Below are 138,324 nucleotides of genomic sequence, written 5' to 3' on the forward strand. Positions count from 1 at the left end.
ACTCAGCACAGAGCCTGACATGGGGCTCGATACCACAACCCTGAGATCCCAAGCCAAAATCAAGAGTCAGACACTCAACCGGCTGAGCCACCCAGGTGCCCTACTTATTTATCTTTTATTGAAGACTTTATTTTATTTTATTTTTTCAAGTAGGTGTTCCCGGCGTGGGGAATGAACTCTCGACTCTGAGATGCAGAGCCTCATACCCTACTGATGAGCCAGCTAGGTGCCCCCCAAGGTAATTTCATTTTTCAGAACTTACTGATATTCCTTGTCCTAAGCCTTGGTTGAAATCACACTCATCCATCCCAAAAGCATTTCTCAATTTTGACTCTTAGGAAGAAGTGTTGGGGAAATATGAATTCCCCTTATTCCAGAAAAACCCTTATACAAGTGGAACACCTCCTCCCGCCTGGCCTGATGTGGCTACTCAGGGAGGGGAAGCCTGCACAGAGCGATGGACGTTTCTGTTATTTCCTCCCTCAGGACTGGGGTTGCCAGACGTTTGGATAACTAAGAGGGGCCAGTCAAGTGACTTCTTGAAATAGGAAGTCTGCTTCAAGTGACCGAGACTAAAGACTAGCATTTATTCCTCTCATTGCTTTTTTTTTTTTTTTTTTTTTGGTTTTCAAATGATCCTTTATTGAAATATTTTCCTTTGTAGTTCTTAACTAGCTGGGCATTCCACTGCATCACTATTGATGTCACATATGATGTCACGAAGGTGGTGGCCATCAACATTGCAGCCCACAGATTGGGCAGTCCCCAAGATCTCTTTAATGGGTCCAGAGAGTTCTCAGGCTAAAGATCAGTGCTGCATCGGTGGGGCAATGTTGACAATCTCATCAAAAGTGTTATTTCCACGGTGCTTAATGTTTTTCTGCTTCCGTCTCTTGGCCGTTCCTTGAGGGAAACACTTCAATCTGAGCCTGTCTTCTCTGAATGGTCAGTTTCACTGAAATCCTCAGATCCTTCCCATCACCGGTTGCCTTGGCGATATCATCACCAACCTTCTTTGGAGACAGACCCGGGGGGCTGATCTCTGGGGCTGCAGCGAGGCGGCACTGACTTCCCTACCCGTGCACCTCCAGTATATGACTTTGATCTTGGAGTCGAACTTAGGTGGCCTGGTGGAGGTGGCTGGTGTTGGATGAACGGCGACCAAAGACAGTTGCACTTTCACCTCCTCCCAGCCGAAAGCCAAAAGTTCATCGCGTATTTAATCTTGGGCTCGACTAACAACTTAGTGCACACGCACACTCATAGACGTGTAAGTACACTCATACATGTGCGTACACACATGTACACACAATCGCGGTCACCAGAGTCACAGATAGGCCCAGACACTCACATTCACACACGTGTACAGAAACACACGCACACCGGTCTCGGGAAGGGTGTGCTGGAGTGTCGGGGCAAACTTTACACCCAGTCCAGCCCCAGACCCTGAGGAGGGCCTCCCGGACATGGGGGAAGCAGGGAACATTCCCCCACGGTAGGAGTCTCAGAGCCAGTCAGCACTAATTACAAGGCCTGGAACAGGCTCATCCATCATCTGGGAGCGACAGGCTGGCCGTGCAGCCGCCTCCTGGGCCCCTCCCCCACTGCACTCCATTTCTCCTTGAGTGACCGCAGAATGGCTCCGGCTAGCAAAAAACGCTGTAGCCGAGAATGCAGTGCTGTCCAAAATCGTAACTATGGGCATGCCCTGGCTCAGCTGCTAGCTTTTGACTCCTCTCTGCACCGGGGAGAGCTCACGGAACGCTCCTCCACCCCCCTTGCATCTATTACCCCTTGGCAAACGGCTTGTACCGTGCGCTCCACACCGGGCTTCAGTATTTCACTGCAACTTTGCAATAATCCTGCACCTTGGGATTGTTTTGCCAGGTTTGCAGACGAAGAAGAGGAGCCTGTAAGACGTAATTTGCTCAGGGGCGCCTGGGGGGCTCAATCGGTTAAGCATGCGACTCGATTTCGGCTCAGGTCATGATCTCACAGTTTGTGGGTTCCAGCCCTGCGTCTGGCTCTGCACTGACAGCGGAGAGCCTGCTGGGGATTCTCTCTCTCCCTCTCTCTCTCTGCCAATCTCCTGCTCACGTTCTCTCTCTAAATAAATAAATAAACTTAAGGAAGGAAGGAAGGAAGAAGAAAGAAAGAAACAAAGAAAGAAAGAAGCAAAGAAAGAAAAGACAGACCCCTGCTCAGGGTCACCCAGTGGGGAGGGCTAGAGAAGGTATTCAAACCAGAGTCGGCTACTTGCACATCCCAGAATCCCTGTGCTTCTCCCACTGCCCACCCCCCGCCACCTCCATGCAGGTGACTCCCCACGTTGCCAGCTCATTACTGAGCATTTTCTCTTGGGAGCCACACTGGCACTTCTTCCTCGTCTTCTCTCCTAAATCAACTAAAGAGTCAAAGTCTGAAGGAGTCCCACAGAGGGAGACCAAATACCAGCCTCAAGGGCCAAGGGTTGGGGGCTGAGCAGAAAATGCATGGCGCTGAGCCAGCCAGGCTGCAATGACTCCACCGTGGGGCCCACCGGTGTGGTCCCAGTGTGCCGGACGTGGCTGGCTTCGGGACACAGCATCAGAGCCAGACTGTCAGCCCTGGATCCCCAATCCCTGGTCATCTAGCTCCGCTTCATGGGGACTTAGTGTCCTGGAGGTATTTCTGGGGCCAGGGCAGTGTGGGCCTCACTGGAAGACTCTGCTCCCATGCTGAAATAATTCTGAAAACCTCCTTAAAGGCCGGGACCGTGGTTTTTTGTCATTACCTTCAGTTTCAAGTATGGGGCCTGGCATCTATAGAGCCGACCCTCGGTATATACCAGCTAAAACACGAGAATAACAACAAAATACTTTCTAAATCCTATCTACTTATTTAAATGCTGCCATTCTGAGTCCAGTGCAAATCCCCATCCCCCAGCCAGCAGTGTTCTCTGGTCTTCCCAGCCAATAGCACCACTCCCTCCTCCAAGCACCAGGCTGAGCATATATTGCCTTACATAACTTGTAACATGTTCATGAGTATTTGCCTTTTCACTCCAACTACTAGGAAGCTCCTTTGGGAACCTGATTCGCACTGTGCTTCTGTGGCACCACCTATGCCTATAAACGTGCAGCAAAAGCTTTTGATTCAAAGTGTACAATGTCCAGAGGTGCCTGGCTGGCTCGGTTGGTAGAGCAAGAGATTTTCGATCTCGGGGGTCCTGAGTTCAAACCCTGTATCGGGTGGGCGTAGAGCTTAATTAAAAAATGGTTAAAAAAAAAAAACCCACAGAGCGTGCAATGTCCGTATTTGGGTAAAGATTTTACTTTATAATGATGACATTGATGTTATTCTTACTTAATGTGTCTCCTCAGGAAACCACTAGAGGAAGGAATACCAAAGCACAGCTTCTTGTGGTTATTATCGGCCAGGGGCTTGCCTTACAAGTGTTCTCTCTACCAAGGAATTACACATTTGTGTGGGTGGTCTTTCTTCCTCACCGCTGCCCCCCGTCTTCGATTCCTGGGGTCAGAATTTAGGACTCCACGGATGGACAGCTTCAGTCGGAACTGGGGGATGGTTCTGCACCCTTCGTGGAAGGCAACATCTGGAGTCTGGAACTGTAGCTGTAGGATTAAACAGTGTGACAACCCCGCAGATAGATTGTCTTTCTTTTTCTATTCAAATGGGCCACCTAAAGAGAATCTATACTCTGTTATGATCCTGAGGGAGAGGGGGTGTTTTCCCTTTTCCCCCTAATTGATATGTAGTATCTAAAGAATTCCCATGTCCAAGCACCTGAAGTGTTTAACCTAACAATTAGTTATATGCAGAAAAAGCAATCAAACCATGAAGTTCCCAGGCAAGGGTATTAAAAGAAAGGAGACAATAGGGGCGCCTGGGTGGCTCCGTCGCTTAAGCATCTGACTTCTGACTTCGGCTGAGGTCATGATCTCGCCGTTCTTGAGTTCCAGCTCCACACCGGGCTCTGTGCTGACAGCACGGAGCCTGGAGCCTGCTTCACATTCTGTGTCTCCCTCTCTCTCTCCCCCTTCCCACCACCCCCCCATTCTCAAAAATAAATAAACATTTGGGGCTCCTGGGTGGCTCAGTCGGTTAAGCGGCCGACTTCAGCTCAGGTCATGATCTCACGGTCCGTGAGTTCAAGCCCCGCGTCGGGCTCTGTGCTGACAGCTCAGAGCCTGGAGCCCGTTTCAGATTCTGTGTCTCCCTCTCTCTCTGACCCTCCCCTGCTCATGCTCTGTCTCTCTCTGTCTCAAAAATAAATAAACGTTAAAAAAAATTTTTTTTAATAAATAAACATTAAAAACATTTTTTTAAAAAAGGAGAGAACTACTTTCCGATACTAACTGGTTTCTGATACTAACCAAACCAGTTTCTGATAGGAACTGCCATGCTTATAGCTTTACAGCAGCTGAGAGATGGAAGCAACCTCAATGTCCGTTAGACGAAGAATGTATGGGTAAAGAACATGTGGTGTATACATACAACAGAACATTATTCAGCCTCAAAAAGGCAGGAAATCCTGCCGTATGCCACAGCATGACTGTGAACTTCAGGCCAGCAGGCCAGCTGAAAGAAACAGGTCACGAAAAGACAAATACTGCATGAGTCTCCGTCTGAGTTATGTAAAGTAGTCATGCTCTTAGGAAGTAGAAAGGTGGCTACCAGGGAGTGGTAGGAGGACGGGGAAGGGAGTTGTTGCTCAGTGGGTGTAGAGTTTCAGTTTTGCAAGACAGAAAGATTTTAGAGATCTGTTGCTCGAGAGTGGGCATATATATATATATATATATACAGTAAAACCTTGGATTGCCAGTAACTCATTCTACAAGTGTTCTGCAAGACGAGCAAACATTTCCAATAAATTTTAACTTGATAAACAAGCGTTGTCTTGCAACCCGAGTAGTACGGGTCGCCAATGTCACATGATCCCAACGTGCGCCAATGGTTCTTGAAATTCGCTTTGATACACGAGTGCTTTGAATTATAAGCATGTTTCCAGAACGAATTATGCTTGCAAACCAAGGTTTTACTCTATTGTTTTCTTCTTTTTTTTTTTTTTTTTAAAGTAGGCTCCATGCCCAAGGTAGGGCTTGAACTCACGACCCCGACATCAGGAGTCCCATGCTCTATCCACTGAGCCGGGCAGACACCCCAAGAGTGTGCATATATTAACACTCCTGTATACTAAACATGGGTTAAAAGCGTAAATTTTATGTTATATGTGTTTTACCACAAGAATAATAATAAGAAAAAGCACCATTCTTGGGTGACAACCTTGTCCCAGGGATTTCCCAGTAGTAAAATACTCATCATAACCTATTCGATGGGTATTGTTGTCCTTGCTTCATACATGAAAGAAAGGAAGAGATCCAGCGATGTATTTGATCCCATGGCCACCTGACTTCAGCAGCCATGTTTTTTACCCACAGAGCACACTCTTGCACCCCAGGTGGCATTGGCCTGGTGACCCTCACTCTATAGGTAAGACCAGTGAGTTGGGAGCTTGAGTTCAGACAGGCTTCTCTGGTTTTGCAAGGCCAGACTTCCCATGTCAAACCACCTCCCCAACCATATCAACAGTGTCTCCCCATATATGTTCCCCACTTCTTCCTTTGTAACAGCACCCCTGATTTTCAGCTGGCAACTTGGCCAACTGAAATGAAGACCTCCCCTGAAGGTAGTTGTGGACATGTGACTAAGTTCTGGCCAATGGGATGTAAGCAAAGGTGTCAAGGATAACTTTTGGGAGAGGTCCTTAAAATAGGGACACACCCTTCTTCAGTCCCTCTTCCCCCCTTCTGCTGGCTGGGATAAAACACGATGGCCAGAGCTTGAGGCAGAATCAAATCTGAACCTGTAATCCAAACCACAGCATGTTGATGTCACATGAAACCCTTGCACACAGTGAGTACACCTGGTTTATCAGTGTTCCATATGTTGCATGTAGGAGAAATCTGAAGTCATCCCATTGGTGCTGCCATGCTTAGCGTGACCCAGATCCTTCAGTGGTTATGGTTGGATGAAATTACAAGGCATTTACAGATTGGAAGCTAAAGATCCACTGACTTCTCTCAATGCCCCCTTCATTCATTCAGTAAGTATTAACTGAGTGCCTACTACATGCTAGGCACTGTTTGGACACTGGAAATACAATGTCAAACAAGACAAACAGAGTCTCTGTCCCCTCAGAACACGCACTCTTATGGACTGATACTGTCTTCCTCCCATTTTCTACCACGTGGTATGAAATATCCCAGTGTATGTGAGAGGTGTGGGGGTAAGGACAAAATGTGGGAGGGATCTTGAAATGTGACCAAGGAGGGGCAATTTTCTTTTGTCCCAGATTTCTCCACAAGGCTTATTTTGCAGGGACCTAGGGGACATTCCTGCCCTGGCCTGTGTTGGGGGTTGGAATTGGGTCAGGTCTACAATATGAATCAATAAACTCATCTAAGAGTCCACCAACTGGGCCAGTTCTTTAAGTTTCTGTGGGACCCCAAAGGGCCCCAGCTACCAAAAAAGGATTCCTGGCAACAGTAATGGTAAATGTGCTAAGTTCACCTGTGGGGACCTATATTTTCCCAAGCCAAAATCATGTCACAAGGTCTAAGAAATACCCATTTTCATGGGGTCCACTAAAACTGAAAAGTTTTGAACTCAGAACTCTACTAGAATATAGATTGGGAACTATGACATTGTATCATATCATCTAGGCCCATCACCCTAAAACCCCTTTGCTGTTAGAAATTACTAGAAACCCAGCAGTCTGTTGTAGCACTATTCATGATAGCCAAGGTGAAAGAACAAACTAAATGTTCGACAGATCAATAGATAAAGAAAATGTGGGGCACCTGTGTGGCTCAGTCGGTTAAGCATCAGATTCTTGGTTTCGGCTCAGGTCATGATTTTGCGGTTCATGAGATCGAGCCCCGCACCGGACTCTGTACTGACAGTGCAGATCCTGCTTGGGATTCTGTCGCTCCCTCTATCTGCCCACCCCCTCTGCTCGTGCTCCCTCTCTCTCCCTCTCTCTCTCTCCAAATAAATAAATAAACTTTTAAAAAAAGTATATATAGGGGCGCCTGGGTGGCGCAGTCGGTTAAGCGTCCGACTTCAGCCAGGTCACGATCTCGCGGTCCGTGAGTTCGAGCCCCGCGTCAGGCTCTGGGCTGATGGCTCAGAGCCTGGAGCCTGCTTCCGATTCTGTGTCTCCCTCTCTCTCTGCCCCTCCCCCATTCATGCTCTGTCTCTCTCTGTCCCCAAAATAAATAAACATTAAAAAAAAAATTAAAAAAAAAAAGTATATATATACGCATATATATATATATACATATATATATATACAGACGGACACACACACACACACACACACACACACACTGGAATACTATTCAACCTTAAAAAAAGGAGGGAATTCTTCAAGATGCAACAACATGGATGGACCTTGAGGACATTATGCTGAGTGAAATAAACCAGACACAGAAAGACAAGTACTGCATGATTCCACTTCTATGAGGTATCCAAAATAGTCAAGCCCTTAGAATCCAAGAGTGGAATGGTGGTTGCCAGGAGCCGAAGGTGGGGGGAGGGTGTGAGGAATTACTAATCAAATGGCGTAAGATGTCAGTTAAACAAGCTGAGTAAGTTCGAGAGATCTGCTGAAGACATTGCATCTATTGTCAACAATACTGTATTGTCCACTTATAAATTTGTTAAGAGGATAGATCTCATGTTAAGTGCTCTCAACACAATGAAATAAAATTTTTTAAAAGTCTAACAGTGAGCCAACACTTTATCTAGACTAAGCTAGGTGTTCTGATTAGTGCTCCAGAGAAACTTTCATTCCATCTGGGGAGATGTAACAAGGAAAAATGAGAGGGCACACAGTCTTTGCTGTCAGGGAGGATTTTGGTCTGATGGGGAGCCAGACATAAAATAACAATAATCACACAAGGCAGAGGTGCAGCTAAAAAGGCAGGTGGAGATGAATTTGGAAGGTCCTGAATACTGTGCTAAAACGTTTGGGCTAGAGGGGTCCCCTGGGTAGCTCAGTTGGCTGCGTGTCCGACCTTGGCTCAGGTCTTGATCTCACAGTTCATGAGTTCAAGCCCCAGGTCGGGTTCTGTGCTGATAGCTGAGTATCTGGAGCCTGCTTCAGATTCTGTGTGTCTCTCTCTCTGTTCCTCCCCCTTTATACTCTCTCTCAAAAATAAAAAGAGGAGAAAAACAGAAAGTATACCTTGCTTAAAAAAAAATCTGGACTACATCCTTTTTACGAAGGTCTAACTTGGAGGAAGATGGGAGGGTATGTTGTCAGGGAGGCAGTATGCAAATGGAATCCAGAGGGTTCATTTCGCCTTGTGATGTACACCCAAACACAAAATACAGATTTTTCTAGAATGAGTTACCCACAGTTTCCATCACCTTCTCAGAAACAGAGTCCATGACCTATTAAAGGTCAGGAAGCAATTAGGGAGCCATCACAATTTGGGGCAGGTGAACGATAGGAGGTTTGTGTTGTGGACTTGCACTCTGATGGAGTGGAGGTTAAGAGGAAAGTTTTCAGGGGCACCTGGGTGGCTCAGTAGGTTGAGAATCTGACTCGACTTCAGCTCAGGTCGTGATCTCTAGCTTCGTGAGTTCGAGCCCCGCGTGGGGCTCCGCACTGGCAATGCACAGCCTGCATGAGATTCTCTGTCTCCCTCTCTCTCTGCCTCTCCCCTGCTTGTTATCTGTCTCTCTCAAAATAAATAAATAAACATTAAACAAAAAAAAAAAAGAGGAAAGTTTTCAGAGGCTGATATTCAGCTGGCAGGGGAATGGTGAAAAGAGGAACATCTGAGCCCAGGATTTAGGTCAATTGGATGAAAGTAGCATAGGGAAAGAGAGGTACGGATTAGCTTTATGACTGGAACCCTAAGGAAGAAGATATAAAGGACATTGTGACTGATTTTCAAATCGCACAATTTCTTTTTTTTTAATTTTGTATTTGTTGGGGCGCCTGAGTGGCTCAGTCAGTTAAGCGCTGACTTCGGCTCAGGTCATGATTTCAAGGTTTTTGAGTTTGAGCCCCGCATGGGGCTCAGGGCCGACAGCTCAGAGCCTGGATCCTGCTTTGGATTCTGTGTCTCCCTCTCTCTCTGCTCCTTCCCCACTCATGTTCTGTCTCTCTCTGTCTCTCAAAAATGAATAAACACTAAAAAAATTTTTTTTAATTTTGTATTTGTTTATTTTTATTTTTTCAATATATTTTTAATTAACTTATTTATTTTGAGAGAGAGAGAGAGCAGGGGAGGGGCAGAAAGAGAGAATCCCAAACAGGCTCCGAGCTGTCAGCACAAAGCGTGATGTGGGGCTCGAACTCACAACTGTGAGATCATGACCTGAGCCGAAATGCTGAGTCGGATGCTCAACCGACAGACCCACCCAGACGCTCCTCTTTTTTTTTTTTTTTTTTTTTAATTTTGGGAGTATAGTTGACATCCCATCGGCACAATTTCTTTTAATCTGCCTTAGAGACAGAAGGAATATTCTCACCAATCCAGCCCAGGGTGCCTTCCAAACCACAAACTACCAGGCAGTTTGCCAGAATTTCCCCGTAGCCTATGGTGCATTTTGCTAGGAGAGTCAGACGTCCTATTCTCATTCTCTACACCATGTGCTTCACATCCAGAAATTCTGTAAGATTCTAGTGGCTTGGTGAAAAACCTAGAGTGACTTGTTTGCCTATACGAAAATGGTGTGTCGGGGGTCACCTCAGAGCCTCCCCCATCTCTGCAAATACAGCAGAAGGTCTCTCTTACAGTTCTATAGAATTAAGCCATGTTGCATGGGTCATTCCAATCTCCACAGCAGATAAGGAAGGCTGGAGGTGACTCCAAGGTTTTCAGCCTGAGCGACTGTGTTATAGTTTTAATGGTGAAGAAGAACCTAGGGAGAGAAGTGGGTCTGTGGGAAAGATGAAGGTATGGTAATCAACGTGGGTTTGGGCAAACTGAATCCAAGGCATCCCTGAGACTTTTGATCAGCTGGGAACCTTTGGCTTGTGGGTCACAGTGTCCTAAACCCTATGTGAATAGAAGAAGGCCATCATCAATTTCAAGCTTGCCTTTCGCCAGCATAACAACCCCAGCAATGCCACTGTCCCCAAGGTTCCCGCCAACCTCTCGGGTCTTAATGCTGATGGACTCTGAGTGGATACCCATCCTTGAATCAATTACAGTGATTTAATTGGCTAAATCCTCTGTGGTTGACAGTCTGCAAGTTGGCCCTTTAGTGACGGTACTTCCTAGTATTTGTAATCCCCTTCTTTTGGGTAGCTTACTTCTAACTAATAGTATATGGCAACGTTGGAGTTGTCACTTTTTTTTTTTTTAATTTTTTTTTTCAACGTTTATTTATTTTTGGGACAGAGAGAGACAGAGCATGAACGGGGGAGGGGCAGAGAGAGAGGGAGACACAGAATCGGAAACAGGCTCCAGGCTCTGAGCCATCAGCCCAGAGCCTGACGCGGGGCTCGAACTCGCGGACCGCGAGATCGTGACCTGGCTGAAGTCGGACGCTTAACCGACTGCGCCACCCAGGCGCCCCTTTAAGTTTATTTTATTTATTTGGGGTGCCCGGGTGGCTCAGTTAGTTAAGCTTCCGACTTCAGCTGAGGTCACGATCTCACGGTTCGTGAGTTCGAGCCCCGTGTCGGGCTCTGTGCTGACAGCTCAGAGCCTGGAGCCTGCTTCGGATTCTGTGTCTCCCTCTCTCTCTGCCCTTCCCCCTCCCACGCTCTGTCTCTCTCTCTCTCTCTCTCTCTCTCTCAAAAATAAACATTAAAAGAATGTTAAAATTCATTTTATTTATTTATTTTAAGTAATCTCTACACCCAGCCTGGAGTTCGAACTCACCACCCTAAGATCAAGAGTTGCACGTTCTTCTGACTGAGCCAGCCAGGCGCCCTGAGGAGTTGTCATTTCTGTGATTAGGTGACAAAAGATTGCGCTTTGCCACTTGCCAAAGACTCTCTCGCTTGCTGGCTTTGATGACGCAAGCAAGCCGCCATGCTGGACACAGCCACATTGCAAGAAACCGAGGACCAGCCAACAGCCACCAAAGAAATGAGGGCCTCAAGGAACGAAATCCTGCCAACCACCAAGAAAGTGAGCTTGCAGGCAATTCCTTTTGCCCACTGAGCCTTCAGATGAACCCCTGCCCTGAGTGACAGACACTCTTAGGGCAGCTACCTGAGACATCATGATCAGAGGACCCAACTAAGCCCTGCCCAGATTCCCGCCCCACAGAAACCGCAAGAAAATAAATGTGTGTTGTCCTCAGCTATTAAGCTGTGGGCTAAATGGTTACACGGCAACAGACAACTGATACAACTGGGTTGTGTGATTGCCCCTGGAGGGGTAGGTGAGGTCAGCCTCGGGTGAATCATGGGGACTCAAAGTGGAGAACAGGTGTCTCCACGAAGGAAAGCGTAGGTGTAGTTACCAGAAGGGGGATGAAATCTGGGCAGGCAAAAGCATCAGATGTCTACCTCATACAAATATTTGGGAATGTAAGGAGGCAGCTGGAAACACATCTGGAGACATAGCTTGGGCAGTGATTCGGGGATCGGCGACTGTCGGAACTGTGAGGATGGATACAACTGCTCCCAAAAGAGAAGGGTCGAGGGCGGATCTATTGGAAACAGTAGCAAATAAGGGGCAGCTGGAAGAAGAGCAAAGGCGATTAGGCGAGGAGAGAAGTAGAGGAAGACAGCGTTTGATGCTGGACAAACGCAGTTTGTTTGGCCAGTAAGACATGTATCTGAGGAGCCACAGAGGTTGACTTCTGTTAGAAATCTCGGTCTCATCAGGGTCGTGAATTCAAGCCCCGAGTTGGGCTCCACGCTGGGCATGAAGCCTACTTTAAAAAAAAAAAAATCTGGGCCTTTAGTTCAGAGGTTGTATATTGGGAAGCCATCAATACAAAAGTGACAGGTGAAATCAGGCACGTGTATGATTTTGTCCCGGTGACAGAGTATGGAGGGAGAGGAGGACCAGACAAATCCTTGCAGACCGCGTGTATGTAGGTAGCAGGGGGACGGAAGAGGACACATGAGAAAGGACCAGAGATAAAGTAGCTGAACAAATAGGAGGCGATCCAAGAGAGACCAGTCTTCCCAGAAGCCATGGGAATTTCTGACATAGTCAATAGAGGCAAATGCTTAAGAGACGTTGTGTATGAGGAGGACTGAGGAAAAAAATGGAATCGGTAATGAGGAGGTCATTGGTGGTCCTAGTGGGAACATTTCAGTTGAAGATAGGGGCAAGGCCCGGCTGTGTGGGCTTAGGAATGGGTGGGACATGAAGCAGAGAGGTAGAAAGCCGACTGGCACAGTGAGAGGTTTCCCCATAGGTTCTGGAAGTCTTGAGCGTACGTGTAGGCTGAGGAGGAAAGTGTGGGCTAGTCCCCTCCACTTCCAACTCGGTCATCTTTCCTGAGTTCCTTTACATCTTGCTGAGCCAACAGGGTCCCAAACTACCTACCAACTAGGTGTCAGCCAACTCCTGTTATAAGGAGCCAGTTGTGCTAGGCTTTGCCAGCCGTGTGGTCTCTGTCACAAGTACTCAACTCTGCCGCTGTCGTGTGAGAGCAACTGGAGACCATCCTTAAGGGAATCGGCACCGCTGTGTCCCAAAGAGCTTTATTCACAAACAGGCAGAGGACAGGATTTGGCCTGTGGGCTGTAGTTTGCTGACCTTGCTCTAGGCTCATGGAAAGGGATTGGGGGGCCTAATACATGGGCAGATGATAAAGCAAGAATAGTACTAAGACCTCAGAGAAATGGGTTTGCTTCAGAAAGAAGGTTCTTTTTTTTTTTTTAGACTTTTAAAAAAATGTTTATTTTAGAGAGGTGGGGGAGAGCACGAGCAGGGGAGGGGCCGAGAGAGAGAGGGAGACAGAGGATCTGAAGTGGGCTCTATGCTGACAGCAGAGAGGTGGGGCTCAAACTCACACTGTGGGATCACGACCTGAGCTGGAGTCGGACGCTTCACCGACTGAGCCACCCAGGCGCCCCAGAAAGAAGGTTCTTACATTTATTTGGGTGCCTTTGCAGTCTGACTCCCTCTTTGTGTGTCTGCCTTGTACTCCTCAACTGTGAGCACCTCGGGGCCAGGGATGTTTCCCAGCCTTCCACACAGGAAGCGCTGAGACACAGAAACGGTGGAGAGAAGCAGGGCGGTAAAAAGGCAGAGGCACTTTATCCTGGAAGGAGAGGAAATTGCAGAGGCTCACATGTAAAGGCCTGTATCATCTCAGTGACATGGGAGCCACCGATCAGCAAATAAGTTAGACCCCCTGATTGTTGAAGGGAGGCAACTCTTCCCAAACATTCCAGATTCAGTACTTCTGAGAGGGGGAGGATTGGGGCAGATGGTCTCCCCGCCTCACAATTACGGAATTCCACGGGGTGCACCCAAATAGAGAGCTGGGTAGGACTCTGGGGATTTGGGGAGGGAGGCCGAGGGGGCACCTCCAAAATGGTCCTGGATTTGCTAGGAGGACAATGGGAAAGCGGGACTACGACAAAGCCCAGGCGCATTCTGGAACTCCCAGGGGAGAAGGGAAGGACGCGGAGGTGGGGTGGGGTTTACACTCTTACAACAGGTTGGACCTCGTCTGGCTGTTCCTGGCCTCCTTCCAACTCTTTCCTGAGGACGAATGGGCCAAGCAGGGATTTAGAAGGTGACAAGCGAAACAGGAAGCTTTCTCCATGCAGTTCATTCCTGGGCGTGGGGAATCCAGAGACTGGAGACTGAGCTGAGAGGGACCCAGGAGAGTCCCCTGTTGGGGACCTGGTGTCCACTGTGTCCCAGGAAGGACACTTGTGGACAGGGGGCCTGCGGGCTAAAGTGAAAGCGGCAGAGAGCTGGGGGTGGAGGCACTGAGGTAGAGGGAGGAGTAGGTGGGACGCGTCTCTTGGTGGGAAAAGGAGACGAGCAACTTCAAGAAAAACAAGAGGAAAGATGGACATGTTCAAGACCTCCATGATCTGTCCCAGCCCAGCTTTTCATCCTTGTTGTTATTCCCCTTCGTACATCCTAGGTTCTCACTGAATTTCCCACCCATCCCGAACACATCCCACCATTCAGTGCGTGTTGTTTCCTCTCCTTCACGTCTCCTTGTCCTCCTTTCTCCCATCTCCTCATCTCTAAATCTTTTTTAGCCTTGGAGTCTTAGATGCCACTTCCTCCAGGATGCCTTCTTAGATTCCATTCTCTATCGGAAGTGGTCCTTCTTCCGCTGAACTCCTTATCTGTCTGTTACCCAGAGAAGGCATTTAGCAATTTCCACCTGAAAGTAAGGGAGTATTGAAGACAGAAGCCATTCCCCAGGAGGTGCTGTGTCTTCCTCTCCCCCCGCCCCGGTGGCACATCAGCCAGGCAGAGGCCCTCTGGAAGTGGGAAGTGGATAAATACTGCACCAGCTCAGGCTGGCACAGAAGTCTCCACTCTGCCAGCTTCCTGTAGAGCTCTGTCCCTGCTGGTGTTAGGGCCTTGCATGCACCCATCCCAGCCTGTAGCTGCCAGAATCCTGACACCCTGCACCCCTCCTCCTCCAGAAGACTCGGTCCCTCGCCAATTCTGCTTCCCGGTCAGCCCAGAGTCACTCTTCTGCCCCATAGCTTTCTCTCCTCGTGGTCGAAGATGCCACAACGGAGTCTCTCAAGCACACGAATTCAGGGAACAGGTGGCATACCCAGGAGCCTGTCTGGCCCTCCCATGGAGATGGCTATCCCTTGACATCAGCCATACATTTATCCTGGGTCAGAGAAGTAGTTATCGAATGGACTTCATGAGTCATATGTGGTGGTGGGGGGTGGGGGGGTGCAGAGGCCCAAAGACATGTGCTAAATGTATGGGTGTGTGTTAACTTATAAGCAAAGTAACCTGCTGCTCCCCCTTGGGCAAGTGACATCCACCACCCTCACCCTCATCAACATCGTGGTTTCCATCCTTGAAAAACCAAGAAGGTTGGGCAAACCCGCAAATTCCCTGCTAGCCCAAATCCGCCACGGGATTGCGGGTTTGTGTACCTCAGATCCCTTCTCAGAACAGAGATGAGCATAAGAAAACGATTCCTGATAGAGGTGGCGGGGATTTGAGCCTCACTTCCCGGGTATTGATGCCCTTGGTGATTTGTGATTTGGATCTAGAGCATTTTGTACCTGAAGATGAAGTGAAAGGACTTCCCCACTCCCGCCTCCCCCAACAAGAATCATAGGATGTTATTCACCAGCAGGACCACAAGGATTCTAGACCTGCACTGTGCAAAATGATAGCCAACTGGCGACATGTGACTATTTAACAGTAATTACAGGGGCGCCCGGCTCACTTTGTCGATAGAGCATGCTGTTCTTGGTTTCAGGGTTGCAAGTTCGAGCTCCACATTGGGTGTGGAGATGACTCAAAAAATTTTTAAAAATCTTTTTAAAAATTACAATTTGGGGCACCTGGGTGCCTCAGTCAGTTAAGCGTCTGACTCTTCATTTTGGCTCATTTTGGCTTCATTATCTCACAGTGAGCTCAAGCCCTTCTTCAGGCTCCCCGGATTCTCTCTTTCTCCCTCTCTGTCTGCCCCTCTGCTCGCTCACGCAAGCGTGTTCTCTCTCTCAAAAAACAAAAACAAAAACAAAACAAAACAAAACCTTAAAAAAAGGAAAAAAATTACAATTAAATCAAGTTAAAAAGCCAGTTTCTCAGTCACACTGGCCAGATTTCAAGTGCTCAGTAGCCACATGTGGCTAGTGGACACCACATCAGATGACACAGATACAGACCATTTCCATGTTCCCGCTGAAACTTCTATAGGACAGTGTTCTGCTAGACCGATCTATTGCAAATGGGGAAACTGAGGCCCAGCCAAGCAGGCATGACCTCGCCAAGCATGTTATGGGCGGATCTGGGCCTAGAACAAAGGTTCCCCATGCATGTTAGGCCGGGCCTGACTCATCCCTTACTCCCTGCTGCCTCCTTCCCCCATGCCTCTCTGGGCTCCCCCAACTCAGAGCCCCCAGTGGGCCCAGCACGTGGGCCAGGCCGAGCTGGTCCCAGGCGATGTTTGTGACTGAGCAGAGCTCCAGATGCTGCACATTCCTGGTAGGGTCAGACCTGCCCCGCGGCACTCAGGGAATTAGCTTCTCTGAAGAGCCTCAGATCTTCTTTCCGGAGCTGCCCTCTTCCTGCCCAGCCCAGGGGGCTGCCTGGTTCGGGAGCGCTCCCGAGCTCCCCGATCTCCGGGGTGAGGCCGAAAAGCTGCGCGGATTCCCCGTTGGAGAGGTACTTCTGCTCCAGGAGGGGCTGCAGGGGGGCAGGAAATTGCACCCCGGCGTCTAACAAGGTCTCCAAGTCCAGCACAAGGGGCATCTGGGAACAAGGTTTCTGCCGGCCCAACCTTGGGGCCCCATTTGGCGGGAACGGGACCTGCCTTCACCTGCCGCCCTGCGCCGGGGGGCGCGGGGGGCGGTGTGAGGGAAAGGGCAGGAAGAGGGGCGTCCCGGGGTGGGGGCAGGGGGCGAGAGGCCAGGGGAGGGGGCGCCCGGGAGCGCCCTGACCTCGCCGGCTGCCGGGAGGCGGAGGGGATGGGGGTTGGGGGAGAAGAGGGGAGCCCGGCAGCCAATGGGAGGGAGGATCTCGTTTCAAAAGGGTTAACCCACAGCCAATGGGAGCCTGGGGGAGCGGATCCTGCTCACTCCATTCAAGAATCCCAAGTATTCAAGATGGACGGCAGGGAGTGTGGAAGGAGAAAGGGGGCGAGGGGGGAAGAGCGAGCCGGGCAGAGACGCGGGCGCCGCGGCCGGCCGGCCTCGGGACTCGGTCCGGGCGGCGGGCGGCGCGGCGGGCGCGGGGGGGCCGGGGGGCCGGGGGGCCGGGGGCCCCGGCCGGGAGAGGGGCCGGCGGGGCGCGGGAGGGCGTGCGAGAGGGGGAGCGAGGCCAGGGAGGGAAGCCGAGAGGGAGGGCAGGGCAGAGAAAGAGCCCGGGAAGAAGGAGGTGGCAGGCAGAGGAACGTAACGAAGAGAAATGTGTAGGTATCGGGAGCTCCCAGAAGGGTAACGCCACCGATTCTCGGTTTTATTCTCTCTCGGGCGGGGAGGGGGTGGTCTGGGCTCTTTCTCTCGTCTTCCCGCTCCCCTCTTCGTGCTCCCCCACTCGTGGGCATCTCTTCGGTCTCTCCTTTCGAAACAACTGCAACTGGGAAGCACTGGGCACGTCTCGCCGGGGTGGCTTCCCTGTCATTTTCCAGCGGGGGGTGTGGTGGGGAAGGGGCGGGGGGCTCGGCTGGGCAGGGCTGGGGCTGGGCCATCTGTCCGTGCCCGGGCGTGTGTGGGAGGGTGTGTGTTGGGGGGGGGCGGTGCGGGGCACAGGGGGCCTGGCTGGGGGGGGGGGCGGGGCGGGGGGAGACGCCGTGGCTGAAGGGGCTGGAGCCGGGCAGGGAGTTCTGCATCCCGAGAAGTTGTGGGGTGAGCCAAGGGGCTGGGGGTGGGTGGGAGGCCCGCTCCTGAGCTGCGAGTGTGCGGTGTTCAGGGGTGCGGGGATGTGGGGGAGCTGTGTGCTCACACTCCAGCGCTTGCTGTTTGGGTAAGTGTGGAGTAAGGGCTGAGCTGTGTGGCAAGTATGGCTGGGAGTTTGTGTGCGCGCGTGTGTGGTCCAGCCTGGAGGTGTGTGTGTGTGGGGGGCGGGGGGTGGTACAGCACAGTTGGGTGTTGAGGCAGAGAGCCCCGCACCCCCTTCTTCCCCCCACCTCCCCACCCCCTGCCCTGCCCTTCTCATCCCATTCACAGAACACGGCTTTCAGGACCCTCTTGGTCTCCTCCGCCTGTCGCCATGGCTGCGGGGAGGGGGTGGGAGGAGACAGTTGGGGCCTGCCCCTGCTGCTCCGGCTAACCCTCCACCTGCCCTTTCTCTCCCTTCCACAGGCTGGGCCCCATCCCCTGCTGCTCTGGGGGGCAGGGGCCGGAAGATGGTGGCCAATGAGGAGGGGGAGTGGAGAGAACTTGAGCCGGGGCCTCCCCTCCCCCATTTCCTCCTCGGTCTCTACACCCGCCTCTGGAAGGAGCTGGGGGATGGCTCCTGGGCCCAAGGTGGGGGAGGGGCCCTGCTGGCTGGTGAATCGCAAGGCCCGCTCTGGAAGGAGTTGGGTGTGAGAGCTGAGGGGATCTTGGCCCTAGCCTCCCGTCCCTGCCCTCCCCAAGGAGAGATCTGGGCGCTCGTCGGTGAATATAATCTTTCACTGCCCCCCACCCCCACCCCCCGAGACTGGCTGGGCAGTCCCACCTTCACTCCTTTGCTCCCTGTTGGCATGATCCACTTCCCAGCCCGGACTGGTTTGCCCCACACAGAGGCCTGATGACTGACCCTAGCGGGCTCTTGGTTTCCGTCATTGCAACTGTGCAAACTGCAGGACAGGGCCCCTTGTCTGCGGATCCTGGAGGGGTGGGAGGAAGCTGGAAGGGGAAGCCCGGAGGAAGGGCTCCTAACCGGAACCCTGCCTCCGTGCCTCTTGCCCGCGGTGGAGTGGGGACGAGGGTATCGCCCAGAGGCAGCTCCATCCCGCGAAGGCCTTCACTGATCAGTGTGCCTGAGGAATCACCCTCCAGCCTCTGCCCCTTTGGGCCACACACCGCTTACCGGGTCAGAACTGGAGTTCGGCTTCTGGGACCACTGCTTTAGCCAGGAGTGGGTCCTGCGGGGCTCTCCAGGTGCCCCTTGGAGGCAGTCTTCTGGCTTTGGCTTTTGATCAGTCTCAGGATTGTTTATCCAGTGTTTAAGCCCCCTTCCCTGGGCCAGGATGGGCAAGTTGTGAGTGAGCTTGGACTCTAAGGGGAGTCTGGGAACAACTCCGATTCTGCTCTCATTGCCATTGAAAGCCCATCCTTGACGCTCAGTACAAGAGAGGGGATCATCCTCACGATGTTGTTCAATGTGAACTCCGTAAGGTGGATTTGAAGACCGCAGAGGGGAGACGCAGGGGTGGGGCTTCCTCCTCTAGACCTGGAAGCTTCACTGTGCTGCCTGGGAGCTGTGACTATACTCCTCCTCCCTCTGGTCCTGGAGGTGCATCTGAGGTGGTCCCCTGGAGGCCTAGAACTCCCCTTTATCTGAACGAAGAGGAGAGAGCTTTTGAGCAGGGAGGACTAGAGTGTGGTGCGGTCCTGGTCAGCAAGCTCCCCCGGAAGAGAAGCTGGCAGAGATCAAATCCAGGGAAACAGAGTTTCATGTGAGTGTACCCCCAAACACTTGGGGTTGCTGCCGGTCACTTCCAATTGAGTGCCAAGCTCAAGGTGTCCCTTTAGCCGCTTCCATGGACCCCACCTCCCCTCCTGCGCCCCAAAACACTAAGATAAAAGGCAGTCTCTTCTGGGAAGGGTATGAGGAAGGAGGCCAGAGGAGGAAGGGAAAGAATAAAGGGTTAGTATTGAGAAGGGAGGGAAGCTGTCTTGAAGATGCGAAGGGGCAGAGGGAGGCCAAGAGAGCTGAGTGGGCCGGGGCCTGGGAGAAGGGGCGAGGAGGCAGGGCCGGCATGCCTCTGCTGCGGGCCGGAGCTCTTTTCACATTGTGCTACTGTCTGCACCTACCACTAGCAGTGCAATGTTAAAAGGGCATTGGCCGTGTAGTGCTACCCAGCGCCGGCTGTCTCCTGTATCAAGACTCCCTCTCCCATCTGGGCACCAATCAGCTATCCTCCTGGTGAGAATTTGGGAAGCCTGTTAGCGGCACTAACCGCTCCCACGTCTGGAAGCACTTCCACGCGCTAGGCACGTCATACTAATAACTTCCTGGCAAGTAACATCCCCATTTTACAGATGAAAAAACTGAGGGCCAGGCAGGTTTAAGCAGTGTGGGCCATGGTTATACAGCTCTTACATTGCAGCGCCTAGCTATAACCCTGTCCTAAGTCTGACAGCTCACCCGTCTTTTTTGTAGACCTATCTGGAGAGATTGGAGTAGGTTCTGTACGCGGGGAGGTTGCCTGAGCTGAGGGTTGGAAGGTTTTGATGCCACCTGCTGGTTGTAGGGGGGTATCTTCCAAAGCCTCAAACCTTTCAGAAGGAAGAGTTCCCAGATTCAGCCTGGGGTCGGAGGGTGCGTGGAGAAGGTTGGGAGAGTCACCGATAGGACCGAAGTGGACCTCCATGAGAAAAACTGGATGCACAGGAAAGGAGATAGGGCTGACCTGGAAGGACTGCTCGCCAGGGACAAGAACCTGTGTGCACCTTGCATTCTGCACCTGCAGCTCCTCCCCTGGCTCTTGGGGAATAAAAAGGATCCCTCATCTCCACCTGTAGTTCCTCGCACAACCCTGCTGGGAAATAGAGTGTTTGGTCATGATGCTTATCCAGGGTACACCTGTCTGGGCATCCAAGGTTTGGGCAGCACTGCCCATGGCCTGACCTTAGAGATTAAATAGGATCCCTGGAGCCAAGCCACAGAACGATTCCTTCTGGGGAGATGACAAAGAACTTGAGAACAATGGCTACACCATTTACTTCTCTGTTTCCCACAGTGCCTAGGAAATAAGAAGTTGTGAAAGTAAGCAAAGGGGGGGCAGTTTGGGGGAGCTTTAAGAAGGTAGCTCATTTGTGCCTGATTTTCAGGGTTAGTGCTTGGGGCTTGAGAAGAGAACCCTTCCTGAACTTTGGCACCAGAAGTAGGACTGAGGGTTTCTGGGTTTCTGGATCTCTAGGCATCACCAGGCACGCAGAAAGTGAATGGCGGGACAGATGCCTCCGAGGCCTCGGAGGTGCTGGCCGTCATTCCTTCGGGGCTTGTATCTGCCTTCTTCACGCACTTCTGTATCTGCCAGTTCTCCCTTTCTGCCCAAACAGCCTCTCCATTCTGACACTGACCGTATGGTATTTGGTAGTACAGTTAGCTTCTGTCCCTTAACTTTCTTCAGCATCTTAACGTTTCTGTTTGAGCCTCTTCTCTGGGCACAAAACAGCTGTTTGATGATGTCACTCCACTCTTAAGAATTTTTCAGTGTTTTCCCAATGCCCTTGGGATGAAATCTAGCTCCCCAAATGGTCTGTTTTTCTGGGGAAACTTCTATTCCCTCCTCCACTTAACTAAGCTCAAGCCTTGGCACACAGTTCTCTGTGTCTGAAATATGCCCCTCCCCATTTCCCCTGTGTCCACTCGATGTCTCTTCCACGTGCCTTCAGTCATCACTTCTGTGAAGTCTTCCCTTGACTCCTCAGATCTAGGCTGAGCCTCTGCTAGGAGCCCCTGAGCCTACTCCCCATCCCTGCTCAGAGCCCTTGTTCTGGAATCATCTGGTTACTGTTTGTCCTCCCACTAGATCGAGAGCACCGCCCGCCCCCCCCCCCCCCAGTCAGGCCACAGCTGCCCTGCTGTCCACTGCATCTCCAGTGCATGACACAATGCCTGGCAGGTAACAGGTGCTTTGCAAAGATCTGCAATATCAATGAACGAATCTGGATAACAAGCTAGCTTACAAAAGGTGATTTTTATGATGTGTACAGTCCTCCCTGCGGTTGTCAGTGACCCAACAACAATGGGAATTTCACATCACTGCCCCGAAAATGCACGTGGGTCACATGGTTGCACTGATGGCTGCCATCTTGAGCTGTTCAGTTCCACTTTGGATCAAGCTGCCTTGCTTGATCGATTTTCCTTTCAGCCTCGAGTGTGGCCATGAGCTGACCCAAACATTCCAAGTCCAGGCTGAAAGGCAATAGGACCCAAGAACACCCTTGTTCAGGGGTGAGCCTCTTCCAGGTGCCCAATCCTGGATCCAGGCAATACCTGATTCATTGTCAAGGGCTCTGGAAGAGGCGCTGTTTTGGTTGCCCCCTTTGGAAACACTGCTCACAAAAGCCCTCGCTTCACTAAGCAAACCTCACCTGAAGACCCATCCCCCTGGTGAGGGCTCAAGTGGGGTCTCGACACAGACAAAGCAATTGCTGCCCTCTAGTGGCCTAAAGGGACAGGTACTGGGGGGAGTGTGACAGAATAGTAGAAGTTAAGGTCTGTGCATGGGAAGCAAAGTCAAGAGGAGAGAGTGCCTCACGGTTGCTTTTCCCCTTTTTATTAAAAATAGACCCAAACACTTTATGTATCATACAAAAGTTTCGTTCGCTGGTGGCAGCCACGAGGAAGCCTGGCCCCGTGGCACTGATGTCCCACCTCCCCTCCAAGGGACTGGGTCCCAGGGAGCAGTGGCTGGGGCTCAGAATGCCCGTACGGACTGCTCGCTCTGGAAACAGCCAGTGGGGGGTGGGGGCTGTTCCAGCGGCAGCTTCTCCCACCCCACCCCCTGGCGAAAGTCACGTACTCGAAAGTGCCTCTTTAGTGCCAAGATAAACTAACAAGTGGAGTAAAATGGAAACCCCTGTGATTCTTTCATTTCCCAGGGCCTGGGATCTGGGATTTCTTTCCTTCCACCCCCGAATGCTTTCTCCTACAAACAGGGGTGGGAAACTTCACCCTCAGACTCCGTTGTGTCGCAGTGTCTGAAGCCAAAATTTCACTCCCAACTCGAGCCCCTTCTCACCTGCTATTCTGTGGGCTGGGATCTACCAGCCCCATGCCTCAAAACTTGTCCTCCGTTCACTCAAAAAGAGTTTGGGGCAGAAACGGGTCCTCCCTTGGTCCTCTGCTTGATCTCCGCCCTGCCCTCACCTCCATTTTCAGGATCTTAGGGCTAGAAGAACCCGCAACCATCCCCTTTCCCCAGTTCTGGCTCTCCCTGACTGCTGCCCACTCCTGAGCCTTGAACACCCCTGGGGTACCCCAGACCCCTGTTCCAAAGGGGCCTGGGGGTGATGAGGTGGAGGCGGGGGAGGGGTGCCGGGAGCTGGGTTCCCCCCAGGGGTGGGGCAGTACTCATGCTGGTATGGACTGCTTGGCAGGGCCCGGGGACGGGTGCGGGGAGGGTGGGCATGCGGAGGAAGGGCACAGCCTGCCTGAGCCCCTCAGTCCCAGCCGTTGTCCTTCACCATGTGTGACATTTCAATGATGTACTTCCCCTCCTTGTACTTCTGGCTCGTCTCAAAAGCCTGCTCCTGGTGGAGGGGAAGCAGTGAAAGCAGGACAAAGCAGACCCCCTCCAGGACCTCCTACTACTGCTGTACTACCCCTGCCCCCCAAGACCCCCCCCCAACCCAGCAACTAACTCCCTCTTGCCTCTGGGCGTCATGCAAAAACCTGGCCATGTGGGCATGGGGGGGGGTTGGTTGTCTGCTTGAGAGGGTGGCCCTCTCTCCTGGGACTTACGTATTTCCAGCCCAGCGTGGTTTTGCAGCTCTCGCAGAAAATATCAGCTACCGAGTGGAGCCCCGTGAGCAGGAGGCGCTGTTCGGCTGGTCCACAGCCCACGTTGACCCTGTCTCAGGAAAGAGGAAGGACCCGGCACCAGTGGAGTTGTTCCATCAGTTCAGCCCCCAAAGAGCCCAAAGGAACTGCCATCTGGAGAGCGATGAGCCCTGCCCAACTGGAAGGCCTGCCGGCAGCAATCCACCCGTTCATGACTAGTGCCCGGGCCTTCCCTCTCCAGTTCTGCCCACATGCTCCACGGGAGAACTGCACACTGGGTCTCTGGCCCCCTTTGCCAAAGCAGGAGGCGCCAGGCCACCTGCGGATGGCTCACCTCCCTTTCCCACACCGGAAAGTCATTCAGACACGCGCACACACACATACACGCAAAGAGAGAGGTAGACTCACACGGAGTTAAACAGGTAGGCTCGGCCATGGCTCCCTTGGAAAGACTGTGGAGACATAGGACAGACGGTGACTGCCGGGGTGCCCTAGGCCCCACCGCCTGGGTCCCCCAGGGGCAAGGAAGAGGGCGGGTGGGCATTGTTGCCTCTCCGCCAGGTGAGTTTGGACAATCCTGGTGGGAGCCGGCAGGGCCGAGCGGCGGGCCCCCCCTGCTTGGCGTACCTTGGAAATAAGCTCATCGTGTTTGGCCAGGTGCGCACGGCAGTGGACGCAGCTGTAGGTGCGGTGGCAACGAGGCAGGTAGCTGCGGAACGTCTTGGCGGGGAGGCAGGCAGGGCCCGGGCCCGGGTCGCAGCTGGGCATGACGGGCTGGAGGACGATGCCCTGGCGGGCTGGAGGGGCTGGCGCCGTGCAGCCCCCACACAGTCGGTCGCAGGTGAAGCAGCGAAGCAGGTTGGCTAGAGCCGTGTTTCGGGGCAGGAGAAATGTGGGGGGGCTGCCCGGCCAGGGCCCCCCCAGACGTGAACCAGATAGAAATGGAAGTCACCTGGGAAGAGGGGAGAGTGCATCAGGAGAGCCCCTCCCGAGGGAACGAGGGAACCGGGAAGATGGGCTCAGCCCTCCCCTGCCCCTACTTCCCCCATCACGATCGTCCCCCCGCAGCGCCCAGTCGCACTCTCTCCCCGGTCCCTGGTCCCTGGATTCCCGCCTGCTCTGGCAGCTGTTCCAGGCCTCCGGTGCCACAGCCGGGGAGGTGGTGTCTTTCCCTCCTGGGGCGGGAGCAGCCTCCACCATTTTCCACTGAGAGCAGCCTGCTGGTGCAAATGCTGCCATGGGAGCAACGTCATCTGCGAGTTGCTCTCGCCTGGGTTTTGGCTCTTTGGTGAGGGTCTGCGTCCCACGTGCGCCGGAAGGCTCAGGTTCAGAGCCTCTTGCAAGTTGGGGAAGCCTGGCGGTTTTTCTTTTCTGTGGCCTCCATTTGCAACGCAATTGGTCCTTCGTAGGTGTCGCGTGGGAGAGAGGCCAGCAGGCGGGCAAGTACACACGCCCTGCTCGGCCCTTTCCTGGGCCTGGGGTCCTGCACTCCGGGAACTAGAACTTCATGGCTGTCTCCGTTGGTACTGACAACCTCAGATGTGGCTGTTCGCCCGGTCCCGCACTTTGGTCCTCTCGTTCCAGCTTTTCTCAGCTTCTGAGCCCCTTGGTCTGTCTGTACTGCTCTAACTGTTGCCTTAGCCTCAGTTAAAGACGTGGACATTCAGCCCGTGGAGAGACAGACCTGACAGCCGGAAGCCATGGGAAGTGGGGATCACTTCGGGGAGGGTGGCACTCCTGGGCTAGGTGATGTGCAGTGGGAGCAGAAGTGGGAGATTCTTATTTTCAAAACCTATGCTCTGGGGTATAAGGCAGAGAACGTTTCCACCTTTTCCCAGGGCCAGGGACGAACAGCAGTGACTCTTGTGGGTGACAGCAGATAAAATAATTGCTGGTTTCTGGTTAGGAATGGTGAGAAAGATATTGGTATCTGTCCAGACTCCAGTCCCAAAGCAACTGAGGGTACAAGAGGCAGAGGATAAGAAGGGAGGTGTCCTCTGTTGCCTCTGATAAGGCGTCTCCTTCATGGGGCCTTCAGGCCTGTTGTGGGTGATTTAGCTCAAGTCCAGTTTAGAGGTGCCAGCTCGGTGCTCTGGCAAGGCAAGGCCACTAAGCAGAGCAGGGACAGTGTGGCTGCGAGTAGTCAGGGCAAAGAGGCTCTCATCATGTCCTCTGTGGTGGCCACTGGTGCCCCAGCCACTTTAGTGTTTCCTGGGGCCGCCAGGCAGCAGTCTCTCCACAGAACCCCCAACAGAGCCCATCTTCAGTTTGAGGTCCTTTCCCTGTGGCTGGGCCCCAGAAAGACACCTTGAGCTGAGTTCAGGGTGACATTGGGCTCTGGCCGCAGGAGTCTGGGCCCTCCTCACCAGCGTCCACTTCCCAGGTCTGCCTTCAAACTTTGCCTGAGTTCCCCTCTGCTGCTCTCCACCTAAGTGCACCTGTGAAGGGGCTGGCTGGGTCCCTGCTCTCTAGCTCCTTCCCCAGCCTATGTCACGCCTCCCTCCCTCTCTCTCCCCTGCTTCCCCATCAGGCCAAAGAGAGGCTGCACAGAAGGCCAAAGAATCACTCGCGGGGGGGAAAGGGGGCTGGGAAGGGGAGATGGGTTCATTTCTTTCCCGGCTCAGATCACAGGGAGAAGCAAGTTGGGCAAATGATGGAAAAACAAAGGCAAGCTGAGTGTTAGGGAGAGGATATTCCCCCAAGTGAGCCTGGGCTGGACCGTGGGAGGTAGGGGAGAGGGAGGGCTGGTGGAGGGGGGGGGGCGGGCGGTGTGCTGAGCAACCAGTGCTGACAGCAGAGGCGCCCAGGCAGAGGCTCGGGGAACCAGGTGCGAATCCTGTGCCTGGGGGAGTAAGGGGGGGGGGCGGACGCAACACCTGCTCACAATGGATTTTCTCATCTCCTCCGAGGTTTCATCCCCCACCCCCCCGGGCTGGCGTTCTCGGTATGGTATGGTCCAAATAATCAGCAGCGCAGCCAGCTCCCTGGTCGGGCTTCGGGGGTCTGCATCAGCAGCAAAACAATAAACAGTGAGGCCTGATGCAGCAGCCGAAGTTGCCGGGAAATCTAAGTGCGGAACCGTCAGAGCTCGGAGAGGGAGAGAGGAGCAGAGGCAGCGGGGAGGGGGAAGGGAGGACAAAGGGTGGATGAATAATGCTTTTGCGATGGGGAGAAAGCAACACGCAGCAGGAGGAGGAAATTTGCAAAGGGGAAAAAAATTCATTTGGAGAAGGGCTGCCCCCTCACCTTGAGGTCTGCTCCAGAGATCTCCGTCTATCTCTCTCTCTCTCAATCTCTCAATCTCTCTGCTCACTCTTCTCTCTTCTCTTTCCGCTCCTTCAATTGGGAAGGGGATGGGGGCAGGGGAGAGTAGTTAGGGGCTCGAGACTGGGGCTGCCAAGCTGGCCAGCTGCTGGGGGGCCAGAGGTTGTCTCTCGTCTGTACCTCGGTCTGTGGGTGAATGTAGCTGTGTGTTGTGGAACTGCATCATAACACTGTGAGTCATCCGTCCCCCCACCCCCTCACCTCCCACGTCAGAGCAGGGCTGGGAGACACAGGAGGCGGGTCGGGAGGAAGGGAGGGGGCAGGCGGCGAGGGATGGGGCTAGGGGAGGGAGCAGAGGGCCGGGGTGGCCAGGGGGGCGCAGGAGGAAATGCTGGTTGCCGAGGAGGAAGGCGGTGTGGCCAAGGAGACAGAAGGAACCTGGAGGAAGGACAGGGCTGGCCAGGATGGAGTATGGGTGGCAGGGCTGGAGGAAAGGAGGTGGCCAGGCGGTGACAGTGAGAGACGGATGCAGAGAGGCGTGTGCACACACATCCAAGATGATATATTTCCCATCTCAGCTCCGATGCCCGCCCTGACGCAGGGAAAAGAGACATATTGTCACATAGGGCAAACTGTGCCCCCAAGCTTGTACCGGACACTTCCAAGCCTCAGCTTAATGTCCCCGAAAGGGTCACAGATGAAATTGGACATCTCACAAGCAGGAACCTCTGCTCAGCTACCTCCAAGCTACTTGTGCTTTCTGGACAGAAACACCCACATTACATAAGGTTCTCTAACGGGCTGTAAACTTTCTGAGAAGCGTCCTCTGGGAAACTCCTTTCTGCATCCCAGGACTGCAGTGCCTAGCGCAGAGCCCCGCATCCAGAAGACGATCAGAAAACAGCGGCTGAGTTGCATCTTCAGACGTGGTCCGAGTGTCTGGCTTGGGTCTCAGAGAGATCTGAGTTTGAATCCAGCTCTGCCAATATGCTCACGAGGAACCACTGGGCGAGTTGCTGATCCTGTTTGTCCTTCAGTTTTCCTCTTCTGCTAAATGAAGCTTGTGACATTTACCCCATGGAGAGGTGAAATAAGGTGAAGTAACCTGTAAACACCTAAAAAGTGCCTGGCAGGCTATAAATATAAATATAAATGTAAATATAAATATAAATAACAGCAGCTACTATTATTTCAAAAATAGTGTGCTCAACTTAATATCCTTAAACCCAGAGAGGATTTACTCTTAAATTCTGAGATCTCAAGAGACGCATACCAACTTGATATCTTAGGAAGAACTTATATCTCTCAGTGCTATTTTTTCTATCAGCTTCCAAGTATTTTTCATTTGACTCAGATTCTATTTTTCATGTAGTGCTGTCCTGTGCATATCTTTAAAGTATGTGGGCACAGAACACATTCTCTAAGATGAAAAGCCCCAACTTCTAACAGAGGCTACCATCTAGAAAATGAAGTGTGACAAAAAAAGAAAGAAAGAAAGAAAGAAAGAAAGAAAGAAAGAAAGAAAGAAGGAAAGAAAGAGAAAGAAAATGAAGTGTGACAAAGATAGGGACTTAGAAAGGACAGCTTGTGGGTGGTTTGTCTTTTCACATGCAAGGAAGGAAAGAGTAGGGAGATGTGGGTAATGGGAGGCCTTGCTAGCTGGGTATGAAAAAATACAAGGAATTCTGAATATTTAATCAGGGAAGATTCTGGGGTTTGAGGTAAATTGTGAAAACACAGTGCAGGTGCCGTGAGTGATATCACCAGAGGTTTGGAAGTGAGAGAGAGAACTGGGTAAAGGAAGAAGTGTTTCTGTCCGGGCAGCAGATGAGAAAGGAAAGGTAAGTGGAGGGAGGCATTTGAGGAACCATTCTTGCAGGGAAACGACGGAAGTGGGGAAAGGGTAGGTGAGTAGCTCTAGGGCAAGGATTGAGAGCTTGGAAGCAAAAAGGGATACCAATGAATTTAACTCAGGAAGAAAATGATCAAAGATTCAGCTGGAGAGGAGAATAAAAAAGACACGAGGACCGTATTGTTGGGGGTGCAGATGACAAGGGCTCTTGGTGGAAGTTAAAAAGCAAGGAGAGCTTAGGCAAGCATGGATGCTCTATATGTTGTGCCGTCACTTTGTTTAAGAAGTGAAACAGTCCAAAGGAGGAGAGGGGTTTCTTTGCGTGAAATTCAGCTTGAGATGGCTATACAGTATCCAAATAAAGATGTCCTTCAGATATTTGGGAGAAATTGCCTCAAGGGAGAGAGTGTGGAGGCAAAGAAACAGATCTGGTAGGTAGACTGCAGGGAAACAGGAGAGGCTGTGCTCATTCTGGGAAAAAAATTGGCAAATAGAATCCTGGAACTGAATTTTTGAAGGATGGTGAAAGATCATGGGATATTTAACAGGTCACCAGAGAATGCATGCCGTGGTGAATGAATGAATGAAAGCAAACCATTAAAGAAAAAGCTGTGAGCAGTGAGGATGGCACTCCCACGCAAATGATTGCTAGGGTAGGGCCACTGTGAAAAAGGCAACCCAGAAAATCATCCCAGGTTTCTGGACCCGGATTAACCGTGGTAACCGGACTGAAGAAAGTACTCATCTGTAAAGCGGGGATGACAATTTCAGTATATTCACAGGATTCTTGTGAGGATTAAATGAATTTACGCCTGTCAAGCCCCTTGAATAGTACCTAGCATCTAACACTATGTGTTGGCTATTATAATAGCAAACTCCCAAATCCTGGGTTTGAGTTCTAGCTTGAGCAAGTCCCTTCACCTACCTTAGTCTCCTCTCTCGTCTGAAAGTGGAGATAATAAAACGGATTTTACAGGGTGGCTGTGAAAGATAGTGAAAAGGGCTTTGAAAAATATTTAAACTACTGTACAAATGGATGGCATTATTCGTGCTCCCCCTCCTCAACCTATAATAAAAACTTAAAAAGCTATAATCAAATGCTGTGTTACAGTGTGCTTAGTACTTTACATGTATCATCCCATTCAATCTTTAAAAACAACTTTAAGAGGTTGAGTAGTTATTATCCCTATTTTAGACAAGAAACTGGGTCTCAGAGTTTGAGCCTGATCTGCCCAAAGTCACGCAGTGAGAAAGTGGCATAGCAGAGCACAAGATTCCAGAGCCCAAGCTCGTGAGAATTACAGACCGTGGCCCAACCTGTTGCCTGCGGGGTAAATGGTTGGCCTGGTATAACTGACGGGGATTCAGGGAGGGAAAGGAGTCCCCAACAGAACTCCCCACTCGATAGGAGAGACGTTGTTGGGTAATGACTGACCTAGAGAGTAACTGGAAGAAATTCTTGGGTTGTTATTCTTTTATTAAAACAAACAAACAAAAAATCTTAATGCCCTCTAGGTGCCACGCACTGTGTCAGGTAGGGGATGACAGCCCAGGCTGGCCTCGGACAAGCTGTTCTCCTTCGCTTTCCTTACTCTCAGATTTCCTCGTGTTCCACGTGGGGTTTTGCGCATTTTCTCACATCCTGGCTTGTGGTCCCGGCAAGCAGACGGTCGTGGGACCCAGATGGTGAGCCTACCCCCGCTTCCCGCCGCCCTTCTCCTTTCCCGGCTGCAGGTGAGCGGGCACACTGGGGCGACAATCCGCAGCAGCCGCGCCTCGGCAACCATTGGCTCCTCGGCGGGCCCCCGCCCCGCGCGGGGCGTAACCGCCACGCCTCCTACCCCCCGGCGCGCCGGCTTCGCAAACAATACGGGCCACCGCCCCTCCCACCTTCGGCGTCACGATCAAAACAATCCTTTAACTACAACTCCCAGAAGGCCGAGCGGCTGCGCGAGCTCAACAGTTCGAGGCCGTTCCCTCACAACTACATATCCCAAGGGACATCGCGCGACCGCGGCTCCTCCATTGCGCAAGTGCGGAACCGCTTTTGTTTCCGGCGTGGAACTGGGCGAGCGAGGCGTGTAGTTGGGTTTAGGTCCGGCCGGGAGCTCGTCGTTTTACCGGTTTGGGTTCGTGGCTTGTGCAGGTGAGATGATAAGCTCAGGAATGCAACCGTCGCCCCTTAGAGCCTGGACAGACTTCGGCGTCTGGGAGTGCCGGGACAGATGCTGGACTTAGAGCTGCGGCTCGGGATCGGAAATCATTCTTCATTACTTCTCGGCGTTTTCTAGTTTACGGAGTAATTTTTTCCCTCCAACAGTCCCCAGCACAACACTTTGTGAGAGGAAGTGTAAGTGACTCCAGGTGACAGCTGAGGAGAAGGTTAGGTGATTTGTCTAAAGACACTACCTAGTAGTTGCTGAGCGGGACCTTAATGCTGTTTCCAAGTGCAAACTCCATATTCTCTGCTTTGCATCCAGATTGCAGACGCCCTTTCTTGTTGAATAAGAGGGCATCAGTTGCCCTCTTAAGTCGAGTATCCCGAGTGACGAAAGGAGCAATGGAGGTGATATAATCAAGTCTTCGGTCAATCTGTAGATACAGTTTTCTTATGTCTGAGTCATTTATTTACTCGGTGTACTTATGAGGTGCCTACCGGTTGTCCAGTCCTATTCTAGATACTAGAGATACAGCAGCAAACCAGACTGCCCAACCCTTACGTTCCAGTGGGGGTAGACAGACAATAAATGTATAGTGAGACAGGTGGTGATCACAGATAAGGAGAGAGATAAAGCAGGTAAGGAGAAGTATCCATTGGAGGATTTTGGACAGTGTCCTAACTTCTGTTTAGATCTGATAATTAATTTGTGTTCTAGGCTCAGCAGCTACACAGAAAAGATGGGAGAGGAGGCCAGTGATGACAAGAAGCCAACAACTAAATTTGAACTAGAGCGAGAAACAGAACTTCGCTTTGAGGTGGAGGCATCTCAGTCAGTTCAGTTGGAGCTGCTGGCTGGGATGGCAGAAATCTTCGGCACAGAGCTGACCCGAAACAAGAAATTCACTTTTGATGCCGGTGCCAAGGTGGCTGTTTTCACTTGGCATGGCTGTTCTTTACAGCTGAGTGGCCGCACCGAGGTGGCTTATGTCTCCAAGGACACTCCTATGTTACTTTATCTCAACACTCACACAGCCTTGGAGCAGATGAGGAGGCAGGCGGAGAAGGAAGAAGAGCGAGGCCCCCGGGTGATGGTAGTGGGCCCCACTGATGTGGGCAAGTCCACAGTGTGCCGTCTACTGCTCAACTACGCAGTGCGTTTGGGCCGCCGTCCTACTTACGTGGAGCTGGATGTGGGTCAGGGCTCTGTTTCCATCCCTGGTACCATGGGGGCCCTCTACATTGAGCGGCCGGCAGATGTTGAAGAGGGATTCTCTATCCAGGCCCCTCTGGTGTATCATTTTGGCTCCACCACTCCTGGCACCAACATCAAGCTTTATAATAAGGTCAGAGCCGGCGCCAAGGGGGGATGGAGGGAAGGGCTGCTATCAGGATAGGAAGCTGTGCAAAAGTGTGCTAATTAAAACCGTCTGTGGCCATTTCTTTGCTCCCTCTCAGCTGGTATTACTTCCAGATGATTTTGGGAAAGACTGTTTCAGATATAAGTCAACCTCAGATTGTTAAACAAGTCTGTGGACCCGTTGTTAAGTAATTAACTCAATCTCTACTTAGGACATGAAACAATAAACAGAAGAAACAACATAAAAACGAAATCCATGTTAATGAGGTTAAAACCACAGCCATTAAGAATGTCATCTTCTCTTGTACCTAATAACCACTTATTCTACATAGCTATGAGTTTGCTAGTTTTGTGTCTCTTTTCCTCACCTTCGTGCTTTCTTCTGCAGATTACTTCTCGTTTAGCGGATGTGTTCAATCAAAGATGTGAAGTGAACCGAAGGGCCTCTGTGAGTGGCTGTGTCATTAATACCTGTGGCTGGGTCAAGGGCTCTGGTTACCAGGCCCTGGTGCACGCTGCCTCAGCCTTTGAGGTAGATGTGGTTGTGGTTCTGGATCAAGAACGACTGTACAATGAACTAAAACGGGACCTGCCTCACTTTGTACGCACTGTGCTGCTCCCTAAATCCGGGGGTGTGGTTGAACGCTCCAAAGACTTCCGGCGGGAATGTAGAGATGAGCGTATCCGTGAGTATTTCTATGGATTCCGGGGCTGTTTCTATCCCCATGCCTTCAATGTCAAATTTTCAGATGTGAAAATCTACAAAGTTGGGGCACCCACCATTCCAGACTCCTGTTTGCCTTTGGGCATGTCTCAGGAGGACAATCAGCTCAAGCTAGTACCTGTCACGCCTGGCCGCGATATGGTGCACCACCTCCTGAGTGTTAGCACTGCTGAGGGCACAGAGGAGAACCTTTCTGAGACAAGTGTCGCTGGCTTCATCGTGGTGACCAGCGTGGACCTGGAGCATCAGGTGTTTACTGTTCTGTCTCCAGCCCCCCGCCCACTGCCTAAGAACTTCCTTCTCATCATGGATATCAGGTTCATGGATCTTAAGTAGAGACTAGCAGGAAGCCTTGCTGCCTGGGACGTAGAGGTCTTCTGGTCATCACCAAAGGCAGACGGGCTGAGGTCTGAGAATCTGTTGAGGCCATGCGGGCCAGTAAATAGTGAACTAGTAGAAAGCAAATTTCTACCTCTTGAAACAGCTGGTGGTAACCTAACTCTTCCAATCTTGAGCCAAGTGGAAAACTGGGAGAATATAATTGGTTTCTTGGATCACCTAAGGTGCCACTTTGAATTCTCTGAGGCTCTGGAGAGTCCCATTTCTGCCACTGTCCACTTGGTGGACTAATTTTTTGGAGGAATTTTTTTTACTATTACTGCTTTATATTCTGTATATAGTACTTGTTATCTCATTTATCCAGGATGAAAGATTGAATCAGGAGGCCTCTTTCAAGTTTAAACTTGGAAAATTTTAATAAATATTTTTGCCATATCACGGAAGTTGGTATAATTTTTAAAAATTTTGTTTTTTCCCCTAAGCACTATGGAAACATCACTGTAACGAGTTACTGCTAAACTCTTAGAGGAGAGGAAAGCCAAGAGCCCACTTGTGAACCAAGCAAGTGAATTTTTATAATCGTTCTCCTTCCCTTCCCTTCCCTCATAGGTAAATAGATGCTAAATCTGTTGTCCATGCTGGTTTACTATGACGAGCTGAAGTGGCTGGTGATAAAGTTGGATTGAGATTTCTAGCCTGATCGGTTTCCAGACGTAGCTCATTTGCTGTCTCGGCTGCAGTGGTCTTTCCTATTGTCTGTCCGGTTGGGAACTGGGTCCTGGGTCCAACTGTAAATTCAGCTTTTTCAGGTGGTAAGAAGCTGGGAAAGCCCATTCTCTTTTGATTTCTTGCGGATTATTTGTGTTCCTGGTTTAGATTGGATTGAGTACATATGTGATGCCCTTCTTTCCTTCTTTCCACAAGATCTTTATTGAGTATCTGTTATTTGCTATTGTAGATGGGGAACAACATAGACAAAGTCTTACAGAGCTTACATAGAATGAAAAACAAAAACAGTAAGTGCTATGCAGAGACTGAAAATTGGGTGATCTGAGACAGAGTGACTAGGACAGTGCTTTAGACTGGGTGGTCAGGACAGGCCTCCCCTGAGCACGTTTGGCGTTAAGACCTAAATGGCTGGGTGAGACTGGGACAAAATCTTCCTGGGGGAGGAAACCCTGCAAAACGCTAAGAAAGGAAAAAATTTGATGTGTTTGATGAAGGGAGAGGCTGGTGTATCAAGGGAAGCTTGGTAAAAATTGAGGCTGGAGGGGGCAGCAGAGACCAGATAATGTAAGGCTTTTGTAATCCAAGAGCAGTGGCAAATGATGGGAGAGGGGTGGTGTCTTAGTTCCTTCAGGCTGCTGTAACAACATGCCACAGACTAGATAGCCTATAAACATCAGAGATTTCTCACAGTTCTGGAGGCAGGAAAGTCCAAGGTCAGGGCACCAGCAAGGTCCTATTGTGATGATGGCTCACTTTGGGGTTGCAGACTGCCTAATTCTAGCTATGTCCTCACATTGTAGAGGGCCAGGGATACGCTGTGGAGCCTCTTTTACAAAGGCACTAATCCCATTCACGAAGCATGATCTAAGCATTTCTCAAAGGCCCTATCTCCTAATACCATCATTTTGGGGGCTTATTATTTCAACATATGAATTCTGGGGGGACATAAACACTTAGACTAAAGCAGGTGGTTAAACAGAGGAATGGTCTGATTTTGAAAAGATCGTTGCTCTGTGGATAATGGAAAGAGTTAGGATCAAGGATACAAGTTAGACTTGGGTAGTTTCAGTGTGAGAATTGATAGGGGATTAGAGTAGCAGAGGTGGAATTGGTGAGTAGATTGCCGGGATATTTTGGAGGTAAGGTACGACTAGGCTGATGGAAGTGGTGGAGAAAAGAAGGTGGAATCAAAGCTGATTTCTGTATTTCTTACTTGAGTAGCTAGATTGGATAGGAGATTGGGGAAATTCATGGAGGGAGGAGAGAATATCAAGAGTCCTACTTTAGCAATATTAAGTGTCAGCTGTCTACTAGTCATCCATATGGAGATGCTGTGCGGACAGGTAGAAAAAAGAAAGAATCTGGAAGGTTTGGGAAAGTTAGGGCTGAAGGTTTATGGGAGCTGTTGGCTTGTAGAAGGCTTTTAAGGCAGTAGTATTGGATAAAATTCTTTAGGAACTGTACAAATGGAAATCAGAAGATAGAGATGGACTTTCAGGGCACCCAAACATAAGAGGCAAAGTATAACGGGAGCTAGCAAAGGAGACTTGGCTATGGATCTGAAAGTATGGAGGTCAGTATTGACCTTATGAGTGTAGTTTTGGAATGGTGGAGATAAAAGTCCTATTGAAATATATATATTATTGAAAAAAATAATATGAACTGAAGAAGTAAAGATAACATCTATAGATAACTCTTTCACGAAGCTTTGCTAAGAGGGGGCTGGATGTAGGATTAAGGGAGGGTTTGTTAGTTTTTTTTAAGATAGGGTGACACAGGGGCGCCTGGGTGGCGCAGTCGGTTAAGCATCCGACTTCAGCCAGGTCACGATCTCGCGGTCCGTGAGTTCGAGCCCCGCGTCAGGCTCTGGGCTGATGGCTCAGAGCCTGGAGCCTGTTTCCGATTCTGTGTCTCCCTCTCTCTCTGCCCCTCCCCCGTTCATACTCTGTCTCTCTCTGTCCCAAAAATAAATAAACGTTGAAAAAAAAAAATTAAAAAAAAAAAAAAGATAGGGTGACACAGCATATCAACAGACTAGAGGGAGAGAATTTAATGATTGGTATGGGAATCTTCTTGACACCATTCTATTTTTTTCTGTGTTTCAAATACAAGGTCAAAGGAGAAATTCAGAAGAAAATGTAGGAGTGAAGGGGGTGAGATCCAGAGCACAAGGGGAGAAAGTGCTTTAACATAAGCAGAGACCTCTCACAAGGACAGGTGGGAAGGCAGCAGGATTTAAACATAAAGAGGGTTGGGGTGCTTGGCTGGCTCAGTCGGAAGAACATGTGACTCTTGATCTCAGGGTCGTGAGTTCAAGCCTAAGGTTGGGTATAGAGATTACTACAAAAATAAAAGATCGTTGGTGGTTTTGGTACTGAAAGGGCATTCGTCTCTGTGCCTAAATCCAAGGGTAGCAGTTTGTTTTTGTCTGTTTTTTTTTTTTTTAAGTTTATTTGTTTTGAGAGAGAGTGTGGGAGGAGCAGAGAGAGAGAGAGGGAGAGAAAGAATCCCAAGCAGGCGCCGCACTTTCAGCGAAGAGCCCAATGTAGGGCTCCATCTCACTAACCAAGTGAGATCACAACCTGAGCCCAAACCAAGAGTCTGAGACTTAACTAACTGAGCCACCCAAGCGCCCCTGCCTGTTTACCAGTAAGTTGAAGTAAAATTGACCTTGTAGTTTGCCGTCTATCAGCATGAGAAGATGTAAAGGACTGGAAAACTATACATTAGACAAAAACTATAAGGTGTTATGTGATCTACATAGCAAATTAATTTATTTGAAGTTTGGGTGGTGTGGATACCTCATGTTTTAGCCTAGATTTTACTGTGCAGTAGTTTTCAGAAGTGGCTGGTACTTTAAACCTTATGCTCTATTAAACATCCTTTCCAGGAAATACCTTGCATGATCCTAAAACAAATGGGACAAGAAAATGGAATCTCATCTAAATCTTGGGATAATGATTATGCCACCATTATTGCTCATCCGGCTAAGAGGCTGGCATCTAGTAGTCAAGTGTCCTAGGGGAGTTTTAGCTGTGTGGTTGGTTGGTGGAAGATGAAATTTTTATTTTCATTTGGTAGTGTCTCTAGCTAAAAGACAAGACAACTGACAGGTTATTAGACTGTTGAAAGTAGGAAAAGAAAGACGCCCGATTTGTGAATTTGGGGAAATGAAGTCTTAAAATCAAAAATATGCAGTAGAAAAGTGAAATATGATTTCCTAAGGAAACAAATTAACCTGATTTACAGATAGAAAAGCCTCTATAAATAAAAGAAATACTGTGTCTCCAATAATACCTTAGCTTTGCCTTTTATATGGTCTAAAATGTTATCAAGATTTCATTTTTTATCAAAAAAGGGGGGGAGGGCTTTCATTTTCTAGTACACATTGCCAGTTAAAGAATTCTATAGTGTGTTGCAGTAAATGGACTGAAATCCTGAATTGGGATGAATTGGGGCGCCTGGGTGGCTCAGTCGGCTAAGCATCTGACCTCTGCTCAGGTCATGATCTCCGGGCTCATGAGTTCCAGCCCTGCATGGGGCTCTGTTCTGACAGCTCAGAGCCTGGAGCCTGCTTCAGATTTTGTGTCTCCCTCTCTCTCTCTGCCCCTTCCCTGCTCGTACTCTGTCTCTCTCCCCTTCAAAAATAAATGAACGTTAATTTTTTTTTTTAAATAATGAACTAGAACCTGATTATATACGCCATGTCAGAGGAGCTAGACTAGATCCCAGAAAACCTTTGTTCTTTACCTTGCTGCCTAGTACTAAAGTATCAGACCACAGTTAAACCAGAAACATTTGACACCAAACCCGAGGACACACCGCAGGATTTAGAATCACACTTTACAGGTGAAGAACCTTGATTTCAGAGAAGTGGCTGCTGGAACACTTTGGTTATGTAATAGCCAGAGCTGCTTTCAAAAGAGAAATGGCCTTGAGCTAAATGAGGAGAGAACAACACCTGGCCTTCCTCTTGGGTTCACAGCTGTGTAGGGCTAATTAGGGCAAAGTGTGGCACTGTGATCTTCGCGGTCGGCCAGCAGCTCGCCAGGGCTGACAGCCGTCCTCCAGCCTGCATTCCCGGACTGGGCAAAGTTAGGGAAGCGGGCGCCCATCCCCTGTGCCGCAGTGAGAAACTAAGGAAATGAAGCCCAGAGCCCTCTGGCACTCAGGGGGGCTGCCACCGCCTCACAAGGCGCTCGCTCCCTGCGCCTCCTGCCACGGTCGGCACCACGGACGCTGCAAGACTGGCGCCCCTCTCCTTCCTCTTCCTCCGGGGCCTGGGCAGGAGCTTCGCCCCACACGACTCTTCTAGTCCAGGCGCCCCCACCGTGCGCGAGCCCCAGCCAGACCATTCTATTATTCCGGGATTCTGCTGGCACTAGGGAGCTCGCTCGACCGAGGACTCCTCCGTTAAGATTGCTTTAAATAAAGTTTTCGCCATCCAAAAAAAAAAAAAAAAAAATGGAGGTGGTTGGCTGGGTGGGAGCTATTTCGTCTCCAAGGGGTTAGCCAATGCACGAAGGGGCTGAAAGGCGAGGACCGCGGGGCCGACTGGCGATTGGTTACACAGGAAGCCTGTCTGGGTCGTACCACACTTCCTTGGAGGGGTTCTAGAGAATGAGAGAGGATAGGTCCTTGCTTTTGAGTATTTCCAGCACACACATGTAATTATTTTTACTTCCAAGGATTTCTTCCTGGATACTGTGGGGCTAGCCTATGGGAAGCAGGAAAAAGACTTTCCCGGACATTCCCCCATTTCCGACCCCGCAGTACGCCAATCCTCCTCTCCCAGTCGTCTGCGGAACCCGACGGCCCTGCGCGCGCGCGCTCGTTCTCTCGCGTGTGTACGGCGCCGTGCTCCTGCAGCCAATCAGGCCGCGAGGTCGCCGCGGTCGCCGGGTTCGCGCGCACGCCCTGGAGCGGAGTGGGGGTGGGGGCTATGGGTGAATGGGAGAGTGAGCGGGGGCGGGCGCGGCGGCGCGAGCCGCATGAATGAGAGAAACGTGCCCCGCGCGAGACGTCGCGCGCGCCCGGGACGGGGAGCCAATGGGAACGCTGGGAGGGCTCGAGACCCGGCACTGAAGGCAACGGCCGCGCGCCGGCTCGAAGACGAGCGTCGCCGAGCGGGAGCGCGCGTAGCAGGGCGGGCGTGGAGCGTGCGGGGGCCGCGCGCGGCCTCTCAGAGGCCGGACGGCACTGCCGCGAGGCGGCGGCGACAACGGCGGCGGCGGTGACGGGAACCGCGCCGGGGGTGAGTACCGGGGACACCGGCCCCTGCGGAACCGGAAGTGCCGGGCCAGGGAGGTGGGAGGGGAGAGTGACCTCTAGGGAAGGGGGACCGAAAAAGGGGGGAGGTGGTTTGAGGCCCCATTCCTGCTCCGGGCCGGGTCATCCAACTGCGGCGGGACCCGTGGGCCCCGGAAACGGGCGACGAGTAGAGGCCGGGGATCCGCGGCCGCCGGGGCTCTGGACGGGTTAGTGCCCGGCCGCCCGGTCCTGGCCCGGGACCCTGGTCCCTGCGCGCCTGGCGCCCGGCCGCCGCCCCTTCCGCCCCCGGTCCTGCGCCCCCGGGCTCTGCCGTCTCCCGCAGCCTCGGTGGGCCCTGCGGCCGCGGATTCCGTCTTCTCGGTCTCAGCCAGCTCTGCCCCGTATGGTGATTCTCCGTCTCCAGCTCCAGGGTGGCGACTGGGTGCTGTTCCCCTTTTGCCTCCCTGCATTTCAGGTCCCTTGCCCTCCTCTGCTGATACTTATTTTGGCTCAAGCCTCATCCTGTTACCTGTTCTCTCGCATCCGTCCGCTTTCTCCCCCTACCCCCACCAGCTGGGTGCTCCGTGCTTTTAGTACTTTGTACTTTTTGCTAGTGAGCTCGAATGTGTTGGCCAGTATTTTACCTATAGGTCTCTCTTTGTGGGACAAAGGGGTGGAAAGTGTTTTACCCACTTGGCCAAATGAAAACACTTTAACGAGAAGTAAGAAAGTGATTTAAAAGTTATGGAAGGAGGTGTAGGATCGGATATGTGTTATATTCTGGTCCTTTTATTTGCGTTGGATTTTTCACTTCCTGGTTAGTACCATTTTGTCTAGGTTGATCTTATATTAGCATCCCTGTCCTTTTGTCCCAGTATCCCTCTGTACTCCATCAAATCTCTTCAGAATGCTCATAATCACCCATTTTTAAAAATCCGCCGGATGCTTACAGGAATTGTATTGCCATACATACATACCTCCTATGTAGTAACACCAGTATTAAACTTACGCTTGACTCCAGCCAACATCTTGACATGTGGATTATTCCATGATACCTTGGTTGCTTTGTGTTCAGATTTACTATATTGCTCTGTTAACATTACTTTATTTCGACAAATAATACTTGTGTTATGGTAATACTGCCCATACCCATTCGCCCCCTTTAAGGAGGTACCCACTTGTGTTAAGCCTTTATAGCGAGCCCTCTGTAGTTTGTTTTACATATACATATTTCCATTCGGTAGATTACTCTGTGTCTGCATGTGTCATACACATTCTTGTACACCTTTCTCATGCTGGTGTGGATCCAGACTGCTGGCTGTGATGAACCACACTCACCTTGCAGTCTCATCCCTACTGCCCGTAGCACATTCTTCTGTTAAGACTTGGTGTGTGTTTATTATGCCGAGTAAATTGTTCAGTTTTTGTCTTCTCCCTTCTCACATATGTGCCCTAAAGATTTCAGATGCTGATCTCTTTTGTTTCCCATCACAGTACTCCCCAAATTGCATGGCCTTTTATGACCCTGTGACCCTGTATTGCTGTGGCAATATGAGCCCATGTGACTTTTTTCTTGTCAGAAGATACAATCTGAAATAAAGTAAGGTGTCTAAATGCTGTTACTTCGGGTAAAATTTAAGCAGTGCAGCTTTCTGCCTTCTGTACATCTTTGGGCTTTTGAGGGGTAAGTTTAATAGTACTGCCCACAAACCAAGAATTTGCTTCTCAGTGTTTACAAAGTTACTCAGGCCTAAATTGAGACGGTTGGGCTTTCAGTCCTATAGAAACCCAGTGTTAAATAATCATAAAATCAAGAGCTAGAGGAGATTTATCTTTTTTAGGCCTTAAACAATTTCTTATAGTCTCTAAGTGTTCACTGTATTCTAATATTGCTGTTTGGCCCTGTAAAACTCTGTTTTTTTAAGGAAAGAGACAGTGCATCTTGAAGGAAGGTGCCTTTGCCTTCCATACCACAGGTAAGAGAGGAAGCGGTAAATTCCAGGGCACATTTGTATTTTGCTGTCTGAATCTTCTGACGTTTGAATCTCTGCCTTTGGTATTAAGGGAAATAGCAGGCTGCTTCGGTCAAATAAACTTTTATTTTTTACCTATTTATTTATTTATTTATTTATTTATTTATTTATCTAGTTAGTTAGTTATTTTAAAGTAGGCTCCACACAGGGCTTGAACTCACTACCTTGAGATAAAGACCTGGGCTAAGATCACGAGTCAGATGCCTAACCAACTAAGCCATCCAGGCACTCCTGAACTTTTATTTTTAAATTCTAACTTAAGTAAAATTTTTGGTCTTCAGGTTCCAAAATGTAATCACTGGGCAAGTAGTGTAGTGGATGAGAAAGTGGTAGAAAGGCTTTGGTTTGGCAAAGGGGCATGTGAACTCTGGTTCTTAACCTGACTGTTCAAGCGATTAAGTAGAATGGCCTCAGGCATTCTCTAGCCTTCAATTTTATGGAGTGGGGTAAGGGACTGTGTCACCAGATAATGTGAGTTAAGTGCTTTGAGATCACTAGATGAAAAGCATCCTATAAAATCCAAAGTGCTGGTGTTATTTGGGTACTACTGTCAACAGAAATAATTGTTACTCTTAATCATATGGGGAATGTGGGGCGCAGTTGAACTTCTGATAGGCCAGTGTAGGAATAAGGTGTTGAATTGGCAAGAACAGGACCAGCCCCTATGGTTGACTCGGAGTCTCATAGAGAGTGGCTCACCTCTCAGTTCAAGGACATTTCTCACCCAGGTCCTTTCATGGGTTATTCCAGCAGACCAAAAACTCAGCATCTGCCTCTTCAGGGTTATAACTAAAAAGCATAGAGAGATAAGAGACAGAGACGTACACAGAAAGGAAATGAGACATACTGTCCTAATTTTGAGGTTACTTTCTTCTTTTTTCATTGTTGCAATAAATACTCTCTTTTTCCAAAGAGAAGTGTCTTTTCTAGGACTGCCCTTCACCGCGGTGCCCTTGTATGTTTTTAGATTTTGATATTCTTGATATTTGTTACTGCCCGTTGGTGTCAGGTGAGACGCACCCCTTACAAGAGCTAGTTCTTTGATGACCTTAGGCCAGTGAAGCCATGTTCTTCTTTCCAATATGAACAGCACTGAGAAGAAGTAAAGATTGTGAATCCGTTGTTCTCTCAATTCAGAGTCCTTTCCCACCTGCACATAAGTGAAATGTATGCCATAAAAGGCACTTTTTAAACAGAGTAGCCTGTGGGGTTTAGTCATGATGTTTTCAAGAAATTCCCTGAAAGAATTTATCTGATAAAGGTATTTTTTTTTTTTCCCAGGTGAATCACTGTAACCCAGTTGAATTCTGCATCTAGAAAGCCCAAGACTGAAGAAGAAAGATCAGAGACATTGACTAACCTGGAAACAGGGACTTCTTTGGAACTTTGGTTTCATCATCCACAGTACCCTTTTAAAACTATCGTTGAGTGGAATTGATTTCTTCATCTTATTTTGCTTGTTGGGAAGAACATGGCTTCAGGGATTTTACGTTTCTCCTTAGTTTTGCATGAACTTGATAGGAAACGGAGCCCTTAGGGGGCTTGGGAATGACAAGAAGAGATTGAAGACCGACAAGCTCGCTTGCATGCGCGCTCTCTCTCTCTCTCTCTCTCTGTTTTCCCTCCCCCTTTGAAGAAAAGGATTTGCAACTCAACCTTGTAACAGCTGCTGCCCAGCTTTAGCCATCAAGAGAAAATAAATAAAATTAAACCACCATTGCTGGACCACAGACCCTGAAGTCAAGGTGTGGGAGTGGTGGCATTGAGGAAACTGCCTAAAAGGGACAAGGACTGCAGTGAAAACCGCTTCTCCTCAGAACTGGAAGGGGCCTCAGGTTCCCTTTTGGATTAAAATAGAAACACAGGGCGCACCTCTCTGAGGGGCACCTCACATCTTGTGGAGTGTGGTAGTCCTGGAGGTGCTATAGTGTCTCCTCAGAAGACTTTTGCCTTGCCCGAGGTGTTCTGCCCTGCCTGACAGTCTCCCCTTCTTGCCCTTGGAAGACTTGCCTCCATCCATGAGCTGTTCCTCGATCTGTCTGGTGGCCCATGTTCTCCACCCGCAACCATTTGCATGTGTACAGCCTGCTGTTTGTCCCCTCTTTGTAGACTGTACGAGTTGTGTTTCTTAATCTCTCCTTCTGCCTTGTTCTGGGGAGGTGGTTATTCATCATTTCGAATCACCTTTCCCCCTCCCATGTGCTTTCCTTCATTTGAGATCTTTTGACCTTTGGTTTTATTTGGGAGGGGGAAGGGTGATACTTTCACAATTTCGGTTTCCCCTGGTTTCCTTCTGTGCTCTCGTTGTCTGCTGCTTCCCTCATCCCATTTTCTTGTCTGTTCTGCCGCTGTGTGGGCCTGGGCTATGCGGCAGGGCAGACCTCCCATCAGAGCTCCAACATGCCCGCAGAGTCTGGAAAGAGATTCAAGCCCAGCAAGTATGTTCCAGTCTCCGCAGCCGCCATCTTCTTAGTGGGAGCTACGACCCTCTTCTTTGCCTTTACGTGAGTTCTCCCCCAGTGGTGGTATCTGGGGGGGCATTCCGTGGGAGGTGGGGTGGGGGTGCGGTTTCTCTGGAGTTTTGCCAGGTACTTGCCAGGCCTGGGCGGCTTGGTGTCCGATAGAGGTGAAAACAAACCTCAGAGACCTGGGGAGACGAGTGCGAAAAAGCCTGTGCTGTCAGCCTTGCTGTGTATAAATTGTACTCTTCTGAATCCCCTACCTTTCATTGCTTCCCTTCCTTTGGAATCACAGATGTCTTTGTGTTTTCCTATCCAGCTCCATCACGAGATGATCGTGAACTAGGAAGGAAGTAGGAGGAAACCACCAGAGAGGCTTGAAGCAGCTCAAGCAATCAGTTCTGTGAGAGAAAGAACCAGACTAGATGAGAGGTTTTTCACAGAGTAATGGCTTTTCCCCGGGCTCTCTGGAGCTGAGCATACTGGAGAATTGCAGGATTGATTTAGAAGATATACCAATGAGACAGCTGGGCTTTTTGTGTTACTCAGATGGTTTTCTCTGTACTCTTAAGAGCCGATGCCTGGAGAAGTGAAGGCCACTGGGAAAGGGCAGGCTTTATTTAGGAAGAGCCCTGGCGGGCTGCCTTCACATCCCTCCCTGCTGAGGGGATGGCAGTAATTCTTGCATTCCCTGGTCCTATTAGGAAGAGCCGTTGGCATCGAAAGGTTTCCTGCTTAGGGTATTCAGACTTTGTTCATCTGCCGGTCACTGGAGGAGACTGATTGATCTTCCCTCATCCTGTATTTTAGCTGTTACCCACCTGGCCAGCCTCTTTGCTGTTACCTGTTTATAAATTAACGTGTACCCGGCTTCCGAGCCTTAAACTGTTGAGTCACTGAGTTAGTGTTCTAGCTGTAGCTCTTGGAACAATCAGAGCATGCTAGATTTTCTGGGGAGTTCACTTTGCCGAAATTGAGGCTCAGACCTAATTGTGAGGTGTTGTTGAGAGCAGTGTGAGGCTGCTGGCAAGAGGAAGGAGATGGTTCGACGGGATAGGGAATAAAAGCAGTTTCGACTCATTAGAGGAAAAATGAAGCAGGAATTGCTGGTGGTGGGGGGAGAGGGGAGCAGTTACTATTATGCAGAGAAACCGAGAACTGTTATTAAATTCGAGGAGGGGAGGAAGACCACCCCCCCACCTCCTGCCCCAAGTTGAGCTTCAGATGCCAAAAGGAATTCTAAAAGATTTGTGTTGCTTGGCTAGTAGAGTCAGTAAAGCAATGATGTTTTTCTGTTGAGTCTTAAACGGGGAAAAAAAATGAATCTCTTATCTGAGGTATGAGCATCTTCCAACTTTCACCTGTTCCTCTGGAGGCTGGAGGATTCTTTGGCCCTCAGCTCTCCAGCCTGAGCATGCCTGTTGAGTCCCTCAAGGATCTAAAGCAGCCCTACTCTTCTCTGACTTTACCTCTCATAGTTTGTCTCTCTTGCTTAAATTCAACATGTTCAGTATTCTTTCCTTTTTTTTTTTTTTTTTTTTTTTAAGTTTATTCCTTTTGAGAGAGAGAATGTGTGTGAGCCAGGGAGGGGCAGAAAGAGAGGGAGAAAAATTCCCAAGCAGGCTCCATGCTGTCAGCACAGAGCCCGATGAGGGGCTTGATCTCCTGAGCAGCATCTCCTGACCAGGAGTCAGATACTGAACCGACTGAGCCACCCAGGCACCCCCAGTGTTCTGTCCTTCGTGCATTGATTATCGAGAAGGAGGTGTGAGTCTTCAGTATGACTTGTTTTGGTTTCTGCTATTACGGCCAGCAAGTAGAATCAGCATTTTTTTTTTAAGATTTTAAAATTTTGACATAATCTCTACATCCAACATGGGGCTGGAACTCAGAACCTTAAGATCAAGAGTCTCCTGCTCTGCTGACTGAGCCAGCCGGGCTCCCCTTGAATCAGCATTTTAACCAAGGGATGTGTATATCCTTGTGGCAGTTGCGGTGCTGTGTCAGGAGGGATAGATTATAAGACCAGGTTGACACCTTTAGGCCTGCTTAATTCGGGAGGGTCTGTTTTCCTTCAAAAGGCACAGCCTTGGGGCAGCTAAGAAATTGAAGGGACTCACGGAGCGGTCGGTTTCTTTCTTCTAACCCACCTATTCCTGAGATAGGGCAGGCAGAAGCCCCATTCTTATTTTGTTAATCTGGAGCCATTAAAGTGCTTGGCTGGTTCTACCAGTTTCACCACAAAGAGTTGTCCTGACGTAGGCATTTTCTCAACTGATAGTTGAAGCTATTTAACCTACTTTCTCATTCCTTGGTGCCTGGAAGTAGGGGCCCTCCAAATTCCATGGTGTCTCAGCCCCAGGAAAAAGAATTTTGGACAGTATGGACTTTGGAATGACTGCCTCCAATCCAGAGTTTGAAGAAGAGCCTTGTCCTAGCTGGAGTCTCCCTTGGCAGTTTCCTCAGGACCAGTTTCTGGGCTCGTTTCTTCCCCATGGAGACAAACACCCTATTTCTCTTTATCACCTACCTCTTGGTACCTGTGAAATTATCATCTTTTCCTTTCCATCTGACCGTAGCGGTTCCTCTGTAGGTGTAGGTCTGGGCTGAGCTGCTGCTGTTCTCAAAAACTGTTCCCCCATGGATTCTATCTCTTTTAAGGTTCAATTCTTTGGAGAACCTCCCTGTTTGAAACTATTTACAACCTAAAAAAGAATTTCTGGTTTCAGATAGACCAGAGGAAGACTCGTTTTTGTTTTTAAAATTTTTATTTTTAAGTAGTCTCTACACCTAACGTGGGGCTTGAGCTCACAACCGCGAGATCAGGAGTCAAGCGCTCCTCCAACTGAGCCAACCAGGCATCCCAGGGAAAGGCTCTCTTTGAACCAGCTCCTATTTGGGACCCTAAATCTGTAACTGCTCTGTCCTCCTCCTGTTCTCTTCACTAGCCTGTAACTGTCTGTTCTTACATCAGTCTGAGTCCCAAGAGGGGATGACTTTGGGGCCTAGAGAACCTGAAGTGGGAGGGAGAGTCCCTCTCAGTCGGCTGACATAATTAGTGCAGGCATGTAGTCTTAGGAACTCATTAGGAACAATTTACCCTCCGTCTTTCTCTGTCAGGTAGGGAAAGCTGTGAGCAGAAATTATTGGCTGGGCTTGGTCATCAAAGGGTGACCTTGTGCCCTGGAAAAGCTTGAGTAGAACAGTTGAGGCTTTCCCTTCAGAACTCTAACCCTTCCTTCCCATTCGCTCAGTTTGCCCTGTACCAAAACTGAGCGGGAGAGTTATTGAGGATTCTGTTTTCATTCTTTTCCTCTTTCGCTGTCTGGGAAGGAGAGTGTCTGATGAAGGAACCCTCTTCCTCCCAGTTAGGTCCTAGATGCTGTGTTTAAGGTAATGGGTCTGGATCCTCATCTATCTCAGTTTAAGTCCCCTTTCGTGATTGGCAAGGGTGGGGGGCAGTGCCAGGTAAGAGGAATCAGCACTGTTTTGGGGGTCAGGAGACTAATTTTGGTAAAGTCTGTTCACTGTTGTGGAGCTATTCTTTGTGTAATGAAGAAGTTGACCTTGAGTTTATTTAAGCACCATGACCCTTTATCCAGTGAGATCTTCCGTGGAAGCCCAGTGCATAAGACACGAGAGGGGGGCTGCTCTGCTTCAAGTGAGGCTGGTGTGGAGAGGCCCAGCCGCTTGGTGTCTCCTCTTTGCCTCTTTCGGGGATCCCTGAGTCTTTCTTAGGACTCCTGGCAATAAGGTTTGAAATAAACCACTGAATTGCCTCTCCTAAAATCTCCTTGAGCTGTGAGTTAAGTCAGCTAGTGTCTCTTTGTGTGTCTACTTCTCAAGTTGGAGGGAGGGCGTAGGGGTAAGATCTCTGCTGCAGGGGGTCCTCTGCGGGAAGGAAAAAAAGTCAGGGTTGTCCGGAAATCCATGATGGTCTTTCCGGTGTGTCCCATCCATGAGAGTGCTTTCTGCTGTTCAGCTCCTGCCTCTAGCCCCTCCCAACTCTTTTACCCACGGCGTTGGGTAACCTCAGTGCCTCTCCCTCTGGTCCTTTTTTTCTTGACTGCAGAGGTGCTAGCACCTGATTTGAGTGGGAGTAGCCTCGTGATTTAGGGCATTAATTGAGCAGTGGATGTTCCTTTTACTTCCCACGTTGTTTTCACATCCAGGAATAAGTGCCCAAGTCCTACATCTTGCTCTCGGCTGCTTGAAAGTGTGCGTAAAGACACCGCAAATCAAGTGTTTTAAGAGAAACTTACCTACCTAGAAGGGGAGAAATTGTTTTCTCCTGGAATCTTGAGGATCCCCAGCGTTGGGAAGTGGAATATTCGTTCCAGCCTTGCCTCATCAACAAGGAGCAGTAGCCATAGACTATGTGCCAGGCATCGGTGGAATGCATAGACCTATGCTTCAGGAGCTTAGCGCCTCTGTTTTAAGTGTTCTTGAATTTCTAGTACCTCACAGAGGGGAAGTGGAATTAAGGATGAAGGTGGGGCTGGAATGATAATTGATGATGAGGGTGTTTGTTAATCATGTGGGGTTTTTTTTGGTGTGGGGGGATGCCTTCTATCCAGTGAATGCTCAATATTAAGACAGCTGGTTTAGAAAAGAATTCCAGGATCTTTTCAGATATGTCTCCTTCGTTCTCATATCTATTATGTAGCTGAAGTAACACGATTGGAGTTCGCAGATTACCTAAGGCTACATAGCAAAGCATTGACTGAGATGGGATTAGGAGCCAAAGCTCCTTGACTCCTACTTTTTTCTTACCAGCAGCTTAACCATTTTTTATAACAGGGAAGTGTTAGAGAGGGCTTGGAAACAGATTTTCAGAAGTGTGGGGTTTTTTGTTTTTTGTTTTTAATTTTATTTATTTTTTAAAGTAATCTCCATGCTCAGTGCGGGACTCGAACTCACGACCCTGAGATCAAGAGTCGCATGCTTTTCCATCTGAGCCAGCCAGGTGCCCCGGGGAGTGTAGGTAATGAAACCCACTCTCCCTGAAAACAGGAGTACTGAATGGGTGGGCAGAAGAACCTGTTCTTCCTGGGTTGGTATAGGTCTGGGAGTCTCATCAGTGAGTCAGCCAGCCTTCTGGGCTACGGCCACTCCCTAGGCTTTGGAGCCCTGTGATTATTGCCATAGGCTGAGGACCAGCCCCAACAGCTCCTCCTCAGCTCATTCCTCCCTTCCTTCCATCGAAGGCAACAGATTCAGACAGGCCATTTGGAGTGGTCACCTAGGAATCTGGCAAAGTACTATAGCAACTGCAAACCTCTCCACGAGCCAAGCAGAGTATGGGATGTGGCAGGAACGGACTCTGTTCCTTCACGCCTCTCCTTGGTGGGGTGTTCCCTCAGCTAGAGTGTGAAGGTTGGAAGCAGTGGGTTGGATTTCGATCTAGGGGCAGGTGCTGCCTGTGAAGTTGACTTACTTGCATCATTTCTAGATGCTGCTCCTGTGGGGGTGGGCTTTATTTTGGCAACAGATACCAGAACTGGATTCTGGGGTTACACACTTCAGCCGGGAAGAGTTGATATGAAGTTGCAGGAGTGGGGCGCCTGGCGTGCTCAGTCGGTACAGCAGGCGACTCTCGATCTTGGGGGTGTGCATTTGAGCCCCACGTTGGGTGTAGAGGTTACTCTTAAAAATAAAGTCTTTGGAGGGGAAAAAGAAGGTCGCAGGGGTGATGTCAACTATCCAGGGGTGGTGGTTGGCAGCACACCCAAGAAAAACTGGGTGATTTTCTTCACTTGGAAATGGAGAAGCTGAAGAAGGAATGGGGTCAGAAAGACGGCCATCTGGGCCTTGGAGGGGCTGACATCTCCTCCTCCTTCACCTTAGTTTCCCTCAGGGATTGAGGAACCTGTAGTTTGTTGGAAGCTCAAGAGGCCACAGTGGCTACAGTTGTCCATTCTAGGAATGAGACTTTTAAATCATGGGCACCTCTGTGTTCTAAGGATTCCATTTCTTTTTCCCCTTCTAATTATCTTCCCAGGCTGTAGGAGTCCAGTGAGTCACCCCTTCTCCTCTTCCCCTGGCGGAAATCGAAGCGACAGCTAAGTGCTAGGGAGGGGCTCTGACCTGGATGACTGGTTTTCAGTTTCTCTCCCTCCCTCCTAAGGAGCCTAGGAGGTCAGGCTTTGGGTGGGGCTGTGTAAGGCCTCTTCTTGCTTGTATTCACCCCAAACCCTGCCAGAGTACGGGGACATCTTTTCTGAGCCAGAGAACTGCCACAGGATGAGGCTTCCGTGGGAGACGTGGCTGGAGTAAGACGAGAGCTGTGACGGAGGGTTTTCCCTTGAAATCAGGGCCTGCGCCTTGCTTCGTTATTTTGTTTCCCAGTTATGTGCTGACCCGCCAAGAGAAGCAAAGAGTTAATTGATATTTACTATGTAAAAAGCCTAGCATGCAATAAACATTGACTTACATTTTTTGGTTTTAATGAATGGCTAAATGGAATTTGAATAAATAGTTGGAGGTGGTCAAGACTTGTGAGATGCTTTGTGACCATCAGTTTTGGCTCTTATTAGTTTTATCTGATTGGAGAGCTCAATTCCTGAAAATTGTCCTGATTTGTTCAGGGCTGTGCATTTTGATTTGATGGAGATAGAGCTCCTCTGTCAGCAGAATCCAGGGCTGCTGTGGATTAATTCTCCCGACTCATTTGCTGTCTTGTTCTCCTGGCCCCTTCTTCCTTTCTTTCAGTGAACTCTCCCTTTTCCTTCTGGCTGGTCTAGATAAAGGGGACAAGGACAGATGCTGTCCTCATTCTGGAGATTAAGTTCTCAGCCACAAAGCAGATTAGGGTACTTAGCCACTGTCTTGTAAGGGGAAGTTCTTCCTGAGCTGAGATAGGAGAGAGGGCACTTGATAGTACTGACAAAACAACCAGCGCATCAGATGTTCTGAAACTTCCAGCTCCCAGAGAAAGGAAGAGGTCTTATGGCGTTCCTACTCAGACTCCTGTCCTCACAGAAACAGCGCGTAACCCTGGACTAGGGCACCCTTTTCTTCTTGTCTTCTGTCAAAGAAAAGTTAACCTAAAGCATATCTTTTGATTTGGACCCTTGGAATATTGGATATGTTTGGCTAGTTTCTTTTTCCTATAGAATTCAGGGCTGATTTGGTCTGATACCTGCTCTCCCCCACCCCCGGCCCTGCCACTCTTCTACTTCATTTATAGGCCTCAAGAGGTCTAGTTCTGTGTCTTGGTAGCTAGTCTTTTCTGTGTGGTCCCCCTGCCTCCCTTGAGAACTAGATTTTAGTTGAATAAAACTCTCAGGAATATCTGATGCAGGGAAGAAACTTTAGGCAGTTGAGAGTGGTTCAAAGCCAGCTGGGAAGAGGGAAGGGGAGCCAGAGAGGCAGGTGGTATCCTATGCTTTGTGCCAATGTGCAGGTCAGTGGGGCATGGCTGAGATCCAGCAGCCTGAGGCTGCTCGAGAAGGGAATGTGGCTGGTGTCAGTTACATACTTGGTCCCAGCTCTTGTGCCTGGCTAAAAGGAGGTGAGGACGGGTTCTGAAACATAGAAAGATTCACCGGGGAGGAATGAATCTGAAGAACACAGGCCTCAGTACAAGGGATTACAGTAGGAGAGATTCTGAGTCTTGTACCTTGATCTAAAATGAGTGTTTCTGTGGGAAACTAGACGTACTTGTTGAGAAGGATAAAGATAATTTGAGACCGTAGAGGTGGCACACGCAAGATTTCTAGCTGTGGGGCTGTATGATTGGTGTCCAGAGTGGTGGAGCATCCCCTCATTTTCTTTATTATCCGTACAGCTGTCCAGGACTCAGCCTCTACGTGTCACCTGCAGTGCCCATCTACAATGCCATTGTTTTCCTCTTTGTGCTGGCCAACTTCAGCATGGCCACCTTCATGGACCCAGGGATTTTCCCTCGAGGTAAGATCTCTCTCTCCTCTTGGAACCTCCTCACTACCTTTGAAAATTAGTGATTTTTGACATACACGTTTGGTCCCGGGCCTTAGGACTCCTAGGGGTTTGGGATACTTCTGTAGTCTAAGGCGAAAAGCGGGTTGGGGTCTTCTGGAATAGATGTCCTAACTTCTAGTCATGTGATTCACTTTGGGTCAACTCTTTGATTTTCAGTTACTCATTCATCAGAAATTCATTTCAAGCACGTGGGCTGGGCATTATCCGTAGGCACAATGATAATCTACAGTGGATTAGACAGTTATCACAGTATGGGGTAAACTGGTGGGGGCATAGGCAGGGTTCTGGGAGAGCACAGAAAAGGGAGCATTTAGAGCTGCCCAAATAAATTGGGGAAATGCTGCGAGGAGGAGGCAGGAAAGACTTCAAGCGGAGGATGGCAGGGAAGTGTGTTCTCGGCTGAGAAAGCAGCAGGAGCCACGAATGCCATGCTTAGTGGGGTAGCAGACAGAGTGCACAGTGAGGCCAGACAGTGTAGGAGGTACACCAAGAGCCAAATGGTGAAAGACTTTGGTGTGCTAAGTTAATGGATGCTGTTTCTTCCTTTGGACAGCAAGAGGTCTTTAACTGGAGGAATCATGGGATCAGATTTTGTTTTACAAAAATAAATCTTATAAAAATGTACAGATACCTTTTGGGAGGCAATTGCAATAATGTAAACTAGATGAGAACTTGAATTTGAGGCTGGATTTATAGACTTTTTTTCAGTAGACTCAACAGAGTTCTTCATGACCGTTTGCTTATTGGGGGAGAGTAGGAGAGTGAAGGAATTGTCTAGGGTCGTCCCAAGGTTCCTAACTTGGGAGATAGTTGGATGCTGATTTTTATAAAACAAGATATGAGTTACAGGAATGTTGAACAGGTTTGGAAGGAAGACAGCCCATTAGACATGTTGAACTTGAGATAGTTATGGGTCATTCAGGTATAGTCAGCCAGCTGGCAGTTTGGTCAGAGACCTGGGTCTCATAGGCTTCAGCCATGTGGTGTTTGAAGCAACGGGAGTAAGGTTGTCTAGAGAAAGTACAAGGTAAGGAAAGAACCAAGGTCAGATCTGACCAGCATTGACATTTTAATGAGCAGAGGAGGAGGAGGAGCCACTGAAGAGGGACTGAGTAAGAAGGTTAGTAGGAGAAGAAACTGCACAGAGTGGGAACTAATAAGAAAGGTTCACGAAGTTCATGATGGTTCGCAGTATCAGAAATTCGATCCAGTGTGAAAAACTCAGAACTGCCCATTGGAATTTGTGATCTTGACGAGAATAGTTGTCATAGTGTGTTTAGGTATGTATGTGTGTGGGAAAAATACAGGTAAATAATAAACCAAACTGCCATGGTTTGGAAGGCAGTGAATGGGCAGTGAGGAAGCAGAGTCCATGAATGTTAGGATTACTCTTTCAAGAAGTTAGAGAAGGCAGAAGATGGATGTCTTACGAAAGAGGGAGAGGCTTTTGGCCTTTTTCTTTTTTGTGTGCTAGAGAAGATGGAAGCACTCTGGTCACGTGAGGAGGTGGAACCAGAGAGGCGAGGGAGATGGTGGAAGAGAGGCCTTCCAGAGTGAGGGTGTGCTTTCCTGCGCACGTTGGAAGGGTTGTGCTTACAGAAGAAGCAGGCTGTTCTGGGAGAGGAGGTGAGAGTCAGGAACTGTCATTAGAGTTAGAAGTTGATAAGGGTTGTTGCTGATAACCAGTTTTTCTGTCAAACGTGAAGTTAGCTTTTAAGAGTGAGAGATGAGGTTTTCCTGAGATCATTGCACTCACAAAGCCTGTGTCGCTGTGCTTTGTGACTCCTGTCTCAAAGATTAGTTGAACCGAAGGAACTTGGAGTCCCTAAAGCCAAAGAGGACTGTTTTAATGAGCCTTTAATGTTCATATATTAAATATTTATTGATCTAATATGGAAGGCATTATCATGGTCATTTGGGATGACTTTTTTTTTTTTTTAAAGGTTCTTGCTTTCAAATAGCTCAGTGTGGAAGGACAAATAGGGATGACGTTTATATGAATAAATGTACTGTGTGCTAAGGTCTAAGAGTAAAGAACCGTGTGGTGTCTTAAGAAGAGAAAGCGCTTGTTTCTGATAGATGATGGGTGTGGAAAGATCAGAAATTTCAAAATAAGTAGCATTTTAATTTTTTTCCTTTAAAAGGAAGCTTGTTTTATTTTTTATCTGTTTTTTTAATGTTTGTTTATTTTTTAGAGAGAGGGAGGCAGCGAGCAGGGGAGGGGCAGAGAGAGGGAGACACTGGCTCCGAAGCAGGCTCCAGCCTTTGAGCTGTCAGCACAGAGCCTGATGCAGGGCTCGAACTCACGAACTGTGAGATCATGACCTGAGCCAAAGTCGGATGCTTAACCGACTGAGCCACCCAGGCACCCCAAGAGGAAACTTTTTCTAAAAGACCTTAATAAGTAGTGAGTATTTATTATGCAGAAAGCATAAAAAAGAAATATATGACCTGTAATTACACAGCCCAAAGATAACTACTATTTATATTTCCCTTCAGTGTTTTGAGGATTTATGTATATAACATTTATATGTACCACTTATCTGTAGCAAACGTGTATGTGTTTTTGTGTCTGTTTTCAAAATGATCTTTTTGTTTGTATAGTTCTTTACCTTGCATTTTTTTACCTATCTGTATTGTAAACACTTCCCCAGATCAGTAAAAGTTGGAAACTTAATTTTTAATCCCTGCTCCTTCGTTTATTTAATGTTTCCTTCCCACATGTATTTTTTCTAGATTAATAATAAAAAATAAAAATTGTACACAGCAGATGAGAAGGCAAATAATGTACTTTCAGTTTTGAAGTAGGATCATGAGTTTCTGATAGTTGAAAATTGAAAGGGCATTCAGGTAAGGAGAGTGTCTTGAGCCAGCAAACAATACTGAAATATACAGGAGATTAATAGACTAGGGGAAGCTCTTTTGGGGAAGGGGTTTGTGCGTGGAAAAAGAGCTTGCTGTTAGTTCCTCTCTTGGATTGCTGTAGTTTTCACGTATAGATGTTGAACTATTATGCCGACTCTTTGTGTATGTGCTTTGATATGTAAATTATTTCCTCAAAAATGTAATTCGTAATATGTAAACCAAGTGTCAGCATACCCATGTCAGAACTACCTCTGAGTCATATTCTCCCGAACCTCATTTCCCACCGTGTTCCCGTGGCGTTGGGTACAGAGCTGATCTCACGGTTTTAGTTACTAGTTCCTGTTCTCTCTTACCCATTAGACCGAATTCCTTGAAGGCAGAGGCCATACTTACATATCACTGCATCCCTCGTGCCGAGTCCAGTCCTGGCACCGTTGTTTTTTAATTGATTATTCCTCTCTTGCAGCTGAGGAGGATGAAGACAAGGAAGATGACTTCCGAGCTCCCCTTTACAAAACGGTGGAGATTAAGGGCATCCAAGTGCGCATGAAATGGTGCGCCACTTGCCGTTTCTACCGTCCTCCCCGCTGTTCCCACTGCAGTGTCTGTGACAATTGTGTGGAGGTAAGCACCCTGAGTGGGCTCGGCCTGGGTGCCTACTCTGAGTTCTCTTCTTCCCGCCCTTGGAAGAAGAATTGAATCCTCTGGATTCGGGGCCATGGATGAAATACAGCCCTGGCTAACGGTCTGGGCCGTATGGAAGCTCTGTCAAAAAGTGTTACCAGTGATGTACACGCGAGGGGCGCCTGGGTGGCTCAGTCGGTTAAGGGTCCGACTTTAGCTCAGGTCATGATCTTGTGGTTGGTGAGTTCCAGCCCTGTGTCAGGCTCTGTGCCGACAGCTCAGAGCCCGGAGCCTGCTTCGGGTTCTGTGTCTCCCTCACACTCTGCCCCTCCCCAACTTGTGCTCTGTTTTTCTCTCTCTCTTTCTCTCAAAAGATGAATTAACATTTAAAAAAAAAAAAAAAAAAAAAAAAAGGCTGTCCGCCCGAGAGGTAGAGAGCATAACTATTTGTCTGTTATAGGAGGGACCCCAAATGGGAATGGGCTTTCCCGACACCAGGATTCATAGCCCTAGCCTTCTGTCCCTTGACTCATCTTTTTGGTTATTGGTCCTGGTTTTGTGTTACTTCTTGCATCTACTACATCATGCAGTCCGTTGCATTCAGACTTTACAGCTATATTTCTCTTCCTGCTTGAACTGCTGCAGCCCTCGTCTTTTATTTTTAAACCCTTTTTTTCCAATCAGTTTTTACTTAGCTGGAAGCAGTGGTCTGCCAGATTTTCCTTCCAGGCCTCTCTTCTCGTGAATCTTGATGTTTTTGCAAAGCCTCTGATATTCATCCCTTTTGGAGTTCTTTGGTCACATTGGATAAACTTTGATCAGCTTCTGGGAGGTCTTCCTTACAGCTTGATAGAGCAAGATAAACTGCATGAGCCTGTTGTTAATTTTGCAGCTGAACGGTGAACTTGATCACGTATTACTGAAAGTAAAACTTCAGTTCTGACATTTGTTCCTGCTGTTGACAGAAGCGATTTAGGGCTATGGTCCAAGGACGCTTCTCAGTCTTTCTCTTTTTGCCCCTAGGAATTTGATCATCACTGCCCCTGGGTGAACAACTGTATTGGTCGCCGGAACTACCGTTATTTCTTCCTCTTCCTCCTTTCCCTGACAGCACACATTATGGGTGTGTTTGGCTTTGGCCTCCTTTACGTCCTCTACCACATGGAGGAACTCTCAGGGGTCCGCACGGCTGTCACGTATCCTTCAAGGCCTATGGGTTTCGGGCTGGGGAGGGGGGAGGAGGAGGAAAGCTGAGTGCTGTGGTGGCGCGGGTCAAAGGTCACGTGGCTGTTGCAGGGGCCGGGGATGGTGGGATCGAGCCGCTCTGTTCTCCTTGATTCTTTGGCTTTAGAATGGCAGTGATGTGTGTGGCTGGCTTATTCTTCATCCCTGTAGCTGGCCTCACGGGATTTCACGTGGTGCTGGTGGCCAGGGGACGCACAACCAATGAGCAGGTACGGGGAGAAGGGCTGGGAAACCTCTGTAGAGCTGGACGCGGGAGTCTTAGCCCTCCAGTAGGAGCGGAGTGGAGTGCTTCCGTAGATGGCTGCTTGATGGGTACTTTCTGTGATGCAGTGTCCACGCTCCTCATGCAGGCATGAGCACAGAGCCATTCTCAGTTAACAACCATTTGCAGAATGCTCACTCATATACTGGACAGTTTGAATTCTGAGCTGATGGAAACAGTAATAGACCTAGGCCAGTGCTCAGAAAGCTTCTAGAGCTGCTTAAAGGAAAACACTTACTTCCGTGCACGTAATAGCAGTGACCTTACTTGCTTACGTGTATATTATCTGCGTATCCCCGTTTCACATGAGAACACTGGGCCTACGGTCAAGTAGCTACCACGAAGTAGATGTAGGATTTGAACTGAAGACCCTGATTCTGGAGTCCCCATTCTTAGCCATGACAACTAGAAGCTTCTTGACGGCAGGACTGTGTTTTACTCATTTTTTATCTCCCAAATGGTGGGTGCACAATAATTGATTTGTTTTGGCCTTTGGGGATCAAGGTCCCATCGTCTGACTGATAGGGCCCCATTTTGCTCCTTCTAGGTTACGGGTAAATTCCGAGGAGGTGTGAATCCCTTCACCAATGGCTGCTGTAACAACGTCAGCCGTGTGCTCTGCAGTTCCCCAGCACCCAGGTACACCCACCCCTCTGGTCTAGTGTTCATTCTTGGTCAAAGCTTTTGTCTTTGGGCTTGTTCTAGTCTCGGGGGGGTTGGGTGGGAGACTGCCAGTTAGGAAGGGTTCTCTTACAATGGGAAGTGCCTACAAGGGAGAGAAATGGCATCCTTTAGTGGACCTTCTGAATTCAGTTGACATTCCTCAGGTATTATGGTTACTCTCCTTTGAGAGTTCAGGGTGAGATTTATTGCAGAGAGGCTTGATCTAGGTATCTGCCCAGAGGCCTAGTCGTGGTGCAGTTCTTCATGGCATCTAAGAAATCAGTTCAGTGCTAAGCTTTTTGCTGCCTTGGTGAGACCGTATTTGTATTTGTAAAAATGCTTAATACAAGGCAGGCAACCAATAGATATTTGAGAACGAGTGAATGAAAGCCGTCTCGCTCTTGACACTCAGGTACTTGGGAAGACCAAAGAAAGAGAAGACGATTGTTATCAGACCTCCCTTCCTTCGACCAGAAGTGTCAGATGGGCAGATAACTGTGAAGATCATGGACAATGGTATCCAGGGAGAGCTGAGGAGAAGCAAGGTGAGGAATTTAGGGAAGTAAAGTAGGTAACTTGGGGACTTGCATGGCAAAGAGATGGAAACTTGATTTTAGTTGACATTACTCTTTTTTTTTTTTTCAACGTTTATTTATTTTTGGGACAGAGAGAGACAGAGCATGAACGGGGGAGGGGCAGAGAGAGAGGGAGACACAGAATCAGAAACAGGCTCCAGGCTCTGAGCCATCAGCCCAGAGCCTGACGCGGGGCTCGAACTCACGGACCGCGAGATCGTGACCTGGCTGAAGTCGGACGCTTAACCGACTGCGCCACCCAGGCGCCCCTTAGTTGACATTACTCTTAATGGTATTTATCACTCTCTGACTTGTGTTAAAAATTACTTAAGTACAGGGGCGCCAGGCTGGCTCAGCTGGTAGAGCATGCAACTCTTGACCTTGGGGTGATGAGTTTGAGCCCCACACTGAGAGTAGAGAGTTTACTTAAAATAAATAAATGAAAGAAAATCTTTTAAAGAACTAGTTAAGTACATATCTTCTTTTTTCCATTAGATTGTGGGTTCACTGACGGTAGAATTTGAGTCCATTCATTTCCTTGTCTTCATAGGACTTAATGTAGCAGCTTCCAGATGGTAGGAGCTCAACAAATAGTTGGTGGAAATGAACAAATAAGTGACAGAATTAAACCTTGTTGAAGACTTTTCTTTATCCGTTGTCATCCCCCAAATGGCTCTTGTCCCTTGTCTTCTAGTCCCAGTTTAGAAATACATAATTGGCGCCCCGGCGCCCCTCTTGTACCGGTTTAATTAATCCTTGGAGCTGCCCTTACACCCAGTTCTCCAAATCTGATTTTCCCTCGTTTATCCAGTCTAAGGGAAGCTTGGAGATAACGGAGAGCCAGTCTGCAGATGCCGAACCCCCACCTCCTCCTAAGCCGGACCTGAGCCGTTACACAGGGCTACGAACACACCTCAGCCTGGCTACTAATGAGGGTAAGAGCAGTGGCAGACGTGAGAAGGTTACTGTATGCTGTGGAGAAGACGGGCAGCCAAGGGCGGGGAGCCAAGGTTGTGTGGCTGAGAACACCCAACAGGTGGGCCTCGGGCTAAGGGGATGCCACTTAGCTGTTTGCAGTGAACTGAACTTTTGTCGTTGGGTGGGGGCGGGGGAGGCGGGGGTACTGTCGGCCTTCAGATAGACCAAAGAACCTCCTAGACCTCTTTGGTGCATTCTGTCTCTCTGGGTTCTGGGCCGGTATGAGTCTTTAGTCTGGGCTGCAGCAAAGTCACGTTCCTGGGACTTTTCTGTTGCCGGGTGTATCTGTTCGTACCTTGTTCTCCCTCCGTCCTTCAAGGAGCGCTGGCCACGTTAAGAGAACGGCTTGTAAAGCGGTGTCCCCGGGCCTTTTTTCCCGCAGATAGCAGCCTCTTGGGCAAGGACAGCCCTCCCACACCCACCATGTACAAGTACCGGCCGGGCTACAGTAGCAGCAGTACGTCAGCCGCCATGCCTCATTCCTCCAGCGCCAAGGTACTCAGTACTCTGTGAGAAGTAAGGCTCTGATGTAGGTCAGCTGTTCTGGGAAAAAGAGTATCGGAGAAGGGAAGGAAGAAACCGAAGACATTTTACCAATTGTTGGCATTAATGGGCTTGAGTCTCCTTGACAGCGTGTCCTTCAAAGAGGGGGCAACGTAGCAGACTAGATAAAAGCACTGATAATAGCACCGCATCTGAGTTCACCCATCGTGGGCAAGTTACCTGACCTCTCTGAGCCTCGTTTTCTGTATCTTATTTCATATATTTGTTGTTTTATTTTAGATAACTTATAAATGAAATAAAATTATTTATTTTAGAGAGTGCGCGTGAGCCAGGGAGAGGGGCCCAGGGAGAGGGAATTTTAGGCACGCTCCACCCTCAGCGCCGAGCCCGACCCCGGGCTCGATCCCATCACCTGGGGCTCGATCCCATCACCTGGGGCTCGATCCCATGACCCTGGGCTCACAACCTGAGCCAAAATTGAGTCGGAGGTTTAACCACCTGAGCCACCCAGGTGTCCCTCATTTTTTGCATCTTAAAATGAGATACTTGTTCCAACTCGTAGGTGTGCTTTAGGCGTTGAACAAGATGATGCGTGTAAAAGTTCTGAGCATACTGGCGGCACATGACAAATACTGTTTCTGACTGACTCTTGGGCCTAGGCTCTTGGGCCTAGGATCTGTCACAAGAGGAGGAGTGCTAAGAGCACGCTTTATTTTCTCCCTCAGTTGAGCCGTGGGGACAGCTTGAAGGAGCCAACCTCGATTGCGGAGAGCAGCCGCCATCCCAGCTACCGCTCGGAGCCCAGCTTGGAGCCAGAGAGCTTCCGTTCTCCCACCTTCGGCAAAAGCTTTCACTTCGATCCACTGTCCAGTGGCTCACGCTCCTCCAGCCTCAAGTCGGCCCAGGGCACTGGCTTTGAGCTGGGCCAGTTGCAGTCCATTCGTTCAGAGGGCACAACCTCCACCTCCTATAAGAGCCTGGCCAACCAGACACGCAACGGAAGCCTGTCCTATGACAGCCTGCTCACTCCTTCAGACAGCCCTGATTTCGAGTCCGTGCAGGCAGGGCCTGAGCCAGACCCACCTTTAGGCTACACCTCTCCCTTCCTGTCAGCCCGGCTGGCCCAGCAACGGGAAGCCGAGAGGCACCCACGTCTGGTGCCAACTGGTCCAACGCACCGAGAGCCCTCGCCAGTCCGGTACGACAATCTGTCGCGCCATATTGTGGCCTCCCTCCAGGAACGAGAGAAGCTGCTACGCCAGTCACCCCCACTCCCGGGCCGTGAGGAAGAACCAGGCTTGGGGGACTCAGGCATTCAGTCAACGCCGGGCTCAGGCCATGCCCCTCGTACTAGTTCCTCCTCAGATGATTCAAAGAGATCACCCTTGGTTAAGACTCCACTGGGACGCCCAGCTGCCCCCCGTTTTGGCAAGCCAGATGGGCTAAGGGGCCGGGGACTAGGGTCCCCTGAACCAGGCCCAGCTGCCCCATACCTGGGCCGATCTATGTCTTACAGCAGCCAAAAAGCCCCACCTGGTGTCTCCGAGGCAGAGGAAGTAGCCTTGCAGCCATTACTGACCCCCAAGTAAGTATGAGTCCTTCCTGACCCTCAGTGGATTTTAAAGTTCGCCTCGGGGCCTACATAAGGTGTCATGACTTCACTTGTGTGCAGGTGGACTCAGAGGCGCCTGCTTGTAGATCGCTTATTTCGCTCACTCTCTCCAGCTGCCTGCATGGGCTATTCCTGTTAAAAGCCTAAAGAGCAATACTTTTATCTTCATCCTGTTTTCCCCAAATGTATTTATTTGCCTGAGAGCAAGTATTTCAGGTAGCCGCTGTTGGAGAGAAGGAATAAATAGGGGAGATAACGGCATCAGGTTTGTGTTAAGCAGGGCAATAAAATAGGTGGGAACGTTTGGGTAAGAAAGTATGCATGTAGAAAAGCACATCAGTTCTCATAACTTTTTTTTTAACCTTATTCATTTTGAGAGAGAGAGAGAGAGAGCTCGAGTGGGGAAGAAGAGGGAGAGAAAATCCTAAGCACGGACCTAGAGCCTGTGAACCGTGAGATCATGACCTGAGCCAAAATCAAGAGTCAGGGGGTGCCTGGGTGGCTCAGTGGGTTAAGCATCCAACTCTTGGTTACAGCTCAGGTCATGATCTCACGGTTCTTGGGTTCGAGCCCCACATCGGGCTCTGTGTTGACTGTGTGGAGCCTGCTTGGGAGTCTCTCTCTCCCTCTCTCCCTGCCCCCTGCCCCCATCAAAATAAATAAATAAATGAACTTAAAAAAAATCAAGAGTCGGGCCCTTAACCCAGGCTCCCCTGTTCTATTAATTTTTAAAACAGTCTCCCTTTTCTGTGTTTCGTGTCCCAGTTCTGATGACACCTATCTTTTTTCCTTCCTAGAGATGAAGTACAGCTCAAGACCGCCTACAGCAAATCCAACGGGCAGCCCAAGAGTATAGGCTCTGCCTCCCCTGGCCCAGGCCAGCCTCCGCTCAGCAGCCCCACAAGGGGTGGAGTCAAGAAGGTGTCAGGGGTGGGTGGTACCACCTATGAGATTTCCGTGTGAGCCTTCAGCACCTCCCTTCTGCCCCACGCCTCTGCGCCTACACCAAAGGGCCCCAGGTGGCCACCTTCCTTTCCTCAAGGGGCTCCCCTCCCCTGCATGGACATTTTTTTAAACCACCGATTCCAAGAGGATGAGGAGCGTTTTATAAAATGCAGTGGGGTTGGGGAGTTGGAGAGTTGGGGCCCTGAGACTGGGGTAGCAATCCCCTTCACCTTTTAAGACCTTCCCTTCCTTAACCCCTGGACCAGACTCAGTGGACATTTGTGCAATTGCTCGCCCTGGAGGGAACCAGATCATTTTTAAACCAGAAATAATTTTTTTTATTATTGTTACGGATTCTATTTTTTTCCTCTCTGCGTTACCAGGTGTGTGTGTACATATATATATATATACATATATATATATTATAAATATCAAAGAAATTCTATATCTATCCTGGGATGGGAAAATGAGGGAGGGATATGTAGGAGGGGTATCGTACTCTTCCCATTCCTCAGACCAGCAGGAAAGAAGTGGGGACATCCATCGAAGTCTTCCTTTTCCAGTGGTTCCCTCTCTTGTCCCAGTTACCCACTAAGGAAACAGCACCCCCTGTTGTTGGTGCATAGTGATCAGGAAAGACACCTGGGGGAGAGGCGAGTCTGGGGTCTTGGTCAGAGGAGGGAAGGACTTGGAGAGGAGAGTTAGTTTTCTAGGCTCACTGGCACTTAGTTTCCCCAGGAAAGGGGTCACAGCCCCATGACTTTGGTGGTGGTGGGGAGATCAGGAAACGAGCTTGGCTGAACTCCAGAAACAATATTGGATAATCCCCCCTGCTTCTTGGGGGAGAGGGATTAGGGTGGGCTCCTTTAGTCCCCTCAGAGCCTTCCCCCAACTCACACGGTTAACATTATTTTTAAATCCAAGGCCGGGAGAGATGAATCCAAAAAGCAATATTTTTCATCACATGCCAAAAATGGGATAGAGAGAAGGAGCGGCAGGCCTAGGCCCCTCCGATTGTCCCTTGGGGGTTACCCCTCCGCCCACCTCAGTATGGTGCTGGGTAGTGGGGGTACCTGGGTTCTAACCTCTAAATAGGGGAGACCCCAGCCTCTAGACAGAGGCCCTTTTATTTTTTATTCTGATTAGCCATTTTAAACCAACAAGGAATAAAAAGAAATCCTGATCTAACCAGCTCCCCCTGACTTGTGTTATTTTGTCTGGTTAAGGCAGGGTGAATGGTCTCTGGTGGGAAGTTACAAAGAAAACTTCATAAGCTTCTCTTGTCCTGGCTCACCTTTAGGCAGGACTATAGTGAAAATAACTACTTGAAACGTTACAGGACAGGTCCTGTTTTTATTTTGGTGACTTAATTTAAAAATTCCTGAAAAGTCTCTTGTGACCGTCAAAACTCCTGGTCATTTCAAAGCTTAGAGAATCTTGACTGCCACAGTTCTTTAATACCGAATTTTGTCTCTGGAAAGTAAAGCCCTTTTTGGATGTAGCCAAAGGTGAGACAGTGGATGATCGAGGGATGAAAAAGCCTGTTAGAGGCGGACTGACTGGATGGATATGGCTGGCACTTTAATTTGGTATCTCACTTTGTCTCTTCTGTTTGTCAGAAGCAAAAAGGCTGTGCCCTAGTTTTAAATAGGCCTCCTCAGATACTAAATCTCAGCAATTGACCAGAACCCATTATTTTCGCTGTCCATGACTTAAGTATATACGCTCTTGCTCTGATATCCTAGATTAAAACTCGCTGAACGAGTGGTTTTCCACCTACTGATCTAAGTAACAACCTTGGCTCATGGCAACAGATTTTAACTCTTCTGTGTCAAGTTTATTTAAAGTCAGATTACATTAGCTTGGGTTTTCTATTGCATTTTGCTGGTTTAGGCTGCCTTTTTGTTCCTGTCTTAGCTTAGAAATGTTTTCGAATCAGCCAAATAATTTAATTGTCTTAATTAAGGAATGAGGCAGTTCAAAGACTCCTATGAAGACGAGAAAAACATTTACCTTTGCTTGCCAGAGGTTTATTTAAAAAAAAAAAAAAATCACAGGCTTGACCAGGAATTAACCTTGTTGAACTACACTGGTGACTGTGGGTGCTTTTTCAGTTGGCGATTCTGTTTCAATGCAAGATTGACTCAGAAGACAGTTGAGACTTAACTGGATTGACTCTTCAGATGGAGCCTCATCCAGGTGCTTGGTTCTCAACACTATGGGCAGAGTGTTATGCGTCTGCTGTAGACAGGTATTAGCAAGCTCTGCCTCACTTGTGACCATGCTCCCAGATCTTACTCTGGTGGTTTCCCTGCCTGCTAATGAGATAACATAATGATAAGACCCAAATTCGCTCTGATCTTTGAATGCCTTGGCTTAAACCCTGACTCACACAGAAAGGCACTTACCTCTTAATAGGCAGCCACAGTTCACCCAGTTTGATAAATGTAAATTTTTTTTCAAAAAAAAGAAAGACCCTAACAAATGAGACAATGTCCTAAATCAGACCAATTGCACAAAAGAGATGAAAAGAAAGCTTCCTGGGAGAGGAAGAGAGGTCCGTGAGAAAGCCAACCGGGCTGAGCCTTAACAAAAGCATGGCCCTTCTGTCATATAATGCGTTAATCTCAGTCAAGCACAGCAGGAGCTGGCTTCTGTCCCAGTTGCAGGGGATGCTCCCAAGGCAGTGTCCGAGCCTGGAAGGCAGCTTTTGTCAGGCAGGAAAAGCCATTCTGGTAGAGCCTGTTAGCGGAGGCTGCTGCTGCTGCTGGCCTGAGAGCTGCCCACGCCTGGGTGGTCTGGACTGTGTCGGTTCTGGGGAAGACAAGGAAGGAAGGGTAAGAACAACTAGGAAGTAGCCTTGGCCTTGATCAGGGCTGTACAGGAAAAAACCGATGTGCCCTGGGTTTTCAATCCTGGGTCCAAGCTGAGGCAAAGGACTACTGGGGGCGGGGTGAAGTGGGGAGATTCCGGGGGGCTGCAGCAAAGGCCCCTACCCTACCTTCTTTTTCTTCTTCTCTTTCTTCTTCCTCTTCCGTTCAGGATCCTCCTCTTTTTTCTTTTTCTTCTTCTTGTGATCAGAATCAGATGGCGTTTCTGTAGGAGAGTATGTGCTTATCACCTGCAGAGCTCAAAATTCCTTACTGCTAGGAACTCAAAAGACCACAGGAAAACCTAGTCGAGGGCAACTGCTGTTCTTGTAGCGGCCAGAAAGCATAGGGAGGCACTGCTAAAGCACGGTTCCAGGTTTTTACTTGCCCAGGAGACCTACTTGCAAGGAACACTAATTACCTTGAGATCAGTTTCAGGAGAATTTGGGAGTCCAGGGCTGTGTAAGGAACCTCTCTGGCCTTTTAACTGAGGAAGGTCCAACCAGATCCAGGTTTTCTGGCTTTGAACGGAACTGCTTCTTACCTGGGGGGACAGGGTCCTGGGTACGGCTCTGTTTGTGCTTGTGTTTATTCTTCTTCTTGGGAGGCTGAATATGCATCAGACGACACTGCTCTGGCAACTGAAGGAACCAAAGGAAGGTCCAGGTGAGAGGAGGGAGGAGATCCCCTGCTCCCATCATCTGTTCTGCTCAGTAAGTTATGAAGGAACAGATTTGGACAGAAAAACCACCTCCATGCCTTTCAGGCCTCCCCATGTGCCTTCTTCCTCCCCAGGAGGGGGACTCACCGGGCCAGTGTGGAGGCGAAAGCCAGCCAGCATGGTCCCTGTGATAGGATTAAAAGAGCCACCAAGAATAGGGGGCTTCTCAATGAGGGAGCGGAGGCTGCTGTTATCATGGGAACCGGGCAGATCAATCATCCCTGGCAGGTCAGGCAGGAAGTTACTTAGCTTCTCCTTCACCTTCTTCCCACAGAATTTATTATAGGAATGTTCCAGGTTGTAGTGTGTGATCAGATTGGTGCTGCCTGTCAGCTCAGTGCTACCTAGAGGACACAGGGAGAAGAACAACAACAAAAAAATCAGTCCCAAGAGAACTTTTTTTTAAATTTATTTGAGAGAGAGCACGCGAGCAGGGGAGGGGGAGAGAGAATCTCAAGCAAGTTCTGTGCACGGTCAGCGTGCAGAGCCTGATGTGGGGCTCGAACTCACGAAACCATGAGATCATGACCTGAGCCGAAATCAAGAGTCGGTCGCTTAACCGACTGGGCCACCCAGGCGCCCTGAAGAATTTTTTTAAGAACCCCACAGGGAAAGTGAAGGACTGTAAAGAATCTTTTATGTGAGCATTACAAAGATTTAAATTTATTTTTAAAGTAAAAACAGCAAAATGAAATAACATACAATAAACACTAAAAAATATACTACTGTAGAATGGTAGGGTAGGTTGGAATGGGAAGGAGACAAGTCGGCAAAAATCCAAACCGCACATGGAAACTGCTCTTCCCCAATGAAGGAGACACTCTCCCCTCCTTGGACTCACCGCAGTAGTAACTTACATGATCCTTACTCCAGGCTAAACACAGTTCCGAGTGCTTTTCACAGCGAGAAATTATACTCTCTGACACCAGCAGGATGTTACCTCAGAGCTCAACTAGAAGCAAGGTAAGGGCCAGATATGACCCAATGGCTTGAATGTCTCTGGTCAAGGACCCCTTTTTTTTTCTTTAATAGCAAGAACCACTAATTACATAGGGAATAAACAGGTTTTTTTTAAGCTACTGCTGCCTAACTTGTTACCACCGTCTCTATTCTTCCTAATTAAAGTATAATGCTTTGCCTAGAAAAAAGAAATGTTTGATTAGCAGCTGAGCAAACAGGATTCTCATCCTAGTCATACTCTATGCCTCAGTTTCCTCTTATCTCTGGAGTGGGGTAACAGCTCTCTTAAGCACACTTAATTTTTTTCAAGGTTTAAATGAAAACATTGAAAAGTATATTCTATAGATGCAAGGCACTATCAGTACAAATATTGCACGGCCGACCTTTTTCAAAGAATAGAAACTTATTCGTAATATAGTAAGGATCTAGAGGCAAGGGTGGAGCTGTCTAGCCTGCCTACAGTTTCATCTACAGTTATGACGAACACGAAGAATACAAATGACAAGAGTGGCTTGTTCATAATCATTCACTTGGAAAAACTCCGGCTCTGAACCGGGAGTCCCTTGAGGGCCGAGACCAGGTCTTTCCTGTTCATACCTGTGTCCCTGGTGCCCAACACAGTACACACCTTCAGTGCTCAGTAACTATTAAGTGAGCAAGGTATTTTCCCCTCCATACCCCTAGGCCCTCCCTTCTTCCCTTTTTTCTTTTCCATGCCAAACATTTCAGCAGTGGTCTACTGTAACAGCAGGGGACTCAGTGCCACAGTACTGCTCCTCAAAACTAGGCACTACCTCCTGCCATAAGAGTGCCCTGCTTTCCCCACCCGCCCCGGTCGGCTCTCCTCTTCCAGGTGGTCATGCTCAAGGTTGAGGTGAGAAGGCACTCCTGCTTTTCTGGAACACTTTACGCATCCACCCAACTTCCCGTTTTGGCTGTCAGTTCCACGAAGGTGATTTATAAATCTCTCCCTCCAGCCCTGACTCCCCTCCTAAAAACTAATCTTGCATTTCCAACTTCCTCTTAGTCAATTTCATGCAGATTCATTTTTTAATTTGGAATTAAAAAAAATTTTTTTAAGATTTGAAAATTTTTAAGTAATCTCTATGCCCCACGTGGGCCTCGAACTCACAACCCCAACATCAAGAATTGGATGCTTTTCTTTTTTAATTTTTTTTTAACATTTATTTATTTTTGAGAGAGAGAGAGAGACAGAGCGTTGAGTGGGGGAGGGGCAGAGAGAGAGAGAGAGACACAGAATTTGAAGGAGGATCCAGGCTCTGGGCCGTCAGCACAGAGCCTGACGTGGGGCTTGAACTTGGGAATGGCGACATCATGACCTAGGTCAAAGTCTGACGCTTAACCAACTGAGCCACCCAGGCACCCCTGGATGCTCTTCTGACTGAGCCAGCAAGGCGCCCCCAGATTCATCTTTTTAAACTCTCAATACTCCCCACCTCACTCATGGTTTCTCTGTTTCAATACATGGCACCCATATTCTCCAGGTATTTTTAGAAGCAGTACTACGCAGCTCAAAAATCTCAATGATGTACTATTACCCTAAGGAAAAAGCTCAAATTCCTTTGGCACTCACGATAAAACATATCTTACTGTAAGCTTTGGGGTGTGATCAACCACTACTCCCCTGTGCCAAATTCTGATCCATCCAAATGAGTCTCTCATCATCTCCTGAAAAACACGCTCATTTTGTTTCCTTTTAGGAAATTTGTTTTTATACTGATGTAATTATAAGACCATCTTTTCTAGTTTTCTTCACCAATATGAATTTTCCAGGTCTGGCTCAAGTGACAACTCTTTCTGTCATTTTGGATAGTAAACATTTTTAAAACCATCATGTACTTTCTGGGTTGTTTTTTTTGTTTTTGTTTTTGTTTTTTTTTTAAAGCAAACTCTACCCCCAACGTGGGGTTTGAACTCACAACCCCAAGATCAGGGGTTGCATGTTCTACCTACTGAGCCAACCAGGGCCCCCCATCGTGTAGTTGTTAGTTGTATGTGAGGCAGGACCACAAAGTGATGAGATTAGCCTTGACAAGTAATATAGACACTATCTTTAAACCACATATTTTATATCCCTAAGTAAAATAAGCTCTCTAAAAGCAAGGACTAGGGGTGCCTGGGTGGCTCAGTCAGTTAAGTGCCAGACTTCAGCTCAGGTCATGATCTCATGTTTTGTGGGTTTGAGCCCCATGTCGGGATCTGTGCTGACAGCTCAGAGCCTGGAGCCTGCTTCAGATTCTGTGTCTCCCTCTCTTTCTGCCCTTCCCCCACTCATTTTCTCTCTCTCTCTCTCTCAAAAATAAATAAACATCAAAAACATTTTTTAAAAAAAGCAAGGACTAGACATATTAGTTCTCTCCCCTTCTCACCACATACCCCACTTCCTACATACCCAGCATTTGCCCAAAACCTATTCAATATCTCTATCAACTGACTGATACAAACAGGTACCATCAGAATAGATAAGGTTGGAGAAACTTCTGGTAGACATCAACCACTAACCAAAGGAAAGTCAATCAATCTCTCTATGCTTCAATTTTTTTTTTCCAGCTATAAAATGCCTACCTCAAAGAGCTTTTTTTTTTTTTTTAAATGTTTATTTTTGACAGCACGAGCGGAGGAGGTGCAGAGAAGGGGACAGAGGATCCGAAGCAGGCTCTGTGCTGACAGCAGACAGCCTGATGCAGGGCTAGAACTCATGAACTGTGAGATCATGACCTGAGCCAAAACCAAGAGCTGGATGTTCAACCGACTGAGGCACCCAGGGGGCCCTGAAAGAGCTATTCTAAGTATTAAACTCTATTACATACGTATATAACTGCATTGTGAACTTCAAAGCACTGTACCAATATGCATTATTATTTCTCTCAACTCTTGATGTAGCAGTAGGACTTGGGAGGAATTGAAAGGCAACTTGGGAGGGGCACCTGGGTGGCTCAGTCAGTTGAGCATCCGGCTTCGGCTCAGGTCATGATCTCACAGTGAATTCAGGCCCCACATCCACTGGCTGCTGTCAACTTCAAGTCCGCTTCAGATCCTCTGACCCCCTCTCTCTCTGTTCCTCCCCCACTCACGCACATACATACTCTCTCTCAAAAATAAACATTAAAAAAAAAGACACTTGGGAGATTGAACACGTCCAAAATGACTCTTGATTTCCACCTTCTCAAACTTGTTCCTTCTTGGTCTCAGCACTACCATCCACCCAATTATTCAAGCCAGAGATTTACAAGTATTCTCAATTCTTCTTTACTTTTATTAAAGACTTATTTTTTTTTAATTTTCTTCTTATTATTATCATTAGTTTTAGTTTTTAGTTGAGAGAGAAAGAACGAGCGGAGTAGGGGCAGAAAGAGCGGGAGACAGAATCCCAAGCAGGCTCTGCACTGTCAGCATGGCGCCTGAAGGGGCTCGAACCCACAAACCGTGACATCAGGACCCGAGCCGAAACCAAAAGACAGAAGCTTAACCTACTGAGCCACCCAGGTGCCCCTCCTCTCTACTTTTATATTCGATCCTTCGTTCCTATAAGCTCCACCCCTAACATGTATCCTGTATCTATCTGTTCACTTCTCTCCTCCACTGCTACTGCCTAGTCCAAACTGTCCTCTCTTTCCTGGACTACTAAACAGTAACTTCTGACTGACTTCCCCACTTTCCCCCACCTCCACTTTCCATTCTTAATGTAGCAGCTTGAGTGATTAAAACAATTAGATCATGTCACTTTCCTGTGTGAAAATGGCTCCCCCTGAGGGGCGCCTGGCTGGTTCAGTCAGTAGAGCATGCGACTCTTGATCTCAGGTCATGAGTTTGAGCCCCATGTTGGGTATAGAGAGTACTAAAAAACAAACAAATAAAATGGCTCCCCCTGAACTTCAGATCAAAGTCCTCTGCCTGCCCTTCTCACCTTCATCTCCTGTAACTCTTTCCCTTGAACCTTCACTGGAGTCCAGCTGGTCTTCTGACTCTCAGATATTCCAAGCTTTTCCCTCACAGCAGGGCTTCTGACCTCGTTTCTTGCATCTTGATTTAGCTCTCCCCCTCACACATGGCTGACTCTTTACATTTAAGCTCAGAAATTATCTACTCAGAGAGGGCTTCTTTGATCACTCTAGCTAAAGTAGTTCGGCCTCCTCAATTCTTTACCAGTTTTTTTCCTGTTAGCACTAACCATTATCTGATGTTATCTAGGGTACTCTGTGCCTCCTCCTCTGAAATGTAAACTCCAGAAAAGGCAAAGATCTTGTCAACCCTATTCACAGCTGAACCTTAACGCATTTAGAACAGTGCTTGGTACATAGTAGGTGCTCCAGCAAAGCAAATTTTTGGTTCAATTCTAATCGCTCCTTCGGACAGATACGGAAATGTGGAGGCCCTGAGTAGGAGAGCAACATGCCTCAAACCAACAGCAAGTTGGTGGCAGATGTGGAAAACCTTAGGTCTCCAGGGATGTTAAATGAGGACTGTCGAGTTCCAAACTCAAATTCGGGATAATCTTTAGGCAATCATGAACCAGTATCAGGGACAGAGCCAGATATGGTGTGAAAGAAGGTCACGGAAATTTATTCTCTGCCAGCTCCCAATCCCTGCCAAAAATTCACGTCACTCATCCAAAGGGGTGGGAATCCTCAGACCCCTCCCGACTCACTTTGAGCTCCAAGGTCCTGGCACGCGTTGCCTAGGTTACCTAACACCTCCGCCAGCCGGCTGAGAGCCACGCCCATCATCTCCTCACTATGATCTGATTGGCTGCTTTCGGCCGGGCCTAGTACTCACCTGGCAGCTCCCGCATTAGGTAGAAGGGACCACAACCAGCCGCTGACTTGTCGGCGCCGGGCGGGGCCGTGGCCGAGGTGGGCTGCGGGGCCGTGCCGGGGCCCCCGCCCGGAGGAGGGGGAGGCGGAGGTGGTGGCTTCCCTGGTCCGAAGCCGAGTGCGGTTGGGGGCGGTGGTGGGTCAGCCTGAGCACCGAACAGCGCCGAGAAATTCTCCATCGTCTTCCTCCACCCCGGCCCTGTCCCGGAGTCTGGCGTCGGTAGTTTTCATTGGACAATCCTTCCACGGTGTCCCGCCCCCTTCTTCAGGAGCCGCTTTTCATTGGGTGTTCCGCCTACCTTTTTCCGGCAACTACTTCCGTCGCTTTATGAGAACGTTCAGGAAGTGCTATCTAACCTAATTAAATTCTTCTCTGTAGTTCTCCGTTCGGGACAGTCGCATATCCAATAAAATGACTTAAGTGGAAAAAGCGACAGCTAGATCGACCAATAAGGTGTTAAATCCCTTTTAGTTGCTTACCTGCAGCAGCGTCCAATGAGGGATCTAGTTCCGGGCACAGAGGCGGTGCATCCGAGACTAGGCCCAATGGCAGGCTCAATGGTGAGAGAGGCGGGGCCAGAGCTACAGACGCCGAAGAGCGGCGGGCGCCGCAGGGGCCGGGAAGATGGCGGTCCTCGCACCTTTAATTGCTCTGGTGTATTCGGTGCCACGACTTTCACGATGGCTGGCCCGACCTTACTATCTCCTGTCAGCCCTGCTTTCTGCTGCATTCCTACTCGTGAGGAAGCTACCTCCTCTCTGCAGCAGTCTCCCCACGCAACGCGAAGACGGCAACCCGTGTGACTTTGACTGGGTGAGCGGACCCCGCGACCTTGACTGTCCCTGTCCCCAGCGGTTGCATGCGGGAGCCTCGAGGTTCACCTTTTTGAGGATACCTGAGGTTCCCAGCCTGTAGCGGACCTACGGACTGTTAGAATGTAGGGCCTGGACCATCATCGAGCCTAAACCACTTCATGTTTAATTAAGACGGGAAAACAGGATATCCTGCACAGCAGGCTAGCTCTTAGTGTTCTTGAGTCCTGGTTCTGTCTCAGCATTCCTGCTGGCCAAGAGCCGTACCCAAACTCTACACATTTACAGTGTTTTACAGGGCTGCCCATTATGTAAAGTCTCTTGACGAGCCAGTGAAATAAACAAGGCGGGTAGTAGTATTCACGTTTTATTGATGAAGAAATTGATCTCGGCGTGGTTAGGCGAGTTGCCAAACTAATCACTAGTGAGTCAGCTAGTGAGTGATTGCGACTTGAAACCACTGTTTTGGCCATAGCACCTGCACACTCTTATCAGCCGTTTCTTAGTCCAATTAATATTTCCAGAGTGGGCACTATCTGCTAGGCACTGCCCTGCGTCCTCCGGACGTAAAAATGAACACGTTGTTAGGTCTGTTAAAAAGGGATTGAAAAAAAAAATTTTGTAAAGAAATCTATCTCAAGCCTCTTGCTGTACTTCCTGAGTAGGAGAGGAGAGACCGCTCAGAAAAATGACTTGAAGCTCTGTGCTCTCTCTGCTGTACAACAGCAGCTGTGTTCTGAGGGAGGAGGGTCAACCTGGGGTTTTGTCTTTTTCTCAGACCCCCAAATGAGTCTTGACTTTTACCAGAACCCACTCCTTATTTTTGTCCTCCATTCCTTGTTTACTCATTCATGTTTCCTCTGTCCTTAGTGTTCCTAATTAGCTCAAGTGTACCCATGCTACTTTAGAAGATCCTATTTTTATCTAATTCAGTAGTCCATCTGTCCCCCTCCCCTGTATATCTGAGGCGAGTGGGGAGTAAATATTCATTGCAAGACCCCCAGTGGTTCCCTGAAACTCTGGATAGCATGGAGCCCTATATATATGATGGATTGTCCTATACATACATACCTTTGGTAAAGTTTAATTTACAATTTAGGTACAGTAAGAGATTAACCACAATAATGATAAACTAGGACATGTATAACAATATAATGTAATAAAAGTTATGTCAGTGTGGTCTCTCTCTCTCTTTCCCACCCCTAAAATATCTTACCATACTATACTCATCCTTCTGATGATGATATCGGATGATAAAGGGAGGTGAGATGAAGTGAGGTGAATGTCATAGTCACTGTAACATAGCATTAGGCTACTGTTGACCTTCTGTTGATAAGTCAGAAAGAGGATGATGTGTTTCCCGACCGAGGTTGACCGCAGGTAACTAAAACCACAGATAAGGGAGGACCACTGTATTCTATACTGATTTAACCAAAATGGGACTCAAAGATACAAGACATAAGTGGGTAGTAGTAAAGATTTTAATAAGTGTAGGGACCTTTTATAGAACTAATTTCTTTGTATACTCTCCTTTACTAATATGCAAAATACTGGAGTTTTTGTATTTTACTATTTCTCTAATAGATTTTTTTTTTTTTTTACTTAGAGTTTATAGCCAGTGTTTGTTTTCCTAGAAAACCCATGTTTTACTGATTTACCTTGGTGACTGAGAAGTTAGGGTATTAAGGTAAATAATGTTAGCAATAACAGCTAAATAAAAATAAATAAATAACAAGAGGCACCTGAGTGGCTCATCAGTTGAGTGTGGACTCCAGCTCAGGTAGTGATCTCACGGGTTGTGAGTTCGAGCCCCACATCCGGCTCGCTGTTGTCAGCCTGTCAGTGCAGAGCCCGCGTCAGATCCTCCCCACCTTGTTCTCCCAAAAATAAATAAAATATTTCCTAAAAAAGTAAACCTCAGATTTTCAGTGACTTAACAAAAGTTTATTTCTGTTTTATTAAATAAAAGGAAAGAATCAATCATTTTGCATTGTCTGTATATATTGTCTTCCAGAGTACCCAAATAATTGCTAAGGGAATCTTGACTTCTTAATAGACAAATTTGAGCTAATAAATACAGAAGGACTGATAGAATTTAAAAATCATTTAGCAAGGATGTCTGGCTGGCTCAGTCTGTGGAGCATACGACACCTGATCTCAGGGTTGTGAGTTCAAGCCGTATGTTGGGCATAGAGCTTACTAAAAAAAACAGTCAACCAACCAAAAAACAGGTAGCAACCCCTAATGGAATAATAAACCTAAGCAACGATCATCTGTGGATGCTAAAACCATCTCTAAAGGGATGCAGAAGGTGGTGCTAGATACTCCACCAATGACGTATTTCTTGCAAAAGATGTGGATTTCATTGTATGCAAGCCTCTAGGTTTCATTGCCACTTTATAAAAAATACAGTGGATAGAAAATCATCATCAGAAGAACACATACCATCAGTTTGCAAACAGCCAAAACCAGAAAGCGGGAAAGTTGACAGTTCATATGACTGTCTTTTTTTTTTTTTTCAACGTTTATTTATTTTTGGGGGGACAGAGAGAGACAGAGCATGAACGGGGGAGGGGCAGAGAGAGAGGGAGACACAGAATCGGAAACAGGCTCCAGGCTCCGAGCCATCAGCCCAGAGCCTGACGCGGGGCTCGAACTCACGGACCGCGAGATCGTGACCTGGCTGAAGTCGGACGCTTAACCGACTGCGCCACCCAGGCGCCCCTCTTTTTTTTTTTTAAATGTTTGTTTTATTTTAGAGAGAGCTCTCAAGAGTGGAGGAGGGGCGCAGGGGAGGGGTAGGGGGAGCGGGGCAGAGGATCCGAAGCAGGCTTCTGCTTGTCTGCAGTGATGGCGGCAAGCCCAGTGAGCAGCTCAAACTCGCAAACCTCAAGATCATGACCTGAGCCGAAGTGGGATGCTCAGCCAATTGGCTGAGCCACGCAGGCGCCTGGATGCGTGTTTTCAACAGATACATAGCCTAGGGTAAAAAGAAAGAATAGATAGCCTTTAGAGATAAAGGAAGGCCAGAGAAGCACATCAGCTAAATGTACTGTGTGGACCTTCCTTGCTTGTTCCTTATTTGAACAAGCAACTGTACCAAGACAGTTTGAGATAACTGAGATCATTTGAATAAGGACCAAGTAGTAAATGACAGTAAGGAATTATTAATTGTGTTAGATATGACAATGCTATTTTGGTTTGTTTAAAGAAAGAAAGAAAGAAAGAAAGAAAGAAAGAAAGAAAGAAAGAAAGAAAGAAAAAAGCAGGAGAAGTCCTGGGGAGCCTGGCAGGCTCAGTTGGAAGAGCATGCAACTCTTGCTTTTGGGGTTGTGAGTTTAAGCCCCATGTTGGGTGTAGAGATTACTTAAAAAAAAAAAAACACTTAAAAAAAAAGGGTTCCTTAAAAAAAAACAAACAGAAGTCTTTATCTGTAAGAGATACACACTGAAGTATTTACAGATGAAATGATAATAGTTAGAATTTGCTTTAAGTTTCTCCAAAACAAGTGGGTAGCATAGGTGAAATGGAACCGTTTTGGCAAAACATTACTGTTAAATCTGGGTAGTAGGGATTTATTAAAGTATTGTAGGGGTGGAAAATTAGTTTTCTTTACCTTTTTGAGGTCTTAGCTGAGACCCCTGTAATAAAAGACAGATTGAAAACAAGAGGGGGGTCCCTGGATGGCTCAAGCATCTGACTCTTGATCTCAGGGTCATGAGTTCAAGCCTCATTTTGGGTTCTGTGCTGGGCATGCAGCCTACTTAAAAAAAATAAAAGCAGTTAAAAGATAAAGTTTATTCATATGTATACCTCATGTGTACAGGAAGATACCCAGGGAAAATGAATTAACTCAGAAGTGGATTGGAACTCTGGCTTATAGGGGCGCCTGGGTGGCTCGGTTGAGTGTCTAGCTTCAGCTCAGGTCATGATCTCACAGTTTGTGGGTTCAAGCCCCGCATTGGGCTCTGTGCTGCTGGCTCAGAGCCTGGAGCCTGTTTCGAATTCTGTGTCTCCCTCTCTCTCTCTGCTCCTTCCCCGCTCATGCTCTGTCTCTTTCTCTCTCTCTCTCTCTTTCAAAAATAAATAAAAACATTAAAAAATTTTCAAAAAAAAAGAACTCTGGCTCAACAAAGAGCAATACATTTTTGGAGAAATGACCGGACAAAGGAAAGAACTTTTAGCCTTCAAAGGGCAGCAAACCGTGGGAAGGTAAACTAATGGCAGATAAAGTCCCATTAGTTACGTTAGGTTCCTCTGGTGCTGTCTCCAGGCTGATAGGGTCTAAAATTGTCTCCCTTGATTAACTTTTGTCCTTCCTGGTAGAGAGGGTTGGAGGAACACCTTTAAAAATTTATGTCCTGCTTTTAGACACAGAGAGGGAGGGCAAGGAGCTTTTCTTTTAATTTTTTCTTCTTTTTTTTTTTTAATTAAAAAAATTTTTTTAGTGTTTATTTATTTTTGAGAGAGACAGTGTGAGCAGAGAGAGAGAGAGACACAGACTCTGAAACAGGCTCCAGGCTCTGAGCTGTCAGCGCAGAGCCTGATGCGGGGCTCGAACTCATGAACCATGAGATCATGACCTGAGCTGAAGTTGGATGCTTACTTAACCAACTGAGCCACCCAGGCCCCCCATTTTTTAAAAAATGTTTTTAGTGTTTAATTTTGAGAGAGAGGGAGAGACAGAGTGCGAGTGGGGGAGGGGCAGAGAGAGAGAGGGAGACCCAGAATCTGAAACAGGCTCCAGGCTCTAAGCTATCAGCACAGAGCCTGCTGTGGGGCTTGAACTCATGAACTGTGAGATGATGACCTGAGCTGAAGTCGGACGTTTAACCTACTGAGCCACCCAGGCGTCCCAAGGAGCTTTTCTTACATCTATTCTTAATTGCTTTTAAGTCCAAAATTATTACGCAGAATAATCAAAAGTAGCATATTTTGGGGTGGCAAATTCCACTACCTTTTAGTGTCCTCTCTACTTTTGTGTGTATTTGCAACTTTCCATAATAAAAGGTTTAAAACTAGGAACAAGCAGGCAGAACAACTAAAGGGGCAGCCGCTTTGCATTGTTGGTCTGGAACCCCAGTCTCCCTCTGTTGCCTTATGGTCATCCTTGCATCATCCAGCCAGCAGACAAGACAGAAGGCTGAATGCAAGGCCACATGCTTTCTTACTGCCTGGCACAGACATGGCCATCGCTTCCACTCACGCGCCACTCAGGAGTGCTGGTGCACAGTTCTACTTAGGTGCAGGTGGACAGAGAGCATCTCACTGCCAAGTACGCCCAGGAGGAAAGAGAAACTGGTTTGGAGTATACGTAGCCAGTCTTTGCCATTGACCCACTCTGTTTTCAGAGAATATTCCTTACAGTCCTATCTTTGTTCTCCTGCTAGACCACAGTCCTTTTTTTTTTTTTAAGTTCATTTTTCCATATTTGCTAAGTCCCAATTCTAACCCAATTCCATTTGTGAAAACTCTTGCTCCTTTCTGCTCAGGATGATTTAGTAGGGTCTGTTGTATTCCCTGACCCCCACTTTACAGGTCTCTTTCTAAAGTCAATTACTTTCTGTTGGAGATTGATGCTAAAAGTCCAGGACCTAAGAGGTCCCTGAATCCCAGCTGTAAATCACAGTTGATTAGCTCTGTCTGAAATAGTGACTTGGGCACCTGTGTTGTAAACAGAAAGGTCTGGAAGCCCTCTCAGACCATCTAAGCTCTAGTTGCCCTTCCTCCCATGCTTTCTCTCACATGGTCCTTGTTATTCTTCACTGTGGTCTTTACTCTTTGAAATTACCTTGTTTGTTTCTTTGTTGTGATGATTGTCTCACAGACCTTCCAGTTGAGAAAGTGAGAAAGAACTGGGAGCCCAGGATCCTGAAAAAGGGCTTCTGAAGCTCTGAGGTCTCTGCCAGCTTTCAAATTCGGTCAAAGGTGCTTGGATTATCACTATGATTGTTGAATGGGGAGGAATGATTTAACATAAGCAATCCGCCCCCCCCCCCAAATGAAATAGCCAAATACTGTATTAATGAAATATTACAGAGAAGGTTTCCCTGGAAGAGTTTTATTCTGCCAGGGTCACGCTGAGTTGGTTATATTTTCTTAAGTTTTTATATTTTTATTTAATTTTTTTATTAAAAAAATTGTTTTTAATGTTTATTTCTTTTTGGGATGGAGAGAGACAGCACAAACAGGGAAGGGGAAGAGAGAGAGGGAGACACAGAATCCAAAGCAGGCTCCAGGCTCTGAGCTGTCAGACCAGAGCCCGATGCAGGGGTCAGACTCATGAACCGTGAGATCATGACCTGTGAGCCGAGGTAAGCGAAGACGCTTAGCCGACTGAGCCACCAGGCACCCCCAGTTTTGTTTTTTTTTTATTATTATTGACTTATTTTTGAAAGAGAGGGAGAGAGAGAGAGAGACAAAGAATCCCAAACAGGCTCTGAGTTGTCAGCACAGAGCCCAGTGTGGGGCTCAAACTCACGAATGGTGAGATCATGACCTGAGCCAAAGTTGGATACCTAACTGACTGAGCCACCCAGGCGCCCCTGTCTTACAGTTTTATATGGTACCAGGCTTTATGCAACTCTTTCATACCCATTATCTCATTTAATCCTCACAGTAATAGATATTACTAGATATTGGAACAAATAGATACAGTTCCATCAAGGAAACCAAAGTTCAGAGGTTAAGTGATCTGCTGAAAGACACCAGCCGGTTTGCAGCAGGGGTGGACCCTGACTGTGATTTTCCCACTACATCTTAGCTGACTGCAGTTATTTCCTTTTTTTTCCCCTTTTCTTTAATGTTTATTTATTTATTTTGAGCGGTGGGGAGAGGCTGAGAGAGAGAATCCCAAGCAGGACCACTGCTCGGAGCAGAGACGCCTAAGGCGGGCCTTGAACCCACGAACCGTGACATCGTGACCTGAGCTGAAATCAAGAATCTCTACCAACTGATGCTCAGCCAACTGAGCCTCCCAGGCGTCCCTCCGGTTCTTTTCTGTCTTTGCTGACACCATTCTCAGAGTGGAGCTCTGCTGGGTTTTCTTCCCTTTTTGGCTCCCTTCCCCACCCACATCATCTCTGTTTATGGCATTTCCTGTCACTTTGGTTCTCTTCCAGAGAGAAGTAGAGATCCTGATGTTCCTCAGTGCCATTGTGATGATGAAAAACCGCAGATCTAGTAAGTGTAGCCTGCACCTCAGCTTCTCGAGGTTGGGACTAATGCCCTCTGGTCGTGCTTTCATTCTTATTATGCGAGGGGCATGATTTGGTGAAGGAGTCCCACATTCCGCGCCAAGGCTGAATTTGATCTTGAACTTTTATCCTCTCCCCCCTCTCCCAATCCAAAGTACCACAGGAAGAGAGACAAACGGGATATAGGAGTATGCAGCCCAGCCTGACCTGTGACATCTTTGTGTTTCAGTCACTGTGGAGCAACATATAGGCAACATCTTCATGTTCAGCAAAGTGGCCAATGCAATTCTTTTCTTCCGTCTGGATATTCGCATGGGCCTGCTTTACATCACACTTTGCATAGGTAAGGAGATTGGTTGTGGGACCCGAGTTCCGACCCCAAACAGGCTTCTCCATACCCTTCTTCTGTATGTTGTACCTCATGAACTACGTGTGTGGCTCAGGTGAGAAGAATCTACGGAAACTTTAGGAAGAGAGAAACGTGTCCGTGGTCTGTGTGTGTCCACAAAGTGTATTCTTTGGTGCCTGAAATCTTCGAGTCGGTTTGCAAGTAAATCCCCTGCTGAAGGCCTTATATGTTTCCTCTGACATCTTTTTTCTGGTTAGTGTTCCTGATGACGTGCAAGCCCCCCCTGTATATGGGCCCTGAGTACATCAAGTACTTCAATGACAAAACCATTGATGTGAGTGCTCTTTCCTGTTTCTTGGGTCCCTCGTGGGTGACCTTGTATCTGTGCTTTTTCCTCTCTAGGAGGAGTAACGGTGCTTCAGAATGGAAGTCAAGGGCCCTGTGGTTCATTACCAGAGCTAGGGAGCGGTGGGGGGAGAGGGAAAGCCAGGGGGACGAATCAGACCCGGGAGCCCGTGTGGTCCAGCTCACTGTTTCTTCCCTGTGTGTGGCAGGAAGAGCTGGAGCGGGACAGGAGGGTCACCTGGATCGTGGAGTTCTTTGCCAATTGGTCTAATGACTGCCAGTCGTTTGCTCCTATCTATGCTGACCTCTCCCTCAAGTGAGTACCGCAGAGGGTGGGGGAGGAAGGGAACTGAGGTGCTGCACTCTCCCTCTCATTGTTTTTGGCCTTGATTTTTGCACATTGCAACCAAAGACTTTTTTTTTTTTCTTTAAGTTAACTCATTTATTTTGAGAGAGAAAGCATGCACACACGCAAGTAGGGGACAAGCAAGAGATGGGGGGGAGAGAGAGGGAATCCCATGCAGGCTCCGCACGGTGGCACAAAGCCCGATGGGGGGCTCGAACTCACGAACTGAGAGATCATGACCTGAGCAGAGACCAAGAGTCAGTTACTCAACCCACTGAGCGAGCCACCCAGGTGCCCCAGCTAACGGCGTTTCTCCCCCCTCCCCAAATATGTGGACTTCTTCCCTTGATCCATTCCCTTCTTTCACTATGTTAAATAATGTATTTTTCTCAGGTACAACTGTACAGGGCTAAATTTTGGGAAGGTGGACGTTGGACGCTACACTGATGTTAGTACACGGTATGTAAAGGCCTGGACAGAGGGTCTGAGCAATAAATCACTTTAAGTGACGTAGACAGATGCATTTACAGAGTACTTTCTGGGCCCTATAGGTACAAAGTGAGCACGTCGCCCCTTACCAAGCAACTCCCTACTCTGATCCTATTCCAAGGTGGCAAGGAGGTCATGCGGCGGCCCCAGATTGACAAAAAAGGACGAGCTGTCTCTTGGACCTTCTCTGAGGTATCTGAAAGAGTGAGCGAACGATTTGGAGAAGGGTGTGGAACAGTGGTAGGCTTTGGAGCTCCACTCTGATTCCTGGCTCTGCCACATGCCCCCTAGTTTTGAGAGAGGGCACTCGTTACCAGATTTAATTCATGAATTTATTCAGCAAATTTGTTGTGCTTCTCCCATGTGCCAGAATTGCTAGTACTGGGGAACGGTTATTAGTTACGATTCAGTCTCAAAGGCCCTCGTACCCAGTCTGTAGGCCTGTGGATCACAGGGTTGTTTCGTAGAGTACAAGTGTAGCTGTAATTCTTGGTACAGTGATGGTCACATAACAGGTACTTAACTAACTGTACAGGGTTGACTTTTCCAGTACCCAGAAAGGGAGAGTTAGGTTAGAGTTGGTTCTGTCCTCTCCTTCCTTCTCTCCTACACTGTGTTTAAATATTTCTGACTTCCTAGTAAGAACTCTCCTTTCCAACTGGAACCCTAACGTGTGCACCTCTTTTGCGCAGGAGAATGTGATCCGAGAATTCAACCTGAATGAGCTGTATCAAAGGGCCAAGAAGCTATCAAAGGCTGGAGATCACATCCCTGAGGGGCAGCCTGTGGCCCCAACCACCACGGAAGTGCCAGAGGGAGAAAGCAAGAAGGACAAATAGAATCCCTGCCTTCTCAGTGCTTCCTCACCTTTGAGGCCCTGCCACCTTTGAGGCCCTGCCCCTTCTGTAACCACAGGCCCTGCCTGAGGCCTGGGCCTCTTATTTATGTTTCCCCTTTGGCTCTGCCTCAGTCAGGCAGGGTGCTGCTTCTGATTTTAAAGAGGCTTTCAGGGAATTGACAGGCACCCTCCGGGAAGGCCTCCACTGCTGTGGCCAACTTTCACTGGAAGAGGGGAGAGATCTCTGATGATGGAGGAGGAAATGCTTGCCTTCCAAGCTTGGGTCCGAGTATCAGCTGCTGTCCACCACTCACATGTCTCCACCGTGCGGTGTTTTCATCCTTCCTCTTAGTGGACCTGCACAGTCTACCTAGATTATATTAAGCCTAACAGAAAATGCCTAGGTATGGAGTCTGCACTAGGATTCTTCCCTCAAGGGCCCTTACTTCTTTAGGCATTTCTGGCTTGGTCTGTGGCCTTCATTAATAAGGCTAACTTTGTCATTGGTCCCCAGGAGAAACCTTTAACCACTGAGCTTACTCATTGGAGATAGTTTTGAATAATCCCCCTAATTTTTGGAGTTTGGGAGGAACGGGAATAGGTTTGAGACGTTCCTTTGTATGGTGGGGCTCAGGAGAAAGCCGCCCTTGGGCAGGTATGAGGTTTCACTTAGTCTCCTACCTACTCCCAACACCCAGTTGATGGTTTTCAATAATAAAGACTGGGATTTCCTTTTGATTGCGCCTTTGTGTGTTCCTAGCGTATTAGAAAGGCCTGGCAACTGCAGAGGAAGTGTGTACCTCACCTGCCTGGCATTGGTTCCCAGGATCCGGGAGAGTTGGGGAAGACTAGTTTCCGTAATCTTAGAGTCCTGACCTCGCCAAGTTAGTTTGTGGGTTTTGTTTGGGATTGGTGCGCGGGTTCCCAAGGAGGAGGTGGGGCGTGGGGGGTGGTGGGGCGTGGGGCACGCTCTTTAGCCGGACGGATGGTTACAGAAAGGCCTGTGCGAAGCCCGGCTTGTTTTCAGAGCTACCTAGTCGGCGATCCTCCCTAAGTGCGGTGGCTCCGTCGGGGGCTGCCTGTACCTTACCCCCCTCCGCGGGCAGTGGTTGTGCCCAGGGAACTTTTCCCCTTCCCCACCCCCGACCGTGAGCAGAATGGTTGTGCCCAGGGAGCCCCCCCCCCTCCGGGCTCCAGCTGGGTGGTTGCGCCCAGGGCCCCCCCCCCCCCCCCCCCCCCGGCCGCGGGCTGAGTGGTTGTGCCCAGAGAACCCGCCTCCAGGCCACGTGTGCGCCCCGGCCACGCTTTCCGCAGCGAGGGAGGGGCTTGGTCCTGGCGGCGGGTTTTCTGGACTGTGGTTTGGGGCTAGAGCGGCTCCGGCCGGAGTCCTCGCCCCCTCGGTGCCCGAGTCTCCACCCTATTCCCCCCAGGTCGGCCCGGCTCCCGGCTCCATGGCTTCCCGCGGCAGGAAGCGGAAGGCCGAAGCGGAGGTGGTCGCGGCGGCGGAGAAGCGGGAGAAGCCGGCGGGCGACCGGAAGAGAGTGGAGGAGGCGACCGTCGTGATCGAGCATTGGTGAGGGGCCTGGAGAGGCACGGGGAGGCGGGCCAGGGCACACCAAGGCCCCGGCCTCTGAGCTTCCCCGTCTCTCCCTAGCACGAGCTGACGCGTCTACGGGCGCAACGCCGCGGCCCTGAGCCAGGCGCTGCGCCTGGACACCCCGGAGCTTCCGGTGGAAGTGAATCCTGCCAGGCCTCGGAGGGGCAGCTTCGAGGTGACGCTGCTGCGCCCAGACGGCAGCAGTGAGTGGGCGCCCGGGACCGGGGGCAGGCGGGAAGCGCCGGTCTCAGACCGCCGGCACCTCGGGATGTGGGGGAGAGGCTGGTGCACGACGAAGTGACTTCGCTCTCGGTCTTTTCCCAGGTGTGGAGCTCTGGACTGGGATTAAGAAGGGGCCCCCACGCAAACTCAAGTTCCCTGAGCCTCAAGAGGTGGTGAAGGAGCTGAAGAAGTACCTCTCGTAGGGTGTTTTGAGCAGAAGTCCTCACGCTGAGGTTTGAAGGGGGCGGGAGGGGTGGATTGTGGCTATTTGCGAAGCAGCCCTCCCTCTACCCCATATCACACGGGATCTACCACTCGTAACTCTTCTTGCTCTCAGGATGTCCCCTTATTACTGGTAGGAAAGCTAGAAGTCGGCAATAAAATTGTTTATCAGTCTGCTTTTGGCTAAACTGCACGTTTCACTGTCCTTGAGCTAAGTCGTAGGATGCTGATGGTAATGTAAATGACCCTATAGAAATGCAATTTGTGCCCTTGGAAGATGCGGTTGTCCTTCTCTTGATCCCGTGGGAGAACCGGGGTACTGTCACTCCTGGCCCCAAGGATCTGACTGGTTTTTTATCCCTAATGCTCCTGCATGTTGTCAGGCACTGACAGCTGACTGATGAGCTGAGTGAAATGTGGCGGTAGGATGCAATCCTTGAACTCTCCTGGGTTTGTGGGCTCCAGGGTGGGGGACACGTCTTTCTCAGGCTTTAGGATTGCCTGGGCCCCTTCTCTAACCCTTTTTTCCCTTCTCACGTTCACAGCCTTCGGTCCCTGGTGATGTTTGGAGCATTTATGACGGGACATGGCCAAATTTCAGTCATGTGCCTGAAGCCCTGGTTTCTTCCCCTCCAGAAATGATGGTTCAGTTGTGAGGCAGCCCTCTAGTAAGGCACTGAAAAGTTCTTGGATTTGGTTTGCCTAATAAAAATTGAAACAAAGTATTTGAGTAATAACTTGATGTTATGGTATTAGATGGACAGAGCTCAGCCTTTTGTGGGATTGGCTCCCTTTCTATTTTTCATATTCTAAGGTCACCAATTATCCTGGAGCTCCTAGGCTGTCTGGCACAGCATGTGAAATACTTGCAAAAACTATGGGAAAAAAGTAAATTTATTTTTTTTTAAAGCATGTATTTCTTTTTAACTCACTTCTTGGAAGTGATGATGGGAGTTCTATCTTTTTGGCCCCTGCAGAGGTTTGACTGGAACTTCAATAATGGATTGAATAAGCCCCACAGTAGGTACTGGAAAATGTCCTGTCACTCTTACCCAGTTGTCCCACCCCAGCACTGTTTCGAACCTTCTGAAACGCTTTGTTTCAGAGGGTGTTTTTTCTCATTGATTATTAAATTAGCAGTGACTAGAGGTCTTACGACTTAGGATACCTGGCGTTGGTTATTTATGACCTAGTAGATTTGGGGACCACACAGCTTATAGTTTGACTTGTTTATCACTAACTAGAAAATAGATTACAAAGAAATAAGATGGTTCAGGTTCATAATTCTGTACCCATGGTACTACTTCTGCTTGGCTCCCAAAGCCTGGGGAGGAGAGGAAGGGACCGACCAAGAGCTGGGAGTACACCCGCCTCTCCTGCTAAGGGGACAGGGCCCGTGCTAGCCTCTACCAATACACCTTTTGCTAGTCAACATTTCCCACCCTCCCCCTGCCGCTAACCTGCACTACCTGTTCTACGTTAGTATGTCTACCTCTGTGTCTGACTCTGAGGAAGGGTCGGGCCACACAGAAGGAATACCCGTGGGCACCAGCCTCCCCTCTGACGTCCAGTCCACAACATCAATCTCTTCCTCTTCCGAGCTGGCAGGAAGTGGGTCCAACGATCCGGAGTTGCCAAGTTCCTCCTTGCCTGCCTCTGGAGCAGGGTACAATACCTCATCCATACTTAGGGACACTTCCGGCCTAGCGTCCATCCAGTTTGAACAGGGGGGTGAGAGATCCTCATAGGACCTCTGAGGAACGTCGAGAGAGTCAATGTGGAGAAGCTTCTCTCTCTGACCATCCAGTGGCTGGGAACTGGTAATTTCCAGATCCGGAGTCCAAGGGCTTCCTACTGAAAGTACCCCCTCTTCACTCACCTCAGAGGGCATGACAAGGGGGCTGAGGGACTTATCTGGCTCTTTGTTCTCAGAGGGCATGACAAGGGGGCTAAAGGGCTCTGTTGGCTCTTTGTTCTCCCCAACAGGTTCCTTTTCCAATCCTGTGAGCTCCCTGGGCCAGAGTTCCATGTCTGGCAGACACCATTCCTCCCCTTCGATCCAGTTCTTTCCTGTATCTGCCAGGTGATAATTAGGGGTCCTGCAGCCCTCGGCTCCAGGACTCTCCAGAGACGCTGTGCGGGGCTCAATGTCTGAGCCACACAGCATGAAGTCCAGGATCTCCTCCAGCTCACTGGTGGCAGCGGCACTGGTGATGCGGTACTCCTCAGCCTCGCACGGCTGCCCCAGCAGGGCTGTGTCAAACGCGTAGTGCTCTCTGCAGTCCATATCCAACCCGGGCTCCTTCCCTACCGGCTCTGGACTGGACCCAAACTCAGACTTTGCCACTGGGTGGTCTGGGGAGTGGCTAGCAGAGAGCAGGAGATCTTGTAGCCTGGAGCACACGGGGGAGTCCTGACACAGATCTACTCTGGCAGATAACATTTCCTGCTGGTTCACGGAGGATGGCTGCATCCCTGCAGGCTCTTCCGAGCATTCAAGTTCTGGGATCTGAGGGCTCTCTTGAGAGTTTTTGAGGGGAGGCTCTTGTACCACCTCCCAGCACGTCCCGTTGACAATCTTCCGAAGTTTCACCCTTCCAACCTGCCCCTCCTCTGCAGAGTCTGAGTTTGGTGCCCTGACTTCAGGGCTCCGCTTCTTGTTCCCACCTGTGTTTCCAAGACCAGATGGGCTTGGGATGCTTTGGAGAGGACTAGCTCTCCCTGGCTTCTCCTTGTCTTCTGGTCCTTTATTTATACTCTTCTGCCGCCAAAGACGCCGGCCAGGGGCTGTCGGTACTGAGCTGGGCCCACTCACAGTGCTGGAAGGCTTGGGTGTACAGACATCAGGAGATGGTTTTGAGCGACTCAGTCTGATCTTTCTGGGCAATAGTCGCTCATCCACAGAGGGGTACATACCAGGTGGGGAAACTGCTGTAGGAGCAAGGGCAGAGTCGCTCTTGTTCTCTTTAGGTCCCTGACTGTGGCTTGATGGTGAAGAGCTTTTTTCTTGTGGAGTTGGGCAAGCTCTGGCCTTCCTCTTGAGCAGAAGATTGCCAGACGAGTTCTCTGCGTTCTGTTGGTTGCTTTTCTCCAGGGGCCCCTCCTCCTTTCCCAAGGACTTCAGTCTCACTAGTCCAAGAGGACAAGGAGTCTGGGTCACAGGCAGTGGAGTCCGAGGGCGGCGGGTGGATGCCACCACCCTGGCAGAGATTGGTGCAGGACTTGGAGGTTGTAAGCACTCCCGGTTCAGTCTTCGGCCCGGGGGGGCCTTCACCAACTTCCCACCCTCTAGCTGAAGGGATTCTAGCTCAGAGACACGGAGCTGACGGGCAGCAGAAAGCACATCCTGGGCTTCTTCTTGAGATACTTCCATCTCTGAGGTATACAAGAAGTCCACCAGCTTCCTGAGTGTCCTGATCTTCAAGCCCCCCAACTCCAGGACCACCTTCCGACCCTGAGCTGGCCTCTCCCGCTGCAGGCGCTCTGTGAAGAAGGGGCTGCAGGCTGACAGGATGCAGCAATGGGCTGGAACTGCCTCACCTGGAAGGAAATCCAAACACTTTTGTTATTTCCTGCAAACCGGCATGTTCACAGGCTAAGCAGAGTCTTTACTACCCAAACGTGCTGCTCCTTTCAACTTCCTTCCATGGAAGTTCAAATAGGAGAAGTCTGTTCCTTCTGTTTGTCTGGAACCTTCTGACATTACCTAGCTAACTCACTTTTTATCCTTCAAAATCTAGTTTAGACATCACTTCTTCCAGAAAGCCTTTCCCCACCCCACTTCCAGTCTAGGTTAGCTGCTCCCGGGCACAGAGAGGTACTCTAGCTATCAGAGCACTTAGGTATCAGTGTTAGAACCATCCATCTCCTTCACTAAAGTGAAACTCTGAGGACAGAGACCATATCGATCTTGTTCGCTAAGATATACCCACCGCTTCACACAAAGGAGGGCATCAAATTTTTGACTCACGAGAATTTAAATTTTTTTACAGAAGCTGCTTGTGGTCTAACAGAATATGAGCTTTGGATGCATATAACCAGGGTTCATTTCTCTCCCGACCTCTTAGGCACTGCCTACCAGGCAGTTGTCTATCGTGAGCCACCTTCTTTATGGGCACTTCCCTGTCAATCTTAGTTGGTATCTCTCATGACTTCAGTTTCCAAAGGCTTGATGCTGACTCCCAGGTCCTACCTCTGCCTAGATACCTTTCCCAAGACACTGAACATGCCATAACCTGCATCAACCTTTCTAGAAGGTGAACTCCATTCCTCAACCCCAAAACCTCCCGTTTCTTACTTCAAAATAAGTATGCACTTTATTCCCAAGCCTGAAAACTAGAAGTCTTTGTTCTCCTTTACTCATTGTATCTAATCAAACATATTAAATTTATTTTTATTTATTTTAAATATATCTCTGTATAGAGAGATATACATAGATCTATAGATAAATACATATATTTTAGTAATCTCCCAACATGGGGCTTGAATTTACAACCCTGAGATCAAGAGTCACATGCCCTACTGACTGAGCCAGCTGGGCGCCCCCAAACATTAATTTTGTTTAAAAAGCGACTATTTCTTGAGTCCTTCTTGCATGCCATATAATGTACTAAGTAAGGGTTTTACCAGTATTCATTTATTCGATCTTCACTGAAATCCTGTGAAGCAGCTGTTCTTACAGATGAGTAAACTGTGGCATAGCTAAGTAATATGCCCACCACAATTACATGGTTAGCAAGTCACAGGGAGAGGATTTGAATCCAGGGAATTTGTCCACAGAGCCTATGCCCTTAACTGCAGCAAGTTTTGTGAATTCTTTCTGATTATAAACCATACATTTCTATTCTCAATGCCTTAGTTTAGGCCACCATTCCTTCTCTTGGATTCCAAAATAGCCCTCTATCTGGGCTCAACAACAATCCAATAATTCTTCTCATGCAGCCCAAGTGTTATTTCTAAAGCTTGGGCCTTTTACATGATCATGACCTTCTTCTGAAAACCGATGAATACATTTCCCAATGTTCTGAGGACAAGACTTGCTTCCTTTGCATAACACTTCAGACCTTACATTGCTAATTCTCTAGCCATATCTCTGATCAATATGCTTGCAGTCTGCACTCTAGCCATAGTGAACCACTCACAAATCCCTGGTCACATCTATGTACATGCTGTTCTCCATGCCTGGGGAAATCTTTCCTCACTTCCTTCTACTTGTTTGTCCTCCAGATCTCAGCTGAGGGGTTATTTTCTCCAAGAAAATCTCCCTAACCACTGTCCCCGAACCTCAAGTCCGGGAAGGTACCCCTCTCATGTGCTCCTCCATCATCCTTTACTTACTCCTATACTGCACAGTTACTTGGATGCACTGGTTATCCGAAGGTCTCCCCTTTACATGATTTTTGTACAAAGAGGGACTTTATCTTCATATATACTATATGCCCATGCTAGTACACTGTTCTAGTATACAACAGGCAATTGTGTTTTTTAGTATGAATTAAGGAATGAATCCCAATTCTGTGCTTACTAAGAGAACCAACAGGCAAGTCGCTTAACTCTCTAGGCCTTGATTCGCTCATCTTTAAGATTGGAACCACATAATATTTTACCTCATAAGGCTGTCTTAAGAATCAAATGAGACACTATACTGGATGTACTCTGCAAACTGTAGAGTGCTACACAATGTTGGTTGTCATAATTTTTTTTTTAACGTTTATTTTTGAGACAGAGACAGAGCATGAACGGGGGAGGGTCAGAGAGAGAGGGAGACACAGAATCTGAAGCAGGCTTCAGGCTCTGAGCTGTCAGCACAGAGCCCGACACGGGGCTCGAACTCACAGACCATGAGATCATGACCTGAGCAGAAGTTGGACGCCCAACCGACTGAGCCACCCAGGCATCCCTCATGATCTTTTATAAATGAAGAAACTGAGCTCCTGAGAGAGGAGTGGGACTTACTTGCCCATTTGTCACTTTGTTACTGAGTAACAAAACTAAGACTTAAAAAAAAAACTAAAACTCTGATTCCTAGTGTTGGGCCTTTTACATGATTCCAGGCTCTACTTCATGCTGCTCGACCATTGTAAGTGTAAAGGGAAGGAGTGGAAATTAACTATTTTTAGGTCTAACAACAAACAACAAAACCCACCAATTTTAAGATGAGAAAAGTAAAGCAGCAGCTTGATGAGAAAATGGGAAAATAAGTAATAGTATTATTTAACACTTACATTGTGCTCAATTCATGAAGAATGCCGTTCCGAGCGCTGTGTGTATGTTAACTCCATCTTCACAATCATCCTCTTACAATATTATCCATCTTTTATAGAATTTCTAGGCTTACTAAACTTTACAATTAGTTTCACGATTTAAAAGAAAAAGAGCACAGTCTCCTATTCATTCTTGAAAACAGCCAACTGTCCTCGAAACAAACAGTTCTTTACCAAATAATGTACAATACTCAAAGGTGATGATAATACCTTTTCTTGGTTTTGTGCTCTACTCCCTGGCCCTGAACTCATTTTATCTTATTCCATCGTGAGTATCCTATAGTGAGTGGCTTTTCAAGCGGGTCCCCACCAGTCTCTTACCTTCTGCCTGCAGAAGGACATCGCAGAACACACCACTCTGTTGCTGGTGATGAAGCTGCACAAAAGCCAACCGCAGAAACCGGGGATTCCTATATAGGATTTTGGAACTGGCAGGAGAGCACATGTTGGTCTCTTAACCTACGTTTTCACAGATCGGATTCCTGTGGACGAGATAGTACATTTCAGAGGAATGGCTGCACCTAATTTGCTTTTTGTCTTTGAAATGACAAGGAAATTTTGAAAGTGAGAGAGAATAGCCGTGAGTCGAGTTACCATAAGCCCAGAAATTGTGCCAAGGGTATCTCAACAAAGAATTTCATAGTGGTTACATGTAGGAGCTCAGAAGCATGTGCACATTTGAATCTTACTTCTGTTATGTATTAGCCTAGCTGTATAATCTCAGGCAATTGACCTAACTTTTCTGAGCCTCACTTTTCTCATCTATGAAATGGTAATGATAACAGTACTTACCTGGTAGGGCTGTTTTACAGGTTAAATGAGTCAATGCAGGTAAAATTGCTTAGTACTGTGAGTGCCTGGCACATAATAACTATCACTTCCAAAACGGTAGCTGTGGTTGGGGCACCTGGGTGGCTCAGTTGGTTAAGCATCTGACTCTTGATTTCGGCTCAGGTCATGATCTCATGGTTTGTGAGTTTGAGCTTCGTGTCGGGCTCTGTGCTGACAGTGCAGAGCCTGCTCGGGATTCTCTCTGCCCTGCCCCTGTTCTCTCTCTTTTTCAAAATAAACAGATAAACTTAAAAAAAAAAAAAAAAGGTAGCTATTACCATTATGCTTAAACCTTCTTCATTCACGTTACCACTGAGACTCAACACCAATAATGCTGACAACTCCTATTCTTCCCTAGCACCACACTTCTGAGTTCCATGGGTATAATCCCCAATTTAACACTTTTAAAGAAACAATATAGAACATAAAATTCTCTAGGAGGTTGTACACAACCTTCTTTTCTTTGAGCTCACTCTATCACACTAACCAGCAGAGGGTGCACAGTAAAGAAAAGCAGGTGCTGGACTCCGTGGGAAGGTCTCTCACAGAAAGAAATAAGGACGTTGCCACCCTTGCTTCAGATGTTCTTGACCAAAGCGAGCCTCACGCGGCCTGGAAACTGGCAAAGGATTTGGCCGTTCGGTTTGTCAGTCTGGTTAATCACCTGGCTAACAACGGAGCAAGGATAATTAAGCATCCTTCCCTTCCCGAAACAAGCTGGCTATTCTGACTTCAGGCTCACTCCATTTCCAGCTTTTTGCACTGAAACCCCCACACTCACTGCACAGCTGGCGTTCCTTTCCTGGCATGCAGTTTTCTGTCAGGTGGCACCGACGGCCCTGAACGGTTCCCGTCAAACTACCAGGAAAGAAGGGGACGGAAAGGTGAATTCAGAAAGGGTAGGCTCCATGCCAATTTCAGCCGGAGAGCTGAAAGGGGCGGAGGATGGCAGTTCTTGCAAGGTCCCAAACATAGGCTCTGGGGAAGCTTCCCGATCCACCAAGCCCCCCGCCTGGCCCCCAGACCCGACCTGGAATAGCTCTGCAGAAGTTGCTCTTGGCGTCCTCTTGGTGCTCGGGTCCTCTGTCCAGCCTGCCTTGCTTCCTCCCAAAGTCGAGCCTTGCGCGGGGAGGGTTAGCAGAGCGGCACAGGTGGGCCCACGGCCTGAGGGTTCCGCTCCGCGTCCAGAAGCAAGAAATCGGGGTTGGCGGGAAAAGCAGGGCTTCACAGCAGGCCCTGCAAGGCTGGGCGCCCCTCACGCTCTGGGCGCCCCGGCCCAACTCCTTTGAAGAGAGACCTCTAGGCGCAAAGGTTTCTGGGAATGGAGCGTGAGGCTCCCGGAGGCCCGAATTCAGGGCTCGCCCTCACCACCACCTCCGGCCACACGAGCTTTGCAGCCACTCCCTGGTGCCCTCGTACCGCTGCGGGCCCGGCACCCTCATGCACCGGCAGGTGGTGACAGCCAGGGCCTGAGGCCACGCGGCCAGCGCCACACACCTCGCGCTGTGGCCCTCGCGCACGGCGCGTCGCGGGGCCCGACGTCCTTCCTCCTCCCCCAGCCCGCGGGCTGACGTCTGCCTGAATACGTCATCCCCATTGGCCGAAGGCTCCTCAGGCGGCCAATCACAGGGGGAGGAGCGCTTTGGGCGGGAGGCTACGTCTCGAGGGACTTGAGGGCTGAGCCAAGATGGTCGGGCTGCAAGAGGTAGGTAGGAAGGCCCGCCCGGGAGGGTTTCTTGTGGAGGCCGTCTTGTCCCACGGCACTCGACGAAATCACAGGGAGGACAGGGTCAGGATTCCCCAGTAGGGCAGCCTCCAAGGCGGTTGAAGGACACCTCCGTCTTCCCTTTGAAGACGCTGAAGGGGCCCAGGCCCCGCTCAGGAAGGCGTCTCGGAGGAAAAAGCCTCTGGATGGCTCTCCTCGCACCTTGATCAGATCTTTCTAACCTTGATATCTCCTTAGGCCAGGGATGTTCGGGAACAAGGCTGTTGGGCTAGTGTCTGGAATCCGGTTTTCACAGATCCCGCTCCACTATAAACTGGTGGGACCAAGGGGGTTACGGAACTTCGGGTGTGGCGGGGCCTGCAGTGGCCTTCCAGAGATGATTTAGTTAGCGCACCTCTTGACTGGCAGCAGCTGTTTTCAGGGGTGATGTAACAAATGATTTCAAGATTAAACATTTAGAGAGAATGCCAGCCCACGTTATAAATCTGGACAGCGGTTCCTCCCCGTGTGTGTGTTAGGACCTGGGGCCTGGCTTCACTTCCACGCCCCGCGATGTCCAGCTCTAGGTGAAGACAGCTGAATCCAAAGCCCTTGGTGACAGAGTGCGGCGAATTAAAACGGAGCAGCCTTCACGGAGGCCACCCGGAGACAGGACACGAAGATGCCTAAGACACGGGGAACCTGCAAAGGATCCGTGTAGAGAGGTGAGTAAAGTACGGTGCGCTCAAATATGGCTGTGAGTTCGAGCCCTGCGTGGGGTTCTGTGCAGACAGCTCGGAGCCTGGAGCCTGCTTGGGATTCTATGTCTCCCTCTCTCCCTCTGCCCCTCACCTGCTTACTCTCTGTCTTTCTTCATCTCTGAAAAATAAATAAACGTTAAAAAATTTTTTTTTAAGGTTTTTGTTGGTTTTTTTTGTTTTGTTTTGTTTTGTTTTGTTTTTGTTTTTTATAGGATTTGAGAAGGTTGACAGATATGGGAGGATGGGGTGGATTTCCAAGTCAGGTAATATTTTCCTAGTTTGAGACCTCTGCTCTCAAGACGGAAAAAAGATCAAGGAACAGAAGACATTTAGGTTGCAGTTATATTTTGAAGAGGAAGCAGTTCGTGAAAGGACATAAAACTTAGCAGAAGGAGGACACACAAGCAAGCAAAAAGAAGAAAAAAGAGAAGGCAGAACAATGCTTGTTTATGATATCTGTTACTGTGGAATCAAGACTTGAGTAGGTGGCTGGAGTACCAGTAGAGGTGATCCTGTGGGCTTGTAAGAAAAATATATATATTATACCTCCTCATGAATTTATTGTTGTTAGGATTAGATTAATTTTCAAGAACTGAAGAGGACTCCCTTCTTGGTTTCTGCTTTTTTAATCCAACACCATTGTAGTTAAATCTAGTGATAGTAGAATTTCTAAAGGGAATGATAAATGGCCATCCTACTCAGGGCTTCAAAAATGACAAACTTTTGATGGTAATATGTAGCCACCAGAGGGTAGAAAGGAGTAAAAATATTTTGTCTTCTTTTGTATGGAGAGCCAGGGGGGTTTTTTTGGTTTTTTTTGGAGTTGAATTTTTTTTCATTTCTTCTCCTTGGCATTTATAGTTTCAGTCTATTTTAGAAGTAGAGTCAACACAGCACAGAACTCAGCCCTATATAATAACTTTAATATTTCTTATTTGTTTTTAATATTTCTTTTTTAAACACGGTATTATTTCCTAGCTCTTCCCTAATCTTTCACCGTTTTATGGTATCTTGTTTTTCTTTGTGTGTAAGTGCTGGTGGCTTGGGTGGGGGGAGTTAAACTTTGAGAGCTGTGAAACCGAGCACACTGAATGTAATATTCCATGCGGTAAAAACAAATGAAAGAAAGAAAAAAAAAAAAAAAAGAAAAAGCTCCGCAATAAAAAACAACCTTGTATCTCTAAACATATCCTCAATCCATTAACTTCTCCCCGTTTTCACTGTTACTACTGTAGTCAGCTTTGTATTACTGCAACTTGACCTTCAAACTAATTTCCTTGCTTTCACCCCTCTTTAATCCATTTGACACATAAACAGCCAGATCTTTTCAAAATCTGAGTTAGATTATGTCATTCTGCTGTTGAAAACCCTCGCAGGCTTTCCTCTACCTAGGAATAAAATCAAGGGGCACCTGGGTGGCTCAGTCAGTTAGACATCCGAATCTTGATTTTGGCACAGGTCCTGATCTCCTGGCTCATGGGATGGAGTCCCGCGTTGGGCTCTGCACTGACAGTGTGGGGCCTGCTAGGGATTCTCTCCCTCCTTCCCTCTCTGCCCCTCCCCCACTTGTGTGCATGAACACTTTCTCTCTTTCTCAAAATAAATAAATAAACATTTTAAACGAAGAATGAAATCAAACTCCTTTCTCTAACCTGTAGAATCTTTCATATTCTTATCACTCCCTCCTCATTTCGACACACTGCTGGATTCAGCATGTTTCAGCCTCACACTTGAGGACTTTGGCATTAGTAGTTACCAATGCTCCTATGTTCTTACGATTAGCTGCTTCTTCAGATTTCAACTTAAAGATTTCAACTTAAATGTCAAACTCTCTGAAGAGTTTGTCCCTGACATCCAGGGTAGAATAAGCCACGAGTCATTATTATCAGTCTTTTTTTTTTTTTTTTAAATTTTAATGTTTATTCATTTTTAAGAGAGAGAGACAGAACATGAGCAGGGGAGAGGCAGAGACAGAGGGAGACACAGAATCTGAAGCAGGCTCCAGGCTCTGAGGTGTCATCACAGAGCCCAATGCAGGTCTTGGACTCCTGGACTGCAAGATCATGATCTGAGCTAAAGTCAGACACTTAACCAACTGAGTCACCCAGGTGCCCCTATCAGTCTGTTTTAAATCTCTGCGTAGTGTTACATCTGACATTTATTAATCTTCTCTCTCCCTCCACTAGCATGTAAGCTTTCTGAGAGCAGGGAACTGGTCTACTCATTATGTTTGACATCTAGAAGGTACCTGGCTCACAGTAGGGACTAAGAATAATCCAAGTGGAACTCATCTTTTTGCTTTCGGTCACCTGACTGTAAAGAGTTTATCCCTCAGTGAGTATTGATCCTTGTGATGCTTTATTTGGAGACAGCTATTTCAGATAAATTTAAATTTTAACTTTTTCATCACTAAATTATCTTTTTTTTTTTTTTTTTTAAGTGGGCTCTCTGCCCAACGTGGGCTTGAACTCATGATCCTGAGATCAAGAGTCCCATGCTTTACTGACTGAGCCTGTCTCATGCTTTACTGACTCAGGCATCCCCTGAGTTATCTTTTTTGGTTTGTATATAACTTTATTTCAAATGTTTTCTACAAATTCCTTACTATAAAATGACTTGCCCGGGATTACATAACTAGTAAGCCAAGAGACTTCATTCACTCACTCATCTGTTGCTAAATACGAGACATTAGGCTGAGCTCTGGGGTACACCATGAGCTAGAAAGATGCCATTCATGTCTTCATGGAGCTCATCTTCTGGTGAAGGAGACAGAAAAACACACACACTAAAGGAAGGCAAAATACTTGTAAATTTTTAGTGATGATGTGAAGGAAACAAGACCAATCCATCGCTAGAAAAACAGGATATTCTAAAATGTGGCTCTGATCTAGGAATTAATCAACGAACATTTCTTGTGCTGGTTGTTTTCCTTTGGCAGTCATCTTTGGCTTTTGAACTTGCTATGGAGGACCAGGAATACTAGATGGAAAGAGAAGTAGAAGATGTGATAAGATAGTAAGAGAAGGTTCCTAGATAATGAGGGTTAAAGTTCGTGCATGTCTCTGTTTAATGTATTAATTTCCCAATCTAGTTAGTTTGTTTAAAGCCCATCAAACAAGTGCTGTGATGCCTGTTTGGTCTTCTAGCCATTCTGAGAGAAATCCTTTTTTGGCCACTTTAGACCAGATATGAAGGGGTGGATAATGACTAGATTGCCTGATTAGAAGGGCACATTCATGCTGAGGAGTAGAATTCCAGTTTAAATAGATAAGGAAAGGTCAGATTATGGTTACTAAGGGTGACTTTAATGTATTGAGTGAGTAAACGTGGCACCTTGAAAGCAGATGAGGAACTTGGCTTTTATCCTGACCACAGTGTAGGGTGATGGAAAGAGCATAGGCTTTGGAGTCAGATCAATGAGGGGACCACTTCTTAGCCAGACGAACTCAGGCAAGTTTCTTCAGCTTGCTGAGCCTTGATTTCCTCATTTGTGAAATGGTGGTAATACTATCTCCATGGTGGTGTTTTAGAAGTTAGAGATAATGAGTGCAAAGTGCCTTTCACATGATAGATGCTCTGTCATTGTTTGCTATTATCGGGCAATGGTGAGCCACTGAAGGTTTTGGGAGAGGGTAGATACTGGTAATAATAACTCATTCTTAGTGAGTTTATATTATATACTGTACGTTGTTTTAAGAACTTTATATGTGTTTTGATTCTCACAACAGTACTGTGAGAGATATAGTTATTATCTCCTCTTTATAGTTAAGGAAACAGAGGCTCTGAGAGATTATATAATTTGTTCAAGGTCACGTAGGAATACATTTACTTAAGTATGCTTGCAGGGAAGGAAGGTTTGAAGCCAGGCAGTCTGACTGCAGCACCTATGCTCTTAACAATTACTCTAGATTATGAAAACTTTATGAAGATTCATTTGGCAGCAGTCTACAGGCAGATTTTTCAGTAAGAGTAAAAAAGGAAATTTTCAATTCATCATTATCATTTTTCTTTAGTAACCACTGAATGACCATAAAATGCTAGTCTTTGTCAAACATGTAAAAAAAAAAAAAAAAAAGTCCAATGTCTGTCCTTCATGGCCTACCAGTGTAAGAGCATATTAAGGATCATTTGCAGCTCAGAAAAAGAATACCTGTATAATCCTTTATGTGGGTTAAATGTAAAAAGAGAATGTATGAACTAGATCATCGTAAGCTTGAAGTGCACAAAGAAACTGAATTTTCTTAAAGTGAGACTTTTTCTTACACATGCTGTTATCTCCTCTAAATATATTTCTTACTGAATTCCATTTATTCTCCCCCTCAAACCCACATTATTTTGATTCGGGGACAAATGGGAAGACAGTGATTTTCTTTAACAGCCCAGTGGGATACAGCCTCCTACCAGTTGAAAGTATAGACACGAAAAACTGTTAACAAGTCCAACATCTATTTTTTTTCTCCTTAGCTATAATGCAGTTAAACCAAAACACCGAAATTGAGAGTTTACCTCAGATATTCCCTACCATCCAATCAATACATAGCGGTCCTGTTTCTAGGATTTTTCTCTCCTTCCCTTCCTGTCTTCTTTTGGGAAAATGCTTTGGGGTTGAAAGCAACAAACCAAATAGCAGCAGGCAAATCAAATCAGCTCTTCTCTTATTTCCCTACCCGGAAAGGAAGGGAGAGGAAGCAAGAACCCCACCATCAAAGAGAACTGGAGCTTAGGCGTGCCATCCTAAGGAGCCCTTGTTCCTTCGGCCCCCCCTGGAGCTCTGCAGTAATTCCTCAGAGATTGTGTAGTCTCCACTTTAAATATAAATATATATATAAAACTTCCCCGTCTCTTTCTCTCCTCCTCTCTCTCTCCTTTTTTATTTTTTTAATTTCCTATAATAAAGTTTCCTATTGGATAAAATCAGCTCCCTGATTTATGCCTGGCTCCTATTGGAAGTTCTCAGGGGCTGACATCACTTAGGAAAGCGAGGGGGTAGGGCTGCCAGATCAGTTTGTCACCACCCAGGCTCCCTAGCCTTTGGCTGGGTGCAACTTCCATTTTAGGTGTTGGATCTGAGAGAAAAAAAAAGGAGAGAGAGAGAGAGAGGGAGAGAGAGGGAGAAAGAAGAGCAGGAAAGATCCTGATCCTGAAAGGAGGAAGAAGTGGCGAAAAATCAAGTACCCTGCTGGATTTGTCTTTCTCAGCACATTGACGAAGCCTTGGGTTTCTTTCTTAAAGGACTGGTTTTTAGAAGTCCACATTTGAGGTGTGTGCCTTTTTAAAAAATGTGTGTACAGACGGGTGAAGGAGGATAAGCCAAGTCGAATTTTTGTCTTACGGTAACCAGAGGGAAGTTAAAAACGAGAGCTTCTGCTGTGCTGACGGGTGACTTTTAAGCAATTGTTATTTTTTCTTTCTACTTACTTTGGGGGAATTTTGGTATTTTATTAGATTAAAAAGTAAAATATTCAAGACCCAGAAACAAACTTGTAAGCTCTCTCTAACATAGGGAGACGATTAGATCCAGAGGGGTGAGAGCAAATTTACATTTACATGTAAATTTACATTTTTGTATGTTGTTTAATTTTATGTTTTCTTCTGGTGTTCAGCTAACAAACTTCTATTTTCAGAGCCCAAACCAAAAGTTCGGTTTTTTGGCATGTTGCGTGTGGGTTGGGAAAGGAATTTGTCCGGGTTGGAAGCTAGTTATACAGATGGTTCTTCATATGTTTCAAAACTTTTTCCCCCCTTTATCATTAGATCTGTGGAAGTGGAAAGTTGTAGGGAGCTTTGCAGCTTAAATGGTGGTGTTTTTTCCCCCAGAGAGTTTGAACGGCCCAGCTCAGTTCCAGCCCTGCTGTTCCTGGGTGGATCCCTCTTTCACTTTTCCAGGTGCGGTGGGTGGGAGCCTCATTCTCCTGCGAGACGTAGCCTCCTTACTTTGCTTTATAAAAGAAAACAAATGGGTCCATGTTAACCAAATTGCCATTTCTTTCTCCCTAAGACTACATTTGATGACAAAGATTTGTAGAGGTGTTACAGGTTCAGTTTGCAAGTACCATAACGTTTGATGTATGTGCTTAAAGGGATAAGGAAATTCTAATCATGCTTTTTAACTTCACCTGAATAAAGTGGCAACACACCTGGAAATATTTGTGCCTTCTGAAAGGGCCTTGGATCAAATAAGGTGAGGTTAAGAGAAAACATTTAACGCAGACTTTAGTGTTGAGAATGCGTTTGAGAAAGTACAACAGGAATAATTATTTTTTAACCCAACTGAAAGTCGTTTTTTGGAGGTCAGTTTTTGGTTTGGTTAATTTGCCATGAAATAAAAAATATGTAAGAGCCGAAGGCCCGTGACTGCTTTCATATACTTAATCGTAAGATTCGTCTTTTCTTTTTGCAAATACATTCTTCCAAAAATACTGTTTCTAGATAATTATATAGCCAACTCATCAGGAGCTGAAAACTGAGCATTCTCTTCTTTCTCTCTTTGAAAATGCGCATCGGTCTGAAAATTAGACCTGGAATAGATACTGCCCTGATTGTAACAAGATAGGCCTCAATAGATAAGCTGCCCTTTAGCTTTAAACTGGTATGTATCTTTAATAGTCCCCTGATTTCGTGCCCCCCTCCCATTCTTTTTAGACTACAACACTTCCTTGAATTTCTTTTCCAGAATGAGAGTATTTCTTGAAGGATGATTTCATCCTGGTGAGGTTGTGGCTTCCGAAGAAACAACTTTGTTCCTTCTTTTAATCTAATCTATGCGAGGGCTACAGTCAAATTTTGATGTCTGGATCTCATAATTATAGCAAGTGCAGCAACAAAGAAAAAAGATAATGTGTACAGTCTGTTCGACTATACTTCTTGCTTGAAAGAAAATTTGGAAAATATTAAACGTTTTCTCTGCCTTGACTCCAGCCTAGGGGAGGTTTCTTGGTGGATCTTTGGAGGGTTGGTCATGTTGCTGCCAGAGTGTCGGTTTCCCACTCAACCTTTAGGGGGAGGGATGAGGGAATCTGAAGAAGGAGTACAAAGGCAGTTTGAAAATAGGTTCTGGATGACTGAGTGGTGGTGATTTGGGTCCAGCTTTAAATACTGGGCTTTGTGTAGCTGCAGTGAGCATCCTAGTAACTAGCGTCCAGGAATATTTATTTCCACGACCGAGGCTTTGTTTTGACTGGTGTGTACTATAGAGCCTTTTGGTTGATAAGATGGAAGATTTGCCTCTTACCTCACCCCTACTAGTTCTTTCAGGAAATATAAGGGGTGCAAATAAGTAAATCTTTAATTTTTTGTTTTGCTCCTCATTGTGGTTTTGGGATAAAAAATGACGAGTAAGTATGAGTTGTGCAGATTTTTCTTTTTTTGTTTGACTCCTATATACTGTTGGTTTCTTTGTTATATGACTAAGGTATGGTCTGTATGTTCCAGGTGGGTGTCTCTTTTGGGTGGTTAGAGTTCTACTGCCTTTCTTAGGGTTCCAAATTATGGAGAGTCGCAGGGGCTAGGATATGTTCTCTCAGTATAAAAATTGGGACTATTGTAGATTTTTTTTTTAAAAAAAGCTCGGAGTAATTGCAATTCAGTCTTAGGTTTATGAGGTAGTTGCTCTCTAGGGATGGGTGAGACAGGACGGATGCAAATAAATTAAGCATGGATCACTATTCAATTGGAATAACAAAATGATTAGCTCTGTATAATTTATTGCTTTCTATTTTAGTACCCAGTGGTCCCCTGTTACTTCCAGCCCTTTCTCCCCACCCCCTTGTTGTTTTTTTACTGCATGCTAAGCATTTTGCATAAACTATTTACTTAATTTCCCACCACTGTTTTTGTTGTTGTTTTTTAAGGACTGTGAGCCTCAGAGAAGCTGAGGTTTGCTGAAAATCTCACTGCCCGTGAGGTTTGCTGAAAAATCTCACCGCCTGTAAGTGGCCAAGGCCAGGATTAAACCCTCCTCTGACTAACTACAAAGTCCATGGACTTAGCCACTAATATACTACCATTCTCCAGAGAGAATAGAAACAAGAGCCAGAACTAAAATGAGCCCTTGCTAGAGGCAGGAGTGTTTAATTTTGCAGAGTGCCAGTCCCCCAGTTAGAATTCCAACCCCCTGCATGTTGGAATAATATATGCAAAAAATCCATTTTCCATAAGCCCCACAGGGACCTGAATATGCTAGAATGGATATTACCTCAGTCTTTAAAACTGGGATCTTCCCACATGCCTATTATTGCTATCCTGACTTCTTAAACTTACCGGAAATGCCTCCAACTTTGATTATCAGTGAAATTTCTTCTTCTAGAGAATTTGCAGGCATGTGGTTTGGAATGATATTGGCAACTTGCAGGGAGAGGCTTGTAACGGTAGCTCAAATAATGTTTATCACACTGTGTTAAAGTTGTCTACTTCTTTTTGTCTTTCCTTCTAGACTGTGAGACTGTCTTCTATGTCCTCTTAGCACCTGCCTTAGTGTCAAGTATATATCGCAGTGTCAGTAAGCTTTGGTTAAATAAGGCATTTGATGGGAATCACTGAGGGATTTTGTGGGGAAGACTGAAAGGAAGTCAAGGTGGGGAGCAGAACAACTTCGATTAACAAAATCACAGTGTGATTTAGAAGCTTCTGCTGTAGTCAGTAGTTTCAACCTTTTACACATTTCCTACCTCCCATTTTTAAGTGAAGTTTCTGGAAATAATCAAAGATTTAACATTTTAATCAAAAAAATAAAACACCTCTTTTCTGGATGAGCTGTCAGGTTCCAGACAGGGTGGTGTAAAAAGTAGTGTAAAGGGTAGTGTAAAAAGGATCATAACATTTCATAATCTAGGTGGCTATTAACTTCAACCACTGAAACCTTAAATATAGCCACTATCTAGGGGAGAGGAACTTCTTACCTGGAACTTACTAGGGCAGCAGCAGGGAAGTATTGCTTTCCGACATGTTAGAATTGAGTGTTTTTTATACTAGTTAATGAAAACCTAAAAAGCTTGGGATGATAGTTTTGAACATCAGTGTTCCAAAGAAAGTATGTTTGGATATCATTGTATTTTTTTGTCAGTGCTTCTGCTATGAAACTTCAGATTTTGTTCAAGTGTATTGGGAAGTATGAATTTAAGAGAACCCAAATTAATTTTCATGGGTAATGTAGAACAATAGTAACAGGAAACTGCCTAAAGGAATGATTCCTAGGTTATCAGTATGTGATTTCATGTTCTCTTCCATTGCACAAGGATTAAAATGCCATGAAAAGCTAAAATAGGAATTGCTCTGCCTAAAATGCAGCTGACTGCAAGGTTTCCAGTAGAGAGCATCGATACGGCCCGGCAGGGACATAGTAAGGAGAGAACTGATAATTCTGGTTAGAACTAACGAGGGGGAAATAAGGGTATGGATTGATTTGCGTTTGGTTATATTATATAATATATTTTGGGGAGTAAATGTCCGCACTCCATTCTATTTGGAATTGAGTGTCATTGGTTATTAAATATTAAGCACTGAGAATGGAGCCCACAGTTACTGTTATGGTTCAGGGACAGTGTTCTCCATTTTTAGGGCCACTTCCTCTGCAGTGAGTCCTTCAGTCTGACTGGAGTGGCATGGGCAATTTAGATCAGACATTTAGTGGGGACATTATAAGGATCCAGAGTTTTTTCTTAAAGCCTTCTTTGCTGGCCAGCAGGTAATTTGGTCATCACTTTGGCAAACTATGTCCCATTACATGATAAAAGCAACCTTGAACTTTTAATTTTTTTTAAGTTTATTTATTTTTGAGAGAGAGACAGAACAATTGGGGGAGGGGCAGAGAGAGGAAGAGAGAGAATCCTAAGCAGGATCTGCACTGTCGGCACAGAGCCTGATGCCGGGCTCGAACTCATGAACCGTGAGATTATGACCCAAGCTGAAACCAAGAGCTGGAAGTTTAACCGACTGAGCCACTCAGGCATCCCTCAACTTTTAATTTTGAAAAAATTTTGAACTTAGAGGAAAGTTGCAAGAATGGCAAAAGAACTCCAGTATACCCTTTAGTCACCCAGACACCCACAGTTAACCTTTTGCCACGAATGTTTTATTTTTCTGTATTTTTTGATCGATATGCTGACTGAACAGGGAATTTCCAGTCTGAGAGTTCCACAGATATGGAGAGTCAAGGCAGTGTAGCATCGTGGCTAAGAGCATGGATCCCTGAGCTGGACTACCCGAGTTCACTCTTGCTCTGCCATTTCAACTCTTGCAATAGTGGGTAGATTGTTTGTCACTCTATGCCTTTGGCTCTGTCACTAAAATGAAAACAATAACATAATCCATCTCATAGAATTGTTGTGATGCCTAAGTGATTTAATATATCTCAAGTTCATCGAATGGTGCTCAGCTCATGGTAATGCCTTGTAAGTTTTTGCTATTAGAATGGATGCTTTAAATGAATTCAAACATCATTTGTCTGTTGGACTAGATACCCTTTAAGGTACTCTATGGTATGGATGTTTGTATTATGGAATAAATGGGCTTCCTGGATGAGTAAGCTAACTCTTTTTTTTAAAGATATTTTAAGTAATCTCTACCCCCAAGGTAGCGCTTGAACTTACAACCCTGATATCTTGCATGCTCTACTGACTGAGCCACCCAGGCACCCCAAGCTAACTTTTTTTAACGGCAAAAATGGTGTCTAATAATAGACAAGTTTGGGGAGTTATATGGGCAAGGTTGTCCAAAATTTAGGGATGGATAACTTTTAATAAAGTAAAGTGAGGCATTAGTGGGGGAAGAGAAACAGGTGGCAAAGCTTGAATATCTTACGGTAATTTCTTCAGAGACTTGGAAACATTAGGGGAAAAGAAGGTTTCTCCCATCTTTTCTATCTACAAGAGATAGAATTCTAGCATTCAAGGGTAAACTTTCTTTAATTTTGCAGAGACTGGACTGGAAAAGCTTTGGTTGGTTTATTATTTTTGACTTTGGACCAGATTGTTTACCTTGAAGTTTTGTCCAACCAGGATTTTGTAGGACAGTATTCAGCTATGAATGGTTGTATAGGAAACTCCATAGAAATAAAGGCAGGCTTTTACTGTCTTTTTTCTTCAAATAAATTCCCCTCTTTTATGTTCAGGAAAATTCATTCTCTATTTTCAACCCCTATTTATGGACATTTGTAAAACTGGGGTGTGTAGAAATTGTGAGTTCATTAATGCATCCTGTGAGAAGTGTGCTTAAGAAAGAGGTCTGCTTTTGTATGCGGAAAAGCCAAACTGTGGCCTGTGGGAAATGTATATTTGTCAGAGGCAAGCTTGCCTGGAAACTTCTAGGTTTCTTCTGGCTGAAGGTTTTCCTTCCCCTCATACTAATTAACCCATGAAACTAATGTTCTGAATAGTATTTTAACTAATTTCTGTTGGCACTTCATAGCTTCCCATCATAGCTCCCCACCCAACTCTTTGCATTTTTTTAAACCCACATTTCCCTCCACTGATTGCTCTACACTTTCTCCTTTTTGTTTGCTTTCCTGACCTCTGGTGTTCCCTATCTTTTCTCCTGAGGTTGGTAGTCTTCTTGGTCATTGCTTTGCCTCACTAACACTTAATATGGAAGAAGTTTCTGATTCTTATCATAGAATAAACTAGACTCATGCTAAAGGTACAAGTATTAGGATACTGCTTCTGGTTTCTTTCAGTTAGATCTAGATTAGGGTAAATTGTGATTCAAGAAGATCTCTTATAATAATGCAGATTAGTTTTGGGGCGCCTGGGTGGCTCAGTCAGTTAAGCATCTGACATTGGCTCAGGTCATGATCTCGCAGTTCACGGGCACAGGTTCAAGCCCCACGTCGGGCTCTGTGCTGACAGCTCACAGCCTGGAGCCTGCCTCAGATTCTGTCTCCCTCTCTCTCTGCCCCTCCCTTGCTCGTGCTCTATCTCTCTCTGTCTCTCTCAAAAATAAATAAACCTTAAACAGGTTAGTTTTTATCTTTTTGATTTTCAGATTCCATCCACATTTACCAATTAATTACTCTCTTTCATTCTATTGGCAGTAGAGCGAAAAAAATACATACTTTTCTAAGAGTAAATTAATAGTTTTGTGTGTAGCTTCCCATGTTGTTCTGCATTGGAATGCAGTAGCACATTGAGAGATTGCTTTGCGGAGTGAAAAGATTTTTGTTTTAGGGAGCTTATATTTTAAGAAACCAAAATATATTCTGATGGTTGAGGACATAAGACCTTGTTATAGAAACTAGGTCAACTTTTCAATACTTTTATCAAAGCACCTACAGTTTCCATTTCTTTGCAAGTGAAGTGAATCTCATTGAAACAAAGTAGCTTGTGTATATTCAGCACACTTTTAAAATAGAGTAGTCTGTTTTAAAGGAAAAATTGGTGCCAATCTGATTTGTTTCCACGGTTTCTTTGCTGGAGTAAGGGAGGTTCTGTAACCTCTCTGTTCTGCTCTCCATTGACTACGTTGTAAACCAGGGCAGAGTTGGCCATTTGAATGTGTATCCTGCTGAAGGTCAGCCAAATCTGCAGGTTAGACTACAGGAGACCCCAGTTAATGGGCCTAAGATCACAATTAGGACATAGTTACATTAAATGGAAATCAAAGATGTCATTAAGTGTGTTTCCTGAATTAAGCAGCATCACAGGTCTTTGAAAAAGAGAGCTCCCAACAGTAAGCATGAATCTTTTTACTCTTTCCTATTTTTCTTTTTAAAAATTGCCTTCTTAGGCAATTCTATTTTAAGAAAACATGACAGCATTCTTTCTTTGTCCCATCCTATCTTACTACCTTACATGAGCTCTTACATGAGCATGTAAAAATATCTATTTTGCACCCATTCATAAGACTCAGAAGACAATAGATAGCCCAACATATTAATTGAAAGAGTAAAATGTTGGGGTGCCTGGCTGGCTCAGTTGGGCTGCGTGACTCGATCTCAGGGTTGTAGGTTTGAGCCTTATGTTGGGTGTGAAGATTACCTTAAAAAGTCTAAAAAAATGTATTTTAAAAAAAAATGAGTGAATTGCTTTGCACGTGTATATGTCACTCTCTTGGTATAGAACTTTATTGCTAAAAACTTTTTTGGCAGAGGAAGGGCAGGATTTCTTTGCTCCAAATATTTAGTTGTAACAATACAAGAGTATCTTCTTAAATCTCCTAACAAGATATGAATAAACCTCTGTGTGCCTATACACTCTTAAAAAATATAGAAAGAAAAATGAACAAAGTTGGTTTATTTTTCTAAAATTTAACTTTTTGTTTTCATTGGAAGAGTGAAACATCTTCATTCATTTAAAAGAAATTTGAGGGGAGCCTGGGTGGCTCAGTCGGTTAAGTATCCAACTTCAACTCAGGTCATGATGTCACAGTTTGTGAGTTCAAGCTCCACATTGGGCTCTGTTGTCAGCATGGAGCCTGCTTCAGATTCTCTGTCTCCCTGTCTCTCTGTCCCTCCTCTGCTCATGTGCTCTCAAAAATAAACATTAAAAAAATTTTTTTTTAAATAAAAGAAATTTGAGAACCTGCTGTATGCCATGCACTGGAATATAACAGTACATCAGACCTCACAGAGTTTACTTTCTAGTTGGAAGAGTCGGATAATAAATAAGCAAGTAAATGTATAGTATGCTAGAGTGTGTTGATACTATTGAGGAAAAAATAAAGCAGAATACAGAGTGGTGAATAAGAAGTACAAGGGTAAAGTGAGGTTTTTAAATGTTTACTGAGAGTGGTCAAGGAAGTCTTCACTTAATAAGGTATGTTTGAGAGAGACCTAAGACATATTAGGGTGAAGTCATGTAGATATGAGTAGAATGTGTAAAGGTCCTGAGGTTGGTTGTTACCAGTGAGCAAGAAAGATGAGAGGAATAGTAGATCTGTTCAGAGAGGTTCAATGGGTATGTGTTGTGGGGAAGAGGGGACAATTTAGGACCTTGTCGTGTACTGTACAATACAAAAAAAGTCTTCTTCAGACCACAGGGACAACAAATGGTAACAATTTTTTGTGTGTTCTTTGTAAAGAGTTGAGGCAATACCTGACCCAACTTCTATCTTTGTCCCATTGCAGAAGTTCCATGTGAGTATAGTCAGCACATAATTTGCAGAGTAGCAGATTTTGCATAGATTGATGACCCTTGTCTTGGAGAATATAATAGTAGGGCAGCTACTTAGAATAAGCTTGTATGCGTTTGGGAAGTGAGATAAAAATTTCCTCCCTAGAGATGTATTTCTCCACCTTCTTATCTACATAGTCGATTTTCTATGAACAGGAGAAGTGACAGCCTACATCTGGTACAGTTTCTTTTTGAGTACATTTGTGCTTTGGTTTATGACCAAATATGCCTGCCCCACTTATCTGTTGCTTTTCTGTTTGTTCATTTGATCAAAAAGCCCCTGCTTCCCCAAAGCCTTCATCATTGGGATTTAATGGCTTCAGGGACCATGTTGTAGGTCACCATTTTCATATTTCTGTTTTGCTCATGGGAGGAGATATTCATCCCTGATAACTGTTTTCCCTTTTTCCATATGTATGTTTAAGCATTAAGGGTTATTAAAGCATATACTGAGCTGGTTGGCCTGGTTGACTTTGGTGGGATTGAGGAATAAGCACCAACTATTTAGTGATCGATGTTCTGTGGCAACCACACATGGGAAAGTAAAAGGATATTTGATTACCAAGAGTATTTGTGTCTTGAATCACCATTCTTACTTTCCCTCTCACGATAATCTTGTTTAGCTAGTCTGTCCTTCAGTGAAAGAATCTCCGTCTCCCTCTCTCTCAGTTTGGAGTTTAGCTCTGCAACTTGACCTGGTTACCCTCTGTCCTTCTTTTTAATTATACCTAGTTGTCATCCTGTTACTTAATATCATCCTTGGGAGATGACCTCAATCAGGATACATTTATTTCCCTTCCATCCCCTTCTCTGGTCAAGTAACTGTATCCTCTTGCATAGGAAATACTCTAGGCAATCACAGATCCCCCAAATTTTGAAGTCGCTTTAAATAACTGCTTGATATGTATTACTTCAGCATTCAAAGATGTTTGTAGTTGTCTTGAAAGTATGCTTTTTAGTGGCATTCTTTTTTCCTAAATCTTTAGTGACACATGTTTCCTGTGGAAATATTTCTCTTTATGGTTCTTCTAAAAACATTTTGCTACTCATTTGCTCTTACTCAAACCAGAAGTTAAAGTCACTTGCTTGAATAAATGTCATAGATAACATTTGAATCCAGAGTTTCTGATTATTTCTGTTATATTTTAGTCAACTGGGCTAGAATTATCTGGGGTCATGAATGCTAGATATGCGACTTTAGACTTCTTTTGGGATATATGGAACCAATCTTTGAAAATGTTGGCACAGTTCTTTGTTTCTTGGAGGAAAATTAAACCAAATCAGTTTTTAAAAGTTCATTTACTTATTTTGAGTGAGAGAGAAGGGGGCGGAGAGAGAATCCCAAGCAGGCTCCATGCTCTGAGTGCTGAGCCCAATGTGTACTCCATCTCACTAACAGATCCTGACCTGAGCTGAAGTCAAGAGTCAGAAGCGCAACTGACTGAGCCACCCAGGCGCCTCTAAACTAAGTTGTTTTAAAAATAATCAGGGTTGTCCAGTCTGCAATGTAAACAGGGATATCCTCCAATGTAGGAGCTCAGGATTCTAAAAAATGAGATAACTCTTTCTAGGTTCTGAGTCTAGAATATAGGATTTAGGACGGTGTCATTCTAGTCATTCTTATATTTAAACCCAGGCTTTCAAAGAGTCACTAATCCGGCTTGGAATAATGATCTGAACTGTCTGGTGAACAGCAGAGCAGGCCCAAATCCTGTATTTAATAACCAGTGCCCTTTCTGCTGGAGAAGTGTGGTGGCCAGAGGGTTGTCAGTGATAGGCTAGTACAGTGGTCCCAGCAGCTATCAATCACTTTGAGAGCTTTTTAAAAGCATAAATTCCTAGGCATTCTCTCTAGAAATTGAAGTATAAGGGATGAGGAGGTAGATTTGGGTGATAATATTTTTTTTTTTTTGTATTTTGAATTTAAAAACTTTTAATTTTTAAAAATGTTTATTATTTATTTTAGAGAGAGAGAGAGAGAGCACGAGCAGGGGAGGGACAGAGAGGGAGACACAGAATCCAAAGCAGCTACAGGCTCCGAGCTGTCAGCACAGAGCCCGATGCATCGAAGTCAGACCCTTAACCGACTAAGTCACCCAGGCACTCCAATTTTTTTTTAAGTTTATTCATTTAAGTAATCTCTACACCCAACATGGGGCTCGAACTCCTAACCCTGAGTTCAAGTCGCACGCTCCTCTCACTGAGCCAGTTACGTGCCCCAGAAATTATATTTAAAATAACTTTTTTAAATGTTTGTTTCTTTTCGAGAGAGATAGTATGAGCAGGGGAGGGGCAGAGAGAGGGGAACAGAGGATCCAAAGTGTGCTCCGTGCTGACAGCAGGGAGCCCCACGTGGGGCTTGAACTCATGAACTGTGAGACCTGAGCTGAAGTCCCAACACTTAACGGACCAAGCCACACAGGTACTAACCTCCAGCACCGCCCCCCCCCCCCCGAGATTGTATTTTAAAAAAAAAAAACAAACTTCCCAGGTGATTCTGATCACTCAGGTTTGAGGACCATAAAACCTGAACGTTTTGAGTTAAGCTACATATCTATGTGATTTCTCAGATGGGTGGTTATTTAATTAGAATGAGAAGTAGAGAAGAATAGTTTGTGGTAGTGGACTTGGTGAGAAGGTGGCTAATTTGAAGTTTTCTACCTCCGTATCTATCCTGTATTGTTTTGTAATTACAGATGTCACCGCCTGATTTGGGGGTTATGCCAGCACTCAGCATGGTATGGAGGACTTGCCTGTTGTGAGGGAAGGGAAACTTTTAGGCCATATCTCCATTTTCCCCTCTCCATTTTGAAATTGTGGAACAAATTCAGGAGAGGATGTTCTCGTTGAAACTCAGCTGGACAATTTGTTTAAATCTCCACAGGAAGGGCCATTGTTACTTCCTGTCTGAAAAGGAAGTGCTGGCTTCCTTCCCTTCCTCCTTGGCTAACTCAGGCCAACTTCAAATATGGGTGGGGGAGGGGCTGATCACGTTAATAGTCTTGACCGGCTACCCATGCCTCGGGAAATCATTGTTCAGCTGTGGAAACCTAATGTTCCTTCCCTTCTTTCTGAATTTGAAATGCGGAGATGGGTGCAGTGTGGGCTCTTGTCTCCTTGCCCTTGTGTGAGAGCCCTGGGCTGGGTTTGGCTGTTGCAGTCCAGGAAGCCTCCCAATCTCCCAGGCATTACTTTACATTCAACCTTCTACCTCCCCTGTATTCCCTGACATTTGAAAATAGATCAAGGAGTTGTAGGGACGAAACTGAAATCCATTTGACACTGAGGAGTAGGTTGCAGAAAGGAGAACATAATTGGGCAGAAGGGAGTGGGTGACAAAGGTTTCTTATTTTTAAATTGAGCCAAGAAAACATTCCTTCTAAGTGGGGCCAGTTGGCACTCTTCCTGCTATTTTAGTCCAGGCTTCTCCTTCCTACTGGCTAGTCAATTGTATTAAGTGTTTGATGTGAGTTTGAACTGTGGTCTCTGGGGTTGGGGGGAGGGAGAGTGGTGGAAACAGCTGGTGCCTTCATCAAGCTATCTCAATTACGCTTCTTTTCAGAGTGTTTGGGGGTGGGAGGGGTGGAGGAATTGGATGTATGTTAGCAGAGCCCCAGCAACTCCCATGTAGTGGGATTGGATTGTCAGGCACTCTTAATACCATGTGGGATGTTGGCTAGTTGGAATGTAACTAAACCTTTCTCAGTCACATTCTTTTCTCTGCCTCCCCTCCCTCTAATTCTTTCAGCTTTGGGCCTGATTTGGAAAGGGGTATGTGGGAAGTTAGATAGCAAAACAGATTCATGCTTTTCCAACCATTGAGTATTCAGCTAAGTCTTGGGCCCCTCCATTGACTTTCTTCTTACCCATTCATTATTCCTTTGGTTGGGTTTTTGAAATATGTCTGCAAACAGCCAGAGATACAATTAGAACCAGGACCTTTGGTGAAGTCATGATGAATTGTAATCGGTTGGCTATATTGGTCTCCTTCCCTCCCTCACACCCTGGGGTGACTGTATTTCTGAGTCAGCACGGCTTTTCTGTCTCACCTGCTCAATTTGAGGCAGACAACCTGCCAAGCATCCTTTTGGAGCATTAGCAGGAGTACTGATAATGGGTGTATCCAGTTCTCTGTCTGGGATGAGTCTTTGACAACCCTGTTTTTTTTTTTTTTTTTTTTTTTTTTTTTATAGGTATCCCAGAAAACTCCCCCACTAGATTATTTTTTTTATCTCTTTTTTGTATAACTACCTCACACGATATTGCTTAACTGAATGATGTATTTGGCCTGGGCTGTGATGAGGGAGAATGGGACAAGAATACATTAACAGTTGTTACTACTTTTTCAGTTATTCTTGAGAGAAAAAGGGAGTTCGTCTGATTCAGTGCTAGGTTAGAGATCTTAAACTTTTTTTGTGTATGCTTCAGTGATAGAATAGAGTTTGCAGTGACTAGGCTCTACTGTTGAAGTTCTGTTCTAAAAAATAGTGTTAAGTGCCCACTTTGCTACCCAGCTCTAGAATGGCTGACTCTTGTGTATATTCCTCCCCACCTGGTTATGTCAGATTCAGATATTGGCTAATTCCTTCTAAGTTGTGTTGTTTCAGACTTAGGCTCCTTTTGTATCATATACTAATCGAAATCAGGGTTCAGCCCAGAGTACTTCTAGCAGATCCAAGAAGAAGGATAAAGGAGTTTGTAGGAGAAAGCAAAGGAGGAGAAAAGCTGAGAAATAACATATTACTAGTTCATTGACTGGAATGTCACCTGGTTGAAGGACTCTGGGCTGAGCCTGTGCTTTGCTTTATTCAAAGGGAATTGAGCCCTGTGGGCAAAGGGTGTTACTTCTTTGGATTTCAAGACTCTCTGGCTAATAGATTAGCTTGATTTCTATCTGCATCTTTGCCTCCGGGGTTTTGGGCTAACCTCCATGGGGTTTGTATAAGATAATAGAAGAATGTATCATTTATCCCATTCTTGGAATTAGCTGAGGACCCTTATTAGAAAGGGAGGCTTTTTTTTTTTTTCTTTTTCTGAAGAGGTTCCAAATCTACAGGCCCTGACCCACTCTGGGGGAGCAGTGAGCAGGAAAAGGTTGCGGTCTTGACCGCTTTGCCACCAGAACTACTGTGCAATACTTGGCTACATCTCATTCCCTGGGGAAGCGGAGAACTTTGCTCCCAGCACCTGCTGGTGCTTATCCTGCCCCTTTGTAGGGTGGAGTCTGCTGCCTTTGTTTGTTCTCTTTGGGGCCTCTAGGAATCTTTATGCTTGTGGGGAAAAGGGCTTGAAAGACTTTGAAAACTGGAAATGGGTGATAGAGAAGGTGACAGAAGATGTGTTTTACTGTAGTTCTCCAGGTGGGAATGTTCTATTGACTGAATCCAGAGCAGCAATCCGATTGCCATAGTGAAGTTCTCTTTGGGATGTCTCACATGTAGCTGAACTGAATATAACAGCAGCAGTAGCTCTAACATCCCCAATGCAGTGCCTCCAAAGTGAAGAAGCCTTGCCAAGTAGGAATCTTAAGAATCCCCTCACCCCTTTCAAACCCTTAGATCCATGCACAGTATCTTTCTGCGGATTCTCAAAGGCCTGAGCTTTGTCCTATGTAGTGTTGGCTTGAGGCAGGGAGGAGGGTTGTTTTCCCGAACATGATAAGGAACTGAGCAGGGCAAAGTGGGAGCTCTGACTGGTGATTGGTAGACAGGATGCCCTGGAATGCGGTTGGCCTGCAGCCCAGAATCCAGCACTTTGTATTTGTTTGTTTCTGGGAGACTGTGGTCTGGTGCTACTGTGACAGGAAGTGAGAAAGCTGGGAGTGGGGAGCGGAGAGGGGCGATGCCTTTGTGGTTCTCCTGTGAAATCTCTTTGTCCCTGGAGAGCAGCTCTGCTCCAGGGCTCTACTGAGAAGAGAGCAGCCTTTGTGTGTCTAATGGGTCTCAGGGCATCTAAGCTACTCTGAGGGATGAGGGAGTGTGAATTCGGACCGTGGCCTTCTCAGCACTCGAATTCTGTAAATGGCCTCCACGTCCTAGCATTGGGGAATCTCACTGAGTTTTATGTGTGTTACTGTTATTTATAGATTTCTAGGATTTAATTAAGAAAGGAATTCTAGAAAGAGATGTTTGTTTATATGATGTTTATTCACTCTGTATGTTGCAGGTACTTTGGTCTGAAAGGGACAGAGAGAAGTGGGTGTTGCTGGGGCCCAACACTTTAGGTTTCATCTCTCCAGTTGGCACCCTACTACATACAGAGCCAGAGAAACCCACCCATTCTTTGATTTCACTATTGAGAGGTACTGGCAATTCACTGTTGGCACATAACTAAGGAATGGTTGGTAGTTTCCTAGGATATGTTCCCCCCCTCTGTCTAGACTGAAATAGCACCTGTAGCACTCTCTGTTCTCCTCCTCCCTCCTTTCCCCCTTGTTTTGTGTTTTCCCTGCCCTCCATTCCAGCTGTGAAACAGGCATCTCTTCTCACTTTGTGGATTGGGTGGCTGAGTCCTCAACTTCTTGCCAAGCTGGCTAGTCCCTGAGCACACATACAAATCGGCCTTTGATTGCTCAGGAGGACAGCTGCCCCAGAGGCAGATTGCTAACATACCGCTAGAACAATCCTTCCCCTCTGTTCTGATGCTGGCCAGCACAATCTTCCCCGATTCTAGTTCCTTCTGTTTCCCACCCCACTCTGATCTCTGCTTTTGGTTTCGTGAGATGCCACATTAAAAATGAGAGTAGGGATATTTGTGATTAGGTTTTCTTTCTTGAGATCTGGATGATTTGAGAATGTGGCATGTAGCCAGATTTCTAGAGCAGGCTCTGCAGAGGAAAAGTAGGTGATTATGTAAAAAGTTGTATTACTTTTTGCCCCTAGCATTTTCCCTTCTGAGTTCTCGTTCCTTTATAAAATGGGATATAAATCTGAAGTAGACTGTAAGCTATTCTTCCTCAGAATCAAGTAAGTCTTACTCATTAAAGTGAAAGTAAGACCCAAAAGTCTATCTGCTTCCATGCCATCCTCCCCATGCCATTACTTTTGGTCAGCTTCTCTGTTGGAATTAGAATGACTTTTAACCGCAAGACCCATTGGAAGTTCAGACTTCTTTTACTCCATTGGGAAGAAGGAACACGAACTTGGAGCAGAACAGATGAGTTTCCACCACTCACTGGCTCTATGACCTTGGGCAAGATACTGAGTTCTTCTGATGTAGAGTTTACTCATTTATAAAAAGGGTCCAGTGTCACCCCAGAGGTCATTGAGAAGATTATTGTGATAACTTATGGGGGACATCAGTAATTAATTCATAACTTTTCTTCCCCTGTAAGGTCAGATTTTCTTCTTTAAAGTAGGGAAAAACCTTTCCTTCAGCTGTCTGTCCTATAGATGAAACAGGACCTTCACACTTCCTCTCATTTCCTCATAGACTCTGTTGCTTGTCTCAAAAGGGAGATATATTCTAAACCTGGGGGAAGGGGTGTCTTAGCTCTTTTCAGTGCTTTGAGGAAGCGGGACTGCAAACGTGACTCAGTTGCATGCTTTCAGCTTGTCCAAGCCCCATCAGAGGACAGGCAAAGAAATGGTGAGAATACCATAGATAGAAAGTGAGGGGGTTTGGTGAGAAGGTGCCTCCTTAAAAAAGGAATGTGAGCTCAGGCAGTTGGGTGACCTCTAGAAAACCCTAAGGTTAAGCTTTTTCCCCATGTTTTTTTTTTTTTTTTTCTCCCCTAGCCTAGGCTAGGGAAGGGTATAAGGTGTCCTTGTTAATTTTAGGATTTCTGTTTTATGACACAGGAGTTACACAATACCTTTCCATTTTGATTAGACTTTTTCTCGTTTCCCATTGTGTGTACTTGACCTCCCTCTTTTTTTCTCCCTTCTCCTGTAGGAAGGAGAAAGGCATTTGGCCTCTCCCCTTCAGTCTGACACCTCCTTCTGGTTTTTTGGCCCTCCCTCTTATCTTTGTTTCCTTATCGGCCTCTCCCTAAAGATCTGCTTTCTCCTTATAAGGCTAGGTGAGGCTCCTTTGGCAGGGTTGCATCAGGGATCCAGGTAAGTACCTCCCGTGTCTCAGACCTTCAGGATTGAGAGAAAATTCAGCATTGGCTGGCCCAGTGGAGGGCCTTGGAGAGGCACGTGGGTAATGGGGGAGGAGAAGGAGGCGGCCTGGCCTGAGAGATCAGAAGGACTTGTTAGACCAGTCCTGTGTGTGTGTCATACGTGCCCCAGAGAGAAGCAGGTTTTGTCTCTTTCCATAGCCTTTCAGTCCTGGGCCCCTCACTAACTGAGAGCCACACCCTTCCTTTTTTTCAAAGCCAGTCTAGCATTCATCCATTTAGTATGTTATGGTTTGGGGGGTCCCAGAATACTTGGTAGGGGAAAAGAACAAGGAGAATATTCCATCTGGTTTCCGAATTTAGGGTCAAGATGATGGAGGTGATTTTTTTTTTTTTTTCTTTTAAAGTCACAGTAAAAGCTAAAACCTGATGAGTAACTTTGGGTCAGGATTATAAGACTGAAGTGAGTTTAACGTGTCCTGTTGACCTGTAGAGATTGCCAGCTCAACCTCCTTTTAACAAAGAGTATTTAAAGAAAAAACAACTTCAAACTATTGTGTATTTATTTTCCTTCTTTTCTGAACTCCAATCAGAAGTATCACTCGTTTCTAAGAGGACAGTGATTTGTCAGAGACTCCCTTATATCAGAGAGACTCATGGTGGACACAGTGAGACCCAGGCTTTCCCTGGGAAAGTGAAAGTCCCCAGTCTGCCTTTTGGGTGCTCTTAAGTGGAGAAGCTGGGCCCCCCATCAGGCAGATCCAAGGGGAGGCTCAGAAACCGCTAACACCTGAGACAAGGCCATTTCCGGAATATTGGATTTGTAACTCTGAGAAGTGGTCAGTTGAGATCGTGAAGTGATCGGGGTCTTCTTTAGGTCTTAATGCAAATCATGTCCAGGGACTTGGCTTAGGGTGGGAGTGAGTCTTCCCAACAAAAGGAGGTATACTGGAATTGTTCTCACTGAGTTTGGGATGGTGGAACATCAGGTGGTGGGTGGGGTACTTAGATCTTGGACTCTGGTACAAGCGCTCTTTGTGAGAAGAAGCCAGAGAAAAACTACCGACAAAATATATTCCTTTACTTTAAAAATAAAATGGCAACCTTCTGTGTGTATGTTTGAACAGGAGTAATTGCTTTGAATTTTGGAGCAAGTGCTATTTAAGGCAAACAAATGCCTTTTAGGGGTCTAGAAGACCTACTTTTGTTGGCTTGAGTGTTATGTAGTACAGCTCTGTGGCGTTACAGGTGCTATGTTCTGTTGATTGGTATTCTTCAGTATGAGGCTCAGTGTGCTTTAAAAAAATTTTTTTTTAATGTTTTTATTTATTTTTGAGAGAGAGAAAGATAGAGCATGAGTGGGGGAGGGGCAGAGATAGAGGGAGACACAGAATCCAAAGCAGGCTTCAGGCTCTGAGCTGTCAGCACAGAGCCCTACATGGGGCTCGAACCCATGAACCACGAGATCATGACCCCAGCTGAAGTCAGACATTCAACCGTCTGAGCCACCCAGGCACCCCTCAGTGTGCTTTTTAGAACCACCATTTGAAATTCCTAGGATGACCTAGAAGAGGAGTTTTGCTTATTCTTGCTTTTGGAAGGAAGGCATAACTTTGTGACATTGGTTTTAATTTCATGATGAATAAAAAGGAAGGAAGGAGGAGAACTGGCTTTGGGATTGGCTACAGAAAATTTCTTTCCTAAGAACCCCAAAGACTATTTTGTGGGGCTTAGGACAAATACTTTTTCCTCTTTCCATAAGGGCTAGCTTGCCTAATTCTAGTCATATCTTTATTGGATATGTTTATCAGGATAGCATGGATGTCAGAGTCACCCAGCCTATAGGTTTACATATATGAGCCCATTAAAGTTAAGCCTTGACAAGTAATAAAAATGCAGATTGCTTGGGTTATAACTTCCCCTGTGAGCTAGTTCTCACAGCTAGTTTTTGGCAGACATAGGACTTGAACCCCAGGTCTTTTGACCCTAATCTGGAGTTTTATTTTGTTTTTCCCTTTGAGAGTGTGAAGAGTTCCTCTAGTTTACTGGTCTGCTGTAAAGCAGAGAGGGGAGCATGTGGAAACGTGTGGTTTATTCAAAAGACCTATTAACACCACCAAACTCTAGTCCTTTGTGGTAGCTATTTGTAGCAGTGTTTGTATTAGTAACCATATTAATAGCTTTCTGTGTGTGAAGTCATTTTTCTAAGCATTTTATGTGGATTGTCTTATGTACTTCTTACAACTACCCTTACATGTATTTTATTTCCCCATTTTACAGAAAAGGAACCTGAGGGTTAGAGATTAAGTGGTACTTTGCCCAAAGTCCTATAGCTAAGAAACAGTGGAGTTGGGATTTGAACCTAGTCTGATTCTAAAGTCTGTATTTTTAACTTCTAAAAATCATAATTCAAATTACATTTCTTTGGCTGGGTTACAGTAGAATGGATCATTTCAGGGGACCATGCTATTGCTGATATTTTTTGCCCAGCTACCTGGTTGGCCTTGTCTGTTTGGTCCTGCTGGGTATTTGATCCAATTTAACTTCTGGTTTTGGATTCTTACAGAAGAGACTGAATTTGTACCATTGTTGAGGCTTTGCTGTAGACTCACAAGTCTGTAGGACCTATGGCTTGTTAGAAGTAAAACCAATTGTAGTCATGGGGCGCCTGGGTGGCTCAGTCGGTTGGGCATCCGACTTCAGCTCAGGTCACAATCTTGAGGTCCGTGGGTTTGAGCCCCGCGTCGGGCTCTGGGCTGATGGCTCGGAGCCTGGAGCCTGCTTCGGATGCTATGACTCCCTCTCTCTCTGCCCCTCCCCCGTTCATGCTCTGTCTCTCTCTGTCTCAAAAATAAATAAAACGTTAAAAAAAATTTAAACAAACCCCAATTGTAGTCTTAAGGGAAAGTACAGTCTTAAGGAAATAGCAGGGCTCACTTTATGTGTGGCCTTCTCCTGCTCCTTCTCACTTTGAGAATTCCTTGATTCTTTTTGTAGTGAGATCCAGTGTTAACTCACTTGAAAATATTAAGAAAGGTATTGGCCTGGACTCCCGTGACTTTCTTGACTCTAATTGCCAAAGTCGGTTAATGGTTTGCAGATTCTGGTCTAAACCATAATTTTTGTGTGTGTATGGCATGGAGAAGACTTTGCTTAAGTCTGAGTTGTGAAGCAGTGTTCTATAGCTTGCCAGCAGCTTCATTCTCTCCCCCTACTTCTGCTTGCTTTTTCCTCCCATTTGGTTCTGTTCTTCCACTTATATCTTATATGCAGACATATAAATAAGCCTTTAAGGAAAAATGGAAGCTTCCCCTTCCCCCTTTTCCTGTGATGTTTGGGCAGAAAGCTCAAGGACTGTGGGAAAGAAGGACTGGACTGTCCATCTTCTACTGGGCTTGTATTTTTTGGGCTTGACAGCATGTAGTGGAAAGAGAACACAGGCTTTAGAATGGAATAGATCTGAGTTGATATTTGGAACTTGCTATTAACCTAGACCTTGGGTAATTTCTTCACCTAGAGCCTGTTTTCTCATTTGCAGTAGAACTTACTTCCTTAGGGTTATAAGTATTGCCAAGATAATAAATGTAAAACATTCAGTAATTGTTAGTTCTTTTCACCTTCCCTTTCTTCTTGGTAATAAACTACCAAGGCGTCAAATAAGGGGTCAAGAACTTATTATAGCAGATCTGTAATACTCTATGCCCTATGTCCCAGAAACACTGGTCTAGGTGGGACCTCCCTAGTAAATAGAGTTGGAGCAGGGGAACCAGCTCATCCACTCCTTAGAACCCAGTTATGCTCTTGATCCAGTGAGTCTCATCTACTAGTTCACAGAATAGTTTTGGGCTGAGGCATTACCATTAAGTAATATAATTGGGAGATAGAAACTAACTCCTGAAACAACTTAATACCTCACATTTGTATGATGTACATTATCTCACCTGTTTCTCTTAGCAACCCTCAGTTAAACTGGGCTGGTGATGTTGGCATCTTACAGATGAGAACACGGCAGTGACTTTCTGCCATTGTTGGCTAGTGGCAGAGCCAGGACTGGGACCAGTCTTCTGAGTCCTATCCCACACAGCCTCTGCTTCTGCTCTCTTTTGGGCAGAAAATCTCCCCATGCTATTAGGCCCAGGAATCTGACCCTGTCTTTCTGCTTAACTGTGCTGTCCTCTTCTCCAAATTAGAGCCAGGTGGTTGGCCTTTAAAGCCATGAACGTGGGGAAGGATCGTGCTTCTTGGCCTAGAGCCCTGGGTAGTTTTCCTACAACCTTCCTTAACCCCTTCTTTTAAACTAAAGCTGTAGGGGTAAAAAGTGGCCGTTTATGGGTGACATAAAAGTGGGTGACAAACAGTTTCTCTGCAGCAGGGAGTGTTTTCACTGTATGCCCCATAATAGTGGTGGTTTGGGCTTTTATTAGTAAAGGAGATTACAGGGCAGAGGCTGCCAGAGTGGTAACTGCAGTCTGAGCCCTGTTGAAGCCTAGAACTGGAAGAATCTCTCTTGGGCTTAGAGTCCTCTTAGTATGGAAGGTTCATAGGTCATCGTACATGATGGATAAGGGCAATGGTTAAAATGAAGCAATAGAAAGGAAAAGGGAGCAGCTTTTTTTTTTTTTTTTTTTAATGAGGTTACTTTTCATTAAAGACCCTTGAGTGGCCTGTTGGGATATAGGGTGGGAATAGAAGAACTTGGCAGTGGACCGGAAGGAAGAACAGGAGTTGATAAGTGTGACTGTGGGAGCGCAGAGCCAGGGTAGAAGGAATTTAGACAGGGTTGCCACATTCTTGGATTTAGGTACTGGATCCGCTGGAAGGAGCTTAGTGGTGGAGGACTAATTAGGGAGTTTATTGGGCACCTGTCTATCTGCTCCTCTGGGTGCTCTTGCTTACAGAATGCTGCGTATACTTTAAAGCACACGGGCCCAAGGGCCCAAGCATTTGTGTTTGGTGGGGCTCTGGGGAGCGTGGGAAAGGGAACTGAAGCAAAAGGCTCAGCCTAGGCTAGTCCCCACATGTCTTCCCCACTACGACTGTTGCATTGGTTTCTCAATGTCTTTGTGGGCATGCTGGGACTGGGCTTTGAGGTTTCTGCCTTAGAGGTGGGAAGGAGGGGGAAGGGCATTCCAACGACATTTCTCCCCCCCCAATTTGGTTGCTGGGAATAGGGGGTAAATGAATCTTTATCCATATTATAACCTACCCCTGGTTTTGTACAGAAGTAGTCTATGACAGTAGAATCCAGGTTTTAGTGAAAACTACATCCAACGTCCAAATACCTGAAGACAGAGCAAAGTCCAAAGGGCATTTGTCACATTAAGCAATTCCAAGTCATATTTTATACATCACTCACTCCCTTCTATTCCCAGATTGTCCTTCTCCCAATACCTGCCCCTGTTCCTCTTATTTTTTAATATTTTGTGTATATATTATTTTCCTCTCATTCCCATTTTTCCTTCAAATATTTCTGCAGCTGTCTCCTTCCTGCTTCCTCCTTGCTGTGGTGGCTGGGATGCTTCTCCCATGATTTTTTGAATCTAGACTGGGCTGTTCTCTGTATTAAGCCAATCAGTTACGACCTTCTCTTAACAGGTGTGTATGGAATTATGTTTCTTAAGAATAAAATTTTTAAGTGTCTTTTTTCTTTAGGGGGTTGATGAGAGGGTGGTGAAGGAGGGGAAGAGAGTTTATTTTAAAACCTGCCTCTTGACATGGTATATTGTGAGCTGGCCATAAAATCTATAGCCAATTTGTAAGTGAGAAACCTTGTTCAGTCCAACAGTATGACTACAGTGCCCCTCCATTTACTGGCCAACTTGCAGTTAATGTAACAGGATAGGGGGAACTCTTCATTTTGTATAACTATCATTTATTGTATAACTAGCACACCAGCCCTCTAGATACTTGGATATTACACTGAGTTGGAGTAAGTAAAGATGAAAAATATAGTTGGTTTATTAGAGCTTTCTGTAGAATAACAGGGATGTAGGAAGTTCCAGCAATTGACTGTCTGGAAATTAGAATATGAACTACTTCAAGGGACAGTTTCAGAGTTTGAGCCTCATGCTCATTTTCCAACTCCCCAAGGGAGGCAAAGGTCGCTGCACGGGTGCGTTTTTACATATGGAATTTTTGTGGGTTTTTTTGCTCCCTTGTCTCCTTTAGCCAAGGCACACGGTTTGCCTTCCAGTATCGTAGTACAGTTTTGAAACATAGAAAGGCCCCTTCATGAATGTATTAAATATGGGGGCCTTCATTTTGTTTCCTGCATAGTGTATTTTGCCACCACTGCAGCAATTTCAGTGTTCAGATTTGGGGAGGTTGAGGAAGATCTGTGGACCTGTACTGCTCCCTTACCTCTAACAGTGGCTTGCTCTTGCAGGACAGCGAGTGCTGGTCTGTAATGTGGAGTTGCAATTTTCATTGAGTTGATGCCAGCAAATTTTCCCAGGGAAAAATAATCTAGTTTTAATCTCCTGTCACGACTGCAGCCCTTAGCCGTATTCTCCCTCTTGTGCCAACAGTATAGACTTGGATCTAGTTGCACCTTTCCATTCAGTAATTATTTCTGGTGAGGTGTTTACCAAAGGGTAACGGGCAAAGGATCCTGCTTGAGCGGACACTGGTGATGGGCTCCCAGGCTTGATGGTGGCTGGCTTTCTGCATCGCAGTAAAACCACAAGAGGGCATCTTTGGCTCTGGGATTAATGATTCATCTGTCTTCTCTGACCTGTGACCTTTTCTCTCCTCTCTCTTACCTTCTCCCGGTAGTGTGAAGTGAGGGGGGCCTTCTCCCTCCTTGCTCCTCCCTCTGTGATCCACACCTTCCTTTTTACCCTGTTCTGCGGCGGCTCCGCCCTTTACCTTCATGGACGACTCAGAGGTGGAGTCGACCGCCAGCATCTTGGCCTCTGTGAAGGAGCAAGAGGCCCAGTTTGAGAAGCTGACCCGGGCGCTGGAGGAGGAGCGGCGCCACGTCTCGGCGCAACTGGAACGCGTCCGGGTCTCACCACAAGATGCCAACCCACTCATGGCCAACGGCACCCTCACCCGCCGGCATCAGGTAACCCATCAGACCTGCAGGTAGGACTCTCCATCAGACCTGCAGGTAGGACTTTGGCATGGTCATAGAGAGGCTATGATCCTACCTGGGAAACTACTTTTCCTCATGGTGCTGGGCTGTCCAGTGCCCATGCTTCATGGTGAACCTATCCAGGGGTGTTAAATACTGATATAAGACACAGGGGATATTGCTGTTCTGCTGAGTTGAGTGGACTTATCTCGAGAAGCATCCGTCTGACTTCTGTTTTGCTGGAGTAGGGTTTCTGGGTTGGGATTCTAGATCATATAGTTTTGAGCTGTAATCAAGTTACTTCTGTTTTCTCTGATTTTTTCCCCCCAACTTGGTATCAAAAATTCAAGAAAGTAAATGTCTGCTTAGTGGTTGGCGCAGTTGGGCATCTTGTATTCTCGGCTCCAGTTCAGTCTCCCTCAGGGAACAGTCTGCTTAGAAGGTGTGGCAGTGTCCATAAATTGTGTATTCCTGCTCCATATTGTCCTTGCGTGCTTGTTTTGTTGGCTTTGCAAATCATGTCTTGGAGGGAAGGGATCATTGGTTAGAGCTGGAGAAGGAGCATCGTGCTGCTATTTAACCCAGATAACCACAGGAGCCAGTGGTCTCTGGGTTGGCTGACTTTGTGATGTGACTTGGGGGAGTTGGTGTTAGAAATGAGAAGTATCTTGTGTTTCCTATGGTTTCTCTGGTCTGACTTTGCTGTGATATAATCTGTCTGAGGTTATGCGTGCGTTCGTGTGTGTGTGTGTGTGTGTGTGTGTGTGTGTGTGTAGAGTAGGCATTGCCCAGTAGACTCCATCTTAAGAGATCTCCTGTGGGAACTAACAACAGTGCTTATGCTCCAGCTTATGCTCCAGTTGCCTTTTTCATTGATTATTTATTTTTTAAGACAGAGAAGGTCCCTCGTGCTGAGGAGCATATTGAGTGAGAGGACAGAAGTCCATTTAGGGGATGATCAGGAACTTGGAGGCAGTGTGTTTGCAAGATTCCTAGGATTTTTATAGGAACCAGAATTGAGGGGCAGGAATGAGAGGTATATATGGAATGGGGAGAGCAGGACTGCTCAGGCTTGGAGGTGGTGGGGAATTCCAGGATTTAGTACAAGATTTCTCTTTCTGTCTCTTTTTTATTTTTAACTTCTGTTCAGCAGTGAAGCCACACCCTTCCTTCTTCCTGAAAATAATGTTTAACTTCCTCTCCCTGCAGCATTACACTCCCTAGGTAATGGGAGAAGGGTGGGGGAAGTCTCCCAAGGTGGCTGGATCTCACAGTTTTCTATTGGAAGAGGAGCAGTCAAATGTATTTTTACATAGTATAACGTTGTCAGATTATTTCCTGCTGCTTAAGACAGAGCAACTTGTGTTCCGTGGCTCTAAACATTGGTGAAGATGATGTTGAGACAACTGTCTGCTTGAGGGGAATTGGGGTACTCATTTTCTTCCTATTGGAAAGAGAGACTCCTATCTCTTGCGTCTCTCTGATATGGAAGTTTCCAGTGGTAGTAGAGCATGAATATGGACGGAGCAATAAAGAAGGCCTTTGGAGGGGCGCCTGGGTGGCTCAGTCGGTTGGGCGTCCGACTTCAGCTCAGGTCATGATCTCGCGGTCCGTGGGTTCGAGCCCCGCATCGGGCTCTGTGCTGACCCCTCAGAGCCTGGAGCCTGTTTCGGATTCTGTGTCTCCCTCTCTCTCTGACCCTCCCCCATTCATGCTCTGTCTCAAAAATAAATAAACACTAAAAAAAAAAATTTTGAAAAAAAGAAGGCCTTTGGAAACTCCCCAACCTAGCCTTATATTTTTAAGGACTTACCTGAGTCTCTGCTATTTACTCAGTCAATAGTTTTTGAGTGCCTGTTATGTGCCAAGCATTGGTCAGGGCACTGGAAATACATCATTGAACAAAACTGACCAAAAAATGAAAAATAAAAATACAACAAACATCTGCCCTCATAGAGCTTACCTTCTTATCCTCCAAAGACTGAGTCTGCTAGTACCAGGCCCAATTCCAGTTTTGAGGAAAGTGCTAAAACTAAGGGGTGATGTTGTTCTTTTATAAGTACTTGACAGAAGGACTCCAGGCCACAAATATCATTTTGAAAGCCCTTTTCCTGTTTGGAAAAAAAGATAATTTGTATTTGATAGAGCAAAGGAAGGCCACAAAATGAATTATCTCCTTGTGGGCTGTGTTTCAGAACGGCCGGTTTGTGGGCGATGCTGACCTTGAGCGACAGAAATTTTCAGATCTGAAACTCAACGGACCCCAGGTAACTTCTTTGGTTCACAGTCTCAGCTGTTTCATTTGTATCTTCTTCCTTCCCCAGCCTATAAGAGCTTATGGGTGTCTTGTAAAGTACATTGTAAGTACCCCCCCCCCCCCATTAATTAGGAAAATAAAAAAGTGGAGCTTCAATGTATAGATGATTGTATTTTGGAATGAATCTTAATGGCTGTTGATCCGGTATTTGATCCCTCAATTACTGCATCCCTTTTCTGGAATGGGCATGCTTCTATTTCTACCTGAAATCTGGTTGGTCTTGAGCCTTAGGCAGTTTCTGAAGGGTACAGAGCCAGTCAGAAGATGGCTCTTTTGGGGATTTTTCTGGTTCATCTTAAAAGTTCTTTATTGGTTGAACTTTTTTGAAGGATCACTCATATGTAGATGTAGCCGTGGTCAACACAGATCATATTCACTTTGACGACCAGAACTGGGAAGTTAAATCTGCTGTCTGCTGTCTCTGTCACTTGGGTGTTGATGTGGCTATAGTTAACTCAGTTTATATATATATATATATATATATATATATATATATATATATATATGTGTGTGTGTGTGTGTGTGTGTGTGTGTGTGTGTGTGTGTGTGTAATTGAATGTTTATTTTTGAGAGGAGAGACAGCATCAGCAGGGGCAGAGAGAGAAGGAGACATAGAATCTGAAGCAGACTCCAGACCCTGAGCTGTCAGCACAGAGCCTGACACAGGGCTTGAACCACAAGCCACAGGATCATGACCTGAGCCAAAGTCGGACACTCAACCGACTGAGCCACCCAGATACCCCTCAGTTCATATTTGTTAGATGACTAGAACTGGGAAATTATAGCTTCTGCTCTTTTGTAGAAGTTCAAAACGTGGAGAAAGCTACCCCTCTGAAAATCCTGGGGCCCATGGAAGATGCATGAGAAGTCTTTGTCTCTAGGGAGACTGCTTGTCATTGGGTTGGACTGTTGATCTTTATGGCTGTTTCTTGCTTTTCCTCTTTTCCATACAGGATCACAGTCACCTTGTGTATAGTACCATTCCCAGGATGCAGGAGCCAGGGCAGATTGTGGAGACCTACACGGAGGAGGACCCGGAGGGAGCCATGTCTGTTGTCTCCGTGGAGACCTCTGATGATGGAACTACTCGGCGCACAGAGACCACAGTAAGCTAAGACTTATACGAGGTCGGGGATGATGGAGGAGGTCTTCTTGTGGGCTTTACTGGAAGGGATTAAGAACTTAATTAGGGTGGGGGCACTGGGGTGGCTCAGTTAGTTAGGCACCTGACTTTAGCTCAGGTGATGATTTCACAGTTCATGAGTTCAAGCCCGATGTCGGGCTCTGTGCTGACAGCTCGGAGCCTGGAGCCTGCTTTGGATTCTGTCTCCCTCTATCTCTGAACCTCCCCTCTTTGTGCTCTCTTTTTCTCTAAAAAAAAAATAAACATATAAAAAAATTTAACAATTTAAAAATTAAAAAAAAAAATTAAGGTGGATGAAAGGTGTTGAATGTATGTAGTGGAGGCATAAAGAAAGTGGTCTCTGGCCAGACAGGGAATATAGAAGAGATCTGGGAAAATCTAATGGAATAGGGAAGAAAGAAAGACCTTATAAGGTCTATAGTAGCTTCCTTTATAGGCACAGTTACTGTCAGTGCAGCTGTCCTGCCTGGGGACTTCCTCTAAGATGGAGAGGAGGGTAGATGGTAAAGCGTAAGGCATTTCTAGATAAAGTGGTCTGGCAGTAGGGGTTTATTTCATTTCTTAGAGCAGTCTAGAATTTAAGCTTCTATTGTTCACTCTTTTCTCTTTCCTTACTTGAAGGTCAAGAAAGTGGTGAAGACTGTGACAACACGGACAGTACAGCCAGTCCCTATGGGACCAGATGGGCTGCCTGTGGATGCCTCATCAGTTTCTAACAACTATATCCAGACTCTGGGTCGTGACTTCCGCAAGAATGGCAATGGGGGACCTGGTCCCTATGTGGGGCAAGCAGGCACTGCTACTCTTCCCAGGAACTTCCACTACCCTCCTGATGGATATAGCCGCCACTATGAAGATGGTTATCCAAGTAGCAGTGACAACTATGGCAGTCTGTCCCGGGTGACCCGCATTGAGGAGCGGTATCGGCCCAGCATGGAAGGTTATCGGGCACCTAGTAGACAGGATGTCTATGGGCCCCAGCCCCAGGTTCGGGTAGGTGGGAGCAGTGTGGATCTGCATCGTTTTCATCCAGAGCCTTATGGGCTAGAGGACGACCAACGTAGCATGGGCTATGATGACCTGGATTATGGCATGATGTCTGATTATGGCACTGCCCGTCGGACGGGGACGCCCTCTGACCCTCGCCGACGACTCAGGTAGGGAAGAAAAGGGGAAGGTAAGGGTCTTTTCAAAATAGTGAAAAGGGACAGCTCTTCTTTTTTTTTTTTTTTTTTAAATTTATTTTGTTCATTTTATTTGTTTTAGAGAGCAAGTGGGGGAGGGGGTAGTGGGAGAGAGAGAATCTCAAGCAGGCTCCACGCTCAGCAGAGTCCATCGCCAGACTTGATCCCACGATCCTGGGTTCATGACCTGAACTGAAATCAAGAGTCAGATGGATGAGCCACCCAGGCTCCCCTCTTCTTTCTCCAAGTGTTTTTCAATAAGAGACACTTGTGTCTTCTCTTCTGTGATTTTACTAAATATTGACTTGCTTTTTTGTCTCTTTTTCATTATAGAAGTCATATATCTAATTATAGAAAATGACTTGTGATGGTTATTGGTCTATATCCTGAAGAATGGCCTTTGCTTCTATGCCAAGAGTTTCTGCTGTTTCTGCCTAACCCCCAGTTAGAGATAGGCAGCATCACAAAGGAGCTTGGTGCCTGGGGCTGTGGGACACTCCCTTGCTCTTGTGAATTTCTTCAGCATCTGATTTGGTATTCAGAGTTGAGGGTTTTAGGCTTTCTAGGCCAGAATAGACAGTGAAGGGAGAACCCTCCCCATGGTGATTTTAATCTCAAGTTAAAAACAAACCTTGATCTCACAAAAGCCCAAATTGACATTGTGTTTTGGTTCTTACATTTGATTATAAAATGAAATGGGGGTGGCATCCTTTGAGGGTGGTACATTAGTGACATTCTGAAAGGTCACTAAGCAGCTGCCTCTTCTGACTTTACTACTCATCCTGGAGGATTCTTTGGTGATCTGAAAAAGGGCATGATTGATGTTTGGGCTGGTAGATGGTTTGCCTTGAGAGAATGCTTTGGAATGGGGGTTGGCAAACCTTGTCTGTGAAGGACTAGATAGAACCATTTTAGGCTTTGCGGGCCATGTATAATTTTTGTTGTGTGTTGTTGTTCTTTTTACAAACTTTTAAAAATATAGAAGCCCATTTTTAGCTCTGGGGCTGTGCAAAAACAAGTTTGGCCCATAGGCTGCCAACTCTGCTTTAGATTAAATCAGAGACATAGTGTTTACTAGGCAAGGAAAAATAAGAAGTAAAGGGGAAGATGTATAGATGTCTTGATGGTAAGGCTATCCTAGCAGCTGTTGCTGAATTTCTCTATGGGATCATAACCTTCTAAAGCAAATGCCTTTGTGCTCATTTTCCTCATATTAGGTAGCTTTGGTTAATAATGAACTGGGCTGGGCCCAGGGGTAGAGGCCCCATTATCTAAGCCTGAGTCACTCACCTTTTAGGTATTGTATCATTTGGACAGCTAGTCCAACTCCCATGTGACTCACCTTTCATTGCGGGGAGGGGGCAGTGGGGTGGGCATCAGACCTCAGCTGGTGCAACTTGGAGCACTGGTAGATAACAGCTATCACCAAAGAGTCTGCCCAGGGTGTTGGCCCTTCTGCTTGTTAACAAATCTGCCTTTCTGACTTCCTCATTAGTAGAGTGATTGGACCTAGGCAGGTGTGGGTGGCCAGCTCATTCCCTGCTGTCCCTTGCTGTGGCAATTGACATAGAGAGCGTCTGGGGCCTGGTTCTTGGGTCTGTTCCAGGGTGGCACTGGACTTGGAAACCTGCTTGACTAGCAAGAACATTTGCTGCTTCCTGCTCTAGGCCTAGGAGAGTAATACAAGGTCAAACGGAAATAGTAAGGCAGAATGGTTAGTGGAAAAAGCACTGAACCAGAAGACTTCTAGTTGTGCCTTTGCCACTAGCTATATAGCCTCAAGCAAGTCATTTAATCTTTCTGGGTACAGCTTTGTTATTTGTAAAACAAGGGAAAGAATGTCATGATCCACTGCTTGTAAAAGAAGGAAATACAACTGAGTGACCAACATCTTGGTTATAGCAATTGTTTTTGTGATTGTTATATTAAAACAATAACCAAAGTAAAATATGCTCACTAAAAACTAGAAAACCCAGAAAGGCACACCATCCATTGATAAAGACCTATGGATATAGGTTAACATTTGGTGTGTTTCCTTTCCTTTGGTGCGAGTTCTTTTTTCCTATGCAGGTAAACATACCCTGACTTTATTTTTCTTCTGCTAAACTGGAATCTTACTTAAAATACTGTTCAGTAGCTTATTTTTAAAACTCAACTCTATAACCTGTTCATTTTGTTTCAATGATATTAAAAAATAGTGATTTTTACTAAATGCTTCGTCCATCTGAGTTGCTGTTGAGTGGTTGATGTTGACAGCTTTGAGGCAGGCCCTTGGCTCCTGGCTAACCTTGAGGGTTGGGCTGACAGTGGGAGGGGTTTTGTGGAACAAACAACAGACTCGTTTGGAGAGTTCCACACAATAGATTCTCCTCTTTCCTATGGGAGCCAAAGAGTGAGATGAGCTCACAGATAATGGGTCTCTTCCTTCCTGGTGGTTATGAATAAATAATAGTGTGACAGATTCACCCTCTAGTGGTTGCTGGTAGTACTGAAATAGGAAGAATTCTGGTTAGACTTCTCTAAACCTTCAGTTGCTTTGTTTTTGTAGTTTTCTTGGTGACTGGGTATCCCAAATGCTGTGGTGTTCTGTAGCCTCTGTTTTGACAGAATCTGAGGTATTTAGAAATTAGAGGCTAGAAATCCTATCTCAAACATATTTGTTGAATAGCAGAGATGACGTTGGGGTGGACTGTGAAAATTAATGTTCAGGCTCATACCAAAGCGAAGTCCTCATGTGATGTACCAACAAGGCATGTACTGTTTTTACTCTTATCACCTCCTCTCTTATAATTTCCAAAATAAGATAAGGAGAGGCTTAAATAAGAAGTGTGTTTAAGGGTCTAATCCCAGCAGCTGTTTCCTGTGTGTAAATGCCTCATTTCCTGTTTAGCTAAAGGCTTGTAAGAACTGTTCTCAGACATTGTTTGCTGACTTCTTTGGTTTAACCCTGTCATCTGAGCGTTTATTTCAGTCTCTATCCAGAGAGGTTAGCTGTCAGGTATCATTTAAGTGCTAAGCAGTCAGGATTTGGTTCTTTTTTTGTGATTAACGTCTCTGAATATTTGTTACTCTCTTCCAAGCTAGTAAACTTGATAGGAAAAAAAGGTAGTTTTAATCTAAATGCAGATGCCTTTAAAATTGTTACCTTCTCTCCTTAAGAAAAATTGATCAACGCATCATTTATACAAAGGAGAGGTAAGATCTAGCGTACTGGAGCTGAAGTTACTCTTGCCTTGGAGGTGAGGGGTAATGGGAGCTCACCGGGAAACCAGACTCAACAACTTGATGTATTCATCTTTCCTCTTGGTTTTTCCAACACTGCAGGAGCTATGAAGACATGATTGGTGAGGAGGTGCCATCGGACCAGTACTATTGGGCTCCTCTGGCCCAGCATGAACGGGGAAGTTTAGCAAGCTTGGATAGCCTGCGCAAGGGAGGGCCACCACCTCCCAACTGGAGACAGCCGGAGCTGCCAGAGGTGATAGCCATGTTAGGGTTCCGCCTGGATGCTGTCAAGTCTAATGCAGCTGCTTACCTGCAACACTTGTGCTATCGCAATGACAAGGTGAAGACCGACGTTCGGAAGCTCAAGGGAATCCCAGTACTGGTGGGGCTGTTAGACCACCCCAAAAAGGAAGTGCATCTTGGAGCCTGTGGAGCTCTCAAGAATATCTCTTTTGGGCGTGACCAGGATAACAAGATCGCCATAAAAAACTGTGATGGTGTTCCTGCCCTTGTGCGATTACTCCGAAAGGCTCGTGATATGGACCTCACTGAAGTCATTACTGGTGAGTTACAGGCACAAGAGGACTGCTCGGTTGGGGTTACTCTTACCCCTAGAGATGTTGAGAGCTAGAAGGATTTCCAGTCCTTTTATTTTTGAGTCAAGGTCGTGAACTGGTGGTCTTTGGGTCAAATCCATCTCACAGATTTGTTTGGATCACACAAGGTTTTCAAAATTTTAAAGAATTGGTTGCTGATGTTTAAAATTCAGAAGATTTCACTTAAAATTCCAGATTCTTGGCTTCTGGTAAAAACGTGCAAGGATTGGTAACAGTAGGTTTATTTTGCTCCCTGACAGTTGGTCTGAGCTGATTGGTACGTGTGCGGTCCGGTTTGCAATAATCCTGAACGTATTCTATTGCCTTTAGCCAACTACTGCCATGTAGGAAGTTGTCTCCCAAACACTGAAGCTGGGTGTCTGCCATTTTTCTACTCTCTTGTAATTTCTTTTAAGTATCTGCTTCTGACATACCTGCCTGGTGTGTGTAGACAATCGAGCTTGTGGCCCTTGCTTTAGAAGAGTTGTTTTTCATGTTGTGGGTCGTGATCCATTAGTGCATATTAAATACAGTTTTGTGAATCCCAATCAGTATTTCAAGAGAAAGAAAGAACAAAAAATAGGGTAGATTATTAGTTCTCAGGACTGATCTTGCCCATCAGGGGATATTTGCAGTGTCTGGAGACAGACAACTTGGCTTGTGGGGAGTGCTACTGGCATCTAATGAGTAAAAGCCAGAGATGCTAAACATCTAACAGTGGACAGGTCAGCTTCCCATAACAAAGAATTATCTGGCCTAAAAGGTCAGTGGCGCTGAAGTTGAGAAACTCTGGTAGTGATAGCCCAGAGAGCATTGCTTATAAGTATTACTTTATGAAATTTTATTTCATGACATGTATGTATGTATGTGTATGTTGAGCCATAATGTATATTTCTTACCGTGAGTCACAAACAAAAGCTTAAATATCAGTATAATGTATCTGGTTATACCAGATTATAAAGTATTGGGGAAGACTGAGAAATGATGGAGTAGGGGATTCTCTTTGGCTTTCTTCAAACATCCTGTGTTGGGTGTTGGAGAGGTTATCTGATGAGTTGTCTCTGCCAGGAACCCTGTGGAATCTCTCATCCCATGACTCAATCAAAATGGAGATTGTGGACCATGCACTGCATGCCTTGACAGATGAGGTGATCATCCCACACTCTGGTTGGGAGCGGGAACCAAATGAAGATTGCAAACCGCGCCATATCGAGTGGGAGTCAGTGCTTACCAACACAGCTGGCTGTCTTAGGTAACGTAAGGGCTTCAAGAGTATGAAGATTGAAGTTTTGAGGACTAACATTTTTTTTTTTCTTTTTAAATTCTTCAGCCTGTCACTCAGCCTCCATTCCTGTGACTGGAGGAATGACTCTGACTCCAGCCTGTCTTCTACCTTTGTCACTACTCCTTTGTATGCCACATACGTTCGCTACGCTGGTTTACTTGTTGTTCCCTGCACATCCTCACTTCTGTGCCTCTTTGACTTTGTTCATTTAATTTGTAAATGTTTGTTCAATATCTACCACATGTAAAGCAGTTGTCAAGTCCTGAGCTTGGAGCTTTTGTGTGTGTCTGTGTCCCTGTCCTCAATGATATGTATGTCAAGTAAGGCTGCAATGAGTGAACAAAAGGAGTACAAAATGTACTAGAAGGGTAGGGGGAGGAACTGTTCTTCCTTCAGTCCACATCACCCCTGTCTCTTTTATCTTTTTTTTCCTACAGATTTTTTTTTTTTTTAAGTAATCTCCACACCCATCGTGGGGCTTGAACTTAAAACCCCAGGATCAAGAGTCGCACGCTCTACTGGCTGAGCCAGCCAGGCGCCCCTCCTTATTTATCTTTTGAGGCTAAACTCAAAAATGCCTTTATTTCATGAAAATTTTCTTGATATCTTCTTTCTCTCTTTGGAGTATACCCCTGTGTTCTCTGCCCCATTCTTCATTCGTCCTTCCATGAAAGAAGTATCTATTCTATCTTAAAGCACTGTTAACAGTATAAATGTCCTGAAAGTAGGGATTGTCTTAACTTTCTCTAACCGCAGTGCCTTGCTTATAACAAGTACTCACTATCCGTTATAGTGAAAAGAAAAGATACAGAGGAGGCTTGTAAATGTTGAAGATATCAAGGGAGGATTTCTAGATTTGAGTCATCTTGAAGCCTCTCCCTTTCCCCTCAGGAATGTCAGCTCAGAGAGGAGTGAGGCTCGCCGGAAACTTCGGGAATGTGATGGTTTAGTGGATGCCCTCATTTTCATTGTGCAGGCTGAGATTGGGCAGAAGGATTCAGACAGCAAGGTAAGTTGACAGCTGAGTGAATTCCATTCACAGCAACCATGAGGCACCAGTAGTGCAGACCCACCATCTCAGGCTTTCAGATGACCTGAGGTATCTGTACCAGCTCCTGTTCCCTAAAGCAGATGTTCACCATGGTTTTCTTTAGAATTTCCTTCACCTGTATAATCTGTTTTAAAGCTGTTTAGCTATATTTCCAAGGTTCTATATTTTCCTAAGTAGGAAAAAGGGTGACCCTTGGTTTTGTGTCACACACCAAATGGTGGCAGAAACCTTCCAGTAGCCTGAGGCTGCAAGGATTTTGAGAGGCTTGGTGCTCTTAAGAGGCTTTGTGAGAGATGATGGATTGGGCTATGCTTTTGGGGATCAGTATTTTAATACTTGGATCATGGAAACCTGTACTTGCTGGGAAATCACTATAGGCATTCTCCTCGCTCACCGAGCCCTTTATCTTGTGTCCCCAAGCTTGTGGAGAACTGCGTTTGCCTTCTTCGGAATTTGTCATACCAAGTTCACCGGGAGATCCCACAGGCAGAGCGTTACCAAGAGGCACCTCCCAACGTTGCCAACAATACTGGGCCACATGCTGCCAGTTGTTTTGGGGCCAAGAAGGGCAAAGGTGAGTTTTGGTTCTTTGTTCCTTGCTCTTTAATGTAGGATGGGAAAGGGAAGGAACTCTTTTAGCTTTAGGCACAAAATACTTGCTGAGCAGTACACGAGTCTGCCTAGTCAAGGATATCTCCTCGCTCTGCAGCCGCTTCCCCAGTGTCGTGTTCTCCATTCATGGCGGTGATCATGGTGGTGGTGGTGGTCATTGGTATCAGTTTGGGGGCAGTGAAGGACGAGAACTCAACTAATCTGGGGCCTTCTCCCCCATTCCTCCTTTGTGTTTCCTGTGTTTTTCTTTTCCTCCTTGCTTCCCTGCTTATTTGCCCACGATCCTGTTGACATCTTTCTCCTGCATTTTTCTTCCTTCATTTCTCTCTGCTTTCCACCTTGGGTGACGCACTGGAAGATGAGTGGTTCTCCAGAGGTGAGTGGAATCTTTTAAGGCGCTTATGGACTTCTAATTTGCATGCTTTGGTTTTAGCTTCCCTAGTGTTTCCTAACCCTTCCCTGTGGATGCATGTAGGAAAATTCAGTTGAGGAGGACCATTGAAACAAGTTCAGCTCTTTGGAGCTAATGGCTCATGGCATGCTATTTCTGGATAGCAGACCCAGGTCTCAGAACTCAGGACAACAGCAACAACGGTGCTTATCCTTATCTTACCTGTCTGCTGCCTGTTTTCTGTCCTTGTTTCTGCACAGCCCCCTGCTGGGACAGCTTGTGGGGGGGGACCTTGTTTTTTGTTTTTTTTCCCCCCTCTTGATGTATCTCTGATCCAAAGATTTTGACTGAAGAATAAAAAGTACACTATGTGGACTCTTTCCTTTCTTAAACTTTTTCCCCCTCCCCTCCTTTTTTTAACTTCCAAAGGGAAAAAACCCACAGAGGATCCAGCGAACGATACAGTGGATTTCCCTAAAAGAACTAGTCCTGCCCGGGGTAAGTTATCTTTTTCTTTTTAGTCTCCAGGGATCTCGGTCTCATATATATATAGTTCACAGACAAGCGTTTGGTAGCCTAACAGTAGACTCTGCAGTATGATCACTGTTCTCTGTCCTCCTACTCTGGGCATGGAATGATGGTGGAGCACTGGGAAACTGGTATTGTAGCAGTAACTTAGGAAAGATGGCTTGCTGTGGCAACTTTTCAGATTATTGGAGGATGGGTAGGGTCCTGAACCCATCTAGGCCAGAAACGGAGGTGCTCTAAGTAACCACTACTGTCCTTAGGACTGTAATTGTTCTAAGAAGCCTCTTTCTCACAGTTTGGGTGTTTATGTTTACCAGTACAGTGAGTTTAAAATTCACAGTTCTTCATGGATGTAAAAATTTTAGATGTTGTTAAATCTAGGATAGGCTTTGTACTTAGTCATAGTAAAGGTAGACAGAATGATTCAGTTAAGTTAGAAATAATTCACTTGAGGGGCGCCTGGGTGGCGCAGTCGGTTAAGCGTCCGACTTCAGCCAGGTCACGATCTCGCGGTCCGTGAGTTCGAGCCCCGCGTCGGGCTCTGGGCTGATGGCTCAGAGCCTGGAGCCTGTTTCCGATTCTGTGCCTCCCTCTCTCTCTGCCCCTCCCCCGTTCATGCTCTGTCTCTCTCTGTCCCAAAAATAAGTAAACGTTGAAAAAAAAAAAAAATTAAAAAAAAAAAAAAAAGAAATAATTCACTTGAGATGAGGAATCTTTAACCCTGAGCGGTGTCAGTGGGCACCTGAATGCCCTGAGTGCCAAGGCCAAAGTAGACTGTGGAAGAGAAGAGACAAAGAGGAAAGAGAGAAAGGAATTGCATATGAGTTGAGGTCTGTTCTGCTCTTCCCATGGATGAATTATTCTTAAGAAGGAAGGCATGGAATCAAGCCTCTGAGTTTGCTCTTGGGTGAGTGGGAGAGTATAGGGGGTCTAATGGTATAGGAGCATAAATTTATCAATCCAGAGTACTGAGGCTGAACTTCAACCAGCCAGAGCCTGGTGTTTAGGTAATGACTAGCATCCCCTGCTTTCCTGCCCTTTCTTGTGCAGGCTATGAGCTTTTATTTCAGCCAGAGGTGGTTCGGATATACATCTCACTCCTCAAGGAGAGCAAGACTCCTGCCATCCTAGAAGCCTCAGCTGGAGCTATCCAGAACTTGTGTGCTGGGCGCTGGACGGTGAGTACCTTTCAGAAAATAGACTTAGAGATTGGAGAACTTACCTAACTAGTTTGCCACCGTTTGTAATCTGTTCCACCTCTTCTTGTGTGTTACTTCCAGTATGGTCGATACATCCGCTCTGCTCTGCGTCAAGAGAAGGCTCTTTCTGCCATTGCTGACCTCCTGACCAGTGAACACGAGCGTGTAGTGAAAGCTGCGTCTGGAGCACTGAGAAATCTGGCGGTAGATGCTCGCAACAAAGAACTGATTGGTAAGAAGTTGGATGCACACGGTTAATCTCAGTATCAGTACCAAGCCTTTAGTCTGGCAGATGCTAAAGAGTTATTATTGCAGTGACTGAGAGGAGGGATCCTGGCTAGTCCTCCATAGTTTGTGGTTCTGAGGGTTCTAGTTTAATGGTTCCTAGAAAGACAAGAACTGGTAACTCTTCAAAACTAGAATAAAAACAGCTATTCTTCATTAAGCACTTGCTTTGTTAGTGGGCGTTGTAACATATTTGATATAAAGTATTCACATAGTTCCAATGTGACTAAAGGGGAGAATAAATAAAGGAGTAAGAAGGACCATATGTTCATGGCTCTTCTGATACGATAACCCCATAGCAAAATGAAGTTGATTCATGTGGACAGTGAATTGCACTTAATATGATTGATGCAAGTAAGTACAGTGTTAGGCTCCATATACTGGACTTGCTTTGTTCTCCCTGCACACAGTCCTTCTGTCTTAACGCTGTAGGTAAACATGCTATTCCGAACTTGGTAAAGAACCTGCCAGGAGGGCAGCAGAGCTCTTCCCAGAATTTCTCTGAGGACACTGTGGTCTCTCTTTTGAACACCATCAATGAGGTTATTGCTGAGAACTTGGAGGCTGCCAAAAAGCTTCGAGAGACACAGGGTATTGAGAAGCTGGTGTTGATCAACAAATCAGGGTGAGTTTAACACTGAAAATGACAACTGGAAGAGTTTGTGTGTGAGAGGGGAGTTACTAGGAAGGAGCGTTCCATGTTTGCTTTCTTATTTACATATAAAATGTGAAGAGATAATGCTGTCTTAATGTTTTGTCTTAATGTTGAGCTATAAATTGATAACAGACCTGTTGCATCAAACATTTTTTTGTGTCACTGTTTGGGACACAGTACAGAACTTGGTGAATACTTGATCTTGCCCATTTCGGCATTTCTTCTTATGTTACATTATATTGGAGAGTACAGGCTCTCAGCTTCCTCCTTGGTCTTAACACCCAAATTCCATATCGTATTACTTTCCTCAAAAGGAACCGTTCAGAAAAAGAAGTCCGAGCAGCAGCACTTGTATTACAGACAATCTGGGGATATAAGGAGCTGCGGAAGCCACTGGAAAAAGAAGGATGGAAGAAATCAGACTTTCAGGTAGAGTAACTCTTGGGCCTGAGACTTGACCCTTTTTTCCCTTGGTTTCACGTAACACTTTTATCTTTGGTTCCTTCCTCCTCACTATTGCCTTAAGTCCTGCTTTATCCCAAGTCTTTCTGAGTAAGGAGATCATTCAGTTTACTCCTTCCCCAAAAAGAACGATGCTATGCTTCATTTGGTGCCAGAATAGCTGTGGTTCTCCTCGGTGCCACAACCTGCTGTCCACATTGGTGGGGACGAGGGAAGATGGCCTGTTTGACTTTTCCCCAGATGTGCCATAGCCCCTTGAAGGAATTTACTGGAAACTAGGTCACCTTCTGATAGTGCGAGTGTTTGGTACCTCTGTAATCTCCTGTTCAGGAACATAAATAGAAGCCACAAAACCCTCATTTGTTTCACTATGTAGATATTTAACCCATATGAGGTACCTTTTGGGAAGAGCTATATTTGGGAATAGGAACCTAAAGATCTGTGCCCGTTGGGAAATAAAATGCGGGTGAGTTCAGTATTCTGTGATATTGTTGCATTTTATGTTTGCTTCCAGGTAAATCTAAACAATGCTTCTCGAAGCCAGAGCAGTCATTCATATGATGACAGCACTCTCCCTCTCATTGACCGGAACCCAAAATCAGGTACAGTGTCTGGGGGGCGTACCCCTCTGCTTTTACTCCACCATGGCTATTCTTCAGTGGGCTTACTTCCCGTGGAATAGAATACGTATTTGTTACTGCATGAGCTAGTCTTTTGGTAGACGGTAATAATACTTTACCTTAGGATTGTACCACAGAGGCTGGTAAGCCTGAGCATTAGAAGAGAAAACAGGCAGTAGCCTGGAAGTGATCCTGTCTTTGCTTGCGGACTTACAACTGTTTTCTCTGTTTGAGAGATAATTGACATATATCATTGTGTAAATTTAAGGTGTACAACATAGTGCTTTGATGTATGTATATATTGCATAATGATTATTTTTTGGTTTTTAAATTTCCACATAATACCATGTAATATGTGGACTGTTGAAAAATTAGAAAATTCAGGTAACCAGAAAAATAACAACAAAAATCACTTATTTCTGTTACCCAGAGATC

The 138,324-nt window shown here is 46.7% G+C and overlaps 8 protein-coding genes across 14 annotated transcripts in view; 5 read left to right on the forward strand and 3 right to left on the reverse strand.

Moving 5' to 3' along the window:
• Positions 1-21,503: 21,503 nt before the first annotated feature.
• On the reverse strand, positions 21,504-26,781 carry YPEL4 (yippee like 4). The gene is made up of 5 exons (XM_047071077.1): positions 26,577-26,781; positions 23,958-24,282; positions 23,739-23,782; positions 23,292-23,400; positions 21,504-23,080 (listed from the first exon to the last, which is right to left on the reverse strand). The coding sequence occupies exons 2-5, from the start codon at positions 24,096-24,098 to the stop codon at positions 22,991-22,993; spliced, it is 384 nt and encodes a 127-aa protein (XP_046927033.1). The 5' UTR covers positions 24,099-24,282; positions 26,577-26,781; the 3' UTR covers positions 21,504-22,990.
• Positions 26,782-30,510: 3,729 nt separating this feature from the next.
• On the forward strand, positions 30,511-33,462 carry CLP1 (cleavage factor polyribonucleotide kinase subunit 1). Of its 3 annotated transcripts, none has more exons than XM_047071823.1 (3): positions 30,511-30,592; positions 31,323-31,950; positions 32,353-33,462. In XM_047071823.1, the coding sequence occupies exons 2-3, from the start codon at positions 31,345-31,347 to the stop codon at positions 33,022-33,024; spliced, it is 1,278 nt and encodes a 425-aa protein (XP_046927779.1). In that variant the 5' UTR covers positions 30,511-30,592; positions 31,323-31,344; the 3' UTR covers positions 33,025-33,462. The 3 variants fall into 3 exon arrangements, with proteins under 3 accessions (XP_046927779.1, XP_046927781.1, XP_046927780.1); XM_047071825.1 differs by lacking the exon at positions 30,511-30,592 and adding an exon at positions 30,604-30,796; XM_047071824.1 differs by lacking the exon at positions 30,511-30,592 and adding an exon at positions 30,804-31,243.
• A 5,276-nt stretch (positions 33,463-38,738) lies between these two features.
• ZDHHC5 (zinc finger DHHC-type palmitoyltransferase 5) lies at positions 38,739-62,087 on the forward strand. 2 transcript variants are annotated; one of them, XM_047070287.1, is made up of 12 exons: positions 38,739-39,010; positions 42,321-43,543; positions 51,288-51,409; positions 54,792-54,949; positions 55,973-56,145; positions 56,301-56,403; positions 57,004-57,095; positions 57,532-57,664; positions 58,506-58,629; positions 59,055-59,167; positions 59,902-60,761; positions 61,586-62,087. In XM_047070287.1, exons 2-12 carry the CDS (start codon positions 43,440-43,442, stop codon positions 61,749-61,751), a joined length of 2,148 nt encoding a protein of 715 aa, XP_046926243.1. In that variant the 5' UTR covers positions 38,739-39,010; positions 42,321-43,439; the 3' UTR covers positions 61,752-62,087. The 2 variants fall into 2 exon arrangements, with proteins under 2 accessions (XP_046926243.1, XP_046926244.1); XM_047070288.1 differs by lacking the exon at positions 38,739-39,010 and adding an exon at positions 40,883-40,982.
• A 1,660-nt stretch (positions 62,088-63,747) lies between these two features.
• Positions 63,748-71,341, reverse strand: MED19 (mediator complex subunit 19). Its single transcript, XM_047070289.1, has 5 exons — positions 71,082-71,341; positions 65,412-65,668; positions 65,148-65,244; positions 64,735-64,829; positions 63,748-64,547 (listed from the first exon to the last, which is right to left on the reverse strand). Exons 1-5 carry the CDS (start codon positions 71,296-71,298, stop codon positions 64,479-64,481), a joined length of 735 nt encoding a protein of 244 aa, XP_046926245.1. The 5' UTR covers positions 71,299-71,341; the 3' UTR covers positions 63,748-64,478.
• A 397-nt stretch (positions 71,342-71,738) lies between these two features.
• On the forward strand, positions 71,739-82,408 carry TMX2 (thioredoxin related transmembrane protein 2). Of its 3 annotated transcripts, XR_006960700.1 has the most exons (9): positions 71,739-71,933; positions 79,054-79,114; positions 79,358-79,471; positions 79,735-79,811; positions 80,032-80,138; positions 80,562-80,627; positions 80,720-80,849; positions 81,350-81,899; positions 82,256-82,408. XR_006960700.1 is itself a non-coding variant. In XM_047071670.1 (8 exons), the coding sequence occupies exons 1-8, from the start codon at positions 71,745-71,747 to the stop codon at positions 81,494-81,496; spliced, it is 891 nt and encodes a 296-aa protein (XP_046927626.1). In that variant the 5' UTR covers positions 71,739-71,744; the 3' UTR covers positions 81,497-82,233. The 3 variants fall into 3 exon arrangements, 2 of the variants coding, with proteins under 2 accessions (XP_046927626.1, XP_046927627.1); XM_047071670.1 differs by lacking the exon at positions 82,256-82,408 and having other exon boundaries at positions 81,350-82,233; XM_047071671.1 differs by lacking the exons at positions 81,350-81,899; positions 82,256-82,408 and having other exon boundaries at positions 80,562-80,616; positions 80,720-80,812.
• A 366-nt stretch (positions 82,409-82,774) lies between these two features.
• Positions 82,775-84,259, forward strand: SELENOH (selenoprotein H). Of its 2 annotated transcripts, XM_047070832.1 has the most exons (4): positions 82,792-83,068; positions 83,150-83,295; positions 83,417-83,547; positions 84,082-84,259. In XM_047070832.1, exons 1-3 carry the CDS (start codon positions 82,947-82,949, stop codon positions 83,515-83,517), a joined length of 369 nt encoding a protein of 122 aa, XP_046926788.1. In that variant the 5' UTR covers positions 82,792-82,946; the 3' UTR covers positions 83,518-83,547; positions 84,082-84,259. The 2 variants fall into 2 exon arrangements, with proteins under 2 accessions (XP_046926789.1, XP_046926788.1); XM_047070833.1 differs by lacking the exon at positions 84,082-84,259 and having other exon boundaries at positions 82,775-83,068; positions 83,150-83,267; positions 83,417-83,508.
• Positions 84,260-85,010: 751 nt separating this feature from the next.
• Positions 85,011-90,244, reverse strand: BTBD18 (BTB domain containing 18). Its single transcript, XM_047070199.1, has 2 exons — positions 90,121-90,244; positions 85,011-87,076 (listed from the first exon to the last, which is right to left on the reverse strand). Exons 1-2 carry the CDS (start codon positions 90,242-90,244, stop codon positions 85,011-85,013), a joined length of 2,190 nt encoding a protein of 729 aa, XP_046926155.1.
• Positions 90,245-98,192: 7,948 nt separating this feature from the next.
• Positions 98,193-138,324, forward strand: part of CTNND1 (catenin delta 1) — a 44,525-nt gene continuing 4,393 nt past the window's right edge. Inside the window, exons 1-16 of the mRNA XM_047070885.1 lie at positions 98,193-98,356; positions 120,737-120,855; positions 122,035-122,326; positions 124,531-124,602; positions 125,606-125,758; positions 126,418-126,953; positions 130,305-130,768; positions 131,870-132,053; positions 132,978-133,095; positions 133,558-133,711; positions 134,570-134,638; positions 135,719-135,846; positions 135,949-136,099; positions 136,585-136,777; positions 137,122-137,236; positions 137,784-137,871. Of these exons, the coding sequence (XP_046926841.1) occupies positions 122,132-122,326; positions 124,531-124,602; positions 125,606-125,758; positions 126,418-126,953; positions 130,305-130,768; positions 131,870-132,053; positions 132,978-133,095; positions 133,558-133,711; positions 134,570-134,638; positions 135,719-135,846; positions 135,949-136,099; positions 136,585-136,777; positions 137,122-137,236; positions 137,784-137,871 (2,620 nt within the window). The 5' untranslated portion in view covers positions 98,193-98,356; positions 120,737-120,855; positions 122,035-122,131. The remainder of the gene's footprint in view (positions 98,357-120,736; positions 120,856-122,034; positions 122,327-124,530; positions 124,603-125,605; positions 125,759-126,417; positions 126,954-130,304; positions 130,769-131,869; positions 132,054-132,977; positions 133,096-133,557; positions 133,712-134,569; positions 134,639-135,718; positions 135,847-135,948; positions 136,100-136,584; positions 136,778-137,121; positions 137,237-137,783; positions 137,872-138,324) is intronic.

Source organism: Lynx rufus, unplaced genomic scaffold (genome assembly GCF_022079265.1).
Source record: "Lynx rufus isolate CCGP_SWC_20201006 ecotype Redwood Valley unplaced genomic scaffold, mLynRuf1.p SCAF_9, whole genome shotgun sequence".
In the NCBI taxonomy this organism is placed as follows: Eukaryota; Metazoa; Chordata; class Mammalia; order Carnivora; family Felidae; genus Lynx; species Lynx rufus.

What these genes read in the sequence shown, in the direction of transcription:
- ZDHHC5 (XM_047070287.1), top strand. Translation starts at nt 43,440, where the DNA reads ATGCCCGCAGAGTCTGGAAAGAGATTCAAGCCCAGCAAGTATGTTCCA. An exon ending in ACCCTCTTCTTTGCCTTTAC is followed by an intron (nt 43,544 to 51,287) that starts GTGAGTTCTCCC and finishes TTATCCGTACAG; the next exon opens with CTGTCCAGGACTCAGCCTCT. An exon ending in GAGAGCTGAGGAGAAGCAAG is followed by an intron (nt 57,665 to 58,505) that starts GTGAGGAATTTA and finishes TCGTTTATCCAG; the next exon opens with TCTAAGGGAAGCTTGGAGAT.
- BTBD18 (XM_047070199.1), bottom strand. Translation starts at nt 90,244, where the DNA reads ATGTGCTCTCCTGCCAGTTCCAAAATCCTATATAGGAATCCCCGGTTT. An exon ending in TGTCCTTCTGCAGGCAGAAG is followed by an intron (nt 87,077 to 90,120) that starts GTAAGAGACTGG and finishes ATTTCCTTCCAG; the next exon opens with GTGAGGCAGTTCCAGCCCAT.
- TMX2 (XM_047071670.1), top strand. Translation starts at nt 71,745, where the DNA reads ATGGCGGTCCTCGCACCTTTAATTGCTCTGGTGTATTCGGTGCCACGA. An exon ending in TATGCTGACCTCTCCCTCAA is followed by an intron (nt 80,139 to 80,561) that starts GTGAGTACCGCA and finishes TATTTTTCTCAG; the next exon opens with GTACAACTGTACAGGGCTAA. An exon ending in TACACTGATGTTAGTACACG is followed by an intron (nt 80,628 to 80,719) that starts GTATGTAAAGGC and finishes TGGGCCCTATAG; the next exon opens with GTACAAAGTGAGCACGTCGC.
- MED19 (XM_047070289.1), bottom strand. Translation starts at nt 71,298, where the DNA reads ATGGAGAATTTCTCGGCGCTGTTCGGTGCTCAGGCTGACCCACCACCG. An exon ending in CCTAATGCGGGAGCTGCCAG is followed by an intron (nt 65,669 to 71,081) that starts GTGAGTACTAGG and finishes TGTGTCCTCTAG; the next exon opens with GTAGCACTGAGCTGACAGGC. An exon ending in CCAGGACCCTGTCCCCCCAG is followed by an intron (nt 64,830 to 65,147) that starts GTAAGAAGCAGT and finishes ACTCTCCTACAG; the next exon opens with AAACGCCATCTGATTCTGAT.
- CLP1 (XM_047071823.1), top strand. Translation starts at nt 31,345, where the DNA reads ATGGGAGAGGAGGCCAGTGATGACAAGAAGCCAACAACTAAATTTGAA. An exon ending in ACATCAAGCTTTATAATAAG is followed by an intron (nt 31,951 to 32,352) that starts GTCAGAGCCGGC and finishes TTTCTTCTGCAG; the next exon opens with ATTACTTCTCGTTTAGCGGA.
- YPEL4 (XM_047071077.1), bottom strand. Translation starts at nt 24,098, where the DNA reads ATGCCCAGCTGCGACCCGGGCCCGGGCCCTGCCTGCCTCCCCGCCAAG. An exon ending in GCCTACCTGTTTAACTCCGT is followed by an intron (nt 23,401 to 23,738) that starts GTGAGTCTACCT and finishes TTCCTGAGACAG; the next exon opens with GGTCAACGTGGGCTGTGGAC. An exon ending in CCACGCTGGGCTGGAAATAC is followed by an intron (nt 23,081 to 23,291) that starts GTAAGTCCCAGG and finishes CCCCTCCACCAG; the next exon opens with GAGCAGGCTTTTGAGACGAG.